Below are 144,179 nucleotides of genomic sequence, written 5' to 3' on the forward strand. Positions count from 1 at the left end.
CACAATGGAAGTGTGTGGCACATTTGCAGTTGATGGAGAACTGGTAGCATGTTGCCAAAGGCTGTACACTCGCCTTGGAGATCTCCAAAAGCAGCCTAGACACAGACCTGGGCACCCTGCTCTGGGTGTCCCTGCTGGAGCAGGGCTGGAGCAGAGTTTGTGCTAGCCTCAGCAATTCTGGGGTTCTGCAACTGGACAGCAGACCAGCTCTGCTCTTCTGGTTGTGGACATACGGACACACTTCCACCTTTCTGTCTGCTCCGTAGGAGAAGGCCAAGCCATCAGGCAGGCTGCTGGAGTGGAGCAGCCCCAGCAGCATCCCGGCAATGGGAACTGCCCCTTCAGGAGGATACCACATGGAGCTGATGGTGGGAAGAGAGGTATGATTTATTGCAACAAACATAAGATGGGTAGACAGAAATGACTGGCAAGACAGTGTTTCTGATTATAGCTTTGAATTTTGTATTTTTAGGGAAACGTATTAGACAACTTTTTCTTCTCTCGTCCCGCATAGCTTGTTTTACTCACAGGCAGATATGAGAAAGTGTTAATTGCTCATACTGGCAGATTTCCCCATTACCACAGGGGTGGAGGAAGGACTGCCTTCCCAGATATAGGCATCAGAAATAATTTCTAGTCTTCATTCACTCACCACCTAAACAAATGAGATAGAATTTGTCCTAGAAATAATGTATACTTCATGTAGGTGGTACCAAAGTCCTCCTTCTGCAGCTTGCCTTTATTTTTTTTAGGTAACCTTTAATTCTGCTTTTCATATTGCTTTTGCTATATTTATGCAAATATTCTAATTCTTCTTCTGGCTGCAGATCTACACTGCTTTTTGTAACATGTTTCCCTGCATTTATAAAAGTTTTCACTTCCATTTTCTACCCACATCGTGTGTACTTTCCAGCTAATAGGTCCAAAGGGAACATTTAGGATTTTACAAAAGAAAAAAAAGAAAAAAGAGAAAAAGAAGAGAAAGGCAAAGAAGAAAAAAAAAGGAAAAGAAGAAAAAGAAGGGCAGGGGGAGGGGAGGGAAAGGAGAAAAGGTGAAGAAAAAAAGTTCTCTGTGCAGACACTCAGTAGGATTTGCTTAACATAAGCAACTTCATTGGAAAAGAGAAAGCCTCACACTGAACTGTGTTGAGATGCCAAAGCACCGCACTACTTGGACTACTAAGTCTGTTAGTATCTTCAGGATCTCTTCTGTGTTTGCTATTCTGGGACAAGCTTCATGTGCTTTGAATCTTCCTGAGAAGAGTTAGGAATCAAACCATGACTCTCTCCTCATTGGTTTCACATGGAGAAAGAAGCACGATATCCATTTTTAATGAGGTTGTGGTTGTGCCACTTAATGTTGAAATTCACACAAACCTACCTACCTGGTGAGAACCTCCTGCAGTCAGGCCGATGGACATCCAGTTTGAGAATTTTGTACAGCCATAAAGCTGGGACAAATACAGTGCTTTGCTTTGCAGCAGCTGCAGTCTAAATGCCTACCACAGCTGTACAGGAATTTAACAGTTTCTCTGTGGAGTGCTTGCGCAGGGGACACCTTTCAGAGCACAGAAATTCTAGTCCTAGATTTCTACTGGTGATGGTTCTACTTGCTTCTGCCAGATATTACAAAAATAAAATCACAGAATTATAGACTGACTTGGCTTGGAAAATACTTTAAAACCCACCCATTTCCAACCCCTGCTGTGAGCAGGGCTGCCCCTCACCAGCTCAGGCTGCCCAGGGCCCCGTGCACCCCAGCCTTGAGCACCTCCAAGGATGGGGCATCCACAGCTCTCTGGGCAGCAGTGCCAGCACCACAGCACTGAGTAAAGAATTTCTTCCTAACATGTAACCTAAATTTCCCATTAGTTTAAAATCATTCCCCATTGTCCCCAAACAATCAGACTGTATAAAAAGTCAGTCTCCCTCAGTTGGTTTCGAATAAAATAAAAAGGTGAGTATCATGGGAGTCACACTGGGATTCCATTGCCACTGAAGGGAAAAGCTTCTTTTGAGTCCTCAGTTTTCAATGTATATCTAAATATGTTCTGGAATGCAAACAGAATAGCTACCCCTTATCGGTGCTGTTTTTTGATTTTACTCTCAAAATCTGATATAAGTAGGTTTAGGTGAAACTTCCTTCCACCCACAGCTGTCTCCTGAAGTTGCACCATATGACTGCATCATATGCTGTGGTGCAGGAATCTTCAAAGCTAAAACCCCTACTCTACAGCAGTAGATGAGCATAGGCAGAGGACTGCACTGCATCGGAAACAAAGAGATACTGCAAAACAGGCAACAAGAGAAGACATGCAAGATGCCACAGAACTGCTCAGATATATCTGTAATTCAGTGGTTTTGTTTTCCTCCTTTTAGACCTATACTCTGAAGGGCACAGAAGGAAACTTCACCTTCTGCATTCACATGAGTGTATTTCAGAACCACAAGTACTCTCTTGGTGGTGCTATCATTCACCTTAGACTGTGTTCCGAGGGATGAGAGAATGCTGAGTTTTGACCACACACATAAATTACTGAAGAATCTCATTCCAGAGCAAGTCATCAAGGTTTTTTTCTGAGACCAAACATTTTTCTTCACTTATCGGCTTGCTTTCCTATGATATGGGAGATAAAATAGTATGACACACATACACATATCTTCTGTTTGAAACGGTGACCTCATTCGCCACAGACAAGCATTTTCATCTCTTTGCAATCATCCAATTTATCATTCACTAGGTGGATAATGGAATTTGCTTTCATTTGTCACCCAGTACTATTTTCAGAGCTCAGCCACACACTAATGTCAATAATAAACATCTCAAATGCCATCATTTCTATGGTAGAAAGTAAAAAGGTAAAAAGCACTTCTCTAAGGACTATATATGCAGTCCATTATTTGACTTGATGGAAAAACAAGTCATTACACAAATGAATGTGATAATTATGTTTGAGAAACTGATGAGAAGAGCAACGTGAAGCATGCAGCCATTGGCTGAGTTTCAAACTTTATTATTTCTATTTAACAGATCCTTCCACCTCCGGCCAAGAAGCTGAGGGTTTTTTATATGTGCTCAGGTCTGACATGCTGGTGTGAACACAAGCTAATCTTTTAATGCTCATAATGGCAGAACAGAACACCATGAAAAACAGTAATGACAGATGTAACCTGGGATTTTTTAATCTTCATTTTATTGATTGTTTTGCAAATACATAGAAGGACTTTGATGTACAGCTTGCAGAGCTTACAGTAAAACATTTTACATCATTCATTTTTTGCTTTTTCAGGGATAAAGTCAATAAAAACAAAGTAAGTCTAACATGGGTAACAATAGAATCACCATCTTCTTCAGAACAAAAGCATCATCTGTCCTTGTCTCGAGAATGCTGTGAAGCACAGATAACCTTAGTGATGCCTCAATAAATGTTCTTGCATATCAGCTCTCTTACAGCCATGGAAGAGAAATGAGGATCTGCCATCTGTCTAATACGATCATCACAACTACTGCTCAAGAGTATAGCTATGAGCCATACTTGGGTCCACAGAGAATTAAATCACTTAAGAGTGTTTTAATTTCTAATCCTGCTTTACAGATCTCAGCTAAAAAAACTGGAGTCACAGCTTGTTGTAATTAGCTTGTGCAAATGCAAGCATTTTCACAATTCCAGTATTCCACGCAAAACAATGTCCTCGAGATAAAAAGTTCAAGTGTGACATGCAGATATGTGCACCACTGGTGTTTACTGAGAGTGCCTGTTCTCCTCGCTTCCCCAGCCTTCAGCACCGTATCGATCTTTGCTTTTTTGCATCACACCGATACAAATAAGAAACAGCAATCAAATATTCACCAAGTAAAAAAGCTGCTCATCGAGGGTGACCTCCAAGCTGAAAACATAACGTGTTTCACAGATCTTAGCTAATTATTCTTCCTGTTAGGGAGGAAGAAAAACATCCCCTTTTCCAGGAAACAAGAGCACAGATGACAATTCTCAAGGCAATATGTGGAGAACTGGAAAAGCTGAAATGCAGTTGTTGGCTCCTAATTCTTTGAGTCAGAAACCAACGTCCTGCAGTCCCAGACATTATCAATCATTAGTCTTTTTATAAGCCATATATTAAAGATAATAATGGCTTCTGTGCGTATGCCAGCAAAGCATAGTTCTATGGAAGAAGCAGCATAAACGTGATGCTGCTCTCAGACGTTTTTCCCATACACCATATATTCCAATAATTACATGCTGTAATTACCTAATCAGTTCTATGACTAGCATAACAGAGATAATTGCAACAGAACAACACTTATTTTCTGGATTTCTTTAGACTCCTCCCACTATGTAAATACATTTTTTCCGGGTAAACTACTATTAACTCCCCTCTCCTGTACACAGTTCATACATGCCCTTCAAAAACAGCATCCGTTCAGGGTGCTCCCCACAAAAGCTTTAAATGACAAGGAAAAAGAAATCTTCAGAGATCACATCCACCCAACTCTTTGGCCTGAAGGCAATGTTAGGCATCTTTTGCTGTGTAAAGCACCACAAGCGTCAGAACTGTCACTGACCTGTTTTTCTGGAGTGTGGCAGAGGTCTCTATGCTGCTCTATCTGAAACCAACACTGTTTCATAGAGCTGAAAATCACCCTTTGTTACACAGAGAACTTAATCTGCAAAACCTCTGTGAACAGAAATTCAGTCTGCATCTTAGATTGTTCCACAGAAGTAGAAATGGACAAACTTTAAGAAAATTACTAGACTGAGGGAATGACACAGAGAGTAAACAGAGAAAATACAAAAACTAAAGTTAGGTAAAAATGCATGCTAATCCTGGATTAAGGTATTCTGGAACACTTTGATCAATGCAGTCTCATGTCTTGCGTACAAATTAGCTATTAAAGAAATCAATTGTAAACTGTGGAACATATCTAGTCTATGTAAAAGACATTTCTTTTCATGGGCTCAGCATTATGGCCTTGCCTACACATTCAACCTATTCAATGGCCTACTACCCACTAGTACATGTTAGATCACATCATATAATTTAGTTATTATGGGATTATTTTTGTAATAGCATGAAGGTGGTAACAAAGGTATTTTGTTTATTCCTTTGTGTGAAGAACAAGAACATATTTTGGTATTAACAAGAGATTATCAAAGAAGTGCTTAGCATAAATACAACTAAACAAAAGTAATCTCTCAAATCAAAACAGTTTAACTGCTATAAAATCCATGTATGGTTCAAGTCTAATTTTTAACTATTCCATGGAAAAGTAGTATTTATCATTTTAGAATGGAGAAGTGCAGCACATTTTTCCAGTGCAAGGTTACTAGTACAGTCCAAAGGCTTGTACTAGAGCTAGATATTGCAGGAATTTCATATCTTGTTCCCTAAAAATTATTATATGCCTTCCACACATGCACTGAAAGCCTTGTCCACACAGTATTAAAATGTCCTTCTACGTCATGATCAGATGATATGAGGGCTGGAGTACCTCCCCTACAAGTACAGGATGAAAGAACTGGGGCTTTTCAGCCTGGAGAAGAGAAGGCTTCAGGGGGACCTTATAGCAGCCTTCCAGTACCTGAAGGGGGCCCTACAGGAAAGCTGGGAGGGACTTTTTAAAAGGGCATGTAGCAACAGGACAAGGGGAAATGGTTTTAAACAGGAAGACAGTAGATTTAGACATTATGAAGAAATTCTTTACCGTGAGGGTAGTGAGACACTGGAACAGGTTGCCCAGTGAGATTGTGAATGTTCCCTCCCTGGAAGCATTCAAGGCCAGGCTGGATGGGGCTTTGAGCAATTTGCTCTAGAGGGAGGTGTCCCTGCCTATAGCAGGGATTGGAATTAGATGATCTTAAAGGTCTCTTCCAATCCAAAACTTTCCACGATTCTATGATCATATCCCAACACTGCTTATTGCATGTATGAAAGGTATATTTCTTTGTGCATACTGTTTACATATTTTTAGTCACTTAATCTGTTCCTGTTTTGACATAAAACATACGTCAGGAATTATTTTCACTGAAGGGCTTTAAGTGTTCCTATTTAGGTGAATGACAGAAATCATCCTACCTGCAAATAACACTATTTTAGCAGGTGTATATTTCCAGTCGATTCATGCTCTGTATAAGGAAGATCCATTTTGCTAATAAGGGGTGAGGTCTAGTGCAGTCATAACTATGTTACTGATTTGCAGAAATGGTTGCCCATAATTAAGAACAGAGAAAATAAGATCTGAATCAAATAGCAGAACCTGACTTATATTTTGATTGTCTCATGGTATGCCTTCTAGTTATCATGAGTTTGGGTTCCAAACTCTGTAGCTGATTCTCTGATCAGCAAGTGGTGCAAAGTTATTGCTTTTGCTTTTAATCAACTGTATTCCCTTCTGAAGAAATCCCCTAGATGCCCACAACATTCTTGCCCCTGTATCTCTGTGTAACACTAGAAGAACAAACCTCACTCCAGAAACAGTCTTAATTTGCCTTTGAATGGAGGTTGGAAGAAGGATTCTAACTGCATCAAGAGTGGGTTCATATGGAATAGCTGTACAGCTAATCAATTGTCTGCAGGGGGACAGAGACATTTTCCTCCTGCAAACTATCCCCATTCTAGCTTGTACAGTTTAAACAGAAGGGTCAGAGTTGGACTCTGGGAGGTGTCTTAATGACAACAGACACAGTGGAAACAGCAGATACATTCAGGGCTAAGGACCCAAATGTTTCCATTGATACAAAAAGTTTTGTCAAAGACTTATTCAAAGGTTCAGGAAAAGAGAAGTCCACATTAATGATGTCTTTCTTTAGCTGCATATATTTGCTATACGCCACTCCACAAGAAAACCCACACCTTTAGAAGAGAAAGAACATAGTAAGTGCTGTAGTTACAGAATGACGGGGTGATCTGTAAGTTCAATGATATCAGCAAAAGCAGAGGCAATTTTAAAATTGCATGATCATTTTGTGAATCTCTGTAAAAAATGTACAATTGGGCAGTGAGACTACAAGGCATTTTTTTCTGACAATGTTCACTAACTTTTTAGTATAACATTATTTGAAATCTTGGGAATATACACACAATTCCATTAAAATTGGTAATGCTATGGAAGAAAAATTCCACTTAGGCTGATGATCACAGCCTGAGCTTAACTATCTGGAAACTACCTACAAAGCTCTTTAAAAAAAAAAAAAGAAAAGAAAGAAAGAAAGAAAGAAAAAGTTAAAACTGCAAAACAGTCATCGATTCCTCTTCACTGAGCTTCCATCTCGAAACAAACCTTCTGGCAAATCAAGCCCAGACTCTGCTGCAGGTTTAAATCTGCCTCATTGGTATCAGTTTTGGTGAAACCTAGCAAGAAGGAGAGAAAAAAAACAAACAGTTGGCATACAAATACAACAGTGCAACCCATCATTCACTTCCACCTCTAACTATATGCTACTGAAGAATAGAGACTTAAACCCATATACTTGAGGTACACTCTCACCACTAAACCTTCTGATGTATAAATATGGGACATTCATCATGCTAGTATCCAGCCTTTAAACTTTATTTTGAGTTGGCTTCCTGATTTAAGAATTCAAGTAAATTAAATCTGGACAGATGAACCTGTACTTGACTCTGCTAACTGTGTGGCCTTCTCGTAGGGCTTCCAAGAAGGTATAGCTCAAGTCAAGTGAAGCAGTTACTCAATTACACAATGTAGAAGATGGTGTATGAGCATATAAAAAAAATAGCTAATATATTGGCCCATAAGTGGTTATAGTCTGCGTACAATGCTTGCCATGAACAGCAATCAGACAGGTATCTTGAGAGGCACAATTGTTTCAACAATAATCTCCTAATCCACCTGCAATAAGGTACCAACACATTGAACAATGCAGGGGCAAATAGGTGATATCCAGTACATGACTGAATTATCACAGAAGTGTAAAGCACATCAAGGAATACTATAATAACAATTACACTTTTTTACTCAGTAGCCAAGTTCATTGTGGTTTTCATCCTGACACACCTAGAGAGAGGATGCTGTCTATCAATGATAGGTCTGCTCAGAAGGAGTTAAACAACTTGTGGAATGTGCATATTATTAGGCAATATATAATCAAATGTATATGTTTACTAATTTTAATTTTTTTGCTTTAAAGTTGCCTTCTTCCTTTCATTGGTTCAAAAAGTGGGAACTGAGAGAGTGATGCCCCTCCCACTGTAAGTGAAGATCAGGTTCATGACCACCTGAGGAACCTGAATGTACATAACTCTATGGGTCCTGATGAGATACACCTGAGGGTTCTGAGAGAATTGGCTGATGTGGTCACCAAGCCACTCTCAATGACAACTGAAAAGTCACAGTGGCAGGTGAAGTCCCTGGTGAGTGGGAAAAAGGCCACTCGATATGCATTTTTAAAAGAGTAGAAAGAATGACTCAGCACTACAGACCTTTCAGCCTCACCTCAGTGGATGGAGGATCATGGAGCAGATCCTCATGAAAGCTATGCTGAGGTACTTGAAAAAGAGGAAGGTGATACATGATAACCACCATGTCTTTGCCAAGGGCAGGTCCTGACTGATCAACCTTGCCACTTTCAATATGGGCATAACTGCATCAGTGGACAAGGGAAGAGCCACTGATGTTATATATCTGGACTTTAGTAAGGCCTCTGACACGGTCCCCATAAGATCCCTTCTCTCCAAATTGGAAAGATGTGGATTTGATGGGTGGACTGTATGACAGACGAGGAACTGGTTATGAGATCATACCCAGAGAGTGGTGCCTGATGTCTCAATATCCCGATGGAGATCCGTGACAAGGTGATGTCCGCCAGCAGTCACTACTGGCAACAGCACTCTTTAAGATCTTCATCAGTGACACTGACAGTGGGGTGAAGTGCATCCTCACCAAGCTTGCAGATGACACCATGCTTTACAGCAGGCACACCCAAGGGATGGGATGCCATACAAAGAGATCTAGATATGCTGAGCAGTGGGCCCAAGTGAACCTTGTGAAGTTCAACAAATCCAAATGCAGGATCTTGTGTCCAGTTCTGGGCTCCCCAGAACCCTTAAAAAAAAAACAACAGGGATTTCCTAGGAATCCAGTGGAGGGCCACAGGGATGATTAAGGGCCTAGAGCATCTCCTGCGTGAGAAAAGGCTGTGTAAGCTGGGTGTGTTCAGCCTGGTGAAGAGAAAACTCAGGGGGGATCTGCTGTCACCACTGCTTAAACATACTCCCACAACTTCACTGTGCTCACATCCACTGTTTGGTCTCCAAGAAACGTTCAGCAAGTATTGATGAATGTCACTGGGCGCCATTTTTCCAAGGGCAAGGTTTTGCACCAGGGTCATGGCAACCCCTGCTATCAGTACAAGCTGGGGGACACCAGGATGGAGCGCAGCCCTGCTGAAAGGACTTGGGAGTACTGGTAGATGGCAGGCTGGACATGAGCCAGCAATGTGCTCTCGCAGCCCAGAAAGCCAACCATATCCTGGGCTGCATCAAATGAGGTGTGGTCAGCAGGTCAAGGGAGGTGATTCTATCTCTCTACTCTGTGCTAGAGACTTCACCTGGGGTACTGCATCCTGATGTGGAGTCCTCAGCACAGGAGAGATATGAAGCTGTTGGAGTGCATCCATAAAAAAAAATAGGAAGGTCCAAGGAAAGTAACACCTTCAGTATGAGAACAGGCTGAAAGAGTTAGGGCTGTTCAGCCTGGAGAAGAGAAGGCTCCAGTGAGACCTGATAGCAGCCTTTCAGTACCTAAAGACAGATTCTTTCACAGGATCTGTGAGGACAAGGGGAAATGGTTTCAAACTGAAAGAGGGGAGATTTAGATTGGTTCCATGAAAAAGTCTTCTATAGAGAGGGTGGTGAGACACTGGAATAGGTTGCCCAGTAATGTAGTTGATGCCCTGTCCCTGGAGATATCCAAAGGCCAGATCTCCCTATTCATTGAAGGTGAGCTGGACTAGATGTCTTTTAAGGGTCCCTTCCAACTCAAACGATTCTATGATTGTACAATTCTATTGTTGTAATTCTATGCAGCTGCAAAATCAATTTGTTGTATTGTAAGGTCTCCTGCCAATGAAAAATAAATAAAACACGGCAAGCTTAAATAGGAAAGAGGATGGAGAAAGAAGGTGTAAATGGAAGCAATACAGAACAGACTTTGAGCTTCACTGTTTAACATGACTGCAGGTCTGCACTACTCCTTGAGGAAAACCTCTCCACAGACAATCAAAGCCTCATTAAATACATTCTGTTTCCAGCCTTATTTATATAGGTGCCCCAGGATGAGATCCAAATCAATTCATGTAATCTTACTGGTTCAGGATGACAGAGAATTCCACAGGTAGTGGGCTTCTAGTTGGTTAGTTTGTCCCACTGAAACGCAATATACTGTACTCCTGCCTCCTTATCCCGTATTTTTCACTTAATGGTACTGAACAATTCAACACTAAAGAACGATATATAGAGGCCTTTTCCAAGCATAGGAAGGCTGTATTTCCAGTGTGAATTCAATTTCTAAGTTATCCTTCCTCCAGCCACAAAATGTCATCACATAATTCTTATGAGAATAGTCATCAAGAAAAGCTTAGTTCATGAAGAATGTGTTTACAGTATCAAATGCTAATGAAATATTTTCAGTGGATGGAAACTGTTTATTGATTTTACAAAGTTCTCTGTGAACTAGGATAATAAACAGATGTAGCAGCTACAAGTGTAGAGGAGCTGGAAAAATTCCCTGAGTGCATAAACATTCCCAGACAGTTCCAGAAATATTTCAACATTTCCAACTCAAAGCAGGTACGTGCCTCACTTAATTTGGGCCTCACCTAAGAACAGTGACAGTGAGGAAAACATCACTGCTAGAGGATGAAGACAGCACCATTAAAACTTATATACTGCAATGGCAAAAGACAATTATTGGAGTAGGTTATTGCTTTTCTCCCGTCACAGAGTTGGTACCATCAAAACCTCTAGTGTTTTACATCTCAACGAGCATATTATATTAATAGTACTGTCTGCACATTTGATGCTAACAGCTGTCATTTTTGCGCACCACTATTCACCTCTGAAAATGTCTCATCCCCAGGAGAGTGAAGTGCCACAGTGTCTGCTGAACATAACAGAGGTAATGAGAGACCATGCACCACTGGGAACTGGATGCAAACAGACTTGTTTGCTTTAAATAAATCTGGTTAAATAAGCAAAAAAAAAAAAAAAAAAACAAACAAAAAAAACAACCCACAACCAACCAACCAACCAAAAAAAAACAAAAAATGGTAACATAAGAAAGAAATGGTTTGAGCTTGGAAAACAAGGAATAATCAAGTCTCAAATGCAGAAAGCCCTCTGAGTATGCTGCTTAAATCAGTATTCTTTTAAATCAGTATTCTGCTTTAAAGCAGAATCAGCCAATCCAGCAGCACCCCATGCTATCAGCACAGAATTTGATAAAGATTGAACGTGCTTAACAATGGCTATTTTAGAGCGCAGAGATGCGTGTTTATTACTTTCTTACAGTACATCCTAGGCAGCACACTCTTAGTATTATTTCACTTATAGGAATTACAGCTCACCTTGGATGTTTCAACATGCTTTGCTGATGTTGAATAAGCAGATGAATGGGCAGCAGTTTGCCTTTGTGGTCTGATTTGCCTCAGATTGGTAAGAGGAAGACTCTAGCTGAGGACTCATGGCCTCAGGTACTCCCAATACTTCCAACAACTCAAGCTCACTGACTTCCAGAATTCCAACACACAAACATGTCCATGGTTATTTCATTATGTTTCTGTAAACCAAGCAAGTCTTTCAAGGCCTGATTCTGAATGGTGCTGAGTCCTAATAACTTCCAGTGTTCTTACAAGGAGTAAAAAAGCAAGACATTACCCTTTAAGAACTTTCTGTAAAGCTGAGCATTCATTATTACAAAAAATAAAAATAAAAAAAAAATCTGCAAATTATGCTTTCTCAGTCTCTGCTCTTATGGTCTCACCAAAGGTATAAACAAGTACCAGCCAAATACATTTATCTGTTAAGGCAGTCTATTTCCTAGGGAGCAACAAATCTCATCTAAATATACAAGATAAGCCAATGTGTTGCCTTCATAGCACAGTAGAATTCAGGGTGAATTTTTTATTTTATAGCAGCCTACAATCAAGACTCTTGACTCTAAATCCTTTCTTTTTTTAAATGGAAACATACAGCAAAATGTGTCTCAAAAAGCCATAAGGACTACAAAGCTCTCTAAAAAGAAGTAGCTGCATAGGGAGATATAATAATATATGAAGGTATAGTCATCCCTTAGTCAATCCCATAGTTATACCTATGTAACGAACGTAGATAGATGCTTATTTTAGTTTAGATGACTCTGCATCCACTGAGAAAAGCTGTCAGGAAAGAGTCAGCTCCTTATTTTTTACCCATTAGTTCTGTTTCAAACTGGCAAAACATACGAAGCAAAAAATCTCTGCATTTACTGCAGTAATACAGTATCAGTGAAGTTTCTGTCCCCAGTATAAATGAGAACAAGATGTCTCATTCAGGGAACATAAATAATCACAAGCACAACTGTTGCTCTTGCAAGGGACCCTGAGGCAAAGTCCTGAAATGTGGAAAAAAGACTAAGGATACTATTTTCCGAACAACTGTCTACCACAGTGCTCAAACTGCTGTTTTCTCAACTTGAAAATTAAGCAAGCAATCTGCACCTGTTCACTGTATGAAAATCAAGTCCTCAGTCTAACATTATGCAATGGTGACCTAGTCTTGCCGCCGCCAATGCCAATACAACAGCAGTTTTGGTGAGGATTTCAATGACAGAAGGACAGGGCCACTGTGACCTGGAAACATCCTTTAGGAGGGAAAGGAAGAAAAAAAAGTGGGACAAAGGAAGAGCTAGTGTTCTTCCACGCCACTGCGTTAGTTGACAAATCATTCTGGTTCACTCTTTTTGTTTGCAGAGCTACAGAAATTTCAGGCATTTTTAAGGAACTATTACCCGGTAGGTAATGCTGACCCACGCACATATTCTGGCAGAGGTCAGCACAGAACATGCTTTGCAAGCATTTATGGAAGCTGCTTGCTTTCAGATAAACATAGAAAAGTGCACAAACCAAGGAGCATCTATATTTTTCATGCCCATAACTCTCCTTTAGTGCAGTTCATGATTTCATCATGACCAAGGCAGCTGCACAAAGCAGACTGCACTGGAGATTGTCTTCATGAAACAGAAAACGGGCAGCTGTGAAGTGACCCCTCTAGAGCCTGCTGAGACGCATTTCAGAACAAATACAGAACTACTCATCAAAGACAGACTGCTCATCAATTGCTAACTTCAGGCCATCCTTAAAATTCAAAATTTATACCATTTATTTGTAACATTTACAGGGAAGTGCTAATGGTACAGTGAGGTGGTGCTAATTCTTTCTTAATAGCCCTAATAGTCTTGCTGTATCATATCCACCATGCTACTGCAAAGCTTTTGTCTGCTAGCCCATCATTTTGAGCTATTCATTTCTTTCTCTGAATACTCTGGTTCCTTCTGCTTCAGTTGCCTCCAGGACAGGCTGGAAATTACTTCGGGTAATACCAACTCCCATATACACACATACATATATAGAGGGAGAGATCCTCTGAATCAAAAAGAAACCTACTCCTTCCAAAAAACAGGTTCAAGACATGTAAGAACTGGTATCTCCTTACAACAGTCATTCTCCACAGTTTCATTCTATGTATATGGTTACTAAACACAGCAGTCTTCAAATTCAACCTAAAGTTAATCCTCAAATTAAATACATCAGAATAACAACAAAAACAAAAAGTGGCCTATTACCACAGATCCAAAACAATAAAGTCATTTTTATGTTTTAGTTTTTGAGTACTAGCTGTTTAAGAATCTCAGCCAACAAAGAAAAAGAAGCTCTCAGATTACTGAAGTTTTGAAGAATTTATTTTTGTTTCCTCATCACAGGAAGAAGCTAAATAAATAACCTCTTTTGCATATAGAATTGCTAAGAATGGAGGCCGTTTCTACTGTAAAGTAAGAAATAATAAAGATTACCATAAAATGTTACATAAAAAATGAATAATGTAGTAAAGGATTTTGTAGCAATTTCCTGCAATCTACAGTTGTACATCACTCCTATTTATTAAGTCTTTTTTTTTCCAGATAAATGAATATTTTCTCAGAAATAAAGGCTCTTTATTTCAATTATTTAAAATACCACAAGAAAAACATATACTATCATATTTGGGTGTTAAAAATGCTCTGCTATTGAAACGAGGGAATGAATGAAATTCTACATGTTCCTTGCTCAGAACATTCTTCTTGCTGCTAAGAGCATGTTCAAAGCCTCAATAACCAACTCTTTCACACAATAACTGTTCTGCAATCTTATGATCACGTGCTCTAGGTCTGGAAAATCTGAAAAGGAGGAAGAGTGGTACTTTTCATTACCAAGTATCTCCCAATTACCTTCACAGGATACAGTGTACACTGTCAAATTCATAGTCCTCACAAAAAAAAAAAAAAAAAAAAAAAAAAAAGCTGGCCTCTCCCCCCGCTTTACAATACATAAGTAAAAGCTTTATTATATGAATGCATGAAGCCATGAAGAAACTACATTTGTTACTGGCCACACATATGGAATCAGTTATGTTCCAGTGTACTTTCCACTAATAAGTCAGTTTTGTGTTAACATTAAATGATATTTAAGAAAGAATGTAAAGGTAAAAAAATCAGTGGCTTTATGGATTAATGACAATGCAATGTAAAAGGAACAACTGTATTTGTTTGTAAAATGACTTACTGTGAAGTCACAGCCAGTGCTTTTCTTGATATCATCCACTGACAGTCCTTCCCAGATTTCCACAAGGGTGAGTCCCTTTTTCTTGTCCACATCAAACACAGCCTGTCAGGTTAAAATAGCACCAAATTAATTTTTATTTTTAAAAAAAATGAAGATCCAAGTAGTGATATTGTACAAATTAGTTTGCTGAAATGAATTTCTTCAGTAACAAATGATACTATTATCAACTGGTTTCACGTTTCAGACCGACTAGTAGAGATTTATTCATACCTGAAAGAATCTGAAGTGTAAGATGCGTTGATTTTGTGGGAAAAAATGGGCAACTGCTCTTCACTGCATGAAATAAGGACAGTGTCTCCTGCTCTGAAGTGGTGAGAATTGCAAGATGCAAGGGAAAGGGCTGAGACAGTCTTTGCTACAAGACAATGTCCACCAAGAGGTAATGAAAGAAAACAGGGAAAGCCATCCTCTTTCTCACTCTTTTGTTTTGCTTTTAGGACTATAGAGAGGTAAAGAGTGACTGATGAACTTATCAGATGATCAGCTTCTCCAACGGCTATTAAACATTACAAATTTTAGTATTTTTGAAGCCAGCTAAGAAAGAATAATTTTCTTTTTCTATTTTTAAAATAAAGCCTCAGGTGATGCAGCTGAAGGAGCATTTTCCTTGATGCCTTCCTAAGACAAGCTTTCCACTTTGAAGTCTCTCAAGCATATAAGAACATCTGTAGAACAACACACACTATAATGGTGCCAGGAGAATACACAGGTTGCAAGCTAGCTGCCACAAAAACAACCAAGTCTACATTCACTTTCCTAAAATAAAATTTTAAAAAGCCAGTAGCAAAAGCCCAGTGAAGATCGAACTTGGAAGGAAAGTGGAACCATTGTGTGGTGTTCCTCAGGGTCATTAGTAGGGGTCATTATTAGGAATGGAGTTATTTAATACCATTGACAGTGGAATGGACAGCGGGATTGAGTGCACCCTTAGCAAGTTTTCAGTTGACACCAAGGTAAGTAGTGCAGTTGACATGCTGCAGGAAAGGAATGCTGCACAGAGGAACTTGACAAGCATGCAGGTGGGCCCATATGAACCTAATAAGATTCAACAAGGTCTTGCACCTGGGTTGGGGCAAACTCAAACATGAATACTGGCAGGGTGATGAGTGGATAGACAGCTGCCCTACAGAGATGAGCTTCACGGCTTCTACTAGATGAAAAACAGCGTGAGCCTGAAGTACACACTCGCTGCCCAGAAAACCAGTTGTATCTTGGGTTTATCAAAAGAAGTGTGACCAGCAAGGCAAAGGAGATGATTGTGACCCTCTGCTCTGGCTTATGAGGCCCCACCCGCAGTACTGCATTTAGGTCTGGCACAAGAAAGACATGGGGTGATAGGAGCAAGTCCATTGGAGGTCCATGAGGATGGTCAGCAGGTGGGAGCACCAAACCTAAGAACATTATAGCAGTCTTCCATTACATAAAAGGGCTATCGGAGAGTGGAGTGATAGTACAAGGTTTAGTGTCATTAAACTAACAAAAAGGTAGATTTAGATTAGATATTATGACAAAATTCTCATGTTGGATGGGGCTTTCTGCAGCTTATTCCAATGGAAGGTATCCCTGTTCATGGCAAGAGGGTTAGAACCAGGTGGTCTTTAAGGTTCCCTTCTAATTCAAAGGATTTCATGACTTCCATGGGACTGAAATTGTACTTCTGAGTCTTAAAAAAGAAGCTGAATTTAAGAAAAATAGACAGTAGGAAGCTAGCATCGAAACAGTCTATAGTACAATCTAAATAGTGTTGTCCATTTGTGTCATCTTTTATTAAAACAGCGAGACCTGATGAGCGCTGAGTCTCAGAAATTTTCTACACATTTTTTATGTGTCAGTCCTTGTTCAATGCCAGTTCTACAGAAAAACATCCACATTTTCATTTCTTTTCCCTTTGTTTGTAGAGGAAAACTTTAAATGACAGTAGCAATATACCACTGAGAGAAAACAAACTCTGCATCAGCACTTTTGAAGCATTCTACTTAGTGTGACAGATGGCTCACAGAGGGACTACTCAAAGCCTTTAAAAATGTACACATTGATAATAAAAGGAGCATGATTACAGAGAAATCCTAAGTCACTTACACTGCTGAAAAGATCCACTAATGCACTTTGAACACTAGCAATATCACACGGACTTGCACTGGACAGTAAATTGCTTCACAAATGCAATCAAGTGAAAGCAAAAGATAGCAACAGGACAGGTTATGTGTCTCTCTAAATTTGTAATATACACCAAGAAAGACTCCAATTACCTGACTTGAACATATGAGGAAAATGTGCATTTCACGATTTGCATCTCATGAGTCAAATTTCCAGGTATTTTTTACTTTGGAAAAAATAATCAAACATGTTCTTTGCATATTTCTCATGAATAGCATCTCTGTTCTGATGATCACTGGGATAATCATCCAGCATGCATGATGTCAACAGTGAAAGATCTAAACGGAAAATATGAGCCAACACGTCTCTGGAGTCTTTGTCCTTCACAAGCAACAGATACTGAATATATTCTTTACTTTTACGACACTTTTTACTGCTTTCACTTAGTGTCACTGAGAGGAGAAAAGAATTATAAAGAATTCAAGAAAAGAACTTTACCTTCTCTGTAATGATGCGGTTTACACATTGCTTCCCAGTAAGTGGTAAGCTGCATTTTTCCAAGATTTTATGGACATTGCCCTGTGTTTAACAGTATACAAACAAATGTTAATTTTAAAAAACAGTGCAACTTTCTCTGAATTCAAGTATGTACATTAAAAAGGAAAATCACAGCTGCAAACATTCAGAGTTATTGAAACATTCACTGCACTCAGAACATTATCTGAATTCACTTTCATGGCAGATTACAATTCTGACAATTTGGGACAGTTCTAAATAAAGCCCCAGCTATAATGAGATGTCTAATAAGAGTCTCAGTGTACCACTGAGCGGGCTCCTGAGTTTAGAAGTTCAATAATTTCCTCTTCTACTGCAATGTGAGGATAAGACACACATGAGACCTTACTGATGACATATAAAGGTTAGAGAATGACACTGTGAACATAACATTACTCTGTCTCATTTATTATAAGCAGTATGTGGAGGATCAGCCATACACATAGGCATTTCAAATCCCTATGGCTCATGTGCATACTCACGCTTTGAAAATAGTAAAGCCAGTTTCTTTACCCACATTCCATTTCCTTTTCCTCTGTCACTCTAGAAAAGCACAAAAGCAGACTAGGAGATGAGTGAGATACGCTCATCTTCAAGTACTACAAGAGAAGCTACACTGCCTTTACTTTTGCCAGTACAAATCAGCCTACAAATACAGTACAAAGTAATGTATATAAAGAAATCAGGATTTGCTTTAAAATCTTCCCTTCCTAGGATATCAAATGGCACCTACTTTAGATACTGGATAAAATACTGCCTACTGAAAAGGCATAGCTTCTGACAGAAAGCTGGATCTATAAGGCTTAGGTGTTTAGGTCTGAGATCTTTTGTTTGTTTGTTTTTCCTCTATCAATTTCCAGTTATGCCTTTCAAAACTCTCACAATATTGCATGTCTCATTTAACTATATGAATGCAATATTTTTAAATATGCAATCGTCAATTTGCCTTAAGGCTTAGTATATTAATATATCTTAGTTTTATTCCTCAGTAAAAATGAAATGGACTTGCAGAGATGACAGCTTGAGTGGCTTCTGTGACCCTTAAAAGTGATAAATTCCAGCTTCTTAACATTTGAGATGAACATTATTGTAGCATGAAAAGTGGCTTTCAGAACTCATCCGTCAGAGCATTATCAGAATGGGAATCCAAGTGGAATTGCAAAAATTTTTACTATCTGAATTTATACAGTATTTGTTCAGATAAAGGAAGAAAAGTCTTTTGTGTAGATATCCACAACCTTAGGCTGTTTCATTCTGCTTTAAATATGTAGGTTGCTCGGAAAGTAATGTCTCCTATTTATTTCCATGGTAACTACAACAGATACAAAGAATAGCTACAAAACACACTTCATCATAGTCACCATCATTAGCTATGCATTTTCACTGGATGATGAACAAGAACCTGCATGCCACATTCTAAAAATCAGTATGGCCATACAGAACATGGCTTGTCTTTCACATCACTGCTGAAACATATCAGCCACTGCCTCACTGTGCTCACATCCACTGTTTGGTCTCCAGAAATATTCAGCAAATGTTGATGAATGTTGGTGGTGCCATTTTTTCTGCATGGAGGAATTCAGTGACACACCTTTGCTTCATACACACTTCCATGTCAGATGCCATTCTGTCAGACTGCCTCTCTGCTCCCATTTGTCACACAGCAACAAAATGGAATGGGATATTGGTGGGAAGGTTCGATCTTTACTGCCATCATCCAGCTCTGATGTTGTGTGCCAACATAATAAAATAGGAGGCATTAATTTTGGAGCAGTCCTCAAAAATTCTACTGCATTTTTAATAGACACTTTTGTGGACAAAAAGTGCCATAGTTTTGTACAACATATCAAAACAAAAACTAATCAGAATGATGGAAATTCAGTGCCCCATGTTTCAGTCATGACCAAAGCACATGCTTAAAAATAGTTTCCATTATATTGTTTTGGTTGTGTAGTCAAGTCATTATGCCATCTGAAAGTGACCAGCCTCACTTTATGCTATTTTGCAAAGTACATCGATAACAGCGTGGATGTAAGGACTTCTGTATCTTCTAGGCAGTATTTACCAGACTGGGCAAAGGTGCACAGTGACTGTTCAAAGATTAAATAACAGCACTATATTCTGGTCCTTGCAGTTAACCAAAAATCAATTTCACAAAAAATACAGGAAGAGCTATCATAGTGAATTAAACTGAATCCATCATCCAGGTGTCTTGCAGTGGCCTAAACATATGGAGGAAAAATTGAGCTACCCTTCATCAGGTATTCCCTCCTGGTTCATGACATGCTGTGATGGTTAGGCTTTCTAGGCTAGAGACTGCTTCTGGGCAATGCTATTTAATTGTCACTGACAAACTCATAAAACAGTTTAATCCCTTTCATATGGGCGTAATCCTTTGAGCTCCTATAACATTCTGCTAAAGATCCACAATTTCATTAGCTGACTGTGAAAAATACTTCTTGTTTCAAACCTGCTGGTTGCTAGTTTCTGTGGTTTCAGTTGGCTACCCCTTTTTTTTTTTTTTCAGTAAGGCAGTAACTAGCCATTCTGCATCTGTACCTTCATTATCCCTCATATTTCTACTCTGTCTCACTGATATTTCTTACTCTGAATTTTTCTACATAAGTCATTTAAGTCCTGTCATTTTCCTTCTGTATCTTTCAGCTTTCATGAAATGTAAGTATTAAGTTATCAAAAATTAAAATACTTGGGAGCAAAGGATGTTCATTATTATTTTTAATATATTGCATATCAGAATAAATTCTTTGGGTGGTTCCTTGAGTGTGAAGACAGATAATTTCACCCTCATAATTTAGTGTAAATTGTATTTTGTCTGCACTGGATTCAGCCTATTGCTAACTTTGAAAATTGCAACATGCATACTCAGGATTTACTCTGAGCAAATCTATTAAAATGTTTAACAAGCTGTCACTATTATATAAAAAACAAAAAAAAAAAATACAAAAAGAGAAAAAACAACACTTGAAAAGGATTAAAAGATCCGTTACAAGATGACAGCAACCAAACAAAACTAACTACTACAACTATTTATTGTTGCATATATCCTGTAGCTTTCCACTGTATTTCAGTCCATCAGACCTTGACTCACATTTATTTTACTGAAGGCTTTTGTGTCTAATGACAGATTTCTTATTATTTATTTGGAGAGTAAGATGATAACAATGTCCCTATTCTAAGAAGCCTGCAGATAAAACAGATTCCAACAGTACAGGCATACATTTCTTTTGCTCAGTAGCCCACCTGACTCTTGGAAAGAGGAAAGAGGGCTCCTCTAACCTTAGGTATGGTTAAAATTGCAATTTGTGCGAAAATCTTCATGCTAAAGAAAAAAAAAAAAAAAATCAGCTCTGTAAGAAGTCGTCACCCCAAATAGCATTATAGGTCGTATAATTGCAAGGGCATCACTCTTCCACATTTTCTCTAATCTAATACCTACTTAAAAAGAAACAAAGAAACAAACAAAAACCATCTAGAACATGTAACAGAAGCTTGGTTTTGCTTTTATTTTTCACATTCAACTTCTATACTTTACCTTCTTCACTTTTGGGCAAAGCAGCAGCAGCCCCAAAAGGGTGTAGTTGTGTAGTTAGGATGAAAGAGCCCTCCATTGTAAAATGAAAATAAATAAAAAAACCCACATACTTGGATTCACTTTGCAGTATATTCTTAGTAGAATAAGTAAGTTATGAAGCCTGTAAAGCCTGAAACAGGCTTTCCAGAAGTGCACACCAGGAACCTGATATATATAAGAATCCAAGTTATACAAATGCATGTCAAAAAAAAAAAAAAAAGCTATAAAAGCTATGCTTGGCCTACCTATCTGAAATACATGCATAAGTGAAGGGATACTCAGACACCAAGCTGTTGTGGGGCTGTGATAGGGTTGCAAGTCAGACAAATTTGCTTTGCATTTTTGATTATTTATTTACACATATGCATACAAGAACTACTAGGTCAGTCTCAGTTCTGTTACTTACAATGCACTACTAGAAATCACAGCTTCTATAAAAACCAAACCAAAAAACAACAAAATCTCAACCTGTTGAAAAATATAGAAATTGAAGATTCATTCCTTAAATCACATTTAAAAGAACTCTACAACTGTTAATATATTTATCTTTCATATTTACTGCCAGGCAAATTCCTTATGCTTACTCCAGTGTATACTGGCAGAGATATTAATCTTGAACATACAGAACTAATAACTTCTTGACTTGCATTGATTTACAGGAGGCTTTGGTGTCTACACCAACAAATTATGAATAACAGAATAACAGAAACAAAAAAAATGAAATAAAAAGTCATTTTTAAGCATTTGTTATAGTTCCTTGAGACTAAAGATGCTGTCCTTCAAACAGCTTTTCTCATAGCTAAGACTGTACAATTTTTTTTTAAGTTTCAAATGACAAGCTTTCTATGATCTTCTGTGGAACACTGCCTATACCTACAAACCTATCTCTACAACAAGCTCTCTAGCTTAACCTCTATCTGTAACAGTACAACAAGTAAGGCAGCCTGCATAGTATCATGCCAAAAAAATCTGTTTTATCAAGCTGTCAGTATCAATTTGACTGATAGCTTCAAATGTAAATATTTTCCCAACACAACAAATATTTAGCCACTGGGAACCTCATTTCTCAAATTATTCTGACGTGAAGAGTAGAATCTTCAGGGTCGCATCTACTGTAGCTCTGCCAATTGTAACTCTCATTAAGTTTGCACAAAGCAACGAAAAATATATGCAGCTTTTAAATATCAAATTAATATTTAATTTTTTCCACGGTAAACAATTAACTTACATGAGGCCAGGAAGTACAATTGTAACTAGTAAAAAATCTGTAAAATCCTCACAAAGTGGCAGAATTAATGTAAAAAGTTTGTTTTGTTTTTCTAGCACGAGTGAGTCACATAGAAGACACAGCCTTACCTTGGCTGAGTGCTCCATGGTGACAACCACTTTTGTCTGGGCACTAGATACCAGGTCCATGGCACCTCCCATTCCCTTCACCATTTTACCCTGAAATTGAAATTTTAATAGAAATGTAACATTTATACTAAAAAGGAGACCAAAAAAAAAAAAAAAAGCCCACAAAAAAAAAAACACAAAAGGACACAGCAAAAACAATACGTAGGTTGCAACGGCAGGACAAGATATTCAGCTTTCTTCTGTGCAGAAAACGCACATTATCTCACCACACTGTATTAAAAAGCTACTGTTTTTCTCATTCTGGGGTCTGCATGTGATGCAAACAGAAGAATAATAAGTGGAACAAGGGCTCACAGTCACCTGCAATGTCCCAGTGTAACTTATATCTGAGTAGTGCCAGTGACTTCATGGGAGCCCTGACACCCAGAAACAGTGAATCTTGTTATAGCAGGTCTATCACTTAAAATGAAGCATTCGTTCCAACAATTATAGAAATGTCATTATTGCCTCAAAAGGAAATCTTTGCATTTAAACGTAGCAACAAGGACATCTTAGCACTCTTTACCTTGAAGTTTAGAAGGACACTGCTTGTAACACTATATCATCACAAACCACTCCTTTTATTCCATTGCAGATGTATTTGGATGTCATTTCAGATCACAGACAAATAAATTAGTTTGGATCATTATTCACTCCTGTTAGTCCCTCAGACCAAGCAATGCATTTTGCCTCTGAGACTCATTCTTCTTTTAAGGAGTGTCAAAACTGCACCTGTTGTAACAGCAGCTGTATTATGGTGTACAGATATGTCTAATTCTGCTTTTTATCATGCTATGGCATTCAGTCCCTGCCTGCTTCCACCATCTTAAACTGAACACATATGATCTTGGAAGGTAAGCAGTTCAGGCTTGGCAAACTTCTGATGTGCAACACCCGTAAGCACAACATTCTGTTAGTATGAGGAGAGCAGTTAATTTTAGACAACAATGCCAGACATCCCAAGAAAACAGAATGCAATGACCTCACAACACTCCTGAGTTGCTTGAGAGAGGACCTGTATGACAGTGAAGGTTAGAAGAAGCACGAGGAAAGGAATTTTGGAGATCAAAATAAATTTTGGGACAAAATTTTTGTCCCAAATGCTTTGTATTTCCTCTGTTTTCACACTTCCTATCTTTCCTTAAAATAAATCGTGGACAGAAATATATATGAAATCTAAAAGTCTATGATTAAGCAATATGGAACTTCCTACTGTAAAGTTTTTCTTTTGTGCTTCCACTTATTAGGCATGTGGTTCAGTACCTTACTAGCTATGGCTACAGAGCATATGGAAGAGATTTGTCTCATTAAGTTGTCAAGACAGCAATTTTATGAAAGCCTCTTCATCAAACCAAAGGCAATATATATTAAAAAAATTGTTTTTCACAGTGAAGAATAAATCATGTCTTCCAGGATCTATAAACAACCCCTTCAAAATTTCATGTATCAGAGTAATATTAATCACATTAATTAACATTACTACTAACTACTCTTTTGCAAATACATAACAGCAATGAGAGGATTTCTCTGTACTTAACTTCCTGGCACTGCTCCTATCATTCTCCAACCTACTCTGAAATACAGAGCTCTCACAGAAACTGCAGTGACCTCTTGTCAGCCTGCCAAAGACTCACTGACAAGTAACTGAAGATGACACATTATCTCCCTAGTAACTCAAGAATATGTTTGCACTCAGGATTATGCTATCAGTACACCCTGGCAATGTCATTAGCTGGTTGTACCAGGCCTTTTAGTTCTAATACCTAAAGGGCTACAGCAGCTAGGAAACATCTGAAGAAATAAATGCAGGTGAAAGTACATTTTTTTCTCATCTGACATCTTCACATCTGAACACCATTTGGGTGGTCAAAATACAACATTAAAAAGTATGAGTAAGCCATTTTGTTTAATAGTGATTCCTAAACAGCAGCCTTTCTGTAGGTCTGATAGGAGTACCAATGACAACCTACAGCATTCAAACAAAAGTTTGTGAGTACTCTAAGGTATAAGTACCTTAGAGGATAAGATAGTCAAGACACAACATATTTTTAAGAGAATAAAGTTTTTCCCAAAATGATACAGCAAGTCATAAAGATTCTGTATAGCAAGATGGTTACTATGCATATGGAACTTTCAAACAGAGTAAAGAGAAGTGCCTGAGAGAAAAGAGGAAGCCTTCAAACACTGAGTCTTGAATCCATCCTCTTGTTCTGCATGCTTCCTACTTCTCCTGAAGGCCAGAACTTCTCCTCCATAGCTGATATTTATAGCTACTCTCAACATCATAGGATAAAATGCATCTCAACTGGTCTGGCAAAGTTAAAAGAACATAATCTTTGGAAACAAACAGCACATAAACTGAGCAGCAAAGCAGACACTAACAATGCATTCAAGAAACAGTGATATACACCGCAACAAAAGAGATAATCAGAATCACATGCAATTAACCAGCAGAAGTTTCATACATGACATTTTTTATACTACCATTGATCTTAGCATTATACAAATAAAGATGTCAATCAGAAGGTAACATCAAAAATATACTTATGCATAAATCCACTCTAAATGAATAGAAATGTAGACCACAATCCTTTGTCCATTGCTGATAGCTGTGTGCTCTGTTTAAAAGAAAAGTAAGCTTATAGTTGACTCCAAAATGAAAGCTACCTCTGCTATTTCACTTTCCATTTCTTCTGCAAAAAAGATTGCATGAAGACAATCAAGAAAACTGGATAAAGTTGAAGAATGTTGAAATGTTTTGAAATATACTTGGGTTGTCCTTTTTTCTCTTCTGATTTTTATGACTTTGTGTTGCACAATTACAGAATTAGTGTAATTTTATTATCAGCTATGACTGCTAGATTAGATTCTACTGAGTACAACTGAATAAACATTAGTAAGAAACACCAGGAAACTATTAAGAGTTTTGAATCAGCAGAGTGAGCAATGGAACACAAACATTCAACACTGACTGAATGCAACTGTTTGAGTCCAGCACTGTTATGCACATATACATAACATGCTGAAGTTCTTTGGTTGTTTTTTTTTTTTAAAGAATGTTTAAAATAATATCTTAGTTCCATGGCTTAGCCATGCAGAGAATTACCTGATTTTCAAGAATGCTGACCAGGTATTTCCTGTCATACACAATAGAAATTAAAATTAAAAATTCAGTAAAATCTTGGAGAAGATGGAATGCAAGTTCTCAAATGACCAATAATTCTTGGCAAAATTTATTAATACATTTTCATTAAAATGTAGTATGCACAAATAAGTGCACTAACTATGGCTTGGATTGAAAGGGACCTCAAGGATCACCAAGTTCCAATCCCTGTCAAAGGTAGGGCTGCCAACCACTAAGTGAAACACTAGACCAGACTGCCCAAGGCTTCATCGACTCTGGCCTAAAACACCTCCAGTACCTCACCACTCTCTCAGCAAAAATCTTATCTCTTCACATCTAATCTAAATAACCTCTTCTTTCATTTAAAACCATTCTCTCTCCCTATCACTATCTACCCATGTAAAAAGCTGATTTTCCTCATGTTTATCTACTCCCTTTAAATTCCGGAAGACTGCAACAAGATCGTCCCCCAGCCTTCTCTTTTCCAGGCTGAACAAGCCCAATTCCTTCAGCTCCAGCACTTGGATCACCTTCAAGGCCCCCTTCTGGACCCACATCAAAAGCTCCACATCTTTCATGTGTTGGGGGATCTAGACCTTGATGCAGTACTCTGGCTGGGGCCTCATGAGGTTAGAGTAGAGTGAGACAATTACATTCCTTATTCTGCTGGACAGCCCTCTTCTGATGCAGCCCAGAATACCATCGGTCTTCCAGGCTGCAAGCGCACACTGCTGGCTCATGTAAAGTTTTTCATCAACCAGATCCCCTAAGACCTTCTCAGCTGGCCTGCTCTCAAGGAGTTCTTTTCCTCCTTTGTATATATATACAGGATTATCTCAACCCAAGTGCAAACCCTTGCACTATGTTGAAGCTCATTAGATTCACAAGGGCTTACTTTCAAGTTTATCAAAGTCCTTCTGGATGGCACCCGTTCCTTCTGCTGTAGGAACCATACCTCTCAGCTTGGCGTCATCAGCAAATTTGCTGAGAGTACATTCTCTCAGCAACATTCAGAACATGTCACTGATAAAAATACTAAAGGGTGCCCGTCCCAAGATGGACTCCTGGGGGACACCACTCATTATTCGCCTATGTATTTATATTGTTACTTTCTATGAACAGAAAATGAAGACAGCACAATGTAAATGCAAAGAACATTAGTCAAATTTTATTTACTTCCTATAAAACTAACCTGAAGTACATGCTGGCAACAGTTTCAAATGACTGAGAGAAATTCTAATGAATGCACTGAGAAACCGTATCTCAAAAGCATCTCAAAACAGATTGTGACATGCTTCATTGACGTTGATGGACTTCATAATAATGAATATTATTATTTCAGTGTAATGTAGAAGTACTGCCTTCCATTTTCCTTTGTATAACATTCCCCAAACACACAGCACATTGCGCAATAACTGAATATTGGCTGCATACAGTGGTCACTATTGTTACCACTAACCCACAGATCAGGAGTCTTTTGGCATTTGCTAGTATTTTGGGGCCAAACAGAATTTCATCAGCTGCTCTCATTACACAGATGCCTAATGCATACCTGCCACTTTCCACAACAAAAATTTAAGAGAGAATATGAACAAAATACGAAAAGTGAGTTCCTACATTCCCTCCATTATGCAGACTGCCAAAGAAGAATGAATACAAATTGCATAGAAAAAGACTTCAAAAAGTTAGGAGAGCTACAGCCAACACAAAACTCTTCCTTTATCCTTTAAGGCTCCACAACTTTTCCAACAGTAGTAATTTCATGCTACAAGGGTTGCAGGGCTTCTAGGCAAAGGGCTTCCACCACTTTGCAGGGCTTCTACTACTGGGATAGGAACAGTTACTTGATATATTACTGCAATCTTTGATCCAAAACAACTGTCCCTGAAAAACTAACATCTAAAATGTTAGGAAATTGCTCTTCCAAAAGAGTGGTCAAGCGCAGGACCGGGCTGCCCAAGGAGGTGGCGGAGTCACCAAGCCTGGAGGTGTTCAAGGAACATTTAGACATTGTGTTGAGGGACCTAGTTTAGTGAAAACTATTGGTGATTGGTGGACGGTTGGACTAGATGATCTTGTAGGTTGATCTTTTCTTTTGGTGATTCTATGAAAACAAATTTCATATTAAAATAATATCCCACTGAAACTTAGATTACAGGTACCTAGGTAACTGCAAGTTTCATTCTTCCTCTTTGTTAAACTGCCGTCATATATGCTCTACTCACGTCATGTCATAAATAATCATTAAATGAAGTCATTATAAGGAGATGGAAATAGTCACAATTATTAAAAGTAATTAATCTGTATGCTTATATACAATTTATATAATTTGTAGCATTTATTCAGTTTAAAACAAAAAATTGAAAGAAACACTACTAGAAATATTTCTTACACCAACATTCTGTACAACTTGAAACAGAATGCTGACAGCTTGATGCACTCTGTGCAACAGTTACAAGACAGTGTGTCTGCATTAAAAAGGAAGATAAGGTTTGTTTAGCAATTCATCTACTTAGGCAAATAGGTAAGTCTTAAATTGGGCTTGTTTGAGAAGAACATGCAATACTTTCAGGTATTGAAGGATGCATGTCCTTTCTCCCAACATTAACAATAAGACATTTCAAGTCAGAAACATGCTTCTTGTGGAGCCTTCTGCTTTTAGGTTAGGTCCTACAAATAGTAATTTTAAAAAAATTCTCACTCCTGCAATCACAGACTCGGATAACTTCTGCCAGTTTATTTTCCTTTTCTTTACCAATGAAACTGCAGTTTCCCTTAAGCACAAAGTCAAAAACTTGCAAAATATGAACTTTGAGGTCCTGTAAAATAAATGCAAAAGGGCAACTAATAATGTATAAAACTACATTCTGACTGTCTGAGGTTATACTGACCTCTACAGATAGCAATTTAGAAGATTTATTACTAAATTTTAATTGCTTCCTCATCTTTTCAGACAGATAATCTTCTCCAATAAAGCTTAATATCTTTGCGAAATTTGTCTTCCCTTTTGACTTATTTCATTATCAACTCCTAAATCCTTTAAATTTGGCTACTGCAAGGCTGAGCATTAAAATTACGGCTGAGCATTAAAATTAAGGTTGCTGCTTCTAATTAAAAGATGATTTATTTTTTTTTTCCAAAAACAATCCATGTTTATGCAGCCAAACTCAGCCACCCTGTACAAATTGTATCACACTCTTGCTCAGCCCCTAACTGCATTATCTCAGTAATCAAAACAATAATACTATGGAAAGTTAGAATTAACTTTCTTAATCAACATTTGATTTGGTTTATACTGCTTGTAAGGAACAGAGATGCTAATAGTACCAGTCCCAACATCATCTCCAAAGCTGCCATTGCTAGCAGAATAATAAAATCACAGAATTGCAGGGGTTGGAAGAAAACTCTGGAGGTCATTGAATTCAACCTCCTACTAAAGCAGATTACCTACAGGATGTTGCATACGAAAGCATTCAGGCAGGTCTTAAATATCTCCAGAGAAGGAGAATCCACAACCTCCCCGGGCAGCCTGTTCCAGTGCTGCGTTACCCTCATGTAAAGAAGTTCCACACTCCAGTTTATGGCCAGTTCCCCCTGTCCCTCCCCAGAGACTACTGAAAAGAGGTTGGCCACATCCCTTTGACTCTCACGCTTAAGATATTTAAAAGATGACCTCCGAATCTTCTTTTCTCAAGACTGAACAGACCCAGGTCACTCAGCCTTTCCTCACAGAAGAGATGCTCCAGGCCCTTTATCATTTTTGTGTCCCTCCTCTGGACTCTTTCCAGGAGATCCCTGTCTTTTTTTGTACTGGGGAGCCCAGAACTGGACACAGTACTCCAGGTAAGGGCAGAGTAGGTGGGGAGGATCACCTCTCTTGACCTGCTGGCCACCCTCCTTTTAATGCATCCCTGGATGCCCCTGGCATTCTTGGACACCAGGGCACACTGCTGGCTCATGGCTAACTTGCTGTCCACAAGGACACCCAGGTCCTTCTCCACAGAGCTCCCCTCTAGCAGATCATGTCCTAACCTGCACTGATAACTGCAGTTATTCCTTCTCAGATGCAAGACTCCACACTTGCTTTTTTTTAAACCTCATCTGGTTTCTAGCTGCCCAGCTTTCCAGGTCTTGCAGCACAGCCTTCAGGTATGTCAGCTACTCCTCCCAGCTCTGTTTCATAGGCATACTTGCTGAGGATGGATGCTATCCCCTCATTAAGGTCACTGATGAAAATATTCAACAAGATTGCACCCAGCACCTACCCCTGTGGAACACCACTAGTCCCAGGTCTCCAACAAGACTCTGTGCTGCCAATCACAACCCTTTGAGCTCAGGCAGTCAGCCAGTTCTCAACCCACCTCACCATCCACTTATCTATCCCATGCCTTCTCAGCTTTGTTATCAGGATGTCATGGGAGACAGTATCAAAAACTTTTCAACTTGTTGGCCACATTTTTTATGCACCTCAAGACACCACTAGTCTTCCTGATCATACGGGCACACTGCTGGATCACAGCCAACATGTTGTCTACCAGGACACCAGGCCCTTCTCTGCAGAGCTCCTCTCCAGCAGGTCAGCCCCTAATCTGTACTGATTAGGGTTATTCCACCTTAGGTGTAGGACTCTGCAACTGCCCTTGCTAAACCTCAACAGGTTGCTCAATGCCCAAATCTCCAGCCTGTTCAGCCTTGTTGAATGGCAGCACAGCCTGCTGGTGTGTCATCGGCTCCTTCCAGTTTTGTATAATCAGCAAACTTGCTGAGGGTGCACTCTATCCCTTCACCCAGGTCAGTGGATGAGGATTGCACAGGAACTTTCTAGCTACAGGCTTCCAGCAGGACTCTGTGGCACTGATCACAACTCTCTGAGCTCTACCAGACGCCCAGTTCTCTCATCACTTTCACTCATCTATCTCACACTTCTAAGCTTACCTATGAGGATGTCACGGGAGGGGCATCAAAAACTTTGCTGAAGTCAAAATAGACAACATCCACCACTCTCTCTTTATCTACCCTTACCTACCACGACATCATAGAAGGCTACCAGATTGATCAAGCATGATTTTCTCTTCGTGAATCTATGCTGACTACTCCTGAAATGCCTGTTCAATCAGCCTGTTGATTTCAGCCTCATGGTTTGGAAAAAAGACAGCTTTCCTGGCAACACCAGATATATTCCATTCAGTGCTGTGGACTTGTAGTTGTTTACTTTATTTGACTAGTCGTCTTCTACAGTGAGTAACATCCTCACTTCCCTGAATTCTACCACTAGCCACAGAAACCATGCCAATGAAGTCTAAGGCAAAGATGTTGAATACTTCAGCCTTTTCTATGTCTTTCATTCTATGTTACCCGCTCATTATGACATGCTTCATAATAACACTCCTCCTTTTTATCTGTATTAAGTTTCCACCTCATGAAATGCGATGTCACAGAAATTATATTCATTTTACTCTTTTCATATTCATCGGTCTCCTTGCAGGGCTTCTCCACTATGAGCTCAATGGTTTTCTGCTGGTAAACTCTGTCAGCAGTATCACTAACTATATTATTAATGCTGTGAAATGGCATGGGGACATTCAGAAATGCATATTAATATTCATAATTAATAGCTAACAGAAATAAGAGTCTCTGGTGTCATAGTGGGACATTTCAGGAGTTCTAGTGGCCTATGCCTAGCCTCTAATACATGCTACAGTGGCTGCTGGAGCCACACACCTTCCTGACGGCTTTCCATAAAATCCTTCTATTAGTCCCATAATAATCCTTCTATTAGTGTCCCATAAAGTCTCAGGGAGAACTCCAAGACTTTTTAATCTTTAGTGAGACTAACTGTCACAGGAGCGAGGGCTGCTGCAAGTCCATACTGCTGCTCTGTAAGGATGCAGTAATTTCTGCTAGCAGAAATTTTTAACAGTAGTTTAAGAGAAACATACATGTCATGTATAGGTCTCTGTCCTTCACTTGTGAAGTGAAATACAGTTCCATTCAACAGCTTCCAGTAGTCATGGCTCCTATTTACTCCCACCAGTCTGCTGTACCCCACAGCCACATCCTCAGCATTCCTATCCATCTCTCTTGGCCTCCCCCTCCCAGCTGCACTCTGTTACCAGGAGCTCCTCATAAAATTTGCCACCTCCTTCTTTCCCTCCCCAGAAACCACCTGTCATTAGCTTGACAAGTTAAAGGGAGGAAGACAAGAATCCATAAGTTGTGTTTAATGCAATGAATGCCAATGTTGAGGGATTAACTTCAGCATACGCAAGCTAACAGCACAGTTTACTAAACATGTTTAAAATACTAAAATAGTCTTCTTTAGTCACATACATGAATGCTGGTAAAAAGGTGCACCTTAAAGGTAATAAAAAGAACAAATGAAAGTTACTCAAAGTTTGGGATTTGTTTGTTTTTTATACTTTCCAACTCTGACAGCATATATGTCATTCCCAAATGTGGGGGAAGCCTAACTGAACAGCATGAAGATACATAAGCAACAGAAGATATAGAAAATAATGCTCTCATCACTGATTCAAAACTAAAATCAGCATGGTCAAGAGAATATCAAGCATATAAGGAAGGAATATGCAAGTCTACAATCTTTTGAGAAAAACTGAAAGTACAATCTAAGATTAAAACGCTTAGAGAAACACGTCTGTAAAACAATCTCTTCTACTGCAAAATGTTGGCTTCATCTCTTTTGATAGCTCAGATCTTGAAAAATAAGTTCCAAAATGCTATCAGTGAAGAAATTTCAACATCACAACCAGAAAAAATACCTGTATATGACAAAGAAGCAAAAAGCACACAGAGTTACCGGAACAATTAACACTATTTAGTTGCAGAAAGCGTTGCATTTTACTACTACTACAACATGTGTTATTTGTAAGTGCTGTATCTCTGAACACTGTACATTTTGCTCAGTTTCAAAAGTTTAGGAAAAAAAACCTAAATTTAGCTTTTAGAAGTTCAGACTGTTCAACACTTCAGTTCAACACAGGTGTTAGTACAAAGCCAGAAATAAGACTGAAACAATTCTGATAGCTTCCATTTTTGACTTATCTTTAGCAACCGATGCTGATAGGAATCAAACAAGCTCTGCACACTAAGCTAAGTACAATAGTAAAATATTTGTGGGGGGAAAAAAAAAAAGCTTTATTTTGATAGGCCTTTCTGCCCTACGCAAAAAGTTAATGTTTAATTCAGTATTTAAGTAATATCAAAACCTATTTTGCTGTACTATAAATAGATGTAGATTATCACATTTACTAAAAGCAGGAGTGACTAATTTTGCAGAACGGAAAAAACAGCAAAAATTAGCATGAAAAAAAAACTGAACTACACATTGATTTGAGCTGCAAGTTTTTTTTCAACAAAAGAGTCCTACAAGTGCATTGAAACAGTGCAATCAGTAACAACCCAGAATACTCCTTACTACACAGTTTTGGAAGATGGCAGGAAAGGCCTAGCAATAATTAATGGAGGTGGACATAAAAATAAAAATAAAGACATAGCACAGTTGGGTCTTTTTTTTTTGAAAAACTAGGGCAAAAAAACGTAAAATGAAACCAATCAACAAAGCAAGTAATGAATTGCCCCTGTTCATGAGACTGCTTTTCAAGAACGAACACTAGTTAATAGCTTTTAGACTCAGCACAAATGCAACTGCATGAAATTTAATATCCTGTTGAATTTAGAAGCACTTTTTATTTGTCATCAAAACCTATACACTGATGAACCAGGAGGGCTTTTTTTAAACATTTCAACTTGTGAACTATCGTATCTACATTTTTCTACATTGGTTTAGGAATAGTATAGAGTGAGGATCTTTATTAGTTGTTCACTTGAATATTTTGAGCAATGCTTCAATCTAGAAAGAAAAAAAAAACCACAAAACAAGAAACAAACAAATAAAAAACCCCAACCAATCCTACTACTGAGAATTTAATCCTCTCACTTCCACTTTCTTATAAGCCTTTCAGAAACAACTTTTCCAATCAGAAGGCTTTACTAGATAAAGGAACATTTATGATAGCTTTTGCAGAGCCAAAGGTCTGGAAAAAAAGAAAATCTCAAGACTTAAGTATTATCTTCAATATAAAAGTATAGGGAGTTGTTAATATTGTGACTTACAGTTTGCAAAAGCATAAAGGGAATGTCAGACTGTGGCAAACCAACTAAACAAAAGAAAAAAATTACCTGACAATTTAATCAGATACATAGATAGATTAAAACCATACTGAACTCTGTTTGCAAGAATACTTCAAAATACCTTAGGGCAGGCTAGTAATGCTTGTTTTCCATGTAATTCTGATACAAGCAATATTCAAAATCACTGAAAATATCTAACTTGTAAATGATTTGAAAAATTACTGTCTAATTTTAAACCATAAAATGTGTCCAGTGAATGGCTTTAGGTCATCTACGTCTTTAATAACACTGAGTTTGGTTTATATTTTTAAACCTGCTTGAAACCTGCAGGACTATTCAGGTAAATAAAATAAAACAGTTATTTTCCCCTAGGTGTACTCAAAATACCAATCAACATTGGTATTTTGAGTGATCAGCACTGAGAAAAATAATGCGGGCAATGTTTTTTGTTTGCTCATTTGTTTTCCATTTGATGATGAGCTCAATAATATTTCACATCTTTTTTCAAAGACTTTGCTCCAGTTACAACTACACAAGAGCTGCTGCTCCCTAAAGATAAAGAATCAGTCCTCATCTCAAAAGCCTGACATGTGAATCCAAGATAAAGAAGAAAGGTTTACATAAATCATGTTTAGTTTTTTCAGAACACTTAACATAATAAGTGATTTCAGATGGCTGGATTCTGACACCTTGGTGCCAGCAGAGCCCAGGAAAACTGTTACACATTCTCTATGTTAACTTGATTAGCTTTTCAAGACCCCTTATGCTTTGAGTCCTTTATCTTTTTTTTCCCCTCATAATCAGCTACAAATATTATTCTAAATACAGTATACTCTCAATAATAAAAAGGCCAACTTACAGGAATCATCCAGTTGGCCAGGTCACCATACTTTGACACCTGCATAGCTCCAAGCATTGTCAAATCAACATGGCCTCTGACAAGAGAAACACAGTGTGTAATTAGCAGATTATGTTCAAGTAACAGCCCACAAACCTTTACGAGTTTTTAATCGCATTCTCATTACAACAATTTAAAAACTGCATACCACAGAGGTAACAACAATTTTGTCACTCACAGATTTTTCTCTTCCTCTAAATGCACTGCTGATGATCTTCCTGTCTGCCTACTGAGCCTCAAAAATGCTATTATTTTTGTCTGGGTTTGGTTAATTGCATGCATAGACAATCAGCTCTGAACTCATACTTTTAAGTGCACTCCTTTACATATTTACATACACCCATTATCTTTTCAGAGCCATTACGATTTAGTGTTTGTTTGCATCCAAACTCCTTCCCGAAAAACAAACAAAAAACAGGTGCAGATGGTGAATTTCCATTAGGGAGGTGGAATGAGGATCACAGTTCCAAGTTGAAGAAAGATAATACACTGCGTGCAAGTACAGATTAGATACTTGGAAATGACCAAAAAGTAATTGTTAAAACCTAGTTATAAATATGTTTATACATGGCCAGGTGGTGGGAGACACAAGCATCACTATGGTATCTGCTGGTTACAGTGTTTTTCAATTTCCAATTGCTAGACCTAATATTCTGTAAATCATCACTCATTAAGTCCATGATCATTTTGCAAGCTGTTAAACGTTAACCACATTTTGAAGAATTACTAATGACTTCAACCACTGAGTTTATTCTTCTTATGTCTTGTTACATACCCTCTTATCATCGCAAATGATTCATCACTAGAGAAATAAGAAGAACCAGGAAGAACAGTGACTGTCTCCTTTCCTGTAAAAGAAATAAGTTACTGTTTCTACATATTTTGTCTCTGGTAAAATAAACCAAAACTATTAATGAAGAAGAAAGGTTTTTTATGTATCTTTTTTTTTTTTTTAATTCTGTATTAATATGGACCCAATTACAATTATGAAATCACACATAAGCCAAATCAACCATAATGAACTAGGAAGCAGTTTGTGTCTTCCTCCTGTTTGACCACCAGCAGTACCAAGCAAGATAGCACTGAACCAAAGGTTAAAAAATCTCTATTGACTTCAGCTTTCTGCACTAAGGTAATTCTCTTCTGAAAGAGAGAAAGAACATCTTCAGAAGACGCAAGATTGCAAGGAAGAATAAGCAGATCAAATTCAACACAACCTACGGTAATAATGATTTAGAAAACAGAAGAATAAATGGCAGATCCTAATTTTGCTTTCTTAAAGAACAGACAATAATGCTCTTCTCTATGATGTAAAGTTCTTAGGTCAAGCAAGGAAGCTAGCATGGAAATGTTTTCCTTTGATTCTGTCCAGAACTCTCTTCTACTGCCAGCACTTTGAATCAGACTGAGAAATAAACCATGTATATAGAGTGCCTGTGGAAAGTCACAAGAAACACAGCTGTGGGTAGAATTATTACCAAGCATGAGAAAATTTAGAGAATAAAACAGACTTCAGCACAAGATGACACTGAGAAGATAAAGTAACAACAGCAGGAAACAGACATTAGACATCATTAAACATTTTCCAGAAAACAGGGAAAAAGAAGACAATAAGGAAACAAAGAGGCTGAGAAAAGTAAAAGAGAAAAAAAAAAAGGAAAATTAAAACTGACAACTAAGTTATCTGTTGTAATTTACAAAATTGACTTTATGTTTATTATACCACCAAGATTTTGTGAGGAAATTAAAGTTGATACACAAAATAGTATACAATTAAGGTCCTGCACTCAAATCACAGAGAATTCAGCAAGCAAAGAATTCACCCAGACCAGTTCTGAGAATGATTGAAATGTTCACCTATCAGGCTCCCAGTGAGTGGGAGCAATGATGAAGTCTGTAAGCTGTAACATGGAAAAAGAACCCCACAAGAAATAGGCAACCTACGGCAGTGCTGAGAAGAATAGGACACAGAGTGAGGGCCAAACAATAGTTTAACAAGAATGCCATATTAACAGTTCTTGAAAATGCTCTCATAAAGTCTGTACCTGTATGTAGAATTACTGTAAGGCAAATGCCTACCTTGAAATTACAGTGAACATAACCTATCTTGAATTGAGACATTCAAGAAATGGAACAAACAACAAAGTAGGTACTTCAGAAAAATGTACTTCTATTTGCAGATAAAAATTTGCAAGAGCCTAAACTTATTTTGAAAATGTGCACTTTGAGGGCTGATACTGTACCATTACAGGCTAGGCTATGAATGTGAACAGAAGTCCTATTCCTTTGCCATTTAGCTTCTATTTTTTTCAAATGCTTTTATAAACTTGGTTGAAAAGCATCGAGAGCAGTCTTAATCCAACAAAGTATCAGTGAGACTTGTCAGCTTCTGCATATTTCAGCAACGATATCACTAATATTTTGGTGAGCAGACTCATCTAATCTTGTGTTCTGTCTATTGCACCTTCATAGAAAGATGCTAAGGTGCTTAACATTGAATTACCAGTACTAGATTAATCTGACTTCCATGTTACATTCTACTATCTTACATTAGCTACAACATTTTCGCCTCAAAAATATTTATCAACCAAACAGTAAGTCAAGATCATCTTGACACCCACACAATAAGCCAGACCATCCTGACATCCATATAAAAACACAATATTTTTTTCAGTCTTTATCAAGTTCTTGGTTATGTTTTCCTTTGTCACTCTATTAGTATGTTCATTACAAATATATCAATACTAGAACTTATCATTAAGCTCTAATAAGAGTGCATATTGTTTTACCTTCTATGATAAATACTTTTTGCTTTTAACATTTTTTTCCTTCCAATGACACCTTCCTTTAAACTCTCAAACTCAGTTAAATCATTAACTCAGCTCCCATGTGTCTGATTTTTCCTTTATACAAAGTATCTCAATAGTTACCTACCTACTGTTGAAACACTGGACTCAATTCCTTAATTTCTAATTTCAGATCAGAAGAATGCCTTAGATAACTTCTTATTTAAAACATAATACTGAATGGTGAAATAACATAGCAGTATGATGACAGGATCAATTAGTTAAGCCAGGTAGCAAATGTTTCAAGTCAGTGGACAAGTTGCTGGACTGCACTATGATAGTAAATTAAAAGCTTGTTCGATGTCAATGATTTATCTCACTTGGCTATTAAAGAGTTTAATTGTACTAGCTAAAAGAGATAGAAAGGTACTTTCTACAAACATACACATATATACACAGGGGTGGGAGGGTAGAGAGTTATTAATGAAATAAGCCTAAGCTTGTCAGGCATAGGTTTATATTTTATACCATTAGCAATGACAAGAACTTAGAAAGTATCACATATAAGAATAGGTAAGGCCTTTCATAGAATCACCAAGGCTGGAAAAAACCTCCATGATCATTTACAACAACTGTCCACTTTCTAATACTTCCCCCACTAAACCGTGTACAACATCTGAACATTCCTTGAACACTTTCAGGGACAGTAACTCTACCACCTCCTGGGCAGCCTATTCCAGTGCCTGACAGCTCTTTTGGAGAAGCAGTATTTCCTAATATCCAACCTGAATCTCCCCCAATGCAGCTCAGGGCCATTCCCTCCAGTCCTACTGCTAGTTATATGGGATAAGAGGCTGATCTCCACCTCGCCACAACCTCCTTTCAGGTGGTTCTACAAAAGCAATAAAGTCTCCCCTCAGCTTCCTCTTCTTCAGACTAAACAACCCCAGCTCCCTCAGCTGCTCTTCGTAAGACTTATGTTCCAGGCTGCTCACCATCTTCATTCCAGGGCCTCAATGTATTTTCTGTAGTAAGGGGCCCAAATCTGAGTGCAGCACTTGAGGTGCAGCCTCACCAGCACTGAGTACAAAGGGACAGTCACCTCCCTCCTCCAGCTGCCAATGCTATTTTAATCAGGATGCCCCTGGGCTTCTTGGCCACCTAGGCACACTGCTGGCTCATATTTAGCTGAGTGCTGACTAATAACACCAGGACCATTTCTTCCACACAGACTTCCTTGGCTGCTTCTTCAGCTTATCACAGTGCAATATAGAGGTCCAATTTTACGTGGAAACAGAACGGATGCAAGCACAACTTTCCATTAAGAAAACAGAAATCAGACCACATTCCGATGCAATAAGCCACAGCAAGATTAATGGCTGCCTCTGTAATGCCCCAAAACAGCAGAAAGTAGAGAGAAATTCAGCCAGAGAAATGCAGGGGAGCCGTAGCAGGCGGTGTGGCAGGAAGGGAAAGTTCTTCCAGACAGAGCTGCTCCTTTGTGGACCTCCCCATCCCTGCTTTTACTATAGCACCTGGGACTGTGTCTTCTCCTCAGAATAGGGAAAGCAGCCATCCACCTCATCATATGACTAGCACCTGGCAAGCAGGCTACGGCTGCCTCTTGAAACACACAACTGGGTATCATCTACACAACTCACTAGGCAGGAGGAATCCAGGCTACTATGTGAAGAACCTTTACAAGCAAGTCCCACAGATAAATCATTGAGAACCGTTTTCTTGAAGACTTGACATGAAAAGTAGCAGGAAAAGAAAGATGTACATTCATGTAACAGCTCCAACAAGCAAGCCCACTTCTGGAAAGGAAAATTATAATCTTTATCACTTGGACAGGAAAAGAGCTCCCTTCAGTAGCTACTACAATGAACAAAAGCATAAGCTCTCTAGCTAGAATATGTAATCCCTCTATTGATCAAAGCCAATCTTCACTTAAAAGACTATAAGAAGTGAAATACATTAATATATACATAAATAAACGAGGAGCTTAAATACCGAATCAAAATAAAATTTTTATATCAACAAAGAAAAGTCACCTACAAAAAATTAAATTCATTTAGAAGATTTTACCTGCATTAATCAGATCTGGATCAACTTCACTTTCAAGTGGATAGGGACCCTGACAATAACACAGACATATTATTTAATAATTTATTTAAATTATGAATCACTTGATGTACAATTTCTTACTGCTTTATTACTTCTCACGCTTATTACTGAAAACAAATCAACACGAACTTGCATTCACATATTTTTTTTCTCTTCTGCACAACACAATTCTTGATACAAGACAAAATTTACATCAACTAATATATCAAGACTGATAGATATTGCCCAGAGGCTGCTAGAATTACTAAATAACCAGAGAGCGGAGGTACTTGTTTTTGCATTTTTTTCCTAACTAAAGTGTCATACATTTGTCAGGGGAAAAAAAAAAAAAGAAAAAAAAAAAAAGGTTTGCAAGTGTAATATAATAAAGCTTTACTATAGCAAAAACATTATTCAATTTAATTTTTTTCTCCAAAAATTATGCTTCATAAGGTATCCTAAAAGGCGTGGTCTTGTAAACCAAGCACAAGACTTGGTGTCCAGGTTCTGACTCCTTTCCATAAAACAATTATTTAGGAACATACTTTAAGTAGCACTATAATGCTGAAATGAGCATTTCCAAAAAGACTTTCTTGCACACACAAAATTTTATGATCATGCACTACTGCATAAGCTTGAATATGATTTCTACCATAATTATAATCAGCTTAGGGGCAACAGGGAGGAATAAAACCTAGCAGTACAATATGGTAAGCATATTGCTATTAAGTGACCACGATATATTCTTACCAAACCTAGGACTCCATTTTCACTCTGTAGGTGAACAGTTATGTCTGGACTGATGAAGTTACTGGCCAACAGAGGGATTCCAATACCCAGATTAGCTGAAGAAAATTGGTCAAGGCACAAATAGGAACACACAGTGCAAACAAATTTTAAAAGTTATCACTGTACTGTCATAAGAACTGTTGTCCACAAACACTCCCATTTTTAGCTGGATGTCTCACACTTGTGCTTGAATTACTTTCCTACTTGGACTGGCTAATTGCATTCTGTCAAATATTTATTCTGCTTAAAAAAAAAATCAAAACAGTTCAAGTAAGCTACATTTCTATTGCACTTCACTTTTTAAATAAATTCTTGTCAAACATTCAAGCACAAATAAACTCTATATATGACTGAACAGGAACTTCAGACATGCATCCCATCTGTTTCAATCAGGTGTTATTGAGAAGAGAGAGGCACTGTGAAAGATAAACAATGAGCGTGATAATTAATTTCCATTAAACATAAGTAGCTGCAGCTACCAGTCTAGCAAGACTCACTTTAACCTATAGTACATCTGGAGGATACCATACATGCCGTCCTCAAACTCTAAAGCAGCCCGTCTGATGATCCTCTCCCTCACATTGTCTCCTGCCTTTTGTTTGGCTTTTGAGTCTTCAGGCTTTCGGATTGATAAGCGCTGCAAAACAGGAGGCAATCATAATCAGAAATTAGCATCCAGATTCTTGCATCTCAAGATGCAGCATCCTGATTTGTGATTGGTGAGATACTTCATCTAAGAATAACATTATTTATCCATCTCTTAGAAAGAATGACCTTTTATTCTAGCAGTTCAATCTCACCTAAGCCAGTGGAATAATCAAGATTGTTCTATAGCTATCACTAAATTTGATTCGTTTACATTGTCAAGTCTGAGAGAGTATCTGATAGACATATAGACATAACTGGTTAAGAAGAAAAAGAGGGAAAGAAAGCAACAAGCATTAGTGCAAATACTAGCAAGTTTGAGTATCATTACTCCAGAGATATCCAAACAGATTTTTTAAATGTCAGCCTAAAATTCAAATACTGCTCTCTCCCTGTAATCATTCAATTCAGTGATGACATTCTAGACTTACATGTACGAGATGAACAAATGCCAGTTATACAAAAAAAAAAAGAGGAGCTAGGCAACTGCATTTTCACAATAAGTCTACATAAGCTCGCATAAATCTGTTTGGTATGTCTTCCAGAGACTTACTGGCCTTTAACTGATGCTCCCTAAATCACACACACATAAAAATACCACAGTATTCAAGAAGTTCGTAAGACCTTTTCTGTGAATTTTCTTTCACATAAATGGTTTTCTCCATGCATTTCTCCCAAGTGTATAATGCTGCTCTAAACAACGTCCTCTGTTGTACTCACTCATATTTTCTCTTTACATATCTCTAAGACATAAAAAAGAGATCTGGCAAAATTATCCTCTATTCCTTTTAAGGAACACAAAAGAAATTTTGCACTTTCTTTTTCCCCTATGTTAGAAGTCTGTCTCCTTTTCAGCAGTCAGGATCAGTCATTATCAGCTCTCCTACACTTCCTAATAACTTTCTTTTTATGTCTGACATATTTTTCCTAGAATTGCTTCACTTGTGCATTTTGGAAAAATTAAGAACAATCACAGAGGATTTCTGTGTAGCAAAGGATAGAAAGTATGACAAAAATATGACGAGAGGGACCATGTTTGAGTCCAATTAGGCATGAACTGCTATTTAAAGTCAGTATGAATTATGACAGACTAGGTTCTCTTCATTCCTTTTCTCTCCATTAACATTCATCCTAATCAATGCTTTCATATGGGCAGACATTTCCAACCCATGTAGGTTACTCCAAAAGTAATGCTTCCTATTTATTTCCTGGAAACTGTAACAACCACCAAGAGTTCAATAACACTACATGACAGAGCAAATTCTCAGCTACAAAACTGTTTTTCAACACAGTCACCACCGTAAGCTATGCATTTTCATCAGCCATTAACAAGAGCCTGCATACTGCACTCATACAAACTACGTTAGTGGAGGTGACCCCCACCTCACTGTGCCTACATCCACTGTTTGGTCTCCAGAAACATTCATCAAGCATTGATGAATGTCAATGGGTGACTTTTTATCTGCATCTGTGTCAGTGATACAGCTTTTCTTCATACACACTTTCATTTCAGGCACCATTCTGTCAGGCTGCCCCTCTGCTGCTGTCTGTCACACACAAACAAAATGGAAAGGGATACTGGCGGGAAGGTTCAGCCTCTACTGCCATACCTCCAACATCCATCTCCATGAGCAAATATAACAAAATCGGAGACAATGCTTTTGGAATAGCCTTCATTTATAAACTTCTATGATAGAAAAGTATGAATAAAAGCATTAACAAAATTAATCTCTGTTACAACTTTGTTGTATAGTTTACAGCAGCATTTTTCCTTCTCACTTTGTTTTTTTTTTAAGAATATAGGGGAGGGGGCAGGTGACTATTCACGTACCCGTACCCTTATCCAGGCTAGACAAAGAAAATCAAGCAGCTCATGTACTTTTTGTAACTGTATTCTTTATACAAAGAATCACCACTTTACCCACTGCCAAAGTCCAATAAAAACACAAGTTTATTAAACACAAAATGGATTTCTTCCATGAAAGTCAAAAGCTTTTAAACTAAGATATTTCAAAAGGAAGAAGCGGGGCATTCTAACAAAATATGTCCAAAGAAAAATTTTATAAAAGGCTTAATATCTGTTTCTAGTCAGATCCTCAATCATGCGCTTTTGCAGAATGAGCACTTACAATAACAGTTACAATAACAGATACAATAATAACAACATCCCTTCATACATTAACCTATATCATCTTACTTAGATCAAAGTAAGTCTTTGTAGGACTACTTAATATAAATTTAAGAATAAAATAATTTAAAAATAAAATAATTACATTCCCTTTGTTCAACTTTTTCTTTCTACCAAGGTGTTTCTTCTTTGTATTATGTGTCTCCTCCTCCACCAGCTCATATAACATTTTGAATAATTCCCACCTCAAGATTACGGACACATCAGAGAAATATGGAATTTTTAATTACAATTTAGGGCTTTGTCACAGCAACAAAATAAAAAAGAGGGACAAAGCTTGAGTGAGATAGAGCCATGGAAACAAAAAAAAAAAAAAACAGTACATGATGATTTCCTTAGCAGTTTTCAGTGTTTTAATATTATTACCTCAACTTTTATTAAGTATTGGCATATTTTATTCAGACCACAAATGTCACTGTGTAAAAGATTTCACATTTAATGAAAAGGAAAGAAAGGTTCCAGAATCTCCACAAATGTAATGTAATCCATTATAAGGCACAGAAGAGGCTGCAACTAGTTCTACCTGTCCATGTAAAAAAGCTTCCCAGTAGAAAAAAAAAGAAACATTAATGTTAAAGTCAGCTCTTAGTACAAGTATTTCCCTTGTGTCTACAGGAAGTGATCTGGGAGAAGAAAGAAGAAGGATTTTTCATCATCAGATTTTCAATGCAGTAAAGTGATTGAGGACCGCAGAAAGTTGTTCTAGCTCATTGAGGGATTGAATAAGAGAGTCTGAGGCATAAAACACAAAGTTCAGTTCTCAATACTCCACCAAGTCCTTAAGTAAATACCTAAAGCCCCAGTACTTAGCAAAACCTGGCAAGCTTTGATTGTTAACACTTAATGGCTAGAGTAAGAATCCTGTAAAAATCCTAAAATACAACTGACCCTGAAATGTGACCAATAAGATGGGCTACTTACTTCAATTCTCTTTTCAAACTTCTCTCCCTGTATCAGGCGATCAACATAGATTTTGGGAACATGAATATCTTCTGGCGCAAATGCTCCAATATCAACAATTTCTTCCACCTACAAAAGTAAAAAAGAAAACAAATATTTACAAACAATATAAAAAGAGTGAGTAGTTAATGAGTATTAGCAGTTAAGTGGACTCAACTACAGTGGACACTGAGGAAAACCAACGAACAGGACAAAACAGATGATAATCCCTTTAAAATAGGCTACTTCTCATGGTTATCTTTCCTCTTTTTTCATACAGAAAACAGCACATTACCTTAGAAGGATATTTTACATTTATACTGAAAGTATAAATTGATATTTTAACAGCTCAATTTGTACAATCACCATACAGAAATATACCAAGTAATATCCCAGTTGATTGCACTTACAGTTTACAACCAAAAAGGAAGAAATGATAAACTAGTAAAAGAAGTTGTAGTACAAAGCAGAAGTATGAATTTAAAGGTTACAAACTGAAAAGCTGCCTTAAAGTTTCTTTGCAAGACATTCAAAACAAAATTAAGACTTTTGAACTGTAGCAACTAGTTGCAAAGATCTAGAAGCTTCTACAGTTAGTGAAGCTAATTCAACTCAAATGGTACCTACACACAGTACATTTAAAATGTGACCTAACTGGAGCACCACTGACATTGCATTTTCCTTCTGACTCTGAATTCAGAATACTCTAGGTGGGGATTGTGATACGGCCTCATGCCTGCAGTAGGGTGCCTCAGTCTTACCTGGTGCTCAAAACCTCAAGAACAGAGAACACATCTCACCCTAACAGAATAAACCTCATAAAACTCACACTGCATCCAATCACAGAGAAAATGTATTATTACTATAACGCTAAAGTCATAGATTGAAGAATGTCTGAAACAATCTACTCATAAGGAAATTAAACAGCTTCCAAGCTGCTTCATCATCAGAAACTAATTAAACTTTCAGGAATCTCTGGAAGAAGTCTAAAAATCCCCAAACAAGACCCTGAGCATGACATATCAGTAGGGATACATGACTTGGCAGCCATCACCAATGAAGGAACATTAAAGAATTTAAAATTCGTTTTGACATCCAATTGTTACTGCACAATGTGATCAACATTAGAATCTATATAGTATTTCTGAAAGATAATTACCTCCCTACTGTGTTTTGTTCTATGATAATAAACAAAGAAATCCACCATAAAAGCAGCAGAGGGAGAAGAAAAAATTAAAAAAATAGAGTACAATAAAAAGAGTGCAGACAGCAAGCCAAAGGAGGTGATTCTTCCCCCGTACTCTGCCCTTTTGAGGCAAGATCTGAAGCACTCTGTCCAGTTCTCGTCTCCCCAGTTCAAAAAAGACAGAAAACTGCTGGATGTCATAAAGATGACAGGTGCCTGGAGCATCTCACTTCTGAGGAAAGCTGAGGGACCTGGATCTGTTCAGCCTGGAGAAGAGAAGACTTAGATGGGATCTCAGAAATATCTAGGAGACATCAATTGTAATTAAAATTAAGTATGTCAAAATGTTTACATAGAAATATAATGCAACTCTGAGAAGGGATTATAAGTTTGTGTGTAATGCCTGCAAGATCATTCTGTTCTCCAGGTGAAATAGATCAGGATGTCTATGTGAAAAAGTAAGAACTCTGAAAGGGAGAGCAGTGATTTTATTGTTCTAACTCTCTCTCCCAACTCTGCTCACATAAGAACTAGATGATCTAAATGAAACAATGAAGATTGCTGGCAGCCTACCTCTTTTAGTGTTGCCTACACTGCTACTGGAGATGAAGCTAGGCCTACAAAAGTGAAATGGAAAATCTGATGGCTGTGGGAACCAGCATCTTCACTTTCTAATAAGCACTACTGTGACTCAGTAAGTCACAGCAAGACAAAACCCAAATATCTTTCTAGATAAGAACGATAATCTAAAAATATATAGCTCTATAGCTGGTTGTATTCAGTTCTCTTTAATACTGCATATTCCCCTATAAGTCTTTTTTGTATCACATCTATAGTCCAATCCTCAGTCACTCACAGATACAAAGGAGAACATTTGTACTAATGATCAGAGGGTTGTGTGTGAATTTTTTTTAAATATTTTTATTATTATGTTTTACTCTCCGTTTTATTTATCCTCCTACTATTTCTCCCACATACTAAATTTACCTTACCTTTCTTTTGCCACATACAGACAAATTCCTGTACACATCTAAAATCATCATACAACATCTTACCAAAGAGATACAAAATGTAGCAAAACATTTAAAGATAACTAATCAAGGCAGATTACCTCCTGTACTTTTTTTAATTGTTAAAATATTTTGGTACTATTTTGACTGCCTTGATCCCTTGCTCACTTTCAATCTTAACCTCAAAGTGATAGAAGGTAGAAAGTTTGTACAGCTTTCTTGCATCAGCAAAATGAAAGAGTAACTTCAAGACCTCTTCTAGTAAGCTCTGATTCATGACTCAAACATTCTTTCATTGTTTCAAGAGCTTCACATTTTCAGTTTCCTTCCTGTGTATATGTCCTTGCAAATCTTGCCTGATTGTTGCCAGTGAAAGTCATTAAAGTCACATGGAAGTAGAATGAATAAATTCAAACATTTCTGAATAGTAGTTTATCTGCAAGTACAACATAAAAGTCGTTCTCTGCTATGATTCACAAGAGCGTTCTGTCACTCATTTTGGTATCAGCACTCATAGAATGAATGGTCACTTGTTTAAAAATATCACTTCCTTCTGTAATTTACATCCACTTTTCCCTTTTTAAAGTAATTTGGTTTACTTTTACTTAAGGAAATTCAGCTAGTACTCTGAAGTTTTAACTCAGAGTTTCTAAAGGCTTCTAGAGGAAGAATGGGAACCTTGAAGGTTATAAACTTCCAGTAATTAAGATAACGAACAGCATTCTTGATCAAACACTGGAAAAGTAGTTGTAATTATACAACTATTCATGTCAAAATGCTTGTACCTAGTAAGACTTTAGAGTACTCACTTTTTAACCAGTTTCTGCTGCCTAATTACATGCTTTATGATATGTGAAAAGTTTTCAGCTGTTTTAGTTTTAAATATGTTTTAATAAAACTGACCTATAGCCAGACAAGAATATATAATTCTTTATAACAGGGGGAAAAAAATATAGTCAAAAACAGAACAGGTGGAAAGAAGGAGAATGGCTGAGCATGAGGAGTGGGATGGAAAAATTAGCAAACGTATGCATTTCTAAATTGCTTATTTTTAAAGCAGCTTTATTAAATCCTTAAGAAATTATCTTCATTATCACAGTACTCATCAGTTCAAACTGAAATAATAAAAATACTCAGTAGAATGGAACTAGAATAAAATGTCAACAAACAATAAAAGAAATAAATTTACCCCCTTAGATGCCAGATAGAAGATTATTTTAATAATTCTTCAGTTTACTGCTGGAAGAGTCAATATGTCTCTGCAAAATTCATTCCAACATTTATAAAATCATTAGAAGTTAAAAAACAACAACAACAACAACAGCAGCAGCTAAGAGGAAAAGTCATGTCTGTCTGGTCTACTGAAGAAAAGTCTCAAAAAAGGTAGTCAGAAACTGTGATCAAACATTCCCCATGGCTAATGACAAACAAGAAAAAAAGTCTATCTTAATTATTTTAATTATTGGGACTGAACTTCCATAAAAAACTTTAGCACTGTAAAACAACGGAATATATTCTGAAAACTGCCAGAGGGATAGAGGAAAGAGCAAAGTAGGTTAATATTCACTCATTTCTGTCTAAATGCAGGGAGGTAGAAGAGATGTTCTGAATTCTGTTCTGTGCTTTCCTAGATCTAAGATCAGCCACACCACTAAATTTCAATTCCTGCCAAGCTTTCATTGTAATGAAACAGCCATCAGTCAATAAAAATTCCTGAGGCACACTTTCAAATACTGAAAAGCAAGCAAATGCTAAGCCATCCGATAAAAGCAGGTCTTAGAATGAATGAAGTTGCCAGACTTAGAGTAAACTTTTTAATAAGCATAGGGAGGAGGTGCAGGGGAACAGCAGAAATCTGAAGTTCAGTTCAGCTTCACACTGAGGCTAATGGGACTGATATGATTCACACTGAAAGACCTTTTAGTCCAGTACCCCTCTTTCTTGGTAAAGAACGAAAGCTTAAGGAACTACTTTTGGTTATTCTATCCTGGTTTCTTGTCAACATGCAGTTTAGGAATCTCTGTGGTCAAAGGCTTGGCATAGACCACCTTGCATCATAGCTTCCGATGAACTCTGAACTTGTCAAAGTTTCCTTGGCACCCAAAACATTTTGTACCACTACATTTCTTGTGCAAAAGTATTTTTCATCATGTCTTTTAATTTTCACTGGGTGCTTCCTTTTCTTGCAATACAGGAATAGCAGGTTCTTTGTCTATTCTGTATCAATGAAGAATCTATGTACCTTAATGCCTTTCTGCTTTCTAGTGGACTGTTACCGTCTCTGAACACTGCAGAGAAGAACAGTGAGACATGTTGCCAGTATTTCAGTTCTGATCATTACAAAGCAAAACTGACATGAACCTTGTAAGGATTGTCCCCTCATAGCTACATATTCTCATAATTTAGAATCCCCAGCTACATTATATTCCTTTCACCTTTCTTTTCAATAAGTCTTTAGAATCAATTCCATTTTTAGTTGCCTCTGTCTTACTAAGTCAGTTCTTTCACATTTCCTGCACCTGCTACCTCTGTTTCCTGAAATGTCCACTTCTCATTTCATGTGTTTAATGTTTTCCTCCATACTGCAGTTTGACAGCAAAGAAAACACGGGCTGCACTGTATACACTACCTGCTCTTGGTACTCACACATAGCAGTTTTGGGGTAGTAACTAAAAGAAAAATAGAAAGTATACTTCATTATCTATAAAATACATCTATCTGTAAAGCTATGTGCATGTATGCATGAATGAAATAATCTGAAGAAAATTAGCTGCCAATCTCTGAAGAAGCTCTACCACACAGTTATACTTTTCCAAACATTTAGATGTCAGTCAAATTTTAGCACAACCAATACACAATATTCTTAAGTTTAAAGATCATAAGCAAAATTAGTAAATACACCAATTTCTTGTAGGAAGACTTTTTTTTCTCTTATAAATGGAGAGTTTTATCCAGTAGGTACATTTGTGAAAGAGTAGCAATTTTCACAGTAAATGTCTGGCATTAGACCCACCAATAAACATGTACCATAAAAATGACCCTGTATGTATAAACTGAACCTCGTAGATTTTTCCTGAAGATGTTTGTGCAGTAGATAAAGAAAAAAAAAAAAAAAAGCACTGCCTGCCAACTTTTACTTATTGCTGATGTTACTCCATCAAACTGGAAAAGGCAACTTTGGAAAGTCATTTTTTAGATTGCATTATGCAGCTTTCAAATTACTAAAGTAATGGGAAATAAAGAACTTGTGAAAAAATATCACCATCAGTGAGATTCTTCATCTGTTAAGGGCTACCTAATGACCAAAGAATCTGCTTAATCTGTAATGGCTATGATTGCTGAATAACATTACTGATCATACTCCAAATCTTTCCATCCTGAACAGTACACTGTTAACAATATAAACTCTGAACAAATTATTCCTGTATTTCACTGCTTATTTTCAAAATACACTAGATCATCGAGTTGATTACAAGTTAAAAATAAGTAACTGACTTTCTTTTTTAATTAAAGTTGTTCATATATCACAGGGAAGAATTGAAACCCCAAAAATGTCAGCTTTAATCTCTACAAAAGATTGTATTTTCTTACTCATATCAAAGAAATGACAAATGAGACTGAAAGAGATCTCAAATCTCCTACACAACTGAAGAAATGTAACTTAAATGTCAGGAGATAAATTGAGCTTGACTATTAAAAATGAATTAAGAGTAATTAAAGTACAGAAGGAGGAAGTGAAAAATTTAAAACAAAAACAGAAGATTCATCTGCAGCATCTAAGAAGGAATTCTTTGTGTTTCACAGTTTATGCGAGTCCTCCTAAACCACTCCAAAGTCCAACGAAAACATCTTAAATAAGAATCAGAGTAGAGCATGCTAAGCTTGAGATATACAGGAAGGTAGGGTGAAATAATGCAGTAGTAGCTGTTTTCTAACAGATCGTGTTGGTGGCTCTCTCTGGCAAGAAAATAAACAAAAGCAAAAATAACAACTGCAATTTCAATGATGACAAAAAACACTTCATCTTGAAATGGCACTTTCCACACACATATTAGTTATTCTCCTTATTTCAGAAACTCCTTATAAACAGCTGTAATTTACAAGATTTCTCAAAATTCCAGTACATGCTACTATTTTCTTTTTCTCAAAGGTGGATCACAGAGATACATTTCATCTTCAAAATCACAGCAGCTATCCAAAAACAAACAAACAACCACCAAAACCCAAAATATTCAAGACCAACACAATTTTTCTGCAATGTTGAGGAGAAAGGAAATCAGTATTTTTCAAGGAAGAGGCAGGAAGAAAGCAAACAACTGGGTTCAGAGAATTTCCACAATTTCATGAGAAACCAGAGAAATTTGGACATCAAGATTTTAAGCAAAAACTTTTACAAAAAATAAAACTTCTCTTGCATTTAAACAATATCCTTCCTAAATGCTGCCCAGGAAGAAGATCACTAGACATGCATGGGAGTAAAGAATAATAATAACGAAGTGCTTCACAGAATCAAAAATATTATCTGAAGCTCAAACTGACATAAACATGTAAATTCAATATTTCATATTATAAGAATACATAAAGTAGTTTTGTTTCTTGTATCCAACAAGAAAATTATTTCATTCCTGCTAGCAACAGTGCAGAATTGTCTTTAGCACATCTGAGAATAAGTCATAGCAAGTACAACCTCTAATCTCCTGGTCATACTAAGTTTCTGTTCTCTCTTCATTTATTAATCACAGGGAATAATTACTGAAGCAGATCAAGGTAATACTGACTGGCTTTAGATTCCCAACTCTTACATAACTTGAACTATTTTTCACCTTGTTTTCAGTAACCTTCCCCTCTTCAGTGACCTCAAAATAAAAATACGTTAATTGCAGGTATCTTTCCTGTATCTATATCTGAAAATTTCAGCACTCCCAGAAACCTATGCATTCATTTAGCCATTTTTCTTGTGACTGAAAGTTCAGTCGTTGTTTTGAAGTGGGTGTTGGAGTGGCTAACTCCTCTGGTTCCCCCTTTCCCATAAACTTCTCAGTAAACGTCTAACTTGGACACAGTTGTTTAACATATTCAACCACAAACAGCACATTTCTATTTGTATGATGGCAGAATTCCCTTAAATCCAGTCCTTCTTTAGATCCCAGATTAGATATAATTTTGAATAAATTCAACACTTTACATCTACCATCATATATCTGTATAATACAAGGGAAAAACATATGTAAAAATTGCTTTTCTCAATACATGAATGCCAGGAGAAATTGAATGTCTGTGTACTCAGCTCAGGAAACCAAGAGGTGGTCAATTTCTGGTCCTTTTCTGGTGGCTGGTGGCATAGACACAAAGCACAAAACCTCTCCAAAATGCCTTACAAAATTTGACCAAGTATCACAGCATCAAGAATGTGCTGCTGTGCGAGCTAAGAAGCCTGCTTTTTACATGGCATTATCACAAGATGCTACAAAAGCTGTAAGACACCTCAGACACAAATACATAGAAAATAAGAACAAAAAACACACAAACAACAAAACATATCAAAGCAGTAGAGCAAATGAATGGAAAAGAAGGTGCATAAGAGCTTGTCTAATTCACTTAAAAGATACAAGGTGAACCATAAGATATCAGTATGCTTTCCATTAGCCTGGAATTCAAACAGGTAAAAAAAATTACAATTAAAAATGCAAGTTTCTAACTCAAAGGTCATGTAGGAAAAAATCAGTACTCAAAAATATTTCTACTGAGAAATTGTTTATTTAAAAAAAAATAATATATGTGTTAGTCAATTCATTTGCAGCTCTTGACCCTCAGTGTTTGAAAAAATCAGCTCCTCTAGTCTTAAATGTAGAACTCCACATTTGAAATTGCAATTTGGATCAAACATTCTTTCCAAAATCCATATGTATAATTAGGCCAGAAGGTAGTGCAGCACCAACTGCATGCTTACACAAAATACTGTCTACATATCTCTCCTGTTATGATCAGGAATATATCCCAGCTCTCCTCACTGCTTGTCAGTGCTTTATTCAATGAGAAGAAGAAATAAAAAAATACACCTCCAATTTATTCCAAAGATTTACCAAAAAAAAGTGAAATGTGCATATTTTTTCTATAATCTTAAAAAAAAAAGTTTAAACATGAAGTTATTAAAAAAAAAACAAAAACATTTAGCTATTGCTTTCTCTGGCTTAATCACAAGTGGTAAAAAAGTCAACACATAATTCAAAAGAATATCAGTGAAAAGAAAGTGCATTTCCACATACTGAAATTTATCAGTGCAAGTTCATTTGAAACAATTTAACATAACCTAGGAAAATATGGAAAATTAGTCTGCTTTCAAATGAGCACAATAGCATCAAGCCTGTTTGGGAGATGGAAATAAAAGGCTACTTTCTCTGCATCCATTGTGGGCCACCGTATTTTGCATCTTGCAAGAACAACATTAAATAGCTACATCTGAAAAGAAAAATCATCATTCCATGAAGTCAAAACAGTCTTGATATCTCAGTTCTTCACTCAGCTTTAAATCACAGAATCATAGACTGGTTTGGGCTAGAAGGGACCATCTCATTCCAACCCCCTGCTATAGCAGGGACTTCTCCCTCTAGATCAGGTTGCTCAAAGCCCCATCTTTGGCCTTGAATGCTTCCAAGGAGGGAGCATTCACAACCTCACTGGGCAATCTGTTCCACTGTTTCACAACCGTCACAGTAAAGAATTTCTTCCTAATATTTAGCCTAAATCTACCCTCTTCCAGTTAAAAGCCATTTCCCCTTGTCCTGTTGCTACACGTCCTTACAAAAAGTCCCTCTCCAGCTTTCCTGTAGGCCCCCTTCAAGTTCTAGAAAGCCATCATCACCTTTGCTGAGTAGTTTGGTTTTAAAGCACTTGCAGGGAAGAGTGCAGCAAGAAAATATTAAAATCTGTTCCACTGATTCAAATGATTGCTCCAAAATTCTCACTGCATTAATAGTTACTAGACTGCAGCTCTTTAAAACTCAGTATTTTGGCCACCTGATAAAATGCATGTTTCATGCCAGTAGGCATTACTCACACTGTGAACTACCTTTTTCTAATATTTTCAGTTTGAATGTCAACTTTTTCTCTTTTTTTTTTTTTTCCTAGGAATCTCTATTAGAAATGACAAAAAGTTATTAAAAGCACAATCAAAAAAATACAAGCTTTAAGATATAAGTAGAAACATACACGCAAATAAATTCCTTGAATCATGCCTAAAACTCTCACTGCAGCATTTTTTAGCAAAATAATCATGTGAAATGTGATTTCAAACAAAGACAGAAATTGTTCACTGATCAACACATTCTAAACATGACAGGACATAAGAATTAGCACAGATTCACTGTACATATTATTACAATGAGAAGTTCAATCTAAGGTGTATTTAAAACCTATTCATTTTCAAATCCTCATGACACAGAATGTGAGCACTGATAATGAAATGTATTTCAAATGTGTAATTGTAATGCACTGCACATTTGGTTTTCCACAAATTATTATGGAAAACAAGAAAAAGAAACCAACCTACAAAGCTACCTTTCTTACATGCTTCTGATTTTCAAGAGAATAAACTTCTAACTATGTGGGTTCAGATTTGGCACTTCATTGCTGGAATACTGAATGCTAAGTGGTTAAAATTCATAGCAGATTAGATTGTTACTGACTGCTACTCAGACAGTTTTACCTACCTTTATAACATTGTGCTGAAAGCTTTGCATTTGTTTTTCTTTATCTAGTTCTTTTTTTTTTTCCTTTTTAAATTGATACCTTCTTGAGTTAATATCATGATCTTACTTAGCAGTCAGCTTCAGAAAATCATTGCTGATGTGATGAATGTAATATTCAGTGAAAAACATCCTTTTATACTTGTCACTTATGTTAAGAACAAATGCAACATTCAAAAAGAATATGCTAAAGCAAGTCTGTAGTTGATCAGCAGATAATAACATTTGCCCAGAAGACAGTGCACTGATGAAACTGATAGAAAGCCTATGCCAGATCCTAAAGCTAAATTAAGGGTGGCTTTGTAGGTTGGTTTCTTTTTTCTTTTCCCACAATTGATAGATAACCAAATATGCTATGCACTACAATTACACATCTGAAGCACATCTTATCTTGTCCAGTTTACTTCAATGCTTCTCAAAACATCTCGAGATGATCTGCACAATAGCTGTAAAAATGTTTTGCTGTCTCATTCTCCTTTGCACAGGCTTGAAAAGTGAACCCACATGAACCTATTAAATGAGGTTTAATAGGGCGAAGTGCAGAATATTGCACCTAGGTCAGGGCAATCTCAACTGTACTTACAGACTGTGAGAAGAACTCACTGAGAGCAGCCCTGTGAGAAGGACTTTTGAGTTTTGGTAGATGAAAAACTGAATATGAGACAGCACTATGTGCTTGCAGCCCAGAAGGCCAGCAGTATCCTGGGCTGCACCAACAGATGGGTGGCAGCTGGGTGAGAAAGGGAATCGTCTCCCTCTGTTCTCTGCACTCATGAGGCCCATCTGAAGTGCCATGTGCAGACCTGGGGCCCCCAACCCAGGAATGATGCAGAGCCATTGGAGGGGGTCCAGAAGAGGGCCACAAGGATGCCCCACTCTTACAAAGACAGGCTGAGGGAGATGGGTTTGTCCAGTCTGGAGAAGAGAAGGCTCTGGGAAGACCTCGTTGTAGCCTTCCAGTATTTAAAGGAAGTTCTTAAGCAGGAGGGAATACAGTGATAGGGCAAGGGGGAAAGGTTTTAAACTAAAAGAGGGGAGATTTAGATTAGATGCTGGGGGAAATTTTTCACTGAGATGGTGAGTCACTGGCACAGGCTGCCTAAAGAGGTTGCCCCATTCTTGGAAGTATTCACAGCCAGGTTGGATGGAAGGGGCCCTGGGCAACTGAATCTAATGCCTAATGTAGTAGTTGGCAACCCTTCCCATGGCAGGGGTTGGAACGAGATGATCTTTGAAGTCCCTTCCAATCCTAGCTGTTCTATGATTCTATGATTAGTATATACACAGATAAAAGGAAGGAATCAAATACCATGAAGGGCAATAAAATCAACAAAAAAGCACTGAAGTCTGACAGTGGGCTTCCTTGTAACAAACTAAAATTACTCCAACAATGGTGTGCAAACATTCCCATGAGTTGCTTCTCCAAGACATAATCCCTGCAATTCAACTCCATCCCTACTCAGACTTGTTCTTTAACCTTCTGTACACAACAGCCAAAATGCATTTTAGTATTACTGAAAACTGAGGCAGAAAGAGCTTTAGACTGATCAGCTTTCTCTGTATGCTGTATTGTTACTTGTTACTTTCTTGATTGAACAGTTCAAATATCAGTCTCTCTGGTCAGCCCACTATGTATGTATTCCTAATGATTTCCTGTTACCTTCACATTTTCTTTAATTTGCACTGGGCTGAATTTTTTTGAGTTTGCTTCAATGAATACATGTTTTCTTGTTTGGTAACACTCTTTTTTTTCCCCTCATAACATTTTGCCTCAGATATCTGACCTTGTTCTCACTTCCTGTCATTTTTCTTTTCTGCATTTGAGATAGTGTCAATTGTGTTCAAAGTGAAAGAGATTACTTTTCCACCTTAAAATAGTACGTAAAGGCATTTCACGATAAATTGTCACTGTGTAAAAGCCTTGCAGAATTCCTCAGAACAAGGCTATGCAGAACAAGGAGAGTTTTGCTGATGTTAAAACATTTGGAGGAGCAGACAACAACAAAAGTTAATTTTTCAGTTTCCTCAATAAAATGCAATGCTGTTATTTAGTACAGACAACAGGATACAAATTGCTTATTTCAGCCTGCTTCTGTCCCTCAGTGCAGCACAGTCCATTGTACCTGAGATAATGACGCTCACTGACGTGGCATTGTTGTTACCAGGCAACCAGAGATAAAATACAGGGTTTAATGATTTTTATTTAATGTATTTTCATGAGAAAGTACATTCTCTTTTTTCCTCTTCTGATGTTATTTGAGGTGGAAACGCTGTTTACACAGGCAGATATATTTAACCATACTTTTGCAATTTGATAAAGAAAATAATTTGAACTGGATATTCGAACAGTGAATAAGTATGTCTAAATATACTGAATATTGCCACTCACAGACTCATCATGGCCATGGCTGAGATCTCAAACTGCTATGCCAGAGTTGAGCATTCAGGAGATCTCACAACAGGGAACAACAGCAGGGAACAGATGCAGCTTAAGAATGTGTGGAGCTGTTACAGATGTCTGTATACTTGTCCAGGACAGAGAGTAAAAACTTATGCCTAAAATCATCCCTCATCTCTCCAGCACTGTTGTTATGCCATAGAATCATAGAATGGCCTAGGCTGAAAAGTACCTCAATCATCATCAAGTTTCAACCCCCCTGCCATGGGCAGGGTTTCCAACCACTCACAAGAGCTGAGTAGAGGGGAACAATCACTCCCCTTTTCCTGCTGGCCACCCCTTTTTTAATGCAGCCCAGAAACACAGTTGGCCTTCCATGCTGCAAGCGCGCACTGCTGGCTCATGTCCAGCTTCTCATCCACCAGAAACCCCAAGTCCTTCTCCACAGGGCTGCTCTCAAGGAGATCTTTCTCCATTCTATATAAATACCTGGGATTGCCCTAGCCCAAGTGCAGCATCTTACACTTGGCTTTGCTGAAACTCATTAGATTCACATGGGCCCACTTCTCCAGCCTGTCCTCTGGAGACAGGCTTCCCTTCCCTACAGTGTATTGACTGCACTCCTCAGCTTGGTGTCATCTGCAAACTTGCTGAGGATGCACTTGATTCCATCATCTATGTAATTGATAAAGATGTTGAAGAGCCCTGGTCCCAAGATAGACCCTTGGGGGACACCGATTGTGAATGGCCTCCACCCAGACACAGAACCACTGATCACAACCCTTTGGCTACAACCAGCCAACTGATTCTTAATCCACTGAACAGTCAGATGTGGTGCTCAGGGACATGATTTAGCGAAGGGTTGTAAGTTTGGTTAGGTTGTGGCTGGACTCAATGATCATTAAGGCTTTTCCAACCTGAGCAATTCTGTGATTCTATGAAATAATACGAATCAGCCAATTCTGCTTGAACTCCTTTCTGAACCTTAATACTGGTCATTTTTAAAGTAGAAAATTCACCAGAGCTACTATAGTGGGATCTGTTACAGATGATTCCCCATGTTTCAGTAATCATCCTTGCTATCAGGCATTTTATCAGGTTCTACTTCCTCTTACCTCGAAAAACAAAAGAAATGCATGTAACAGTCCTAAATACTTAATTAAGTGAACAACTCTGCATTTCATTAGAAGTTTATGATCAATATATTTATGACTCTGGGAAGGCTACTGCATTTGGTTCAGAACTACTTCTGTCTGACAGTACTTCTGAGTACTGTTAGCAAAGTACTCAGCTACTTCTGAGTACTTGACTGGTCAGAACAAAGCTGAAGCTCAGATTTCTCAATCAGAAATTTGTTCAAGGCAAATTTTAAAATCCATAATCCTCATCTGTGAGCAACAGACGTTAACTGGTAACAGCAGAGCCTTACTTCTTCCTCCTCTTTCACTGCCCTCTCTAAACACAGGCAGCTTTGTTTAAGGCAAACAGTATTTTCAAGTAAGCAACAGCTACCAGTCTGTGAGCCACAAACATGTGGCTCCACTCTTATCCTCCACATCAGGAAGCGCTGCCAAGTTATCTTCCAAATTCTCACAAAAAATAATGTTTCCCATTCTTGAACAGAGTAAAATGCCATATTGATCTGAACTCAAGCATATTTAATACATTAAAGAAAAACACATTTTCTACTACTGTGCATGCATGTCAAAAGATCTCAGAGCTCAACAAGATATCTTACAACAGGTTAACCAATGCAACTGATTCCCCCTGCACTTTGAGACTGGATCTCCAGTACTTATATCCCCTTGGAATTACAGATCTTACTAAGCCTAGTGTCATTCCACTGAAACAGATCTGGGGAAAGACTGGTGGAATAATAAATCCTAAGACAGAAACAGCAGTACTGTAGAACACAAGATAATTCTAAAGCAAACTACATCTGTTAACAAGAAATACCTTTCATACTTAAAGAATTCATGCTGGAGATCATTAATTATACCTTTCTTAAAGTATGTCAGAAAATTATTAACGAGATGTAAGCAGCTAACTGTCTAGGCAACCCACATGAAATGATCAGCAAAGAGCCTGGGGTGCACAAGCAGGAATGCAGCAGAACTGGGCAGAAAAATAACTCTACCTTTGTAGCTGACAGTGCTATTATCAGTACTGAAGACACTTCTGTTGGTCACATTTGTGAAGCTTCAGAAAACAACAGAGAGAGAAGGATATAAAAGGGGTAGGTCTGAAAATATTTTACAGTTAGAATCATTAAGACCTCGATCTGTTTATCATATCAGCAGAACTGAGAAGTTATCCCATGGTAAGCAAATGCCAGCTTCAGAAAGGTTTTTAATCTAGCAGAAGAGAACAAAAGCACTGGATGGAATCTAATTACAGTAAAAAGACTAAAAAGACATTTATACCAGTGAGAGTGATTAACCACTGGAACAAACCCAAATAGAATTATAGGTTTTCCATCTTCTACTTTGTTCATATCACGGCAGGATACACTTTTTGATCAAAACTACCTTCCAAAATTCAAGTTATTCTGTTTCACTGTACTTAAGAGAACCGAACAGAGACATACTCATAGAATCATAGAATTGCTCATGTTGGAAAAGACCTTAAAGATCATCAAGTCCAAATGCAGACAAACCATACTACCTTACCTCTAGCAACACTCCACTAAATCATGTCCCAGAGCACCACATCCAAACGCTTTTTCAACACATTCAGGGATGGTGAATAGCCCAGTATCCATCCTTCCAATTTAACGCTTGACAAAGCTCTACTTCTGAGAAAGAGACTGCTTCCAAAAGACTGAATAAAACTGGAAGTACACAAACAAGCAGAGAAGGGAAACAAGCAACCCAGCAGAGTAGCTACCAGAATTAACAAATCGTGTTGTTGTATATTTACAGCATTCACTTTAAAGGGAAAACTTCAGCTCAAAACTAAAAACACAGAAGAATGTGCTTTTTATTTCTGCTACCTAGTTACCTGCCTCAGCTTGGTGCTTTGTGCTAGACAAGCAGATGTTGCCATCATGAGTCTGGTTGTACAAGAATAAAGCTCCAAGTTCAAACTCAGAAAGGGAACGTCAGATTGAGAAACTGCAGTCCTGCATATCCCACGCTATTACTGCATTACTCTGAAGATAGGTCTGACCTGTAGCTCACAGTGCCAGGGATGGCTTGAAATCTCCACTCCTGTCTGTTTACATTAAGTTAAATGGTCTCTGGATGGGAAAAAACAAACAAACAAACCAACCCACAAACAAACAAAAGAAAAAAAAAAAACAACAAAGCTGGGAACAGATACCAGAAATCCCTGCTGTAAAGGGAGCATCTGAATTACTACCCTACTGAATCTTTTTTTTTCCTATTTTTTTTCTCTGTGAGATTGAGAATTTCACCCTTCAGCCTCAAACAATGCAGCTAAGAAGCCCAATGAACTTTTATGCAGTCACCTCAGCTATCTTGAGATTAGCCCTAGACAGCTGCAGACTGATAACCCTCAGTACTTCAGATACCCCAGATGCAGAACTGAGACATCTCTATTCAACACCATGAATTTGAACTCCTAAATCCTGAACACAGCATTCTGAATTCCATTTCAGAAGAAAGATACTTAGAAGTCAGCTTGAGGCATTGTATTTAGCTAGCAATTTCTCTTAAATCTCTGCTAATGCTTCTTTGCCCATTAATTAGTTGTACAGAGCTGTACAGTAATATTAATTATCTTGCAAAACCATGTCAGTTATAGCAGTATATAGCTGCACCAAGATCAAAGATGGACAAACTTGAAGGCAGATCTTCCAAAGATTACATGGAACTATGCCAAGAAAAAATGTCACATAATTGTTGTTCCCTGTCAAAAAAATTCTACACTATTACATATGGATAGAAGAGTAGAGAGGGAGAATGAAATGGCACGCAGGTGGAAGACTTTGATCTACTTAGATTCTCTACGCACCAGACTTAAGTATGAAAAGTGAGCAGCTAGAATGAAGGGAAGAAGAAAGATGTTTCATTTCACTTTCAAAAGGAAAAATAATTTTAAGCCTTTCTAAAAAAACAACTGAAAATTCATGAAGCTTTTACAAGTCAGTAGAAGTCATTTAACAAATTCTATGGTATATTTTGCTATAGCACTATACCACATAAAGAAGTAACTCACTAAATGTGTTATCTGGGGATGTTTATGTACCAAATATCTTATTCCGGAGGTTTACAAAAACAAACAAACAAGAACATGAACTAAGAAGGGACTCTTCTAACTCAGAATTTACTGAAAGTGCATTAGAGGAGTTACTTTTCATTTTACTGTCAATCATATTTGGCTTTATTAAACGTATAAAAAATTTACCACGGAGTTATACCAGTGGTATGACCCAGGAGGTGGCTAAGTACCGCACATTTGTTTGCTTGCTCTTCTCCTTCCCAGTGGATGAGAAAAAGCTAACAAAGCAGTCTACCAATATTACTAAGTTCCAACAACTTTCATGTCACCTCCAATGTAGGGTGCTCCATATAGTTTTAGACAACAAGGATAAAAGACTGAAAGACTGGAAGAAAATTATAGGTAAGCTAGTCCAACTTCCTTCTCAAGGCATAACCAAATGCCTGCATTTACTTGATTGATATTGTTATCATTTCTTTTTAGAGACCTTGTCTATGATAAAGCCACAATATGCTCAATATATGTTGTTATGTGTTTATTATCAGGTATTAAATAAATAATCTTCATTATTTATTTCCTTGAGGCCTCTTTTGAATTCTCGCAAGCACAGGCTAAGTCTACTATTTGTCCTTTAATCCACATATTTTGTTTATTTAATAAATATAAAACTTTTCAAGGGCTCAGTACAGCAAACAAAGTCCAAGCCATAATTAGATGAAAAGTGATAAACTGATCACTAAAACTGAACACAAAGTCAGTAGGAGCTAGTCAAAGAAGACAGATTAGACTACAGTTCTGTATAAGAAATTCACCAATTAATTTAAAAAAAGAGAACTCTGTCCCCAGAATGGCATGCAAGCCAAAGGGATGTAGAGCTTACTGTGTTTCATCTCCTTACCTCCACCACAGTTGTCTTGGCAGCTTTGCACATTGGTTGATTGAAGTTTCTAGCAGTTTTCCTGAAATATAAATAAATAAATAAAAGTAAAATTATAATTTGTAAAACTTTAAAAGTAAAGACATTTCAGAACCAAGTTGATACAAGAATCTCTGTAATGTGAATATCACAAATATTACTGTTGAGTATCTAAAAGTCTAATAAAAAAAAGGAGCAAAAAATATGCCAAAATGTCTAAAATACATAAAAAATAAAATTACGTTTTTCTACATCAGAGAATATTTACAGCTCTTTTGACTTTTAATCAACACATTGTCCAATGGAAATTGGGAATGCTACTGATATCATTTATCAGATGCAAGAGCAGCAGCAAGCTGGGCTGTGTACAGTATCGTCGTATTACTTTTCTGCACAAAGAATAAAATTCATCTCCATGGGGAAGCAAGCACACCATCCCAAATCCTACATATGCCTTCATAATTTAGACTAAGCAGCTACATGGACTTAGACCAGCATTTTGCACAGTAGAAAACTTAATTAAATTCTCTTGATTGAAACAGCTGTTCCAGTTTTGGCACCCAATGCAAGACTCTGGCATTCATCCTAAGTATTTCCACTTAGGACTTCTATAACAAGGAAAAGAATCTCTAGGGAGTAAAAGCAAGACATGCTTTTACCATGCTGAGATATGCACCAACATCCTAGACAAAGGAATAAACAAGTGATCCATTTCAGCCCTTCTGTACTTTCCAGAAAGGAAATAAAATTGTGGGGCAAAACAATTTAAGAAAAAATTGTATGTATTTTGATGGGGTTCCAGTCTCTTTAAAGGTGGAATTCTGCTTTTGTTGGTTTTATTTTTCTTCAAAATGCATGAAAACAAGACACCAAATAATTCATTATCTCCTTTTTCTCCCCCTTTCCATAGGGACAGTTTTTTTCCAGACCATTCTTGTTTCCCAATACCTTTTCCTCATTTTTGCACCCCTTAATCTAATGACTATGCCTAGTAGTATATCCATGCTGAACTTTGAGATGCTGCTGCCACCTCGTGGCTTCAGGAGGGGTAGGGAACAAAAACGACCAAATCCCAACGTGCCATGCATTTTTACACTAATTCCTACTGCAGATACCCATAAAAAGGAAGATATGCCCCAAAACACATATCTTGAGAAATTCTCTTTTATTGGCAATACATATAATCTGTGAATTCTTTAACAAATGCTTCAGAAGGTACAGTCTGTGGCTGTCTTAAAACTAACAAATGTAGGAATACAAAAGTACGAAAGAAAAGATTTTGAGTTTATATCTTTTACTTAGTTCTCATACACAGCCTTAGCAGTAGTGATTATGGGAAATAAAACCTTCAACCAGGCAGAATAGAAAATAAAAAGGAAATAAAGTTTCAAAATTGAATTAAAATAGCAAGGGAATTTAGATGGGAGAAGGTAGACAAAAATAAAGAATTCAGTGTGTCATCCCAAGTGAATACTTTTCTGAGCAAAAGATGCTTTCAAGATTGTACTAGATAATCTGCCAGTAAAAGAAATTAACATAATATTATTGTTAAATAGAGGCAAAAAGTTACTAGAAGAAACATTTCAGCATGGAAATGAGAAGAGATAATGGGGTAGATTGGAACTTTGTTCAAAATGTTTATTTACGGCCACCAATTGTCTCAAGTAAGGCTGAGGGACCTGGGGTTGTTCAGGCTGGAGAAAAGAAGGCTCTGAAAAAACCTCCTGCAGCCTTGAATACTTAAGGAGCTCATAATAAGGAGGAAGATCGATATTTTACACAGTCTGAATGAGAGGAACTTGTTTTAGATTTAAGAAAATTGTTTCAGAAGCAGTTGTCTTCTATAAAAGAAAAGGTTTTACTCCTGAAGAGCTCTCTCCATCATATTTGAAAAGTCATGGCTGTGACTGGAAAAAGAGAAACGTCATTTCCATTTTTAAGGAGGGCAGAAAGGAAAATCTGGGAAACTACAGGCTGGCAACCCTCACATATGTACCCATGAAGATGATGGAACAGACCCTACTGGAAGACAAGTTAAGGCACATGTGAGAAAGAGGTTATCCGAGACAGCCTGTATAGCTTCACCAGGGGACAGATCATGCCTGACCAATCTGGTGGCCTTCTACAACAGAGTGACAGTATCAGCAGACAAAGGGTGGGCAACTGATGCCATCTACCTGGATTTGTGCAAGACCTTTGACATGGTCCCACATCACATCTCTATTTCTAAGCTGGATAGAGATGTATTTGAAAGCTGGACTATTAAGTGAATGAGGAATGTATAGTGCACAGAGTTGCAAGTGTAGAGTCTTGCACCTGGGGAGGACTAACTGCATGCACCAGTACAAGATGGGGGATGATCTACTGGAGAGGAAATCTGCAGAGAGGGACCTGGGTGGCCTGGGAGACAAACAGGTTCGCAATGAGCCAGCAGTGTGCCCTGATGGACAAGAAGGCCGGTGGTACCTAGGATGCATTAAAGAGAGGGCAGCCAGCAGGTCAAGGGAAGTGATCCTCCCCCTCTACTCTGCCCTGCTCAGGCCTCACCTGGAGTATTGTGTCCAGTTCTGGGCTCCCCAGTACAAAAAAAAAAGGCAGGGATCTCCTGAAAAGAGCCCAGCAGAGGGCCACATAGATGATAAAGGGCCTAGGGAAAGGCTGTAAGACCTGGGTCTGTTCAGCCTTGAGAAAAGAGTCATAGAATGGCCTGGGTTGAAAAGGACCACAGTGATCATCTAGTTTCAACCCCCCTGCTATGTGCCGGATCACCAACCACCAGACCAGGCTGTCCAGAGCCACATCCAGTCTGGCCTTGAATGCCTCCAGGGATGGGGAATTCAAAACCTCCTTGAGCAACCTGTTCCAGTGTGTCACCACCTCCTGTATAAGAAACTTCCTCCTAATATCTAACCTAAACCTCTCCTGTCTCAGTTTAAAACCATTCCCCTTGTCTTATCGCTATCAACCCATTTGAAGAGTCGTTCTCCCTCCTGTTTATAAGCTCCCTTCGAGTACTGGAAGGCCACAATGAGGTCTCCCTGGAGCCTTCTCTTCTCCAAGCTAAACAAGCCCAGTTCTCTCAAACTTTCTTCATAGGAGAGTTGCTCCAGCCCTCTGATCATCTTAGTGGTCCTCCTCTGGACGTGTTCCAAGACCTCCTCATCTTTCTTGTGCTTAGGGCCCCAGTCCTGGACGCAGTACTGCAGATGGGGCCTCACAAGAGCTGAATAGAGGGGGACAATCACCTCCCTCTCCCTGCTGCCCACTCCTCTGTTAATGCAGCCCAGAAACACAGTTAGCCTTCCGGGCTGCAAGCACACACTGCTGGCTCATGTCCAGCTTCTCATCCACCAGAACCCCCAAGTCCTTCTCCACAGGGCTGCTCTCAAGGAGATCTTTCTCCATTCTATATAAATACCTGGGATTGCCCTAGCCCAAGTGCAGCACTTTGCACTTGGCCTTCTCGAACCTCATTAGGTTCACATGGGCCCACTTCTCCAACCCGTCCTTTAGACAGGCTTCCCTTCCCTCCGGTGTCTTGACTACACAGCTGAGCTTGGTGTCATCTGCAAACTTGCTGAGGGTGCACTCGATGCCATCGTCTATGTCGATAAAGATGTTGAAGAGCCCTGGTCCTAAGACCGATCCCTTGTGACCAGCCGCTTGTGCCACTTGTGATCAGCCTCTATCCTGACACAGAACCATTGATCGCAACCCTCCAAAGAATACTGAGAGGGGATCTGATCAATGTCTATAAATACTGTGAGGTGTGGGAGGCAAAGGGACAAGGCCAGATTCTTTTCAGCAATGTGTGGTGATAGGACAAGGGGAAGTGGCCACAAACTGAAGCATAGGAAGTTCCACACAAGTGTGCATGAGAATTTCTTCACAGTGAGGGTGACAGAGCATTGGAACAGGCTGCCCAGGTGGGTTTTGGAGTCTCCTTGTCTGGAGACATTCAAGACCCACCTGCACACCTACTTGTGCAACCTGGTCTATGGTGGCTGCTTTGATATGGGGATGATCGAGTCCTGCTTTGGACTCAGTGATCTCTGGAGGTCCCTTAAAGCTCCTACAATTCTGTGATTCTGTGAATTGTTCAATCATCTATGCCCAGAGGGAGGCCAGTGATGAGTAGTGACTCCAGGAATGCATCTTGGAACCATTGCTCTTCAATACTGTAATCAATTACAGAGACAATAGGAACAAGTGCGCTCACAGCAAGTTTACTGATGACCTACTGATGACCACTAAGCTGAGTGGTGCAGCTGACACGACAGAAGGAAGTGATGCTACCTAGAGGGACCTAAACAATCTTGAAAGGTGGGCCCATATGACATAATGAGGCTCAACAAAGGCTAAGTGAAAGATACTGCACTTGGGTCATGGCAATCCCAGATATATACTACATACATGGGAGAAGAACTAGACAGCAACCCCGTAAAGAAGGAATAGGAGATTTTGGTGGACAAAAAAGGTGGTCATGACTAAGCAGTGTGCACACAGCATAAGAAAGATAGGGAGCTTTCGGAGAAGGTCCAGAGGAGGGCCAAAATGATGACCCACAGACCGGAGCACTTCTCCTGTGAGGAAAGAATGAGGGAGCTGGAGAGCTTGTTCAGCTTGGAGAGGAGAAGGTTAAAGGGAGACCTCATTGCAGCCTTCCAGTATATAAACAGGAGGGAAACTTTTTACATGCATAGAGAATTATAGGGCAAGGGGGAATTATTTGAAATTATAAGAGAGGAGATATATTAGATGTCAGGGTGAAATTTTTCACTGAGAGAGTGGTGAGGTGCTGGAAGAGGCTGCCCAGAGAGGCTGCGGAAGCCTCATCCTTGGAACTGTTCAAGGCTAGGCTGGATGGGACCCTGGGGAATCTGATCTAACGCTTGATCTAGCAGTCAGCAACCATGTCCAAAGCAGTGGGGCTGAACTACATAATCTTTGTGTTCCTTCCAAGCCAAGCCATTCTATGATTCTGTGTTAAGAGTTAGGTCAATTAAGCTCTCTTCATTTTCCAAGTATTTTAATATTATATTAACTATATAATGTATAGAAAAAATGCAATTATGTAAATACATGCGTATGTATATACTTGAATACATCTATAAAACAGTACTCTAACCCCTATCTTTTATACAGATTTTTTTTTCACTTACACCTTGTTGCTCTCAATATATATACAACAACTAACTGCATTATTCAGCACCTTCATGTAGTAAACTGCAACTAATTGCTGTAACACTTACCTAATCATCTGAGAGCCATAAAACAAATGAATAAAAACCAGGCATTAAACATATGCAAATCTCTCCTGCTACAGTTCAGGAAAAAACAGAGGACAAATGTAACAGCCCAAATAAATTATGTTATCTCTAGTGCAGTGTCTTTGCTCTTCACAAAAAAGATGTTTAAATTCATATGATGCCTCCTCCTGCACAACTGAGAACAAACAAACTTTAAATGCACTTCTCTGAGGACAGAATCTAGCATTCACAACACTTTCTGGTCAGAAAACTGACTCAACTTCCTTCTGTTCTGATATACATGATCCTACACCTCTCGTAGCACCCTTCAGCTGCACAATAAAAATGGCCCAAATTACTACAAAAAATGGAAAGAAGCAACATCTCTACCTTTCTCCGCAGTCAACATTATGAATATGGCATAGCAGACCAAAGTCATAACTATTAATGTTTTATTTAATAGCTGCATTTGACTTCTCAAACATCTTTAGAATAAGCATTTTTTTTAATAGCAGTACAATTTGACAGTAAAGAAAGATAACATGAATGAAATTGAAATCAGTAAGACTGATTTTGCCATCACACAGGAGACGAGGCTTCTTCTTGTCTTTCATTATCTAAATAATTAAAAAAAGGTTTTCCAAGTAGTAAGCAAGTCATACCTGAAAATGATGTTTCCTGCACGATCAGCCTTCCATGCCTTCACGAGAGCAAAATCTCCTGTAATGGACTTTTCCAGAATAAAGTGACGACCATCAAACTCTCGCACCTACAGAGAAAAAGTACAATATTGAGATGTAGGTTTCTTCAAACAGATCTCTCATGTAGTATTTATTTTGCAGGGATAATTTATAAACTATGTTATTTAGACTTTTTGCACTATATGCAATTCTACCTGAAAAAAGGTAGGTCAAGTGTATGCCACAGAAAAGCACAAAGAGGTTGTAAACCTCCGGTTCATCCTAGGGTGTCTGTTTAGCAAAATACCATAAGAATCATACACAGAACAGAACAAAATACATATCCCCATCGCTCCATCAGCTGGAATTAGACATGCTCTTTGCAGATAATTAAAAAACAAATTGCTAAAGCAGAAGTATTGAAAAGCTTTGTAATTACTGCCCATCAGCAGAAGCCCCAAATCTAAATAAAGAAAATCTGAGGCTGAGTACACAATCCAGATCATCTGACAGGCTGAATCTCATTTGGTTTTCACTATCTTTACATTCAATACTTGTAACAATAGTGTGCAGAAACAGAACATGTAACAGATGAACAGGTACTATGCTAGCAGCTTTGTAAAATGAAATGCATTTTTCAAGAATAAATACAAAACTTCTTTCCAAAGCAAAAATTCTCCTGATTGACTAGAGACAGAGAAACACAATTTCTCATAACAATTGGGGTTGGGAACCAAAACATGGCATGAATTACATTCCATGTAGAAAATTAAGTCTAAGAAAATAGTATTCTAGTAGACTTATCACTAGATTATTTTAAACATAATTACATTTTCTTCACAGTCACAAGTGAAGCTCATTACTAAACCACTTTAAAGAATCAGAATTGAATTCAAATTGGAATATTCAACGGGGTAAACTCATTTTTGCATCCATTAGTTTACTGATGTACAACAAGACTTTGCTAAACAATTAAAATAGGACATTGTCATACTTTCATGGAGGGAGTTCAATCTACCAAAGGCAAGTTAGATGAACTGTCTCTCCCCTCACAAGTTCTCTGTTAAGGAGCCTGAAATTACTGAGGATCCTCCAGCCACACTGTGGCTTCTTCAAGAACGTTGTTCTTCTTCATCTGGCTTTGAATGAGAGCTACCTAAATCTACTGGATTCACATCCAAGACTTCAGTTCCAAACAGCACAGATATATCCAGGAAAATCAATACCTAATCTCTTCATTAGGCATTTCCATTATTAGGTATAGCATTGGATCATAGCAGAAATGAAACAACAACAACAACAAAGAAAACAACAATTTACTGTCCTAGAAAAGATGGTGGTGAATATTTGGTGATTGCTGTCAAGTAGACAAGACACAAATCATACACAGAAACACTGAACAGCATTTATTCAAACAGTACAGAATGTTAGAGTACACACAGTACTGCTATAGCATAATTTAAAACTTATCAGAGGGGAGAAAATACAGTAAAAGCATATCAAAAGTTAGTTTTGTGGGCCTTTGGAGGTAGATTTGAGATTTATAAAATGCAATTTGCACTTTAAACTGATTCAATCAAGTCAAATAAGGGATGTTACTGGCTTTGCAAAAGACTGAGACGAGATATTTTTCACAAATATTAAAGGTTAAAAAAAATTCTTATCAAATTCATGATGTATTTCAACAAACAAGATTCTTCAAATAGTAAAATATCATAATGCCATAATAAGAAATCCAAGGAAAAACAACCATTGTAATGATTCGATAATGAAAATATCAGTGAAAAAAAAAAAAAAAAAAAAAATCAATGCCATCTAGAGGGACCTGGACAGGCTGGCTAAGTGGGCCCATGTGAACCTAATGAGGTTCGAGAAGACCAAGGTGCTGTACTTGGGCTAGGGCAATCCCAGGTATTTATATAGAAAGGAGAAAGATCTCCTTGAGAGCAGCCCTGTGGAGAAGGACTTGGGGGTTCTGGTGGATGAGAAGCTGGACATGAGCCAGCAGTGTGTGCTTGCAGCCCGGAAGGCTAACTGTGTTTCTGGGCTGCATTAACAGAGGAGTGGGCAGCAGGGAGAGGGAGGTGACTGTCCCCCTCTATTCAGCTCTTGTGAGGCCCCATCTGCAGTACTGCATCCAGGACTGGGGCCCTAAGCACAAGAAAGATGAGGAGGTCTTGGAACACATCCAGAGGAGGACCACTAAGATGATCAGAGGGCTGGAGCAACTCTCCTATGAAGAAAGTTTGAGAGAACTGGGCTTGTTTAGCTTGGAGAAGAGAAGGCTCCAGGGAGACCTCATTGTGGCCTTCCAGTACTCGAAGGGAGCTTATAAACAGGAGGGAGAACGACTCTTCAAATGGGTTGATAGCGATAAGACAAGGGGAATGGTTTTAAACTGAGACAGGGGAGGTTTTAGGTTAGAGGAGGAAGTTTTTTATACAGGAGGTGGTGACACACTGGAACAGGTTGCCCCAGGAGGTTGTGAATTCCCCATCCCTGGAGGCATTCAAGGCCAGGCTGGATGTGGCTCTGGACAGCCTGGTCTGGTGGTTGGTAACCCTGCACATAGCAGGGAGGTTTAAATGAGATGATCTTTGTGGTCCTTTTCGATCCAGGCCATTCTATAATTCTATGATAAAAACGAAAGTTACCTTTACTTGTGAGATGTTCTTGAGATGAGATTACACCTGTTGCAGCATAAATGAGAACTCAGAGCACTAACCTCATCCATTTCTTCAAATACAGTCATAGTACTTGAAACCTATTCCCTTCTTCAAAATTTCCACCTAATTTCAAGTTCATGTTTCTCTGTTGGAGATGAGAGATTTTTTTGTAATTTTAAACACTAACACTAAATAGCATTGCAACTTTTGTCAAATGTTTCCTACATGTGTCAACTGAGTTTTTTGTGGTTTAACAAGAAAATGCCCAGTCTCTTCTAACATGAAGGCTTTAGGTACAGCTGCAGGTATGGCCAGAGAATTGAGTAAAGTGAATCAAGAAAGTTTTTCACCTGAATCAGTTTCTTGTTGTTAAGTTACTCAAAGCTCCAAGAACTGTAATACACTGCAGGGACAGGAATGAGCAGAAGGAGGACAATTAACGTAACTAGTACCAAGCCACACCATTAATCCAACATAATAAAATTAAACTTGGCCAGAAAAAAACAGCCACTTATCTCGGAATTCTGTAAGAAATTCATTTTCAAAAGCAAACGTGCTAGGAACAAATTGACATCTTACCTCTCTTGGTTGGCTAGCAATAGCAATGGTGCCATCTGAATTGTATTTGATAGGTGCCCCCCCTTCCTGCACCAGTGTCCCATAACCTGTACTAGTGTAAAACGCTGGGATTCCTGCTCCTCCTGCTCTAATACGTTCAGCAAGTGTACCCTGTGAAAACAAAAACACATTGAAGAGCTAGTCATTTAGAAATAACAGATCGAATTCAGATGAATGATTTGATTGGATTACTTTTATATTATTTTATTTGTAACTTTGACTTTTGAACTAAGCAGACCATCGCATGAACTACCTCTTCCCACTTTAACTCTCCTTTGTGGAACTGGTACTGCATATTGCAATAAATGCTTCACTTCTGGCCATCAAATGTTTAAGACCACACTGTAACTCAACTTAATGTCAACTACCAGGATTATGCTGTGGTCTTTGCAACTCCTCTCCTTTAACTTATTTCCCAATCCATTACTCTTCTTTAGAAGAGTATAGAGCTCTTTTTCCTACATGGGTATCTATGGTAAGAATTTTTAATTTTTACCATCAGTTCAGTATGTTAACTTCTTCTTAAGATGTTGAATAATTAAACAAATTCCTTTTTTCAAGTTGAAAGAGCCACACTTAACAGACTGAAAAAGGAAGAGTGGTCTAGATACCCTCTGCAAAGAATGCCCAAAACTTGATAGAACTATTTTATTTGAATGTATTTGAATGCCCCATCTGTACTGTATTCTATGTTCATCCACTACATAGATATTAACAACTCAAATTGTTTGCTAATGTTCATTGCAGACTGAAGGTCAAAGTCGTATCTGCCTGCTTTTCACTGATATCCTTTCCCAAAAATTTTTCCTGGATTTGATGCAAGTAACGATCATCACAGTCAATTATCAAGCATGACTACCTCCAAAATATGGGTGATTACTGGAAGAAACACAGTGAATTCTCATAGGTTGCAAAGCGGTGGAAAAAAAAAAACAAAAAACAGTCATAAACCATACAATGATACTAAACTCTGAGTTTCAAGCAGCCCTGGCAATTCTAGATCTCACCGTGAGCTCTCCCTCACTGGAAAACAAGGACATAGTGCTCTCCAGTTTTGTCTAAAGTCATAAAAAAATCTGAACAGCATTTTCCAAAAGGCTATTTCATCTTAACAAAAACATATCAAATCCCCGCATCTCTTAATACATTACTGACATTCACTGTTCACCAGTGTGCACTTCAGACCCACAACTGTTATTCAGGATCTACTCAGCTTGTGAGTGCAGTCCACAAAGCAAATCACAATCCTAAGGAGCACAAAATCTTTTGGATGGAATTACCAAACACGAAGTAGGACGACGTAAAAGATGAATTCTGAAGTAACACAGTGGTGAAAAGTGTGACTTTTGAAAGATGAGAAGTACTTGCTTATTTCCATGCCAGCTGACAGAGTATAGAGATTTCCTGTCCATCTCTATGCTTCTTAGAGACAGACCAAAGAAATGTAGCCCAAGGGCTTCTTCATAAAACTTTACTACTGTTGCTTTTCCCAATGGTTTAAATGAATAGCTGTTTGAAGTTCAAAGGCTTTGCCTCACTAACATGCTGTAGAATTAGATCTAAACAGAATATGACTGATACTTAGAATTTTAGATTGTATTGTATTCTAGCTATGCAAGTACCTTGGCAGTGCTAAAATACTGAAAGCAAGCATGTTCAACCTGTGGCCTAAATGCAGCCCACCCCAGCTGGCACTGCAGCCCGGCCCCTGCTCTGTGCCATCATCTGCCCCCACCACTGTGAGTTGAGCACCCTCCCTGCGCCCTGGTGCAGCTCAGGCAGCACACACTACACACTGTGACACTACACCCAAACACATGTACCACTCTGCAACAGACAAACATCAGTGCATAGTGAGTGCTGCCTGAGCTGCACCAGGGTGCAGGAAGGGTGCTCAACTCACACCAAAGAGCTGTGTGTGTTTTGATTCATTGGCTGAACACAGTACTGTGAACAGCAGAAAATACATAGCCGTGCTTTCCGTTTTGATAAAGGAACTTGAAAACAGGTTTCAAGATTTTTTATTTGCAACTCCATTTTCAGTTGACATAGCCACATTACCTAAGAATTTTCAAATGGAATACACAGAGTTGCACAGCATGCAGGCTCTTGTTGACTGCTGCTGAAAATGCACAGCTAATGGTGGTGACTGTTGAAAAATAGTGTTTCGTAGCTGAGATTTTGCTCTATCAAATACTGTTATTAGGCTCTTTGTATTAGTTGTAGTTCCATGGAAACACAGGAGGCATTACTTTGGAGCAGCCCTTGTGTACATGGTGCAAAACAATTCCTGTTCACTCAATGTGGCCCAGGAAAGCTGAAAGCTTGGACATCCATGACTTAAAGCTATGGTGCTATAAATTGAAATTGTAAATATTGGATCATACCGAGATTTAACAGAGGATTTAACTAACAAGCACAAAAACTTAGTGTTCTGAACTTGAAGTCTGTTCTTTCAAATTCTACCCACTAGATGGCAGATACTGCTCACTTTCCCCAAAAGCGCACGAAGCTACCATCACTTGGTAAAACAGGGATTTTCTATCTTTATTGCCCCTGTATGGGCCACAGCAGACATATTTTGCCTGTTTATCTACCATCCAGAAGGAACTATGAAAAACAAACACTGTGCTAAAACATAGATAAGTATATATATTTACTTCAGATGAGTGTAAGGCATACCATGCCATAAATCACAAAAATTAACCAATCAGTTCTTAATCTCGCAGTTGCAGCCTATAACTTATGAACAGCAAATGCCATCTGTTTTTACATAGAAAACATTAAGACTGCACATTAATTTTAAAAAGCAGTTAAGGAACATTCTAATCGTATTTTCAATAAAAACATACCACCAGTCTAGACAGACTACTTACCTGAGGTGTAAGTTCAACTTCAAGCTCACCAGATAAATACTGGCGTTCAAATTCAGCATTCTCTCCAACATATGACGATACCATGCGTTTTATCTGCTTAGTCTGAAGCAGAAGACCAAGTCCAAAATTGTCAACGCTGTATAGAAAAACACAAGACAATACTGGGTGATTATAATAGTTCTGTTGTATATAAAGCATTTGATAAAGTTTAATGACTTAAACAGAAAGGGTAGAGCTATCTTCACGGATTTATGACATGAGGAATTGGACACACACACAAAACAATATACTGATACTCAGGAATTCATTTCTCAAACCTCATCTCTTCTCAGGAAGAAATTCCACATGTAACCGCTATAAACACCATCTTTACAACTGAGGACATGTTACACAAAAGCTCCTTTAAAAAGCCTTGCTACCTAATACAGAGTCACACAAGATACAAACTGGCTCTTAGTAAACAATACTGAATTTTTGTTTAGACTCTTCCTACATAAAATTACCAGTTAAAATGATTGTTTAGCAGCTCAAGAAGAAAGATACATTTATAGTGCTGGACTGTACCAAAAGCAAAAGAATATTTATATTGTAACAATAAATATTTCACTTTCTTATTAAGAAATCGCTTACTGTAGCAAGAGACATTAACAATGTAATCAAGAAAATTATAGAATTACATAACGGTTTGGGTTGGAAAGTACCTTAAAGCCCATTCAGTTTCCATCTCCTGCCATGGACATGGTTGTTATTCATCAAGTTGCAGAGGGCCCCAGCCAACCTGGTCTAACCTCCAGGGATATCAACTTTTGCACGGATAGAGAGCAATAGAGCAAGGGGGAATGGTTTGAAATTAAAAGAGGGGAGATTTATTATTACATGCCCAGGTGAAACTTTTCACAGAGAGTGGTGAGGTGCTAGAACAGACTGCCTGGAGAGGCTGTGGATGTTCCAGTCCTGGAAGGGTACAAGGCCAGGTTACATTGGGCCCTGGGCAACCTGATCTAGTGCCTGATTTAGTAGTTGGCAACCCTTTTGGCGACACTGGGGATGGAACTAGGTGATATTTGTGGTCTCCTTCAATACAAACCATTACATGATTTTATCACATATGGCTGTCTTTAACAATGCCAGTTTAATCTGAATGCCAAACATAACAAATCTCTTCTAGTTCCAATTCCTGTAGATGTTTCTAAATTCAAATCTTCTCAAGATAGACAGTCTTGAGCACTGTTAAAACTTTTGTCATTCTGTTGTGCACACAGATAGGACAAGAACATGAAGTTTTTGTGATAAAAGGAATCTGCAAAAAAAAGCTACTTTAATTTGATAAACCATTACGTTAAGATATAAAAGCAGAAATAAACAGAGACCATATTACAAGCATTTCTTTTGCATTTCTAATACAATTTGCAGGATATTGGCAGACTGGTACAAGCTCTTCTACTTTTCTGTTGGTCTCTAACAAATGAGTGGAGAACTCTGGTCCTCCACTCTCACTATAGAAGAGATGCCATAACCTAGAATCACCTCACAAAAGTAATGTGTATTTGCCATCAATTGTCTCAACCCAGTAAGACAATTATTCACAACTGGCTTCACATTTCAGAATAAGAAATAGTGAAAAATATTAAGAGTCCTAAAAGAAACCAAATTCAGTGTTTGCATTATAAACACTCTACAGAAAACACCTGTAATAAAAAATTTTATTAATTGCTTTAATAAAATATATCCCTTCTCAATATTAATTTTGTCCTCTTGGTATTCTTCGCCTACAAGACACTGTTCTACTATTCTAAATAGTCAGAAATGAATTCTTACCACTAGGGACACAGAAGAAAGTTATGCCTTAGACTTCTATTCTTCATGCACTAATCCAACTATTTTTAGGGATAACTCCTAACAATGGTGTTACATACTACAGCAATGGGGGGAAAAGAAAGAAGGAAAGAATAAGTACAAATGAGGTACGTAAAAGTAATATTAAAAACAACAACAATAACAACAACAACACAACCCTATATTCCCCATAAAAATAATTAAATAAATATCATCTTAAAAATCCAGTCATGATGCTGAGTAAGCCAGCTAGTATTTGTTTTGTACAATACATATGTGCAGATCAAAGGAAAGAACCTGCTAGGAAATACTCAAACCTCATTTAAAACACATTAATACTCCATCAATTTAGGAGTGATTTTAAAAATTTCAGCTGCAATCTCCTGGCATCCTTTCAAAAGGCCAAATTCAAAGTTACCATACACACCTTTTTTTCTAGAAAAGCCGTATTTAATTTCTATCCCAAAGTTCAATACTGATTGATTAACTTAGAAAACTGCAGTATCTCAGTTGTGGTACATAATAAATAGCATTTCACATTTCAGAAAGCTCCACAAACACAAATGGATCAACAAAGAGCATAAGCTTACTTCACACAGACTTTCAGCACCTCAGTACATGAGAAGCTTATTTCCTTAAGTTTAAGGAGAATCAGGTGACCAGGAGGATGCTTCTGAAGGTCATTAATCCAAAGTCACGAACGAGATCACACTGTCCCTCCTTTCCAGGATGCACCCAGCCCATCTCACACTCTGATAAAACAGCACAACACTCTTCCTGCCTGCCAGCATTGCACTACTGGTTACAGTTTTGCATGAGAAGAAAAAGGGGCTGAGCAGAGAGAGCAGTACCAGCACCAGCTATTCCTTTCCTATCACAATACCCCAAACTACTACAAAGAGTAAGATACAAAGTCAGGCTTCTCAACTGCATCAATAACAATGACTGTTTTAAGATTTGGCAACCTACTTCTGTGCACACTCAAGCAATTTGGAAACTACACGAGGAAGTAAAGCACCACTTTCTGGTATAATCTTCTAAATTTATTTTATGTATTCTAGATGTAAAAACATTCGAAAAGCTTTCTCCACTCCCCAACTCTGCCCTATAAAAGAAATCTAGCTCTGATGCAATACCACTGCTACTGTCCCACTGCCAAAGCCTTAAGAAATGTGTGTCGCTTAGAAACAACCTATATTTCTAAATCCCTTCAGGAAAATCTTCCAGCAACTTTGAAACTGAAAAAAAAAAAAAAAAAAAAAAAAAAAAAAAAAAAAAAAGAAAGCAAAGTAGAATGAGGAGTCTTGGGGGCAAAGAGAGGGAGAAAAATAAAAATAAAAATAAAAATAAGCACAACTATGTGAGTGTCACTCAAACCAAGAGAACTCCTAATAAAACCATCAAACTCTAACTTCTCTTTATTAAAAAATAATGAGCAAATACAACAGATCAGCTAATATTTGAGAGCAGTTGAATGGAGTTGTGTAAGTAGAGTACAGCACAGCAGAAGAAGTTAAATAACAGTCTGCAGACTTTTATGGTTGAGCAGTATTTTAAACTGTCCATAAACCATACACTCCTATGCACCTTCACAAAGTTTACACTGCACACAGAGCATATTCTGATTGCACATACCATGAGAAAGGGATGGCAACAGACAGTTGTAATTACTGAAGAAATTTCTGCCTCTTTTCACCTAGATTTATATTGTTTGCTTCCACAGTCGAAGCAGCAGTTACTGTAGCATATTATCTTTAGCAGGATTTTGCAAATCTTCATGCCAGATCCCATGGAGATACGCTTGATTCTCTCATCTGCTGCACGAAAGTACCCTCTCAATGAAAACTCTGCAGCTATAAAGATGTCTATAAGAAATTAAATAGAGTTGGATAAAAGTTCTCACACTCATCCAAAGCTGCTTCTCATTTCTTAAGTAAATCTTTTTTCTGTACATCAGAGGAGGTCCATTTTTTAAAAAATGAAATTGCATTGAGGATCAGCCACTAAGCACATAGGCCATGCAGCCTTATTTTCCAAATACAAAATTAATTCCATTACCAGGGGAATTTCATCTTCAAAGCAGCACTGCAAAACTCAATCGCTTTTACTTATATGTTTATTTTGTGTGGCAGTTTCTGAAAATAAGTATTACGATATCTACCTTTTCTAAAGACTAAATTTGCATTCAGGTGCCCATCTGAAATAACTCCTCAATTTTTCATTCACATTAGTTTTTCTTTCATTTCCCTCCAAAACTTCATTTTGAACATTTCATTCTTATTTATGTTTCCTGTATTTTTTTCTTCCTTTCTGAATATCTGAAGAAAATAACATTTCACACAACTGTCTGAAAGCTGCTGTTGTTTCTATTCTCCCCACACTTCGCCCTTTACCAGACATCTCTATCCTGGAATAAAATTTAAAACAACTACTGATTTAGAGAAGTTTCTTTCAACATAAGGTTGTTTTCCTTTTTTTTCTTCTTTTTCTTTTTTCTCAATAGTGATTGTTAGCTTTCCTTTTCCATATTGTGTTGCTTTCTTGATCTTTTTCTTTGGAGCATAAAAGTATCTTTGAACTTTACAGCTTTGCGCGAAAACGTTATAACTAAATGGCTCGCAGGTAATGTCCCTCCTATCAAATAAGAGAAAAATATCCTATACTGAGTAAGTGGAAAGAGTGCATCCTGTATACATGAATCTGAGTTCAGTCACTTAAAAAAATGAAACAAAGGTGAGCATAATAAAAAATGTGTTGCCCTGAAGAGGAAGGAAGTTGTCCAAGCTTTTATGAAGAAGGAAAGTGCATATCAGTGCTCTACAGAATGATTTATCCTCAAAACTGCCAAGATTTGTAGAAGATTCCTATTCTATATTAGGATAAAATCTGAATCTACAGAATACACAAAACAAAAACAGAATAAGAGATCTAAAATGGCACTCATCAAGAATGTAAGTAACCCAAGTTCATTTCTCTATTCTACCAACAGTGACCAGAAAATGGAATAGCAATCAAGTGCCTCTTGTTTACCAACACATTACTTTCTATTGTTTCATCCCTCCCAGATCATTGACATCTTCCTGTCAAAAACTACTGCCAGCTCTTTTAATTAAAAAATTAACCAAAGAAGACTCTCAGCTGGATATAGCCCACAGATTTCAAGCATACCTACAAGCAGACAAAACTACATGCCAGTGTTGCAGTCCAAGTAACTTTCAGGTATTTGGTAGTTCTCAGACCTTTATGACTTTGGACTCTCAAGCAAAATACATTATGCAGCATCACAGGGAAGATGATTATATCAAGTTTCCAAACTTCACACACCAAGAAGCCCCACACAGACTAATGAAGTAGAAATAGAAAACTGATGATGAAAAAAGTAAAACAAAACTGAGACTTGGGATATCAAACTACTCTGGCAAATGACCCATAATCCCTTTGAGTAAATAAAGGTAACTCTCCTCCCTGCATTTGTATATACGTCTATAAAGTGCAAGAAAAGTAGATGTCTACATATAAACGGCCAGTTTCCTTACTGGGAACATTTCAAAATACTAGTGAGAAGCATCAATTTTCCATGTCTCTCAAAAACAAGTCTTTCTATATACTTGCTGTCCAAGGATTCTCCAGGATCTGAGGTAGATATTTCTAGGAGATCACACCAAGGCTACAAGTCTCTGGTCACAAAAGGTTAACATATATATTTGGGTTTTGTTGTATCAAAAGACATTGGTCTAAAAGCTGATGTGTTGACATACCTGACTTTCCTCCTTCAACAGTCTGGGGATCAGAAGGATGAGAAGGCAATTACATCACCCCAGAGTCCATGGATCGAGAAAGAAAAGCACATATTAAGAATAGTTGGGCAAGGCCCAGCGCAGGCAAAAGCTAAGTTTTCCTGAAACTTGCTGGAAGAAGAGAAAGAGAGGAAGAGAGGAAGAGAGGAAGAGAGGAAGAGAGGAAGAGAGGAAGAGAGGAAGAGAGGAAGGAAGGAAGAGGGGAAGGAGGGAAGAGGGGAAGGAGGGAAGGAGGGAAGGAGGGAAGGAGGGAAGGAAGGGAAGGAAGGGAAGGAAGGGAAGGAAGGGAAGGAAGGGAAGGAAGGGAAGGAAGGGAAGGAAGGGAAGGAAGGGAAGGAAGGGAAGGAAGGGAAGGAAGGGAAGGAAGGGAAGGAAGGGAAGGAAGGGAAGGAAGGGAAGGAAGGGAAGGAAGGGAAGGAAGGGAAGGAAGGGAAGGAAGGGAAGGAAGGGAAGGAAGGGAAGGAAGGGAGGAAGAAAGAAAAAGGCAAATTTACGTTAATCTACTTCTAAAGAATGTTTTACATGAAACCACCAGTCAGTTGCTGGAGATACATGAACAGTTTCTCTCTAGGCATTTAGTAGGTCAGAGTGCTGCACAGCTACGCACGAAACTTGATAATGCACAGACCTGCTCCAATGCTAAGAAGCATCCTGGCAAGACGACAGGAGTGGGAGAGAAACACTTTCTTCCTTTTCTGTCCACTTAAAAGGGGCTTCACCTTGATTCTTTTACTTTGTAACTTCAGCTTTTCAGTTTTCAATAGAACCTGCTGGAAGTTGCATACCATTTTGTCTCAAGCTACGTTCACACTTCCAGAGCAAGTCCAGACAGACAACCCAGCTAAAAAGAGGTGGACCACTAACTACGTTTGACAGCTCTTTGAAACGCAGCCTTATTGATTCAGGCTCACAGGGCCACCCTAACATTGGCATAAAACTTGACCAATGTGAAAAAGTACATTACTGAAGAAATCAGACAGACATCTGATTCCCTCCCGCCCCACACACACACGCACAAAAAAAAAAATCATGTAATCATGCCATTATCAGAATGTGATCCTTTGCAGGATCTGTTTCTGCTTTTCTTTTCTATCTTGAACTCCCAAAAATTACATAGAGAATGAGGGGAAGATGAGCAATGAGAGTTAGCAATGAGAGGAAAACTATAATCAGCCTTTTCCCCAGGGTATTTATCACCTGTCCTAATGAAAAGCGGTTAACAAAGGCAGAAAAAGAGAGGCAGAAGCTCTGCCAGAGGGGGCAACTTAGCAGCAGGAAGAGAGAAGCACTGGAGCTTCTGTGTGTTGAGGCAGTACGAGGTAGAAAGAAAGCATGGTAGGAGATCACAGCCCCCAGAAACCCTGGCAAGTGACAAAAGAAACAATGATCTGAAAGACTTTCAGCTGGAACAACCCATCCTGAGGGGAGGAAGAAAAAGGAGTCTATGGCTAGTGGGAGGCTTAAAGGACTGCCTGCAAGTTGTCACCGTGACTGAGCATTAAATCCCCTCTGCTCCTTGTCCACAGTATTTGCACTGCACACTTCTCCCTCCACTACCAAAGCCTTCTTAGGGAAACTGTCTTCCCTATTCCAGTGACTTCAATAATAGTATTCTTCAACTGTCATCCTCCTCAAAAGCCCTCCCCCTACCCACAAAGGAAACCCAAACAAACAAACAAAAAAACAACAAAACAGCATATCAGTGATGTAAAAATGACAAGTGCAGACATTGATGCCAAGTCCATCAAGAAGTTGTGAAGACAGATAATTTCTGAGGAAGACATGTGCTGTATATTCTAAACTTAAATTAGCTGCAAGGTCTCCTCATCTTCTTGTGTTATGAAGTTAGATACTGCATCATAACAAAAATATATGTATATATGTACACATGTACACACACACACATACACACACACACACACACACACACACACACACACACACACATACTCAGTTCAGAACTTTTAAAAATTTATCTAATTTTTCCTTCACCATTAAGTTAAATAGAACAGACTTCATCTGTTGAATATTTGGATTTCACCACATATGCATCATACTTCAAAAGCCTCCTGCCTGAAACTTCAGTCAACTTTTGTCTTTCCTAAACACTCAGCTGACACAGTTTTTCAACTGTGGTGAGTCCTTTACCTATTTTTTCTTGTTTGTAATTAGAACGAACAAGTCGTCTACTGAACTGATTTCTCAATATTTCCATTGCAAAGTTTAGTACTTTAGGGCAGTCTGCCCTGCTAAAACCCTAAATAACTTCCAAACTAAAATTAGCAAGATGACCTGCTCAGATCTAGACAGATTTAAAGTTGATACCAGGTCAACAATCTAACAGCTGTAATAAAGCATCTGATTAGAATATTTATGAAGAATGTAAGTTTATGGAGGGAAGAAAGGGGGGAGGGAGGGAAGAAAATTGCCCCAGATACTCAATCTAACACTGGAAATGTTTTACAGAGCTTTCCCATTACTTTGACAACGTGTCATAAGCAGGGAGAGAGTCATTGGTTACCACACAGTTCACTTTTGAAAATATGTTTAATTTTGGATGTTTAAAGAATTTTTTTTAATGTACAGAAAGAAACGACACAAGTAGCATAAGATATTCTAAATATCATCTTGACTGTATCTCTGTGTACACACCAGCTTTTCTTCATGCTCTCCAATAGACTTTTTCAGTTATATTTTTAGCTCCAAAACAAGTTATCATCACTTTCATGCCTTGACACCCCACTGATATACTATGTGGAAACACATCTCAATGTTCTGTGAATTTGGAGCAAAACCTGTTCTGGACGGCTTTGTTTGTTTGTTGTTGGTATTTTTAATTTAAAAGGAAGGAACAGATGTACTGACTTATGGAACAAATTAGGACACGGGAATTACATACACAGAAACTGTTAGGAAGGCTGTGGCAAAGTTAGCAGATATTTTAGTTTTAACAGAAACATTCAATTCAGAGCAATTATTGTCAACTGAGATGAGTCTTAACATTCTGTGTTATTAGTCCTGTCTTAAATATAGAATAAAAAATTAAATATAGAAAAAAAAATTGCTAAGAACAGAAAAATACCATTCATGCTTTACAATGTGGGGTACCCAAGTGATGCAGTAAATTTATTATCTAAACTATGCATCAAAAAACTGACACTGAGTAGCTCCTTTTCTTGGGACTCCACAACTGTCCATTACCAAAATTGGGCCTTAGATTCAATGGATCTGTGTAACTTAGTGAACTTAGGCATAGGACTAAATGTTTAACACAAAGCTATTTTCTCCTTATTAAAGAATAACATTGTAATATAAAAAATAACTTTTACAAAAAGAGCACAAGACGAAAGGTTCAAAAAGGTTGGTAATGCCTTCTAAGCAAACAGCTTGTATTTGTGATAATCTGACAGCATACTGCCAATCTTTAAAATGATCACTCAGATGATTACATATTAAGATATACTAGCTGCAACTTCTCTACTTTTTACTGTAAGTAAAACCCTAATGTTCAAAAATAATGCATACGTAAGTCCCAAAACCAGACAAAATCCAAAGGGAAGTATGCAAGTCAGACCACACGTACAGCCAGTGCAAGTAATGGACTTCATTTTTTCATAGCACAAACTCAGTCTATTGAGATGAGACAGAGAGAATCAAAGTGTTGATATCAGAACTAGATTATACCAAGAAGTAGTTGACTGTTTTGTAAGTACAAGTAATTTAAAACAGTAATTTGAAACTAATTTCTTAAGCTGTCATTTAAAATATTTGGCTCTGTTGACTGTTACCAACAAGAATGTTTTTTTTTGTTGTTGTTGTGACACAGATCCTGAAAGACTGCACTATGGTAACCATGCAAAAACTGGTCTGAAACACTCAGGTCTACTGAAGTCAGTATGCAAGAGATGTTATGAATTCAGAAGGCAGACACGTGCAAGAAGGTATTATGTGTTAATCATGACTGTGCTGGGAATTTACTGAATCAAATTTTAAAACAAGGATGTACTGAGTGTAATTAATCAAATTTAAACAGCAACAAAGCAAAGACGAAATAAAATGGATTCTAGAAATTTACTGAGACAGAATCCTCTAAATTAAAGGACAAAGTCAAATATCATAAAGGAAAATTTAAAATATGAATAACAACGTTGAAGCAAGTTATAAGAAAGGTGTGAGGGTTTGTGTTATTAAAGCACACCTACCCACCGTAATATCTTTCACTATCTCTCCAATTCACAAGTTCCAGCTTCCCTTGCAGCAAGCTGTGTAAATAGCAGAGATACTGGATATTTGTACTGCTTCCCTTTCAAACACTTTGCCTTGTTTGGCTTGGCGAAAGAGTAACTATTCTTTCACTGGCTAGTGCAGAGTTTACACACTATGGCAGTGCACAGCAGCAGGCAGTATGTAAAGCAGTATCAACTTTCTAACTAAGGTGCACAAAAGTGCTTCATACATCACTATACATCTCATCCTTGGAAAGTCTTTCACAGGTCAAAAAAAAAAAAAAAAAAGGCTTTACCTGAATTTAGGAAGGTCTTGGAGACATCCTCTCCTCCCTATTTCACTTCAGTATCGCACAGTAATGTAAGATCTTGTGTACATACCACTCCCTTTTTAGCTGTTTCCATACACTGCCAAGTATTTCTAAACTTGGCTGAACCTTCCTCCTCCTCTCCACTGCAAGAGGATTCTAAGATGATTAAATGATATTATTCACTGTGATGGGGATTTCAATTTTATTAATGACAAATCTGTGATTTAATCTGGATTCCAAACCCTGACAATTTACAGCAGACTAAATTCCATATAATAGAAAGACAATAAATAAAAACAACAGGAGTTCTATTCAGTTAAATTTAAGTTAATTTCAAAATAAGTGATGTTGTTCAACACAAGATTAAAAACTAGACTTCATGAAAACTCCAAGCATTCTCAAGCAGTTTCACATCACCATATATGCTATCTCCTCCTAGTAAAGCCCAGCACTACTGCTGCTCCAGCAGTCCCTGAAGGTAACAGGCACTAGCATCTGTACAAAACAGAAGAAGGATGCAGGTGTAAAGCACTTTTTAAATCTGATGGTGTGGAGGCTTGCACTGGAGACAGACTTGACTGCCAACTATGCCTAAAAGGAGGCACAGACCATCACACTTTTCTCTAAGGAGCTGATCAGATTTCAGTGAATATTCATGGAAAACTAGTTTCAAGTGAAAAGAATTAAGCAATACTTTCACAGCAACAACCAAGCTTTTTGTAGTCAGATCTACAGCCACAGAGACACAAGATTTCTCAGGGAAACTCTTTCAAGCCAAATTAATTCCAGCCTACAAAATCACCAACTACATATATACTGAGAGAGAGAATACAACACAAAATGGCAGCTGCTCCGTTGTATCCTACATTGCTTCTCTTCACTTTTAAACCTCTGTCTGCCCCCTAAAAGCATTCACTCACTCATACAATTTACATATACGTATATCATTCTGAAATCAAAGTGTTAGCAAGAGTGACTGATCTCAACTATGTCACTAGTCTTTCCTCTCATAACACTAACAGAGATACAGAGATACAATCTTATTAATTTTGGAATATTATTTAAAGCAATCTTGACAATTCTGGAGTATTTGAGTTGGTACATCAAATCAAATTGCGTCAGTATGTCACCTTGAAGCTGCATTACGAAATGTCAGATGTTCAATAGAAGGTCACTTAGCTACAGTTTGACTCCTAGATAAAAGTACATGAGATTCTTATGCTTAGTTCTGTTAGGGTTCTCACTATTATTCTGTCCTGTTTGAATTCTTTGGCCGCCTTAGAAATAAACTACCTATTTTATTTTTATATTTATTCTTATAGAAAGATAGCTGTGGCTTTTTTCTTTTTATTATTATTTTAGACTTTGCTCCAATATATATGTATGTTGTTTCTATATGCATGAAAAACAGACATCTGAGGCTGAAGTTCGCTATGCATTAACCTGAATATTTTTTTTCATTGCTTCCTGTAATTTTTATTAGCACATAGACTAACTCAAGCCCCTCAGTCTCTTGGATGTTAAAAATGGGAGAGTTGGAAATTGTTAGTGTTATGAGAGGAAAGACTAGTGACATAGATGAGATCAGTCACTCTTGCTAACACTTTGATTTCAGAATGATATACGTATATGTAAATTGTATGAGTGAGTGAATGCTTTTAGGGGGCAGACAGAGGTTTAAAAGTGAAGAGAAGCAATGTAGGATACAACGGAGCAGCTGCCATTTTGTGTTGTATTCTCTCTCTCAGTATATATGTAGTTGGTGATTTTGTAGGCTGGAATTAATTTGGCTTGTATCTCTGTATCAGAGATTGTATCTCTGAGGAAAAATATTGCCTTTGATCAAGTACATTTTTTATGATGTGGAAACTTACAGAATAACATTTTACAACACTTTTCCCTATACTGCTACTACTAATTTCAATTTAGGTGTTGCTATTAACTTATTATCCAGGCAACAGTATCAATAACAGCTAACAGAAGTCAGAAATTGATCTTGCAAATTATTAAATGTTCACTTGGAAGGGTAGTACATAAGACCATAGCCAGATTTTTGGAGTTCCCTTTTTGTGATGGTTTACGTGAGAAAGGATAATGACTTTTAATGCAGCTTCTTTTGTTGTTTTTCATCATTAACTGCTGTAGCTGCATTTTTTGTAAGATATTCCAGTTTTAAGTCATGTTAACATCAGTCTGATTAAAACCAAAACCGACTGGGATACACTCCAACTTAATTCACTTCTTTATCAAGGCTGGTGGAACTGATGAAGCAGGGTTTGACATCTATTTTTATTTCACATAAAGAATCAAGTTCTGTATACCCTCTTTCTGCCTCACACACTCATACATCTTATTTAATGAAAGCACAGAAAAAAAAAAAAAAAAAAAAACAGTTCCCTCATCCTTTAAATTCCTCGTTATGATTTCATCTCAAATGCATCAATCAAAAGTAAAATGTAATAACACGGGAATTACCATTAACTGAAAATAGGCATCATTAAAAAAAAAAAAAACCACAATAATTGTTCCACACTGGTTTCCTTATTGTCAGCGCTGTGTAACTCTAGTGTATCTAGCAGTGAAAATGTTCATATTTCACAAGACAAGAGTTTAGAATGAGCACCCCAATAAAAACTATTGCTAAGAATGTGCAATGCTACTAGGAGACATCAGTCCACATTATTCAAATCTACAGCAAACCAAATGACATCAGAATTATTCTGTTGCTGTAGTTGACATTTAATCGGGTAAGTCACAGAACAAAATCTGGGGCTTCCTGCAGATGCTAGTGAACAACACAATGCAAGGAGACGAACACCAATCTTACTGAGCAGACCAATTTCAAGTATGTCACTATATTCTGTATGTCAGTATTTTTATTTAATTTCATTTCTGTAATAATGCACTCAGAAGTGGCTGTAGTTATTTTTCTATGTGACGTAGGGATTCACTGGCAATTTCACATGAATTTCTTCAAGGGCAAACATTTAAAATAATAAATAAATCCAAGATACTCCAAAGAGGCTCTCCATCATATATAGTCTCTACTGTTGTTACAAAGTTTTTTCTTTTCTTTTTAAAGTAGCATATCTACAATAAAATGTCAGAAAACACTAAGTGCAGTCAAAGAAAATTTCCTACCTTAAAGACATACAAACTACTGGTATTTTCAGTTAAAATCAACCAGTTAAATACACAGAAATATACATAATGCCTGTGTTCTACAACATTTACAATTCTTCCCTGACAAATCTGGATATACATAGAGAACTGTATTCTTGGCTCATTCCAAAAGTAACACTTCCAAAAACAGCTACATCCGTAAACATGAAAACGCTTACACTGAGAAGTAATACTTTTTCACACATATCAGCATTCTCACAGGAACAGAACATTCAGGCTGTACTTACTAAGCCACAGACACATGTATACCTACCCTGCATTGTTACTCACTGCTGTAATACCCTTTACTCCAGTCTTCAGTAAACCCCCAATGAGATTTTCAGGAATCCCACACAGTCCAAAACCTATGCAAAATGAAAGAAAATTGAAAACATAACAAGTGTTTGAAAAAACAGCTTAAACTGAAGTGAGAATGTGCACTGGTTTATTAAAGCTATTTTCTGAACAGAAAAAAAATCACATTAACTGATCAAAAAAAAAAAAGAAGTAACACTTCTGGAAAGAGTTGCAACCCAGTACTGAAATCTTCCAGTCAACTAGATGCTTCCAGTTTGGATGAAAGCAGTTTACCATGAGATGTCTGCTCATTTGCAATTGGCCTTTGAAGCAGAGCTTCAAGATTGTGGATCTCCTGATGCAGGTCTTAACTGCTCACTGTGCCCTTACACTCATTAGTCCTCCTCTTCCTGCCCAACTAACCTTCAATTCTTCACTGCACAGCACAATTTCAAACAGAAAGAGCAAAGATTTCTCCCATGCAGCATAACCTATAATTAGGTGATAAAAATCTGGGAACCTTAACTGTCTAAGTCCTGTAAATTGGAAGCAAGACAATCCAGATCTCCACCCAGGCTGAGGTACCTTATACCCCAGCTCATTATGCAAAAATCTCATACACCTAAAATGAAAGAAAATGGTACATTTGATATGTCTAAGTCCAAGGCCAGGCTCTGTTACTACGATTATTAGCATTTTGTTTGCAACTAGATCTCAGATCTTCATTTGTCCCTATAAACAGCAACAACAAAAAAAAACAACCCAAACCCCTCTTTCTATTTCTAATTCTGCATTATTACAATGATGTTTCCCGTGTTTTAAACATTACATTCATTACTCTTCTCCAGTACTAAAAATCAGTTGTATCAAGCTAAATAAAGGGATAGTCTTTGAGTAGCCTGAACAAGAAATTGTGAAAATTCAAAAGCTCAGAGAAACAGTGAAAAGAGGTACAGATAGAGAACACTACCATAAACATAGACTAATCAAAATTCACTTCTTCACTGTTTGAAATAATAATGTTAATCCAAAAGACTGAGTTTAGTTTCAGTGTTCAAACTGGCACAATTAAAGTCTAATGCTTTAACACCGTAGAAAAGCATTTAAGGTTTTTCTGAAGCTTTTCCCTCACCTAAGAAATGGGGAAATGCTTACTGATCAGGTCTGCCCCTTGATTAGCAGAGTTGAAAATTACTTATTTAAAGTAACCAAACAATTATACACATTATCAAATTAGTTAACATTAGAAGAACCAAAACAAATGTATCTCATCTATAGAATAAGAGTTTGTGCTCATAAAGAATTGAAGTATTTACCACCAACAAGTATAGTTGCCCCATTGGGTATATCTTTTACAGCTTCAACAGGATCAGTATAAAATTTGGTGTTGCGATGACAGCTGGTAGAAAAATAGCATCCAAAAGCCTGGAACAATAGTAAAAGAAGTGAATGAATAAAAAGCAATGTATGGTAGTTCCATAATTATGACCATGTCCCTGGCTAACTAAGTCTGCATCAAGTGGACAATATCCAAAGAGATTTAAAATTCTGGAGTTTCATCCACAACTGCTGAAAAAGTTCTACTTACTTTTTTTTTTTTTTTTTTTTTTTTTTTTTTTTTAAACATATTCACAAATTCAATTACAGAATCACATTTTTTGGGATTGAAAGGGACCTCAAGAGGTCATGAAGTCCAATCCCCGGCTAAACCAAGCTCCTTACAATAGGTTGCACAGGTAGGCATCCAAATGAGTCTTGAATATTTCCATAGAAGGAGACCCCACAACCTACCTGCCAACCTGCTCCAGTGCTCCGTTGCCCTTACCATAAAGAAATTCTTGAGCATGTTAGTATGGAACTTCCTGTGTACAAGTTTTAGGCCATTACTCCTTGTATCATGTTTATGCTCCTCAACACAAATTACAGCAATCAAGAGACTGCTCTCATTCATATATTATTACTTGTAGATTCAAAGGTACATTCTCACTGAGCATACGAGATGCACAAGTAGAGAGCCAACATCAATACAAACTCAGAACAGAGAGACCAAAGAACAACTACAGATCGGAACAGCACTGTAGTAACCAGATGTCCTTTCATGACATGAACCTTCCCCAGCCTCCTAATGCAGTCTCAAGTTGTCTTAGTGATAGAGAACCTAGAATCAGGGAGGCTGATACAAATACATGAAAAAGAGAGGGTAAATGTGAAATCTACACTTTGTGGCACAGCTGCGACACCAAAATCATCACAATTTCTCTAATGTATTCTTAGATTGCAGTGATCCTAAATCCCTTTTTTTTTTTTTTCTTTTTTTTTTTCTTTTATTATTTCCCACTATTATCATCATGGATAAATACTGGCCAGAGCCAGTGCTCCAGTAGCAATTGATTAAGTCACCACAATCTCAAAAAATTGAGGGTATTTGGAAGTTAGTTAGTATTGGTGTTTCCTCTCCTACTTTTACAGCGTAAGTGGGAAATCTTAGAGAAAGAAGAATGAGCAAGTAAATAACAAACAAGCTTATCTACACACAATTTAAAGAGAATGGCATAATTCTTCTCTACAGAGTTGTCTTAAGATTCATTTATAACCAGGGTTTGGCTCAGTTTCAAGATTATAGAAAGTGCTTCCCTCATAAAATTAAGGCTAGAAGGGTTTACACTGCATATTAAGAAAAGCTTTCTGAACGAATGCTTATTTCCTTCCCACTGGGACCATTAATAGTCACCCACTTTGATGAGCTCAGAAAAGTATTTCTAAGTGGGAATTGTTATACGTTCTCTGCTGTACCACAGCTATTTCTTTCAGAAATATTTTTTCAGAACTGCAGTCAGACTGCAAAGCACACACCTTCCGGCCCCATTTGGCAAGGGCATGATAAAAGGAGCAGAGCTAGCAGCACCAGGCATTTCAGTACAACCAGGCTGCAGGCAGGCACAGTATGGCAGCTGAACAAAGCAACTGGGCTGAAGGAAGGCTGGATACTGCTGCATAACCACACTCAACTCATATGGATAAGAATGTTCTTAAGCAACCACGTGGTAAATCTTCCTAGCTGCTCATAACAGCAGAGAACAAAGGAACAGCACATGTATCCAGCATGCTAGCAGGCTGTGTGTCTCCAATGAGAGTTCCCATACTACTACACTAAGTATGTTTTTCTCAGCCCCTTCCTCATTCTCTGTACCATTTGAAAGCAACAGTCTGTGACTGCACTGAGCTGGAGGAGGAAGCTGAAGCCTCTGGACAGGCTTGCAACTCTGGCAGCCAAGATGCGTAGGAGAGTTTTGGTTTAACTCAGCAGGCAGCTCACTATCCTTTGTAGTGAGATGGTGGAGGGAACTGGGGGAAACAAAGTAAAACCAGTGGGTTGAGACAAATGGTTTAATAGATCAGGAAGTAGAGGAAGGAGGAATAATAAAAAGGAAAACCTAAGGTGAGTGATGCACAACACAACTGTTCACCTGTTGATGACCAATGCTTAGCCAGTCTCTGACCATCAGAAGCTCCCAGGCAACCCCCCCAGCTCTATTGTTCAGCATAACACCACATACAGCAGGACATCACTTTGGCCAGTTTGGGTCAGCTGTCCCAGTTCTGTTCCCTCCCAGCCCCTGGCTGGCAAGGCAGCGCGATAAGCTGAAACATCCTTGGCTCTGCATAAGCACCACTCAACAAGTGCTAACACATAGGTTGAGAATACAGTTGATCACACCCCAAAGTCCAACACACAGCACCATGTCAGCCAGACACTATGGAAAACTCTACCCAAGCCAAAACTAGGATAACTGGGAATAGAGGAGTTGACCAGAACGGTCAACTGATGGGAAAGAAGCTTTGCAGAAAACACCAAGACAGGAAGAAAGAAAAAGGCAAAATTCACAGAAAAGCAGAAGTATAATTTAGCATAATAAAGACCAAAAAAGATCATTTGTTCGTAAAAACATGATGTGGAGCAATTATGAGCACTGGAAAGCAAACAAATTTGTTTTTTCAACTGATGCACTAAGAAAAGCCATGAGCACAGCCACCTGGGGAAAAAAATTAATTAGCTCTGGCCCCACACAGGCTGGAAAGCACCAGAGCGGCGAGGTCTGGCGCAGCCTTCTCCCCGGAAAGCGGGGCGAGCCGGCAGGCAGCGCAGGGCCGCGGTCCGACACCGCGCCTGGCAGCATAGCTCTGCACCTGCAGCGCGTGCGGAGCGCCGCCCGGGCAGGGAGCGCCGGGACGCAAAGCCTCGTCCTGCGGCCGAGCAGCAAGAGAACCGAACCCGCAGCCCGGCCCAACGTCACCGCCCCTCATCTCGCTACCAGTGCGGCTGCCCGCCCGGCTCCCTAGGGCCGGAAACGTCCTATTAATGGCAAATATATATATAATTAAAAACCAGTGAAAAGCATCGCTTCGCTGACGCGCACGGGCGAGGCCGCCCCTGGAGGCGCTGGGCGGCAGGGCGGTCCCCGGCCCCTCACCTCGCCGCGGGGATCCCGCCAAGGTCACGGCAGCCCCGCCGCGGGAACGAGCCCGCTTCGTCGCGCTTTACCTCAGCGCCCCGCGCCCGCGCGGCGGGAAGGAGGATGCGGCGGCCGAGAGGCGGCAGCAGGAATTTGTACGCCGCCATCTTCGCGCTGCGCGACTCCCGGAGAAGGAGCGGAGGGGCTGCGGGCAGAGGCGAGCAGGACGCGGTGGCAGTCCAACGGCGGGCGGAAGATCCAAGTACGCTGAGGACGGCGGCTCGGGGTCACGTGTGCCGAAGGAGGGTGAGGGGCTCGGCACCGACGCCCACTGACGTCGGCTGCGCCCGAGGCGGGGCTGGCGGAGGCGCGGCGGCGCAACGAGGGGCCGCGGCCTGAGGGAGCCGGCGCTGGGCGACCTGACGCGGCGAGCGATCCGATCCGCGCCCAGCCCCCGCTTGGGCGGCCCGGGCGGCCCCCAGAACCTGCGCGTCCCCCGGGGCTCGGCCCTCGGCGGCAGCGAGTCGGCCCTGCCCGGTATCCCCGACCCTGCGCCCCGCACGCTGAAGAACGAACATGGCCAGCAGTTCGGTTCTTAAAAATGCACCGACTGATGGCAAACGTGCATCGACCAACGTGGAGCGCTAATTAACGTTACAGATCATCACTGTGGTGATGTGTGTGTTCTCTGCTTCACTGGTGGTGCCCTACTGTGCAGCAAGACAACTTGCTCCAACAAACGTATCCTTGTAAAGTTTTCTTTCAGGATCTCACATGTGTGCTAAGTTTATTTGTAGATCCGTCTTTTCTTGCACATCCACAGAAGGAGATCTACCCGCCTAACATTCTGTCCTGTCAGCTGATCAATAATTGAAAGCACAAGCATAAAACTTAGAGATGTGGGCTTTCAATGGTTAAGTTCTAGATTCAGAGCCCTCAAGGTTAGCCAGTCCCAGGCAGCACATGGTCTCTCCCAGGCAGTTAGATGGTGTGTTTGGGTGGAAAATGTTACTGGAATAGATGTATACTTGTTTAAGCAGTCACATGATGTGAACGTTTTAGTGCCAGCACTCCTGTATCTGCTAAGAGGAAAATTCAAAGCATGCCTTCACCATTATTTACACCTTCTATAAATACTCCTAAGTGAACAGTTCATATCATAAGATGTCAAATGAAACAAAGATTCACAGGAAAATGCAAGAAGCAGTACAGATGCAGGAAAAGAGAAAACCCCCCAGAGCAGATATTACATTAAGTTACATTCCCTGCATTGCTGTTCTCATCATACAGCTAACCAGCCTTGCTGTACTCGGCTTTTGTCATATGAACACAATTATGGCAGGGTAATTTACAACAAAGAAGCCAAGCTTCTGAGAGTGCTTCTGGTCTCCCTCAGAAGTGTTTGTGCACATCCATCTCATTTGGTCAGTGCTGGTCCATCCTTGCAGCAACACCAATACAGCTACAGTTCAGCTAACACACAAACTTCACAGACAGCAGTGAAGTGTCCCTGTTTGCTCTATGTCAGTAATGTTGGCAAACAGGCCAACTGTTTTGTTTCATTTGTCTGTGCATAAGGAAAAATCAGAACTGAGATGAACAACTTCATTTCTACGCAAAGAACATTTGTAACATTTACTTATAGCTGACCTAGATAATAAGAAAATAATTACAAGATCATGTGCAATGCTATTCCAAAATTTTCAGCTTCTCTCATAGCATTTACAGGAGATATATTTACCTAGAGGAAGACAGAAAGGCTACCACTTGCATGAATGACTGAACACCTCAGTAAACTATGTGAACATAAATGTTCAACTTATTCACAAAGTTCAAGTGAAAGGACGTTACTACAAAGAAAAAAACATTCTTTACAAAAAAAAAAAGGGTATTTTCAGATTTAGTGAAAACTAACATTAAAAATCAGCAGGGAGTTGGCAAATGAAAGTTCATACATAACATAAATACCAAAGGCAAAATTCAACTGGAAAACAAAAAAGCCACATTCTAGTGATTTCAGAAATTAAAGCAAATGTCAGAATCACAGCATCAAGATTTCTGAAGAAAAATTTATTGATCTGATGAGGAGTCCTTCTGCCAACTGACTTTGGTAACAATTTCTCTTGAGGGATGAAAGCCTAGGATATAAACAGGAACATTAGTGTATGAAGGGATCCTGAAGCTGCATAATGAAAAAGAATCAACAACTGCTTGGCAAGAGCAGTTATTTATCCCTGAATAACTTCTAGAGCAGCCCATGGAAAGACAATAAGTATTTTTATTACAATGAGAAACTTAGTAGAACCTCACCTAAATGGGAAAAGAAAAAAAAAACAAAAAAAGAAAAAAAAAACCCAGATGATCTGTTGGCTTTGTTTGTTTCATACTACTCCATTTTCCATTGTAACACTCATACTTTAGGCAGGATGCCCTACTTTCTGATACAGAACGGTACAGTGTCTATGTCATACAATCACAGAACTGTAGGGGTTAGAAGGGACCTCTAGAGATCATCGAGACCAACCCCCCTGCCAAAGCAGGTTCCCTACACCAGGTCGCACAGGTAGGCGTCCAGGCGAGACTTGAATATCTCCAGAGAAGGAGACTCCACAACCCCCCTGGGCAGCCTGTTCCAGCGCTCCGTCACCCTCACCGTGAAGAAGTTCTTACGCACATTTGTGCAAAACTTCCTGTGCTGCAGCTTATGTCCGTTTCCCCTCGTCCTGTCTCCACGTACCACTGAAAAGAGACTGGCCTCACCACTATGGCCGCCACACCTCAGATTTTATAAACCTGGATCAGGTCCCCTCTCAGTCTTCTTTTCTCAAGGCTAAACAGACCCAGTATGCATCATGCATCATGTCATAGAATCACAGAATATCTCAAGTTGGAAGGGACTCACAAAGATCGAGTCCAACTCCCAACCACACAGGACCACCAAAAATCCAAACCGTATGACTAGGAGCATTATGCAAATGCTCCTTGAACTACAGCAGCTTGGGGCCATGACCACTGCCCTGGGGAGTCTGTTCCAGAAACACTGTGGTGAAGAATATTTTCTCAATCCCCGACCTGATCCTCCTCTGACACAGCTCCATGCTGTAATGTTGGGCAGTTCTTAAAAACAAAAACTTCAAACTTTCTGACTACTGTAGATGCTAGACTCCATTCAAAACCAGAGTATTTATAAAGTTATAATTATACAGTACTTAGATTAAGTAATTTTTATTTTAAAAAAAGATCACAAAAGTATTTTATTCAACATGATTCTTGGCACCTCTATTCATGTTATAATAACACATATTTAGTAACTGTTATCAATACTGTCTAGATTAGTTAAGTGTAATAATCTTCAGCTGTGACAGATAGCATACCTACTAGCTCTGGAAAAGAGATAAGTGATTTATCTTTCCTTTACTGGAGGAATGAGAAGGAAAAAAAAAAAAAAAAAGCCCATTCAGCAGATATTTGCAGACATTAGCTGTGGAGATGATGTATGTTAGTATATTGGAAGCTGGTTTAAATTCTAATTCAGTAATATTACTAATCTCTTACTCCTTCTTTTTGTCAGGATTTCTTTTGCAAGAATGAGGTTATTTTACAATCTACCATTGTTGAAGATTAAACATAAACATAACACAAGGGGCTGCAGAAACAAACTGGAAACAGGAATCCTGCGCATCTGTCACACTGCATGTCAGTTCATGTTGGTTAGCACTGCTGTAACAGGCTTTTCCAGATTCTGCAATGTAACATTACACGCGGTATGTTCAAACAAACCTCATCAGAACACACAACTTAGTTTAAAGCAGGCTCCAGGCAGCCTTTAAAAAAACTACTAGTGAAGAAATCTTGTTCCTTGTATTTGAAATGTAACTGACAGAAAGAAATACAAAACATTAACACGGTAACACAGAGCCACTTCTGCAGAAATTGTATGCAGTAAACAAATCATACGTCCCATAACTCACTGCAGCTAGTTCTGCACAATGAGACTATAGGACAGATATTGGAGCTGGAAACGAAGAAAAACATGAGCCTTGTCTACCAGTTTCAAGGAGGAAATGAGTTACAGGTGAAACTTGGACTTTGCCATCTATTTCATGGGTGTGGTGCTTAGTTCTTGGTGACAAGAGTCTGGCATGCAGATCCACACATGAAACACAAATCCATGTGATTATTTGATCATCTAGTCTGTAGGGAGCCAGTTTCCTGCATGCTCTAACAAATTTGGGTGCCAATCAATTCTTATCTGAATTGCTTTGCTCAGTTCAGCTGCTGGAGAAAAAACTGTCTTGAGTTCAGAACTTCCTTCTGCAGTGGGCCTGTCCACCAATACTGGGTCAGTATTCTGAACTGGAAGCAAGATCTGAACCCTACATGTATATTAGGAAAATGCAAGAGTCATTTTGTTTCACATTTCATTTCTCAGTATCAATCAAATGAACAGAAGAATTACTTATGCAGATAACTAAGCTTTCACATAAGATATAGGACAAAATCTGAATTTTTTATTAAGAAATATTCATTTATCCAATTTTTAGAAGGACTGGTTACTCTTAGAATTTGAAGATTTCTTTTAGCTCTCTTGATTTTGGTAAAATACAATATTTTTGATCTGGCTCTACAAATGCACACATAAAAGATGCTAGATGGCTGGTAAGCCTACATTGCAATTGAGTTCCCTGCATTAATGAACATACATCTATTTGTTGTGAAGCTCTTGGGCCTCTTATTCACAATTTCACCAGCTCCAAACAGCTCTTCAAAGATCCAGAATTATTATTATTATTATTATTTTTTCCCAGCAGCCAGTTTGAAAACATATTCTAACAGTTCACAGACTCTGTTTTGGGAGCTTTGTGCAGCTTTAGCAAATACAGTCATTTAAGATCATTGGTATACCATGAAACATGCCCAGTTAAGTCCCAGAGTAGATTGAGCACTGTAGAGATGCCTTACATCCCGCTGAACTCTCAGATAGGGCACACAGCTTGACATTTATATTCCTCCAGATATCATGGACATCCTCACTTAAAACTAGCAGGCCTTAATTAGGAACTACATCTGCAGCAAATTTAGTACAGAGGTATTTAAGTAACTATAGTAACCTCATGGACTGCATTTGGACTAATTACTAATGGCAAAAGTGTCTCAGATTCTCATATTCCCAAATTCCATAAACTAATTCTCTTGACTCTCAGCTATTATACTGCCACACAGATAAACACAAAATCCCCTTAGTAGAATTAATTTGCTTTGATCCAAGGAAATTAGCAACATAAAACTCTTTATAATGTAAAAAAAACCTTACTACAAATTAGATGAAAGTTCTCTATGGTAAGTTACACATTACAGTCTCAAGAACTTACTGTTTCAAACTGGGGAAAAATTGTCTAGATTGCCATGCAGCTTATGGTCACCCAGATCAGCTAGATGCTCGGTCAGCGTAAAAAGAAAAGGCAGTATTCAGTCAGATAAACAAGCCAACGTCATACACCAAACAATTTTGCAATTCTGAAATTAATGCAATTGAGTTGTGGGAATGTGCAGTTAAGGTCTTTTTCTAATCAAATGACTAAAAGTCAACTGTGAAATAATATACGAAATTACAAACACAGTAATCTGTAACATTTGGAGACTCAGGTGATGTTTACTATAAGCAAGTTCTCCCAGACTAACACACAGGAACCCATAAATTACATGTGCCAGGCAGAAGAGTGACAAAGCTGTTCACAGTACACAAAGTTCTTGACCATTAACCATAAAATAGAAAAATCCAGGTTTCTTTGCCTGTTGACAGAAAACTGTTTCACTGCATTATAGATTATTGTACACTTCACATTTGCTGTTTAAAAATCTACTTAAACTCTTCAGCAGCATCGCTATGTCAGGCTTTAATATACCCTATTTCCAGGAAGATGATTTTAGAAAAACCATAGAATCATAGAATCACGAGGTTGGAAACTACCTATAAGATCATGTAGTCCGACCATCTTCTCATTTCCACTGCTACCACAAGCACTAAACCATATCTCGCAGCTCCTCATCCAGACGCCTCTTGAACACTGCCAGGGACGGCGACTCCACCACCTCCTTGGGCAGCCATTGCAGTGCCTGACCACTCTCAGAGAAAAAGTTTTTCCTCATGTCTAACCTAAATCTCCTCTGGTACAATTTGTGACCATTTCCTTGGGTCCAGTTTGTAGCCTGGGAGAAGAGGCCAAACCCCTCCTTATCACAACTTCCCTTCAGGAAGTCACAGAATGCAATGAGGTCTTCTCTGAGCCTCCTCTTCTCCAGACTAAACAATCCCAGCTCCCTCAGCTGCCCCTCACAAGATTTCAGTTTCATTGCCCTTCTCTGGACACGTTCCAGGGCCTCAACATCTTTCTTGTAGAGAAGGGCCCAAAACTGAACACAGTACTTGAGGTGCGGCCTCACCAGTGCTGAGCCCAGAGGGATGACTACCTCCCTGCTCCTGCTGGCCACACTATTTCTAATATAGGCCAGGATGCCGTTGGCCCTGTTGGCTCATGTTCAGCCAAGCATCAACCAACACCTCCAGGTTCCTTTCCTCTTTATAGTCATAAAGCAGTTCCAACTTCAAAGTTCAGCATGCCACTTCCTAATAACCAATAATCACTGCTAAATCATATTTTCTGAACTTGCATAAATACCAGTCAGGTACCACGTTGTCCCACATACAGATGACCTTGTTAAAACAGTGAAGATGGGCTTTATTTCATCAAAACACTATCTGAAATATGAACATACTAGAAGCAAGTAAAACAGAAAACAGTCAAGCAAGGTTGGAGAAACAAAAACATAGCCACCTAGAGTTCACATGCATCTCCAGAATTATTATTTTGCATCTGTTGAACAATTTCACATTTGGCATTATAAATATCAAATATGCTGACTTAAATGTATTTTAGAATGAACACATAGCCTTATTAAGTTGAACAACTTAATTTAATGCTTCCTTAATAGATGACATGACATTGTGACACTGTGATGCTGAACTCAAGAGATCATTTTCACAGAACTTAATTCCACAAGGTGAAGGAAAGCTCTATTTTCTTAGCACAGTTCGGATTGAATTCCAGTTTTGCACCCTTCTGCAGTAATTCTAATGAGGAAGAGCATGTCTCTCTGTTATTCAGAGAGGCATCTGAAAAGTGATACCATGATACTGACCATCTTTCTTACAGATATTATTAGATACAGCAAAGTCATGAAGCTCACATACTATAAATACACATAATAGTTTCTGTGCATAATGCAAAATACTTTTGCTTATTTTAAAGTGTATAACTATTTTTTTCAAATACAGGGATGAAAGACATGCAAAGGACCACATATTCTATGCATACAGTGCACTTCCATAAAATCAATTTCTCTCAACAATTTATGTAAGCAAAATGTATACACCTTCAGCTAGCAGAGCTGGAATTCCGACATGTAAGCTAGACTGCAACAATACAATCTTTACCGAGGCAGCTTTGTCTATGTGAGCCAAAAAACAGATTGAGAAACTGACACATCCACTTGCCTCTTTACTCTCTAAACATTGTCAGATGGTGCAAAACAATCCAAGACTGAACTAAAGTAACGTATTTAGAGCAAACTTTTACTATTTAAACCCATATCAATTCTTAGAGATACAACTTACGAGAACATTGTCCTTCAGAAGGCAGATAAACTAGCCTAATAGCAGGTTCACACACAAATTCTGAACTCACACTAACAACAGTGAAATTGTATTTGCCTCTAATTTAGGTCATTACAGTTTTGCACATTTTAGAAGTGTGCAATCTTTTTAATTGAAATTAATTAATTAAGTAATTAAAGCCCAAAGGTGAGTCATTTCTCACTGATTTCCTCATGAAACTTAGCCATTCCTACCCAACACTTTACAAATATACACCGAACTTTAGTAATTCATCAGAAATCAAATACAGTTTAAGTCTAATAGAAGCTCATAGCCTATCCAGCCTTTACTAAATCAACTCATATTTTTCTCAGTTATTGTTATTATATTTAAATCAGAGACAGCTTACAAACTACCTTACAAGTATTACAAAAATCTGGCGTATTATTTGTAGTAAAACTGGGTGTTTATTTCAATGGATCTGAAATATATTGATTTTGGATAGGCACATGAATGCGTACTACTCATGGAAATCATAGTAATTTACTGTCACTCCTAGATACTTACAAGCTACTGCACTACAAACTTTCCGAGATACTACAGAACTCAAAGCATGCTGCTCTAAACTGAAATCAGTATATATGTTTTAATGTATTTGCTGTTCATTTCAAAGCCAAATTTTGACCATGGACTTTTAAACTGTTAGGAATTGCTGATAAAGGATAATGTTTAGTATATTTTGATGAAGAGTCAGTTTTTGACCAAAACAGACCATTCAGTGGCATCACTAGCTACTATTAAAATATACAATCAAAGTACACATATTTTCACCAAAAATCAATATGACTTCTTTATCACCCAGTCTGTCATAGCTCAAGAAAATTTGCACAGCCTGGAAAACTTCAAAGTTCTTGAGACTGCTTGTAATGATAAAAGTGTAAAATTCATTGCTGTGCAAATTATTTTACCTGGACACTTTTGTACTTTTAAATGAAAAGAAATATTTTCTTACTACATGGTTTTCCAGTCCCTCTTTTTAAAAATTAGTGAGGGTAATACTAAGTATACAGAGGAATCACATACTTATCTCTAATTTCTTTAGCTTTCAGAAATAAAAGAGGTCACCACTTCTAAAGCAACATAGATTACACACATTCAAGACAATAGTTTTTCTGATATATTCATAGATTTCAGGTATTCAAAGATCTCAGGCTAGCCCACTTTCCCGGTTATGTTTATCAGGATAGTTAACCAATATTACCAGAAAACAACAGGACAAAAATAATTCTTTACTGGTAATCAGTTACAACCAGTCTGTTTCTCTAACAGCATGCGCATTTACAAATTTCAGAAGGACTAAAGAGTATTAGTACTGGTTTGGAAGGAAAAAAAAAGCAGTAGAATTTGTAGCAGATAAATATGAGAAAAAATGCATGCCCAATGAAAACAGAGCCTACTGAATATTTTGGAACTACAAATTTCTGAGACAAAAATGATAGCTGTAATTATTACTTATGTATGTGGCATCAGCCACAACTGCTTACATACTGTGAAGCTTTTCCTGTTGTGCTTCCACCAGTGTAAGAACAGAGCCAGTTTTTAAATAGCCAGCATCTTATTAGTAACAGCATCTTCCAAATTAGGAAGCACTAGGAAGCAAATTATCACAAATACTACATAAATAAACCCATTTACTTGAAACTTCTTTTACCACACTATAACAATTCTCTAAAACAACTCTATAGAGAAAAGGCTTTTTGCTTCAATAAGATTTATGTTGGGAGCCACCTAGAAATAATATTTTTCTTGAATATAGAGAAAAAAAAATGAAAGGATGCAACTTACTTTGTGGAAAACTTGGAGAAACTAAATTTTACTATTTTCCAACCCTGAAAAGAAGGGGAAGAAGTAGAAAACCCCAAATCAAGACACTGTCTTCAAAGATTGCCAGTATTTGTCAGGGCTTTTATCTAAAGTTCTAGGCAAAACCAAAACATAAAGCAAATTGAGATAATTGTCTCTCAAATAATCAGACATCTATTCTTTTATCCGTCTTTTGAACAAAGTGCTCTGCAAGGTGCATGGGGAATACTAGCACCATAGCTCTATGAGCTTCAACACACAGCTTGGGGGTGTCCTGCCATAGGGAATAAAGTTTGGAGAAGGCATTTTTTCTTCTCTCAGTTTGTAGCAGTTTCTGTTTTGCCAGATTGCTATTTAACAGAAACACATCTTTTTCAGTCAAGCCACTGGTAAGAAAGGACAAAAACAGATTTCACAGCATATTTAAAGAAACGGTGGATAACAGTTTCTGGACAAAATCATATACCTTTAGTTTTGGAACAGATACTTGTAAAATAAGCTGCAGTGCCTGAGTACAGGCAGAGGAACAATACTACTTCCTTTGTCAATTAAGTCAACACACAGCCATTTGTTTGTTTGCTTCTCCAAAAGTGATATCTTGAAAGATTAGATGACATCTCCTTCCCTATTAAAGGCTCATTTGCCAACAAAGAAAGTCAATAAGAGAGCAACGTAAGTCATAGCTGGATGTTGAAATGAGAATTATAGCAGGACTAAGCAAGAAGTAATCTGAAGAACCTGAAGGTAACTTACCAACACAAAGCCATTTCTCAGTCCCAAAACTGACAGTGTGGAAACTACTGCATTTCATTTAAAGCATGAAGCCCTATCTCCTCTAATGCAGTTATTTACCTCAGTACTTTCAGTGTTAAGGCAGATGTTCTTTAGATGAAAATATGTATTTGGGTATGGACTGTGCAAGAGTAAATAACAGGATACAGAAAAACACTAAGACATTTCATCTCAATTTTTTTAATTTTTTTTTTCCTTTTGGTTTTACTTTTGCATTGTGTTTGATCTGTTTGACAGCACTTCAGTATGGCATATAACGCAGGCAACAGCAAAAGCATCCATGCCTGTACGCAAACAGCGGTGCTCTACCTGTTACAGACACGGCAGTGAAGTGCAGCCACGCTTTGGAGGTACAGCAGTGGGAGATAAGAACTATCGGCACGAGCGTCACGCAGCTTGGAAGGAGATTGCCAGGCAGAAAGGATGCGCCGCCTTAACGTACGTAACGGCGGGAAAGGGTGTAGCGCCACCCCGTGTCTCCGTCCCCCACAGCCCCCGAGAGAAGGCGCGGTCCGCCGGAGCTGCCGCGCGTGCGCACGGCGCTGCCGCTGCGCTTATGGCGGCGCTCTGTAGCTTTAGCGTCTCGCGGTGCCGAGCGCGGTGACGTGTACGGGCGGCGGGCGATGGCCGAGGCGGGGAGCGCGATGTCCGCGCTGGGGCAGCGGCTGGAGGCGCTGGGCCGGCGGCTGGCGGCGCCGAGGGGAGCGGGCGGCGATGGTGAGGGACGGCCGTAGGGAGTGGAGAGGGAGGCCATTTCCCTCGTCCCCGGGTACCGCCCGTCCTCCCGCCAATAAAGAGTCGGGGCCCGGGGTGAGACCGCGGATCCGCGGAACGTTGAGGCTGCTCTGTGGAGCGGGTGGTGAGGCTGAAGCCCGCCCCTGTGTGGCACCGCTGTGCCCGTGCGGTGTGCGGCGTTGCCCGCAAGGCCCTCCGGTCGTGGCTGCAGGGCAGGCAGCGCAGAGCTTGCGTGAGGGCTGCGCCGTTATTTGCCGCTGCGCGCATCACGAGGGCTGACCCTGCTAAGGGAGCACTGTGTTCTTCTTCAGGTGTCTTCTTAGCAAAGGGCTCTGCTGCTCTGGAGAAACTAAAGGACCTCTGTAAAGAAGGGAAAGAGAAAGCACAACATTCCACGATTCTACAGCTTTATACACAGGTAGTGCATACAAAGCACCTTAACTGCCCGCTTTTGGTGTGTGGGAGAACGGTAGGTTAGAGCAGGAACTGATCTGCATCACTGAGCATGGGTGGTAGCACAGAACACACATGAAATAGGGGTCTGCTTTTATTTGGGTTAGGAAATGAGTTGAGAGTTGACACTAAGTATTCTGTTACTGTAGGACATGAAGAGTTAGGTCAACTGTAAACAACCATACTTTCAACTTGTTACTTTGTAAAATTAAGAATTACTTTAAAATTGTAATCCTTTATAAACTGTAACAAGTGTGCACTTGTTACTGCACACCATCATCTGATTATTTTGCTGGTGGTATTTTCACATTGTCTATCTTCTTGCTTCCATAGGCTGTCTTAGACATTACCTATTTCGAGGAAAGCCAGCTTGTGGATGAAGATTTTGCAGGGGAATCTTCATTGCAAAAAGTTAAAGAACTTATCTGTATTCTTTCAGACCCAGAAGACTTAGTGAGGGAATGCAGCATAAATGAAGAAGTGAGTATTAACATTATTCATCCAGAGAATTAATTATTTATTACTTAAAAGTCAAAAATCTGATTTGCGGTAGTAGCACTTGTATTTTTTTTCCCCAATGATTTTAAATTTTGCCCAACACAAATACATTTTAGCTGTATTTAAATAATGATTCCTGAAAATAATTTTTCAAGTAACTTGTGTGCCCAGAATTTTCCTTACTAACATTTCCAGATTCCGGATGCTTTTGACAACATAAATGCAAAGTACTGGACATATGACTGAGCACTGTTGTTAAGCACAGCCTTTAAAGATGGAAGTTTAATATGTATGCATGCATGAGTGTGTATGTGATACCTCGGATGGCTTATTTTTTGGCTTACAGTTTGCTGGATTTTATTTCAGCCTGTCAACATCCTTAGTACAGATTTGGTAGAATGTCTTTACTGGAGAAAAGGAGCCCTACTTTATATGTATTGCCATACAGCAAAAGAAAGGAGCGAATGGATGAGAGGAAACATTGCTTTATTTAAAAAGGTAAAGGAGATTTCGTGAAGTGCTCTGAGGGTATGAGTGCATGTAAGTACAGTTGAAAGCATGATTTTTCTCTTTTAAAACTTGTCTTCCTTCCTCCCCCCCCACCCCCTTTTAAATAAGACTGGGGAAATTCGTACCTTCAAGTATTTTTGGCTATCATTAAATTAATGAGAATTTATCTAATTTTTTTCCTTTTCTTTTAAACTGTATTCAGTGTCTTAATGATGGAGTTCATTACCTGTTGAAGATGCTTAGCTTTAGATGCCCTCTTCATTTAGATGGAGATGTCTCGCTTCAAGATAAAGACACGGCTAGGCTACTCAGTGAAGGTAAAAAAAAAAAAAAAAAAAAAAAAAAAAAAAAAGTACAGCACGCACCAGTAACTGCTCCACTTTATGAAATCTTTATTATATTTTTTTTTTAATTTCATTTGCATTCAAAGACTGTCATTTTTTAGAACAAAAACGGCAAACAAACTTTAGGGAGGAATAATTGCATGCACCAATACAGGCTGGGGGATGAGCTGCTGGAGAGGAGCTCTGCAGAGAGGGACCTGGGCGTCCTGGTGGACGACAGGTTGGCCATGAGCCAGCAGTGTGCCCTCGTGGCCAAAAAGGCCAATGGCATTCTGGGGTGCATTAAGAAGAGCGTGTCCAGCAGGTCGAGGGAGGTGATCCTCCCCCTCTACTCTGCCCTGGTAAGGCCTCATCTGGAGTACTGTGTCCAGTTCTGGGCTCCCCAGTACAAAAAAGACAGGGATCTCTTGGAAAGAGTCCAGCGGAGGGCCGCAAAGATGGTGAAGGGCCTGGAGCATCTCCCCTATGAAGAAAGGCTGAGTGAACTGGGTCTGTTTAGCCTTGAGAAAAGACGACCGAGAGGGGACCTGATCCAGGTTTATAAATATCTGAGGTGTGGCGGCCATAGTGGTGAGGCCAGTCTCTTTTCAGTGGTACGTGGAGACAGGACGAGGGGAAACGGACATCAGCTGCAGCATAGGAAGTTTCGCACGAATGTGCGTAAGAACTTCTTCACGGTGAGGGTGACGGAGCGCTGGAACAGGCTGCCCAGGGAGGTTGTGGAGTCTCCTTCTCTGGAGATATTCAAGTCTCGCCTGGACGCCTACCTGTGCGACCTGGTGTAGGGAACCTGCTTTGGCAGGGGGGTTGGTCTCGATGATCTCTAGAGGTCCCTTCCAACCACTACAATTCTGTGATTCTGTGAAACAAAAAAAAAAAAACAAAACAAAACAGATATGAGAGAAGTAAGCAGTAATGCTGCTACTGCTTAAAATGTTCAAATGTTAATGCTCAAATAGCATCTTGTTGGACTTTTGGAAGGCACATAGGTACTCTAGTATGAATATACATCACTATACCAGCATTCAAAGAAATGCGGTACTTCTCTAGAATAAATAGGCAAACACAATTAGCAGAATATTTATATGCCCATCTTAAATATATAGATATTATGAAATGGCAAAGTGGGTGAAGTAATGAGCAAGACCTTAATCCACATTCTCTTCTGGGGAGCTTCAGTCATATAATTGTAGAAATGTGTGCTTTAGTCTATCTCTCAAATAGGCTTATGTTGCCTTTGTCAACATTGTTTACTGCGTTAACTAGGAAAAAAGTAACAAACTGTATATTTGTTCACAAGAGAAGAATAAAATACCTGATCTAAATTGTGTTTTGCAGGTATATTTAGTGACACCCACTTACTGGCCATGATGTACAGTGGAGAAATGTGCTACTGGGGACTGAAATACTGTAGAGAGGGAAAGCAGGAGAACCTCAGGATGATGGACTCGGTGTCCGGCAGTGAGCTGGGCTGCAGATCACAGGGTGCACTGGTGGATTTCCGAGAGCTGGGCAAAACCATGTTAACGAAGTACATTGCTGTGTGTGAGGGGCCTTTAAAAGACCAAGGATGGAACACAACAAGTGCAAACCAGATGCTATGTTACCTCAGGAAAACCCACAGCTAGATTTTTTGCTATTGCTCTCGGAAGCTGCTCACTGTGTGATGAGAACTTATAGGATGACTGTCTGCACTAGGCTGAGACCTGCTGTGCCTCGAGCCTGCCTGCTCGTACACAATGTATGCTCAGTTGCATTAAAGCATGAGTTCAAAGAACGCGCGGAACGGCGGTCCAAAGTGCTGTGCGGTAGTGCTTCTGGAACGCGTGGCCATTCAAGAGCTCCATCGAATCGCGGGTGACGTTCCACACGGGCGCTGCTGACGGCGCAAACTCCACGCTGGCCGCGGCGGCGTGTCCTCCTCCGTGCCCCGGGCGGGCCGGGCCGGGCCGGGCGCCGCCTTCGGCCGCGGAGCGGCTGGCAGCGGAGCGCGGCGGTATGGCGGCTGGCGGCGCGGCGGGGCGCGGCGGGCTGGAGGCGGCGGTGCGCGGCCGCCTGCGCGAGCTGCGGGAGCGCTGGGCGTGGGGCAGCCGGGAGCGGGGCGCGGCGGCCGCCGAGCTGGGCTCAGCAGTCGGCACCGAGGAAGCGGCGGAGGAAGTGAGCGCCCTGCAGGCGCTGCCGGTGAGCGAGACCCTCCTTCTTCTCCGGCACTGCGCGGGACCGCGTAAGGGCGCGGTATGCAGTGAATAACCCAAATTCCCCGCTGCAGCAAGGGAGGGACTCCGCGGTTCCTAGGCCTTCCGCATCGGGCAGCAGGGATAACGCACCGTGATGCGCGCCACCCGTATCCTACTCTCCCTCTGCGCCTCTCGGTTTGTCGGGCTCCCGGAGCGCTAACCCCCTGCTGTGATTGTTTGCAGATCGACGTGCAGCTGTACATCATGTCCTTCCTCTCGCCCCAAGACCTGTGCCGCTTGGGGTGCACGAGTTGTTACTGGAGGGTGGCTGTGCAGGACCCCCTGCTGTGGAGGAATTTTCTCCTGCGGGATCTCCCGATTTGGACATCTGTTGATTGGAAATCTCTCCCAGACGCAGAAATTTTTAATAAAGCCTTTTCACAAGTCAACGATGAAGCCCTATATGATTATATGGCAGCGTAAGTATTTCTCTGTTCTCTGATACAATTTACAAGCCCTGCACGGTAGCCCACAGACAGGTTTTATATTTACGATAGAAAGATTGTGTGGTACGATGATGCTGAATAAATGTTGATGGTTCTTAAACCCATTGCCTGTTTTGGAAATCTGATTTCCGGTTGTATGACAGTTTGGTCAGTTTGGAATTCAGCATGAATGTAAGATGCTTTGAGAAAGCAGAGCATTTTGTAAACTGTACCAACTATGCCACAGGAAAACAGGAGAAGCTGCAAATCCTGGTGATGTTGATGAAAATGTTAAGTACAATGAAAATTAATTTCTTGTTTTAATAAAAGTACTAAAAAGTATTTCAAATACAGCAAAATGAATGATTATTCCTTATCTCTGAATTAGAGAGAATGGATCTCTCTAAGCCAGAGATTGGACTATTCTGTGGATAATTGTTTGGAAGGTCACAGCCAGCATGTTGTGGTCATGACTATAAAGGCTGGTCACAAGTGCTGCCCCCCATGAGTCCGTTTTGGGACCAGTGCTGTTCAACATCTTTATCAGTGACACAGACAGTGGGACTGAGTGTACTCTCAGCAAGTTTGATGATGACACCAAGCTGAGCAGTGCAGTTGATACAGTCGAAAGGGAGGGATGCTATCCAAAGGGACCTGAACAAGCTTGAAAAGTGCGACCATGAGAACCTAATGAGGTTCAACGAGGTCAAGCGTGTAGTACTGCGTTTTGGTTAGGGCAGTCCCAGATATATGTCTCTCCACAAGCTGGAAATGGAACTCATTGAGAGCACTCTTGTGGACAAGGTCTTTGGGTTCTGGTGGATGGAAAGCTGAACACGAGGCAGCACTGTGCACTTGTGGCCCAGTAGGCCAACAGAATCCTGCGCTGCAACAGAAGAGGTGTGGTCAGAAGGAAGAGGGAGATGATTGTCCCCCTCTGTTCTCCCCTTGTAAGACCCCACTTGCATTACTGCACCCAGCAGAAGAAAGATGTGGAACTGTTGGGTGAGATCCACAGGAGAGCTGGGAAGATGACAGGAGAGCTGGAGCACCTCTCCTGTGAAAAAAGGCTGAGGGAGCTGGGCTTGTTCAGCCTGAAGAGGAGAAGGCTCTGGGGAGACCTTATTGTGGCAGTACTTGAAGAGAGCTTACAAGAGGGGAGGATTACACTAGAGGGTGGTGAGGCATGGGTTGAACAGAGAAGCTGCGGATGTCCCATCCCTGGAGGTGTTCAAGGCAGGATTAGGTGGGGCTCTGAGCAACTTGATCTAATGGATGATGATCCTTCCTATGGTGGCAGGGTTAGAACTGGTTGGTCCTTTAGGTCTCTTCTAATTCAAGCCATTCTAGATTCTTATGCTTTTTATATTTTATTTTCAAGACTTAGGAGGAAAAAAAAAAAAAAGTAAATATTGAGAGTGAATGGAATAACAAGTAGTACTGTTTTAGTTCTGTTGATTACTGGCTAGAAGATAAAGTCTGTGATTAGAAGTAGTGTAGTTTAAAATCACAGAAACCTCTATAGTGTGTTTGGATAACTGAACAAAAACTCCGTGACAGCTGATTATTCAGTTGTGGTTTTTTAAACTTCAGTGCCCTTCGTTACTTTGTAGTAAAAGTTTTTCATTTGTAGTTACATTTTCCCAAGATGATTTCATGAAACTCGGTTCATGAAGAAGTGCACTAAGACTCTACAGTCTTTTTGCCCTACATCCTCACTTTTCAGCTGGGAAAGAGGTATTCTGAATGTGAAGTAAAACATATTTCTGATTTCAAACATAGGATTTAAATATTCTTAGGTCTGACTACTTAAGAACATCATATATTTGAAACCATCTGTCTGGTTGCCATTGTGTCACAGAATGGGTTGGGTAAAGAACCTTTAAAACAATCTAGCTTCAACCTCCAACAGTGGGCAGTGTTGCCACCCACTAGATTAGGCTGCCCATGCAGACCCCCATGCAACCTCTTATCCTAACAGTGCAGTGTTGGAGTTTCTAATTTTACTTTTTTTTTAATAATAAGATTTATATTAAAGGTTTGAAAAGTCGGTGTTTGGAATTTGGATGAACTGATGCTTTTACCTTTTTTATGGTGATGTCTGAAATCATCAGTTTGGAACTTTCAGTAGTGCATTTTCACCCCTTGCTTGAGTTATAGCAGTAACAAAGCATGAGAAGCGTGGGACCTAAATAAATGTTTATTGGTTAATGCCACTTTTGTATTTTGTGTTTAATTTCTAGTTGCATCTATTTTAACACAGATATAAAAAAAGCTGTCCCCAGACCAGAAGAAGTTTGAAATCAAGCCGCCCTCGGTATGGTGCTGTCACTTCCTTTTTGCAATCACTGGTCACGCAGTCAGAACCTCGCTTTGCTATGTTTGGACCCGGTTTGGAAGAGCTGGATGACTCTTTAGTACGAAAGATGATGACATGCCCAGAAATCCTGCTAGTGGCTGGCTTACCTCAAAGACGAATTCATGGTAATGATAATGATGGTTATTGTTTGTATTAATTTTAATTTTATGAACAGATATAACAAAAAGCACTAGGGGAGAAATGGAAAAAGATTTTTTTAATGCTCTCCTTGAGAATGAAAAGCAAACTGGTAAAAAAAAAAAAAAAAAAAAAACCTCTCTGCATGTATTTATTCAAAAGGATAAATAGACATTGGAATAATGTTCTGTTGCTGCAGTGAATTTAATGATTTAATTTAAAAAAAAAAATCAAAGGTATCAAGATTTTGTTATTTTTTTATTTTGATCCTAAATTCCATGTCAGAATTGCTGTGGTAATAGAAATTTTCCTTTAGATCTTGTTTGCAGTTATGTGGTTAAAAAATTGCATTTGTGTTTTTTATGCGGGAATTCAAGACTGATTGTGTATCTGATTCAGTCATCCAGTGTCAAACAGAGTAAATTTCAGAGTTGTAGGACCATGAAAAGGAATTTTGTCAAAGTTTAAAAACTTTGTTTTTAACATCTGTAATTTCACTTACGTCCAGATCTCACAAAAACTTTATTTCCTTTATTTAAACACAGCATAGTTGGAATTATTATATTATCACTGTGAGAAGTGTGAAAATAGAACTTCCTAGTTATCTTTTTTCTCTCCTTTTCAATTCAATTTGTTGTAAATAGTCCAGAAACTTTTCTGTGCTAGTTTAGGGTGACAGACAAGTTTAACTCCTCTCTTAGCTTTCTAGGTTCTACACTAAATGTTAAATGTATGGAAATACCTTCTTGTTTTCTTCTAATGCTGCTTATTTTAGTTAAATTAACTGTCTGTGTGGCCAATTTAGAGCAGGTGTAAAATTTCATCAGGAAATAATGTATACACTACCCCTAGCAGCAGCATGTTTGTATGTATCCATTTTACTGCACCACTGGATTTTTCAACCTGGAACTTGATTGTATTAAATGACAAAGTGTTTGTAATTTTTTATGCTCTTTTTTTTTTCCTGTAGGAATTGGATCAGGAGTCAGTTTTCAGATGAATAATAATCAAAAATTCAACATTGTGACATTGTACTCAACCACCAGGTTAGACTATTTCTCCAGAAAAAAAGCACAATTTCTCAGTTATTTCATACTTCTCTTGTTTGTTTTGTTTTTTAATGTGACTCCTTATAAACTGAAACTTCAATACATATCTTCACTCCTTCTCTTCCCTTCTTCAACTGCTAAATTTTCATATGGAAGAAATAAACTTTATTTTCCTAATTTTATATATTTATCATGCATATTTGTTAGGCATAACAGGTCCTCCTGTCCCTCTTGATACCTTAAAAGACAATAAACATATACTAGTTTGTGTTTTCAGGTATATTTCCATATGTATCTCTCAAATTGCTTATCATCTATAAACAAACAGTAGAAAAAATGGGTAGGGAATGAAAATTTTTGGTGGCTTAGAATACTTTCCTTCCACTTTACTATGCTGCCTAGATTTTGTTTTTGCATTCTCTACTTAATTAATCTGACTATGAAATATTTTAATATCTTGCAGTGTGGAAAGAAAGAGAGCGAGAGAAGAGCAAGCTGCTGTTGTGAATAAGATGTTCTACCTAGAGAACAGCATTGTAGGAAATCAGCAAGCTGTGCAGTACAATGTAATAGCTGAAGTTAAAAAGGTGTGCGAAGTAGTTGATGGATTCATTTATGTTGCTAATGCAGAAGCTCATAAAAGTAAGGAATTTCTCTCCTTTTTTAATTCATATTTTGTGAATGGAATTTATGGATAGTTGGAATGTCGTAAAGATTTGTGAAAAGAATGAAATACATGAAAATCCGTGTTCGGACTGCTTCACTTCTTTAGTGCTGTTTCTTCAGGTCTTACCTATCCTAAATACTTTACATTATTTTCCTGTGAGGGGTTATGTCCCCTGGATTTGGTTATGATTAACACTGGTAAGGCTGCTATTTAGGCTAGATCTAGTAAATGATTTGAATTTACTAAATTTATATATATATATACACACATTATATATATACACACATACATATACATACACACATATAAACTAAAGAGAAAAAAAACCTTGGGGGTTAGGAAGGAAGAAAACCTGGAATTATAGTAGTGGTGGAACAGCCTGGAAACAGAGCCTGCAGAAAAACTGCAGTGTAAGATGCAATTAACCCAGATCAGGACAGTCATATATTAAGAAGAGTCCAAACAAGTATCATGTGTTTATGTACATCAGTTTTAAATAGATAAAAAGGGTTAATTCAGGAAATAAGAGGTATACTGAGGCTGCAGACTGTATAGTGTGTCAGTATTTCTCAGTTGCTTGTTGTAGTCTTGGACTCTGCGGAGTATCTGGAAAACACTGTGATATTAAGGACTTGATTAAGCTGTATGTGTAATTTATAGAGCTCTTTAAATAACAGTTAAGTATGATATAAAGACATGATCTAGCCTTGAGAGTAGCAGAACTAGATAATTTGTCTTTCTTCCAGTCCTGTTTCCTCAACTCTGAGACGTCATATATCTGAAAATTAATATATATTTGAAAATTATATTTTATATATATGGAAATTATATTTTACATACTTGAAAAAATATATAAATAAAATTAAAAACAATTGAAAATTAATATGTATGAATGTTCTCCTTGAGGTTTACGTGTATTTAATACTCATGTATTTATTAAAAATTGTTTCCTAGAGCATGATCGTGACGAGGAACTGGCTCATATTTTGGCTATGATTGATCCAGCCCTTGGGCCTCCTAACAGACCTCTGCTAGTTCTGTCTTGTGTCTCTCATTTTGGTGTGGAAAGGATTCCTTGTGTTTATATGGCACATCAGCTGCAACTAAATCTGCTACCTCGACCCTGGATGGTACTTGCTTTTAAATCTTTATCCTCTGTTTCTAGATGGCTTAAATGTAATGTAAGATTATTATAGTTCCTGAACTGTACCTATATAAGAAAGTGTACAGCTTTCAACAATAATATATTAGCACTCCATCTAAATGAAGAATTTAGTGTATCTGGTCCTGTAAGATAAACATTAGCCAAGCTGACCATAAAGATGGTTTGGCCAGGTGTCCACACAAGAAACTTCAGATGGACCCAAAAGGGAAAGAAGTGTGAAGTGCTAGTCTTGAAGGAATTAAGGAAGATTCAGTTAATTTAAATTTAAATTTCCTGAATCACAATCCAAAGCCTTAACTGTAAGGTGGATTTTTCTGACTTTTTTCATGAGACTCTTAATTATCACTTGTTTGGCATGATGTATTGAGAGAATGTAATAGTTTAGTCTAGTTTGGTCGGTCAGTTTAGTCTTTAGAAACCATCTAGTCCAACTGTCTTATCTCTTCAGGGCTAACCAAAAGTTAAAATATATTAGTGAGGGCATTATCCAAATGCCTCTTAAACACTGACAGGCACAGGGCATCGGGCACCCATCCCAGAGCCCTGTTCCAGTGCATCCTCATGGTGAATAAACATTTCCTAATGCCCAGTCAACCTCATCTGGCACAGATCTGTGCCCTTTCCAGCCTATCATCCCAGAAGCAGAGTCCAGCACTTCCCTCTCCACTTCCCCTCCTCTGAAGTTACAGACTACAATGAGGTCACCTCTTGGCCTCCTCTTCTCCAGTCTGGTCAACCCAGGTGTCTTCAGCAATTTCTCACAGGACATACCTTCCAGCCCTGTCATAATGAAGTACCTTAATATCCTTCCTTTATTGTGGATTTCAACTGCACACAATATTCAAGGTGAGGCCACACCAACACTGAAGCAGGAGAATCACTTCTGGCTGGCAATGCTGTTCAGTGTCCACAGCAGTGTGATTTGCCCATTTGGCTGTCTAGGCACTCTGCTGGCTCATGCCGATCTGCTGTCACCAGCACACCCAGATCCTTTCCTGCTGACCCGCTTTCCAGCCACTCCCATGTGTGCCTATGTCTGGCATTGCTCTCTCCCAAGAGCAGTTCCCTGCATTTCTTTTGTTGAACTTCACACTGTTGATTATTGTCTGGAGGTTCAAGGTATCTGTATCTCTTTCCAAGGCCTCCAGAGGGTCAAAGCACCTCCTGGTATTACAGCAAACTTACTGAGAATGCATTTCACTTTTGCATCTAAATCACTGATAAAAATGTTGAACAGAACTGGTCCTTCTGTTGAACCTTGAGTTCTTGACCAATCAATTTACTTTTTTTTTTTTTTTTTACCTGAAGTGCTAGACCCATTCTTTCATGCTTGCCAAGTGCAGTATTTATCATTATGGCTCAGTTACGTGTAACTTGTTTTTGATAATGTTGTGTAGCCAAAGAATCAGGAAAAGAAATCCCTATTTATTTCCTTTGCTTTCTTTAAGAAAAATCTTTAGAAGCTTTTTCTTTTCAGTGTAACATTTGTAATAGGCACTTTATAATACATTACAAAATCTGAAAAGAAATAATATGTCTCGAATTGTAAAGGTGTTGGCATTTTTTCAGCGGAATTTTTCAGTAGCTTCTCATCTCCAAAGTAAAAAAAATGTTCTCAAGTAGCAATTGAAGTAATTGAAATTAAATTCACCAGAATATCAAGAATGCAGGGCTTTTCTAATGAATCTCATAATTAATTCCGTAAATAACATTTTCATTTTGCACCTTGCTTTCAGGAAAATTGTTCTAAGGGGTCTGGAAGTGAGTGTAAAAATGTAAATTTGATAGATTTCTGACTAAAGATAAACATGGAGTGCAGCTAAAATATAATTACATTGCCTGTTAACTGTAATATGTAAGATTTTTAAAATATTATTATTTTTACAGGTGCAGGACACTGTAGCCGCAACTTTAAGTGGATTGCTAAGTGGAATTGAGTGGCTCTTGGAGGAAGCGGACTGTAAAAATGCACAATAGTTGAATTTATTTTGTTTTACTGTATAAAGATTTCTGTGTTTTAGAATTCACATGAAACGGGAATCTCATCTTGACTCAGAAATATCAAAAAGGAGGTTTAAAAGAAAATCTAGCATATATTTCAGTGCACATAAATAATTAACATTGTTAATTAGAAGGACAAGTAAGGTTTCTTGGGTTCCTGCAGCTGATGAAGAATTTACTTCATAAAGGTATCTGGGTGTTTTTTTTGTGTTTTTTATTTGTTTGTTTGCTTGCTTGCTTTGTGTTAGTTTCTTCTTTAAATCTGGGGCCTTCAGACTGCAATGTTTCCTAAGAATATCTGATAATCTAATCTTTTCTGTAAATATACCAAACACCAGGTTAATTTATCAGTGTAGTCACATTGCACACATCATACATTTAGTGATTTTATTTAGTTAATACAAATTCAGAGAGAGCTCAGCAGTGACAGTTGTCTGACCAAAGAAAATACACTACACTGTATATTGCTCTTGGCTCATCTTTTGTAGGTTAACAGATAAATAGTATATTTTTCAGAATAATATATTTCTCCCCTTTTTTTTTCCTTCCCCTGAAGCAACTCTGGGATAAGAAGTAGTGCTTGGGGGAGAATTACAAGAATTTGTGGAAACGGACAGGCAAAATCCCTTGTGTCAATCACGTGTTTCTTGTTTGTCATCTTATTTGCCAGTCCACCACAAAACACGTAAGCATCTTCAACTTTCTGCTGCAGATAGATTAGTTTAAACTGACATACATGTTGCCATGAATGAATATTAAATGGAATGATTAATCTTTCAGTGCTTAAGGACCTGTCAGTTACTCAAATAATTGCTGCCATTTGCAAATGTGAAATATCTGACTTGAAATTTTCAACACAGTTGCAAATATTTTTGTAAAAAGGGAAACAGCACTTCAGATCTGGAATGGTGTTTTTTTGTATTGTTGTCTTTTGAGATAGTTCTGCTCCTGGTCTTCCACCTTTTAAACAATTTTTAATTGTTGAATGAATGTTTAGAGACTTCCCTTAGCTTTTTTTTGCATATGAATGTATTTGTTCTGTTTTGTTTGTAGTTTATTTTCCTTACCTTTCTCCATAGAAATGCAGTCGTCTTGAAAAACTTTTTCTTAGTGCCTAGATAAATAAATGGCTACATGGTGCAAGTACAGCTATAACTACCTTTCTCTGGTATGTGTTTGTGCTAAACACAGCTATTTCAGGAACATTCCATTTAGGAATTCTCTTTCTCTCTCTCTCTCTCTTAATGAAGTAGTATAGAGATGGGAAGTGTTGTCTTATTTTTTCGCATACTTATCCTGTATTAACTCAGTTTTCTGGACTTTTTCCCTGACTTCGTATCAGGGCATGTTTGGAATGAAAATCTATGGGAAGCCATACTATGCTAATTCTGCAACTAACTCTGCTTTGATAGAGTATGTGTACTTTGTCCTCTGAAGTAGGATGCAAAACATGGATAACTGGAGAAAAATTTCCACACATTGGGTGCATGTGAACTTCCTGCTAGTCACAATAATTCTGTAGTGATCTGTCTACTTGAATGCAGCATCCTGATTCTGTGTTAGATACTACAAATATTTGTTTCTGTCTGATCTTCCTTCTACTTTCTAAAGAATAAATTATTTTTTTATAAATGGCATTTCTATTCTTCTTTCCTTTTATATTACGCTCCTCCCCATACCTGCACATGCACAAATGTTTACAGCCATGCTGCTGTAACAGGTAAGAAGCTGTCATTGTAAAGTTAACCATTAATGAAAACAATATTATTGAACAATATTATTTAATTAACAGGTACTTATTCATTATCGTTTTAAAAGGTCAAGATAATGTGAAAACAAAATTCTCCTTAACCTAAAGGACTTGGGTTAAATTAATTTAGAGTAACTTAATTAAGCGTTTTTAAAGGTGCTGCCTCAAAGATAGACAGTGGAAATTGGAAGTCTGTGGAGCTGCATCAGTGGAATTTCAGAGCTGGTGGGACAGCCTGTATGGCTGTAGTGGAACAGGACTGTACCCTGGGGTGCTGCAGGCCCAGCACTGCGACCATGCCAGGGAGGGCGGTGTCCTGCTCTGCTCTACACTGTGAGGCCTATCCTCCAGCAACGGGTGTGGGTTTGGGTCCCAAAGTACAGAAAGGACACAAAAATCTTAGTGTGTGTCCAAAGAAGGGCTACAAAGATGGGGGAGGGTCTGGGAGGCAAGGTGCATGTGGAGTGGCTGAGGGCCCTGTGTGTGCTGGGTCCAGAGCAGAGGAGCCAAGGGGAGGCCTGATGGCAGCTGCAGCTCCTCACAGGGAGCGGAGGGCAGCGCTGAGCTCTGCTCTGTGTGACAGCGGCAGGGCCCGAGGGAATGCATGGAGTTGTGCTAGGGGAGTGCTGGGGTTAGGGAAAGGCTCTGCACCACAGGGTGGTGGGCATGGAACAGCCTGCCTGGAGCAATGGGCATGGCCTTGAGCTGCTGCAGTTCATGGGGCATTTAGGTAACGCTCTCAGAAATAGGGTTTGAATTTTGAGTGGACATCTGTGGAGTCAGGAGTTGAACTTAGTGATCCTTGTGAGTCCCTTCCAACTCTATCATTCTATGATACAGCTGTGGAAAATGTGGATAAGAGTGTGCGCTTTGCATATGAACAGCTCAGATGCAGAGAGATAAAAACCATGGAATGAGTTAAGAAGCCACATGGCAAATGATTATTGCACAGAAGAGCTGTAGATTTTGTTTAGATCTAGTTTTTTAAGATTTCACACAGAACAATTACTATGTAAACTCTGGACTTTGGTGAGCTTAGAAGTGTAATAATGCACATAAGTTTCATAGAATCATATAACCACCAAGGTTGGAAAAGACCTCTGAGATCACCCAGTTCAACTATCCACCTACCATCAATATTTCCCACTACCTCATGTTCCTCAGTACAACATTTAAATGTTTCTTGAGCACCGCAAGGGCTGGTGATTCCACCATTTCCCTGGTCAGCCCATTCCAGTGTCCCTCAAAGAAGAATTTTTTCCTAACATCCAACCTGAATCTCATCCGGTACAACTTCAGGCCGTTCCCTCTAGTCCTATTGCTAGCATCTCGCTCAGATTATCAAAGCAAGAGGAGATTCTTTGATATTATGTATACCCAATCTGAGATTAAGCAACAACGGTTGAAACGTTGGTCCAACCAGTTTATTACACTGGTCACTGGTCACTAAGAGGAATTATAGGCGGTGTCTACTATGAATTAGGGTGATGGGGAAGGGAAATTGGGAGATAGGAAAGAGGAAAGAAGCAAGAATTACATAAAGCAGGGATAGTCACCACCAAGATCCAGCAGCTTTACATGCTGTTCTGATGGTCCAAGGCCGACACAGGAGCAGAAGTGCAGGGGAGAGCCAAACAGAGTGGCCGGCCTTAGGAAGGAAGCAGGTACAGACAGAACAGGAGAGTTGTCAGCAGGGAGGTGTCATGTTGTGAGGCATCTGATGTCAGACACAAAACCTCTTGGTTGTAGGTCCCTTTTCTATCTTCCTTCTTCTGCCAACATGGCATTCCTGCGCACTTTGGTAAGAGTTACACGCAGCACCTCTGAGATGACCATATCCCTCAAGATGAGCCCACACAAAAGACTGGTTTCCAGCCCGTAAGCTGCTACCTATCTCTCTCTCCTTGCCTCTGGCCTCCAAATCTTCAGAAAAAAGATTTCTCCAATTTTGACCAGAACTTTCCTGGACTTGTCCACTTGTGTTCCTCAGCAAGCTTTGAGACAAAGGTGCAAAAGGAGTAATCTCTCATAGCTAGATATATGGGAGAAGAGACTGCCTGCCACCTCAGCACAACCTCTCTTCAGGTTGTGAAGAGTGATAAGGTCACCTGTAAGCCTCCTCTTCTCCAGAATAAATAATTCCAGCTCCATCAGATGCCTTTCATAAGACTTATGCTCCAGACCCTTCATCAGCTATGTTGCCCTTCTCTGAACCCGTTCCAGGGCCTCCATGTCTTTCTTGTGGCGAGGGGCCCAAAACTGCACACAGAACCCGAGGTGCTACCTCACCAGAGCTCAGTACAGGGGGATGATCACTTCCCTACTCCTGCTGGCAACACAGTTTCTGATACAAGTCAGGATGCCATTGGCCTTCTTGGCCACCTGGGAATATTGCTGAGCGCTGACCAGCACCCCAGCTCCTTTTTCTCCACACAGCCATTCTGCCCCAAGCCTGCAGCGTTGCCTGGGGTTGTTGTGGCCAGAGCGCAGAACCCGGCACTCATTCTTGTTGAACTTGATCCCATTGGCCTCAGCCCAGCTATCCAGCCTGTCCAGATCTCTCTGTGGGCCCTTCCTACCCCAGGTAGATCGACGCTTCCTCCCATCTTGGTGTCATCTGCAAACTTACTGAGAGTGAATTCAATCCCCTCATCCAGGTCACCAATGAAGACGTTAAACAGGACAGGCCCCAGTTCTGACCCCTGGGGAGCACCACTTGTGACTGTTCACTGGCTGGATTTAACTCCATTCACCACCACTCTCTGGACCTGGTCACGCAGCCATTTCTTTACCCGGCGAAGAGTGCATCTGTCCAAGCCACAGGCTGCCAGCTTCTCCAGGAGAATACTATGGAAGACAGTGCCAAAGGCTGTGCTGAAGTTTAGGACTTAAATTTCAAAAGTAGTTACAATTTGAATACTGGCATGTCTCAAAAATATGTTTTATATTTATTTGTAATACATTATATATTATTTATAAATAATATTATGTTGTTTACGTTTTTATTGATGAATGACAGTGATGGATTTGTGAACCTTTTTTTCCCTAGAAATCTTGCTATCTTTTAGAAGGATTCTAACAATGTTAGAAGCTCATTTTCCTACTCACTGTTTGTTTAGAAAAAGTTCACAAAATAAAAACAAAAGTATAAAATGAAAACATAGCTATAATAGAGCTCAGTTCCTGCACATCTTCCACACCAAAAAATAAGTGGCTATGGGGATGCTAATTTTCCTAGTCTTTGAAACTTAGAGTAAGAAGAATGCCTGCTGCGCACTCCAAAGTAGCTGGTGAAGAAAGTTGGCACAGCCACAGGACAAAGGAGGTGGGACACCGAGGACGCTGTCAGTAAGCGGCTAGTGTCTGCGGCTCCTGCTGGAGTGGCCCTTTGCGGTCGCAGAGCGGGCAAGCGCGGACCCTTAAGCTCCCTGCAACCTCGTCGCATCCCTGTAGATGGCATTACTGATGTACAGCAGCTACTGGCGAGCTCCAGGCGCAACTGACAAAGCAGTTTCAAGTCACGGGTTTTGCTTTTCTCACACAGAAGCAGGCGGTTATAGAAAAGCATACGAGAAAAACAACTCCCAAAAAAATCACAAAAACAAAAACAAAAAACACCCAAAGTTTTCCAAAAGATTATAGAGAGAGCATATGATGTCACTCTTCTTTTTTTCGTCCATACTAATCATAAAATCACAGAATGGCTCGTGTTGGAAGGGACTTCAAGGACTACCCAACCGCAATCCCCTGCCATGGGCTGTGTTACCACCCATCAGTTCAGGTTGCACAGAGCCTCATCTAACTGGCCTTGAACGCTTCCGGGCAACCTGTGCCTGTGCCTCATCACCCTCTAAAGAATTTCCTCAAAACAAATAATTGAAACCTCCTCTCCTTCAGATTAAAACAACTCCTTCTTGTCCTATAACTGTCAAACAACTTGAAAAGTTTGTCTCTCTCTTGTTGTAAACTCCCTTTGAGTACTGAAATGCCACAATAAGGTCTCCCCAGAGCCTTCTGCTCTTCAGGCTGAACAAGCCCAGCTCCCTCAGCCTTTTTTCACAGGAGAGGTGCTCCAGCTCTCCTGTGGATCTGGTCCAACAGTTCCACATCTTTCTTCTGCTGGGGCCCCCAGGCCTGGGTGCAGTACTGCAAGTGGCGCCTCACAAGGGGAGAACAGATGGGAAAAATCATCTTCATCTCCCTGATGGCCACACCTCTTTTGGTGCAGCCCAGGTTCTGTTGGCCTACCAGTCTGCAAGTACACAGTGCCAGACCATGCTGAGCATTTTGGCCAACAGTATCCCCAAGTCCATCTACACAGGGCTGCTCTCTGTAGGTTCTTCTCCCAGTACACGTATCTGGGATTTTCCTGACCTAAGTGCAGCACCTTGCACTTGGCCTTGCTGAACCTCATTAGGTTCTCATGGTCCCATTTTTTAAGCTTGTCCAGATCCCTTTGGATCGCATACCTTCCTTCTGTTGTATCAACTGCACTGCTCAGCTTGGTGTATCAGCAAAATTGGTGAGGATACACTCAGTCCCACTATGTCACTGATAAATACGTTGAAGAGCACTGGTCCCCCTCACTAGCTGGTACTGGTACTCCTCACCAGCCCCCACCTGGACGTGGAGCAATGGGTACTGAAAATCTAGTGAATATTAATATCAATTTTTATGGAAGTGTTACCACTAAAAAGAGTATCTGGAGTCACTGTCAGCAGAATGTATGGAAATAATAGTTGGACTATTGCAAGATGGTTGAAAATTTAGTACGTGATTTAATTTTTGTTTTGTGACATTTTATTGTGAGTGGTTCTTGATAAGATAATCTCCTTATGTCAGAGGGTTTCCAACCTACTGGCTTGCCTGGCCTATACTGAATGAGGAGATATTGTCTTAGGCAACATATAAAATGTACAATATGGTTAGTGTATGTAAGCAAGAAAGCTTCTTTTATTTTTATTAAAACATAAAAAAGGAGAGAGAAACAACAACACAAAACTAGTGGGATATTTCACTTTGTTTTTGTGCAACAAATGCATCAGTCTGATTCAATGACAGTGGTTGCCATTCTTAGTGAGCTCTTGAAGTGTACATCAGGGATTTCTGATGATCTTTTCTTCTTTCTGTACTTCATCCTTGAAAATAGTTTTCACTGATCTACATACTGCCAAAAGTACTGCATCCAGGTCTGGGCCCTCCAAAACAGGCATGACATGGAGCTTTTGGAGAGGGTCCAGAGGAGGGCCATGAAGGTGATCCATGAGATGAGCATGTCTCCTACAAAGACAGGCTGAAGGAAAGGGCTCCATCAGCCTGCAAAAAAGATGACTCTGTAGAGATCTCATTGCAGCCTTCCAGTATTTAAATGGAGTTTATAAACATGAGGGAAATAAACTTTGGGTAGATGGGTACATGGGTAGATAGTGATCGGACTAGGGGGAATGATTTTAAACTAACACAAGGGAGATTTAGATTAGATGCCAGGGAGAATTTTTTTACTGACAGAGTGGTGAGGTCCTGGCACATTTCCCAAAGAAGCTGTGGATGCACCATCCCTAGATGTGTTAAAGGCCAGGTTGGATGGGGCCCTGAGAATTCTGATCTAGTACTTGATCTAGCAGCTGGTAACCCTGCCTGTGACCATGACGTCCTTTCAAACCTGAGCCATTCTATTATTCAATGGTTCTATGAAAAGTCATGACATAGATAAGGCATGATTGTGAAGTGAGGGATATTTTACTCTGGTAAGAGAGGTCTGATAAAAGTCTGGTAAAAAGACACGATTAGATTTTTCTTTGAGTTACATATCTGACTGCAAGTCAGTATATACCCTTTGAAATTTGGCGGTAATATATTTATGTTGATTGAAAATGGAGTTGCAAATATACAAAAAAATGGCGACGCTTTGAAATCTTGAAACCCATTTATAAATTCCCTTATCAAATTGGAAAGCAAGGCTGCACATTTTCTGCTATTCATGGGATTTTGTTTAGGCAATGTATCAAAATCCATAAACTTATTTGCCATAACTTGAGTTGGGACTACACAGCTTGCTTCCCATGTCCCAGTTTCAGCCTAGCCAGTGTTGATCACACACTGATGTGTGGTTATGGTGAGCAACGGATGTGCACCTGGGGCTGGACAAGGCCACTTGATGGGGCAGAGCCACCATCATGATGGTGCAGGCGGAGGGCACTTGCAGCACCAGCTGAGCTGGGTCTCCAGCCAATGGGCTGCTGGTTGAACACGCCTTTCTTATATAGAAGAGTAAAGAAATTATATTTTTTGGGCCAATTACAGAACGCGATGCTAGAGCCCAAGCTTGTGCTTCAGTCTCAAATGAGAACATTTTTACACCCAGGCTGCTTTCAGTTCCTTTGGGAGGATGAAATTACAAATGAGTACTATAAATTGTACAGCAGAGGTGCTCAATGAGTGAGGCAGAGCAAAGACCAAAACTTGGTGGCTCTGTATACAGGGATCTATTTAAGAACCGGTGGGACCAGGTTATCTCCCTCTCTAGGTCACTCCTCCACAGGCATTTTGTTCAATGTCTGCACTTCCCAGTGGAGGTAATATCTGGCCCAGAGTCAGGCAGAAAGTCCTGTTAGTGTGTGCTGTGCAGTTGCACACAGTTACCAGTCTTGGGCATTGCTGGCTGAGGTCCCTGGGTGTCCTCAGCTTTCATGCCAATGTTTTAACCCCTTTTGTATACTTTGTGGACTCTCACTTGTGTATAATCTCTGTGGTATTGCAGACTCCAAACTGAACACTGTGTTTCAGATTCAGACCCACAACTTCCCAAGTGAGTCAGTCCCCGACCTTCAATGTTCCCTTCCAGATGCAGTATTTTACGTTCATCTTTGCTCCACATCTGCAGGTACGTGAAGAACCTACTGACCTACTGCATGCACACTTGCAATAAATTCTGGTTGTCCTGGCACCAGGAGCCTAGTATCTCTGGATGTGTATGCTCTGCATATGACAGCACACAGAAACAGTTATCTGATGGGCAAGAAAAATCAAAGGCATTCAGCCTTCTCCTGAAGGCTGTAATCAATCAAGCCATCTGCTCTGCTGAAGAAGTTGAACTCTGTGAGTCTCAGAGCCTCAAAATAAATTCCTCCATTGTGTGGTAAACTGATCACTAGTGGGAAACACCAGTTGTGAGTAGTACACTGTCCCAGGAGTACATTTCTGCAAGCTCTAAAAAATCTTGTGAAATGAGGTTGACAACAATGCGTGTACATCGTCTAAATTCATTAAACCATTTAATAGAGATGGCAAGAAAACAAACTTTTCTATTTGGTCTCAGGAATGACAGTCAAGGAACTGAGTCAGGTTGAAGGGGATTAGGGCCTCTATTTCTCTGTCAATAGAGATTTGTTGATAAATAGATAATTTTTTTTTATTATTATTTTGTATTTTGAATCACAAAGGCAGTTCCCAATCTTGGTGTCAGGTGAGACATGTTCCACAAATGTGAACATATAAGAGCTACTTTCAAGAACAAAAACAATCTAATCGAAGAACAAAGGTAGCCAAAGTCCACCAAAATAGGTTTTCACTTACTAAGGTTAAGGTGAGGTTGGGATCATATAACTCACTGCTCTAAATGAAGGAATCATTAATTAGAGCTGCTAATTAATTATCACCAGGATTTCTAAATATAGGTTTTCATCATGCTCCTATTTTATCAGCATTTAACTTCCTATCTCAACAGTAGTTGAGAGTTTCCAAAGTTAATATCCAAACTCCTGAGTGGGGAAGAGCTGGAAAGATGCAATCCCAGAGAACATTTCAGAGCTTCTGTTTTACTTTAGCACAGTGAAATATAACAGCACCTAAATAATTTGTTTTATGCCATTTAATTCCTTTTATTCTATCTCTTCGGGGGAGTTTGCAGTCTTGGATGAAAAAGTGCTGAAGCCACTCTCAGCCCATAATCTGCTTTTATCTGGACGCTGACAAAATTATGTCTTGCTCCTTAATATCAATCTCACAGAGGTCACAGTGTTGTTCCCTCCAGGAAACTGCTTGATTGTTTGGAGAATAGTAAGAACTTCCTGTACGGACTATATTTATTTAAATGTCTAGGACATCAGAGTACATTTCTGACATAAATATAGTGGGGTCAGTGCTGTTACTCCTTTCATATGCTTAATATGCTTGAGAATCTGACTACAGACTTGGATTCTTCAAGAACCACAGAAATTACAAAGGTCATAAATGAAAATAGTACTCACATTCCTGAAATTCAGCGTGTGAGTTTTGACAAAAGAAGTGTCTTACTTTTCCTTTGGAAAAGATAAAGAATTTGTAAATGCAGATACAGTACTTCTTTAATTCTGCATATTGTGTTCAAATATTCTAATCAGATAGATTTTAAAACTCTCAGTTTATTTAGTTGTACGGGTTCTCTGGCTCATTCTATTGTCAGAACCCAAGGACTGCAATTTATCTAACACAGTGCTTCCTAATTCCCCTGTGAACAAGGCAAGATTCACCCTTTGCCTGCTTCGTGGTTGCTGCAGTGATTTTCCCTCCTTCAGCAGCATGCTGCAAGCCTGTGCTTTGTAGGTTACTGTCATAACTCAGTCTTGAGCACGGTGAAGAATGTCTCTTATCAAGGGTAGCAAAAAGAATTCATTTTCATAATTGAAATTTTCTGTCAGTAAGACAAACACCAATTGAGACCAGTTGGCAAAAGTCTACAGAAGTCAATACGGCCTATGTAGTTTGACTCAAGAGCCAAATGCTGTTTGACAGATATCAGATTGTTCTGATTCTATTGCATGTATTTCTATAGACATGCTAGAACTTCAGTATCAACTGGAGTCGAAGACAGACAAGTAGTTTGCAAGAACTGATAGTGCCAATGTGTTTTTCTCAATACCTTCAGGAGAAGCATCCAGTATACCTGGAATTATACCTGCCTCAAGAGTGGAAACACAGCCCTGTCATGGCTTGTCGGCACTGCACTGGAACAGGGGAAAGCTCCTGAACACTTGCATTTCATTGACAACATCACAGCATGAGAAAACACAGCAGAAGTTTTTGAGAAAGGGAAGAAAATAATTCAAGTCCACCTCAAAATTGGTTTCAGCATAAAGTGAAGTATGGTCACGGCATGTGCACAGCAGGTTCTTAAGAATAAAATAGTAAGATGGATGTTGCCAGATCCCCAAGGATATGATCAATAAAATAACTGCTATGTTTCTACCAACTAGCAAAAAAGGAAACACAAGCTTTCTTAGGTGTTGTGGGTTTCTGGAAAAGGCATATTTCAGATTACAGTCTGACTGTAAACCCTCTCTATCAAGTGACTCAGAAGAAGAACAATTGAAGCCCCTGAGCAATGACAAGACTTTGAGCAAATTAAACAGGATGTTCATGCAGTAGCCTTTATGAGAATCCAAACAGGACAAGATGTAAAAAAGTGCTCTGCACTGCAACTGGAAAGAATGGTTCCACCTGGAGCCTCTGGCAGAAAGCTCCAGGAGTGGCTTGAGGTCAACCTCAAAGGTTTGGGAGGCCTGCTACCCTCCAACTGAAAAAGAGATATTGTCAGTGTATGAAGGGATCTGAGTTACTTCGGAAGTACTAAGTCCTGGATAGGGAAAAGAAGCTGAAAAAACTGTTACCCAGAAAAGGTCATGCTTGTTTGCTAACTGAAGAACATCATTAGAAATGTTCTATCTGAATAGCCCCTTTACTAATGCCAAAATCCCTTTCCACTTTTCTACACTTCATGAGGAGAACATTTTCATATATTGCCCTTAAGAAGAGCACACGAGTCTCTAGGCCATGCCAAAATTTGCTGGCAAGCAGGAAATAATAAAAGCCGAAACTGAAATCGAAACTGTAAGTATGAGTTTGAGGCTGGGAGAAAAACAGGATAATCTAGGTGTGTATTTTTGGGGGTACTGCTCTTAGTCCCACTGAATTCTTAGAATTTAAAAGGTAAAGGGAGACATTTCAATGTCAGATATTCTAATGGATGTCTTAGCAGGCCTCTCTTTTATTATCAGCTTTCACAAAATGATCAGACTGACAGTACTTTATTTTCTGTTTGATCCATTTGTAAAAAGCCAAGTTATCAATTCTCATTTCTAGAAGAGTCTGTGAGTTATTTTTAACATGCTGCTTTCATATAAGCTACATATGAAAATATGCATCTTTTCTCTTGAATGCAAGAAAAATACTTGGTACTGTTAAAAATATCTGTAGAACTACTCTCAAAAGCTAATTGGTAAAAAAAGGTACAAATGCATTTTTTAAAGCAAGAACATGTGAACATGGTCTTTTGAATTATTTTTTCCATTTATTTTGCTGAATCCTGGAACCGACAGATTGTTTTTGATTGTGCTCATTTTCCCTGAAGATAACCAAATAGAAAAAGGATCTAGAAAATCCTGGAAAATGTGTGATAGATATGTGGTAGCAAACTCTCCACTGTCTGCAGACATTGTGAGGGAAAGAATATGTGTTTTCTATACTGAAAGGTGCACGGAAATATTGAGACAATCTGTAATATCAAACAGCATATTTCAAAGTGAGAGTCAAAAGCCAGAAATCTGAAAATTCAAAGCTTTATTTTTCTAACAGTATGATGCTCCAAAAAACTTGTCAGTATTCCTCTCTCTGTGACAATGAGGGAGAATATCACTGCTGCCTTACTAGTTCTCTGCTTCAGAAATGACAGTGGATGTTCTTGTCGCTGAGAAAATGGCAGAAAGTGCCTAACCACAAAGCTGTCTCCATACTGACACAGAGTCGTGTTGGGAAGGGAATACTAATGAGCCCATGCAGTGCAGTCTGGAGAAGGGAAGACTGTATTTCACAGGGTACTGCAAAAACCAGCAGAACTTGAGAGAAATCGTTAACAGTGTGATAATTGGTAATTCAGCATTGGTTCTGCACTGCTCATACTGATTATAGAGATTTCATTAACACAGAACTGAAAAAGAAACCTAAATGGTTTGAAATTGGTGTGCTTATTACTGAACATACAACAGCAAAGAGTGAAGCATTGTGGGACCAATATGCGCTTTTTAACTGAAGTACAGCTGCTCTCATATGGCTAGTGGCAGGATTTACCATAAAAAAAAAAATAGATTTAACTGCTCTATGAATATTTACTGCTTCATCTGGACTACTGGTGCCCTTATTCCATTACACCATGAGTATTATTAGACACTAGCATTAGTTTTGAGTAAAACTTACTACACAGTTCCAAACAAATAAAGAGATTTTTTTCCACTGGTTTTCCCCTTGCTCCCACACAGTCAGATGTGTCAGGTGGTGTGTTGCTTCCTATTTGCAACAGTGCTGTTTAGGGAACTGTGAAGGATACAAATAAATAGACAAAGACAAAAAAATAAAATAAGATTTTCTTTTTCTTTTTCCTCACAGCAGAGGAAGAACGGAAAGACTATCCTAGCTCTAGCACACTGGTTGGTTTGGCTGTTATCATTCTGTTATTTTGTTCCTGGCTCTTAGGTGTGGAGGTGCCATGCAGCACTGCTGATTGCAAGGAAGATGCATACAGCATGAGGCAAGCAGAATGGTGATAGAAGCTCTTATGATTCTATGTCTCAGGGTTTACTCTGAAATTTGTTAACTGAATGGTAAAACTCAGTATACCAAAAATTGTTACTGATCTCTTGTACGCTATTAGAAAGTTCTCTATATATTTCATACCTGATGTTTTGGTGGAAGTTTTTAGTCTTGGGGTGCATTAAATAGAGTGTGGTCAAGGTAAGTTCTCCTCCTCGAGGGAGGTGATTCTCCCACTCTACTCTGCTCTGGTGAGGCCACATGTGGAGTACTGTGTCCAGTTCTGGGGTCCCCAGTTCAAGAAAGGCAGGGAACTTTTAGAAGGACTTTTAGGGAACACTCAGTCCAGTGCAGGGCTACAGAGATGATGGGGACATGGAGAATCTCCCATATAAGGAAAGGCTGAGAGACCTGGGGCTTTTCAGTCTGGGAAAAAGAAGGCTGAGGGGGGATCTTATCAAAGCTTATAAATATCTAACACATGGGAGTCAAGAGGATGGTGCCAGGCTCTTTTCAGTGGTACCCAGCAACAGGAAAGGACCAATGGACACTAAGTAGAGCATAGTAAGTTCCACACAAACAAAAGAAATAACTTCTTTGCTTTGAGGGTGACAGAACATTGGAACAGGCTGCTCAGAGTGGTGGAGTCACCTTCCCTAGAAATATTCAAAACATGCCCAAACACATTCCTGTGCAATGTACTGTAGAGAACCTGCTTTAGCAGAGGGTTGAACTCAGTGATCTCCAGAGGTTCCTTTCAGTCCCTATGGTTTGGTCTGATTCTGTTTAAAATAAATCATATCTGCTCTAAGTTCAGCCTGCATGTTCATGGCGTGCCAATAAAGCACATTAAAAAGGAACACTGCAACAACTGGCTTTAATTTAGTACCAACATTGTAGACAGGCTACTTGACTGCATACAGTACCTTAAGGCAAATTGGACCAAACGAATCTGAACAGTATAAACTCAACAAATAATCATCTTTATTTCTGGAGATCTTCATTATTGGTAGAATAAGAAAGGAAGAGATTATTTGAAAAGTGTATTTAGCTTTTAGAAGGGTGAGGTCACAAATTTGCAGTGCCTTCTAGGTATATTTTCTAATTCATTTGAAAAATTAAATATTACCAGTAAAAAAATCTTCAGAAAATAAGACGGTTACTAGATATCTTTATTCAAGAACAGAAATCCATATAGTTAAATTCTGCTCTCAGAACTAATTTGTCTCTATTTTTTTTAAACGTTGCACAAAGACATGTTTCAGACTGTCAGGGGATAGAATGTGATTGCTGGGTTATGAGGGTATGACTCAAGAGGACAGTGTTGACCTAATAGTAAGATGGACTGAGGACTGCAAGACATGCTATATGATAAGAATTTATGAGTCTTGATTAGAGGGTTGAACCACACATAAGTTTTTTTAATGAGAACTTTGAGCTGTTCTCAGCTCAACCCAGGAATTCAGTCAGGCAGAGAAGGAGCTAGAATTCAGGTTTCTTTTCAATACTAGATAAACTTCTTGGCTTAAGTACTATAATGTTAAGTGCAGCTGTGTCACTGATGCATTTACCTCTTTCTCACCTACACTTCATTAGTTACTGCCCAAACATTTGAAACATTCTATTATGAAAATCTGAAATAAATTGTTTTGCCATCCTTGAAATTTCTCCTTCGTTTTCTGCTTTGGCAAATACTATTCACTGCCTGAGACTGACAAAGTGGTTGCCAAATAAATTATGTTTAAAAAATACTAAAAAAGAAAGCACAGTTTGTCTTACTGTACTTGTCCAGCAGCATGACATAGATTTCTCCAAACAAACTGTAATATTCACAGTGGGTCTACCAAAACAACAGAAAAATCTGCACTTGCATGAAATAAGGTATTTCCAGTATATCACCAGCATATGCAGTAATACACAGCAATTCTGAAAAGGCAGTGAAATAGTTTCCAACAGAAAAGGCTAAGAGGGACTGAAAGATAATGGAAAATACAAAAATTAAGTACTTGATGACTAAGAGGGCAGAGGCACTGCTATAATAAAATGGCACTTGCCACTTACTTCCTATGGAAGAAGGGATAGGCAGCTTGGTGAGAGAGTACAAGGTTATTAGGATGTGCAAGAAGAAAGTTAAAAAGGCAAAAGCCCAGTTTGAACTCGACTTGGCCATTGGAGTATAAAAGAACAAAAAAAATTGTAAAAGTGTAATAAAATTAAAAGGAGGATTAAAGAGATTTTCCATCCTTTATTAGACATGACCACTGAAGATAAGGAAAAGGCTGAGGATCTCAATGCCATCTTAACGTCTATCTCTTTTCAACTCTTTGAAAGGGTAGATAACAGCAGGACAAGGGGAAATTGTTTTAAGTTAAGGGAGGGAAGATTTAGGTTGGATGTCAGGAGGAAGATGAGAGTAGTGAGGTGCTGGAACAGGCTGCCCAGAGATGCTGTGGATACCCTGTCCGTAGAGGTGTTCAAGTTTGGATGGGGCCCTGGGCAGCCTGGTCTAGTATCAAATGTGGAGGTTGGTGGCCCTGCATATAGCAGGGGGGTTGGAGATTCATGATCCTTGAGGTCCCTTCCAACCCTGGCCATTCTGTGATTCTGTGATACAAGTCAGCCCAGTCATTCTCATGCCCCATGACTTGGGAGTCTTGGATAAGAAGCAGAATAAACCCCCCACAATTCAGGTGGAAACAGTTAGAGACGTAGTACTCCACATGGATTGTGACAAGTCCATAAGGCCAGATGGGATCCATCTGAGGGTGTTGATGGAGTTGACAGAGGTGACTGCTAAGCATTTTCTGCCATCTATCAGCATTCCTGATCAGCTGGAGAGGTCCCAAAGGACTAGAGGCTTGCCAAAATGACTCCCATCTGCAAGAATGGTCAAAAGGGAGATTCAGGGAACTACAAGCTTGTCAGCCTGACCTCAGTTCCAGATATCATCTTAAGGGATATAATACAGCATGTGTGGAACATACGAGAGATCACGTCTAGCCAGTATGGGTTCATGAAAAGCAGGTCCTGCTTGACTAACCTGATCCCACCTGAAGGATGATGGAAAAGCTGTTAACATATTCTATATTTTTCTTCAGCACAGCCTTTGGCACTGTCTCCAATAGTGTTCTCCTGGAGAAGCTGGCAGCCTGTGGCTTGGACAGATGCACTCTTCGCCGGGTACAGAAATGGCTGCGTGACCAGGTCCAGAGAGTGGTGGTGAATGGAGTTAAATCTGGGGCCTGTCCTGTTTAACGTCTTCATTGGTGACCTGGATGAGGGGATTGAATTCACTCTCAATAAGTTTGCAGATGACACCAAGATGGGAGGAAGCGTCGATCTACCTGGGGTAGGAAGGGCCCACAGAGAGATCTGGACAGGCTGGATAGCTGGGCTGAGGCCAATGGGATCAAGTTCAACAAAAATGAGTGCCGGGTCCTGCGCTCTGGCCACAACAACCCCAGGCAACGCTGCAGGCTTGGGGCAGAATGGCTGTGTGGAGAAAAAGGAGCTGGGGTGCTGGTCAGCGCTCAGCAATATTCCCAGGTGGCCAAGAAGGCCAATGGCATCCTGACTTGTATCAGAAACTGTGTTGCCAGCAGGAGCAGGGAAGTGATCATCCCCCTGTACTGAGCTCTGGTGAGGTAGCACTTCGGGTTCTGTGTGCAGTTTTGGGCCCCTCGCTGCAAGAAAGACATGGAGGCCCTGGAACGGGTTCAGAGAAGGGCAACATAGCTGATGAAGGGTCTGGAGCATAAGTCTTATGAAAGGCATCTGATGGAGCTGGAATTGTTTATTCTGGAGAAGAGGAGGCTTACAGGTGACCTTATCACTCTCTAAAAGTACCCGAAGAGAGGCTGTGCTGAGGTGGCAGGCAGTCTCTTCTCCCATGTAACTAGCAATAGATCTAGAGGGAATGGCCTGAAGTTGCTCCAGAGGAGATTCAAGTTGGATGCTAGGAAAAACTTCTTGTTTGAGAGAGTGGTCAGACACTGGAATGGGCTGTCCAGGGAGGTGTGGAGTCACCGCCCCTAGAGGTGTTCAAGAAACATTTAGATGTTGTACTGAGGGACATGGTTTAGTGGGAAATATTGGTGGTAGATAGATGGTTGGACTGGGTGATCTTAGAGATCTTTTCCAACTTTAATGATTCTGTAATTTTATATGGATACTCCTAACCTCAAGTTGTGGTCTGGAAGATGGGAATTCATGCTCAGGTCTGAGTGTTCAGCTGCTCTGGTTCATATTTTGGGACCCAGAATATGAGAGTGCTTGCAGAAAAAAAAAAATACTTAATTCAATATTTTTGTGGTTATGACACATCATGAAATGAGAAAGCATGCTGTTGATCCTCATCAGCCTACAAGTTCAGCCCATTCCTCCAGCTTTATAGCAACAAAATAGCCCGAGGTAGGACAACTTCCTGCAAAGCTAATCCATTGTAAAAGGAATGGAAGACTCATGGCACCAAAAATAGGGTAACAGAGAGAAAATCTGATTTTGCCACGTAGTGAGAATATTGAACTTCAAGAGTTCATTTATCCACATAGAATCACAGAAAGGCGCTGTCAGTTTCCTGTCTCATTTTAAGTGAACTCTTTCAAACGTTAGTATTTGAAGATGGCTTGATCTGATGGCATGAAAGGGATGTTGGTAAAGTATTTGAACAGCAGGAGAACTTTGAGAAAATGGTTTTTAGGGAACTTTGGCAATTATTTCATGCTTGAGAGTAATTAATCCACATCTCTTATGAAGTGACCACTAAACATGGTCTAAGATTTCTTTTAGCAGCATAGAAAGTCTGTAGATGAGCAATGAATTGAAACAACACTAAAAAGTTCAGTGGTCATTTTAAATATTTGGTTGCTACTTGGGGTATCTCATTGATCAGCTGGACACAGCATTTCAAGTATGAAACCAGCGGTATGTGACAATCCTCTGGGGTCAGTACTGGTACCGGCGGTGATAATTTTCTTTGGTGATGTGGACAATGTGATGGAGTGCCTTTTCAGCAAGTTTGCAGATGACACCAACTGGAGCAGTGCAGCTGATGGTCTGGAGGGAAGAGATGTCATGCAGAGAGAACTTGATAGAGTTGAGAGCTGTGCTGGTGCAAAACTCATCAAGTTCAACAAGGTTAAGTGCAAGGTCCTTCACCAGGGTCTGGGCATTTCCAAGTACAAATACAGGCTTGTCAATGAGTGGATAGAAAGTCATCTTGCGTCTTAGGGATGTGGATGATTTAGAAACTCAACATATGCTGCAAATGTATGCTTGTATGCAGCCCAGAAGCTCAATTGTATTCTGAACTGCATCAAAAGACGCATGACCAGCAGGGAGAGGAAGGTGACTGTCCATCAGCTCCACTCGCCTGAGTCCCCACATGCAGTACTGCTTCCAGGTCTGGGAACCCAACTCAAAGACACAAGTGAGTTCATAAAAGAGCACAGTGATGATCAGAGGTCTCCTATGAAGACAGGCTGAGAGATTTGAGCTTGTTCAGCCTGGCAAAGAGAAGGCTCCAGGGAGACCTTATAGCAGCTTACTAGTACCTAGAAGAGCCTACAGGAAAGATGGGCATAGATTCTTTATCAGAGAGTGCAGTGGTAGGACAGGGCTTGTGGCTTTAAAGTAAGAGGGCAGATTTAGATTAGAAATTTGGAAGAAATTCTTTGCTATGCAGATGGTGATAGGAACAGGTTGTGCAGAGAATCTGTGGATGAGCTTTCCCAGAGGCATTCAAGGCGAGGCTGGATGGGGCTTTAAGCAACTTGGTCAAGTGGGAGATGTTCCTGTGCATGGAATTAAATGGCCTTTAAGGTCCCTTCCAACCCAAACCGTTCTATGATTCTATGAAGTACAATATGAAGGACACTTCGGACTTCTTCCCTGTTGATAAAGTTGCTATCAACACATAATGAAACTTTCCTTAGCTGCAATGAAGATATGAACAGACACAATAAGAATTACATTACAAGTTTTCATATTATTCCAAAAGCTGAAGCCAGCTGATGTTCAAATTACTGAAAAACCGTCTTCGTCAGTTAGGGAGATTAGTTATATGTGAATAGTACATTATGAATCCAATTCTCTGCTGTCATCAACTTTTCTTTTCCCTTCACAGACACATCCTAAATTGCTTTTCTATCCAATTTTCTAACCACACTAATTAAACTCCAAAACCTTTTTTCATGTCCTCGCCTGTGTCACTACCTTAGCCAAAAAGTGAAATGCCGTACTATGAAGATGATGCAAGAGAAATCATTTCATTAACAAAGTACCTTAACCCCTCTTTTGTAATTCCTGGGAGGAGGAGTGGAGAAACTGAAGGTCCATGAGATGCAGCAGAAAGTAGAAGTTGGTGCCAGCCATGTGAAGGGACAGACACGTGTGAACAGCTTGAAGTAATTCCTTTAAACAATTTCAAAGGCAATAGCATTGTATTGAGATTGTCACTGCCTGAAATAAGAGATAAACAAAATCCCAAAGCAGTAATAACAACAACAACAACAAAAGGGCAGAGCCTGTACTGCCCTGCTTGCAAGAGCTAAAGCCCACAGCACTCTTTCCATGCTTTGCAGTTCTTATAGCTTAACTGGCAGAATGACTAGTAATTGTAGAATTGTTTGCATCAGAAGAGAACTTAAAGATCAGGTAGTTCCAATTTCTCTGTCATGGGCAGGGCTGCCACCCACTACATCAGGTTGCTGTAGGCTGTGTGATCCTCATTTGACTTGTATGTTAGGCTACAAAGTCTAAAGAGTTAGAAAGAGGTAAATACAGGGGGGAAATGGTAACAAATTCCTTTTTGCCTACTAATAGCTAAACATGCACAGGTATGTACTCTGAAGATTGATAGGACCTTTACAACCTTCACACCACAGATGCTGGACAATCCATCTGGAACTGTAGTGTTGTCACACTACAGAGTGTATGAGTTTATGCCTGTGTAATGTGATGGAAAGCACAACAAAGACAGCAAGTAAGGATTCACTCCAACGCAACAGCAGTGGACACAGAAATACAGGAGAGAAGCTCCTTATCTTCAAAAGACCTCAAGTATGTAAGAATCTCAAGAGAGAGACCCTTGCCTCCACCAACCTTTAAATGAGGTCTGACTTGAGGGGTTGCATGCAGCTGATCTTCCCTGGGTTGGCCCTGCCTTCCTACCAAGTACTCAATCACTGTTTCAAGCTGTGACTTAGCATTTCCACTACAGCCTGCTTACTACAGGCCCATTTTAATTGAGCCTAGACAGTGTTTACATGAGAGCACAGCTCTACAGTGCACTCCAGAGAGCCTGCAGTTCTACTGTTTACTTTGGGGAGCAATGAGCTGGCAATGGTGCTTCCCCACAGCCTCCTCACACTACAGACCTAATGCTGAGGAAAGGAGCCATGTGAGTGTAATGTGAGGCTCACTGCTGGTAGTATCAGTCTTCACAACAGTGAGGTTCTGGAGCTTCTCACTGCATGCATAACTTACGTTGGATGATAGAATTTGGAAGACAGCCCGTCAACTCAGGCTGGCTGTGTACTGGGCAGCATCAGCAAGACAGAACCTGCAAGGTGAGAGAAGTGGTCAGACCCTCCTGTGCTGCATTTGAAGTGCCCCATTTGGAGGACTATGTCCGGTTTCAGGACCCTGGGCCAGCCCAGAGATGAGGACAAACTGAAGAGAATATATCAAAGAGATGTTGAGTGGCTTAAAGGACAATGAGGGCCTACACTTATGAAGCCCTTATAATATAATGTAAAAAGCATGGGCCCTATTACCGGAGTCTGTTTAAAATGAACACATCATAGATATTTTACTAACTTAAAGCCATAATTTTGGTTGCAAGGCTGCTCTGTATCTCTGCATTTAGCTGTTACAAAGCAGGAGGAGAGGGTATATAAATTACTTTCACTGTTGTGAAACATGTCTTAGCAACCCCTCTAACCATTCCAATTTAATGTTTTCTTCTTTCTTCCTGCAGTGAGGTCTGTGTGGTAGGATATACATTCCCCATGCTAAGCCAAATACCACATCTCTTACCTTAAATCAATTATGAAGCTATACAGGACAGAAAAAAAGAGGATAACATAGTGCTTCAACTCTCCTTTTATGCTGGAGTACCTGTCAGACCACAGAGGTGTTGGAAAACTAGAGGGCTCCCATGAAGTGCAAATTTGCATCAGTGCAGGTGTCTGAGATTAGAAACAGAAAACAGCTGACAAGCAGAGTGGGAGCAGAGTAGCCAAAGGTATGCTGCTCTCTGACAAATGTATGTATTCTGGGCTGGGGGGAGACTTTTGTTATTTTCTGCAGAGTGGGTGAGTTATTGTATGGTGTATTAATAAACAAAATCTGTTGTTCTCTTGTTTCTTCTTATTATTTATTTTCAGTGTCACACTATCTCTGAAATATCCATTGGGGATCAAACATTGGATTAAGTCCCTTGTTATCTGAGCTAACGAAGATACCCTGAGGAAAGAAGTAATCTTAAAAATATATTAACATATATGGCTGGTTAGATTATTGCTGATGAACGAGGTCATAGGAAAGTGTTTCCTCAGGCAAACAGAGCTATAGTGTCTTAGGCTGCGATCCTCCATGTGCACTATTACCATAGCTGAAAAAAGTCAGTGGGAGAGTTTCTGTCATAGTAGCTGGGTATAGCATTTCATCTGGTGTTCATGTCACTACAGACTGAATTATTCCTCTACACAAAGCAATACATTTTTCATTTTCTGAAGTGAAACAGAAAGTAATATAAACCATTCATTTCAGTAAATTGTATGCCTATACTAGTATATTCTAAAGCATTTAGTGTTCTGTGTTTAACATTCCTTTTTGAACAAATTTGTAGATATGTCAGCATAACTGTTCATTATTTTTAACTACTTGGGTAACTGATTCTTTTCTTTGACTCCTAAAATTCAATATTAGCTTCTATTGGAGGAGAGAAAGAAAAAGCTTATGAAGCTATGAAGATATCAAAGTAATACACCTCAGTTTCAATGAACTAACAATATTTTATTATTATTAAAGGTCTTGTTATGTTTTCCGTGAGGTAATAAAGGTGCTGGTTTATTGTCTTTTTTTATTTTTCCTGTAATTGAAAGAATTTATTTCCTGTGGATGTATCTATGCATATTTATATTCTAGCTCCAGATGTATGTTGTCTGCATTATAATCCCACACATTTCAGCATCAAAATCTGGACATACCCACCCTACTCTTCACCTCTTATTATCACTTAGAGCACAAGCTGGCTAGTAGTTCTGGAAAATTTCAAGTTCACTTGATAACTTCATAGAAAATGGGCAATCTTTATGGAATAGCTTTTTCTAGCACATTTTACATTACAAATTACTGAAAAATACTGAGACAGTGTTGCATTGCACTGATATAGATAAATATCTTTAAAATATTTTTAGAACCTGTTAGGGATTGCTACGATTCGTCAGGTTTTCTGTGCTTATTATTTCACAGCTTTCAACCCCCTCTTATCCCCCCCCTCCCCTGCCTTTTTTAATAAAGAAGATTGGAGATACAGGAAGTAAATTCTGTCTTATGAAAGATAGGTTTGTCTTTCATAAACAGAGAAAGCTTCTGGTCGCAGATTAGCAAATCTAACTTCTAGACAAATGGAAACCTTACAAATGAAATGGTCTAAGTGTGCTTGCCAACCATTTAAATCCTTTGAATGTGTATGTGACTGTAGGCATTTTTGGGATGTATAAAGAGCTGGGACTAAAGAGCTAGTAATCATTATACTTAGCACACCTTCAGGAGATATCACTTCAAATTACAACTCAGGAAAAGAAAAACACTTTTATTGTTACTGAAGAAAGTATTTGAACATGCTAAAAAAAATTCAGTGGAATTCAGTGTAAAAGAGAAAGCACTACAAGATAATCTAATCCTTAGAAGCCATATGTAAAACAGACTGATTTTTTTGTCCTGATTATGTATTTACAGATTATAAGAATAAATTAATTGAAAACCTCTTGCAGTAAGATCTGGAGTTTAATTGCTGCTAACAAAGAGGGAAATTATAGTTTTATGTAACTATATAAAATAGTTATATAAAATGTATATAAAAATTTACTTTCAGTTTGTGTAGGAGGGAAGAATTTGCCTGTAATTCCTTTTAATAGGTGAAAGTCTGTAGAAATGAAAATAGCAGTAAAATTGGAAGCAATTATTTTAAGCAATTAAGTATTTGATTCAGCAACACATCTAATCCTTGATCTCAGGTTTAGGAATGGGCATATATCTAACCAACAAAGATTTCACTGCTTCACAATTTCAGAACCTGGTCTACATCCTTACCACTTTCAGATGCAATTTAAAAAAACCTGCAACTGATTTTGTACACAGGTGCATCTACAAATGATCACATTTAAGCCAGTACATTTAGTCTTGCCTTTGAAATCCTGCTCACAGTATACAACCTCTGTGGGATTTCCCATGCTGTATGTAATGCAACCCCTGATGAAAACCTAGGTCCTTTGAATTCTCTAATTTTGCCTAAATACTCTCAGTCAGATATTTAAATCTCTGTTAAATTTCCAGGGGGCCCTGGTGAACCATTATCTTTTCTCTGTATAATTTATTTGCTATGTTAATTGTTTTCCTAATGTTTGAATTTTTATCATTCTTATGAACTATGCTGATTACCACAAGAAGTCATTTAGATTGTGAGTACTGTATTGTCCAATATAATCTTGCTTAAAATAATTGAATATTTACTGAAGGAAAGATTTCCCTACTATAACTGTGACTAGAGGTGAATGTCAGGAGATATATCAGGTTCCACATTCCAGAATGAGAAGGAAATAGGTTATATTTCTTTCTCAACTTAATTGTTTTTCTAGTGTTTTGGATGGTGTTTTCTGCTGCTATTGGCAAAAATCAAATCAGATGTTTAGATCAGTTCCTGAGTGACAAGTTCAAAATGCAAAAATATCTTTCTTGCTTTAAGAAGATTGAAGGTGTATACAAATTCAGGGTGTACATGAGACATACCAGTTTGACTACATCAGTCCTTATGGTTAGATCAGTATCAGAAACAACTAATTTAGAGTCAGATTAGGAATTTCTCTATTGTCCCACGGTCAGAGCTTTAGCTGTAGTATAGATGCAGCCAGTTACCTAGACCTAGATTCATAGCCAGGGTGGTAAAAATAAATATACAGCTCTAAGGGAATTTTTTTTTTACGAAACAGTTGGAGCTGCAAATTCTTCACCTTCAAAAGGCTGACTTTATTACCAGTGAAAGAAGAGATTCTTGAAGTCAAGAAGGAACTTTGAAAACTCATGCTTTGAGTTGATGTCATTAAAGGAAAGGTTAATACTGTAACTATTGTAACTTTATCTCACCCTTTCCTCTTCTCTGTATGTCTGTCAGTTGGAGTCTGAAATTGCCATACTTTTCCTCTTAAAGGTGAAAGATTCTTTTGTTATTCTTTGAAATTAAACATTCCCAAACAATGCAGAAAATCCTTTAAGCATCCAGTTCAATCTTGTTTACAAGCACCTCTTTATTTTTACTGGCACTGTTTAGAGATGGATCAGAATGTAAGGTAATTCTCTAGGGGGAAGAAAAAAAAAGCAAGGAAGGAAGCTTTTACTGCACAGCATTTGCCTTTGAACTCTGCTTTTTTCAGTAAGTGTTGAAAAAGCATTTCTCTGTGGATCTGACAGCATGCCTCTTGTTCTTTTCTGATTCATTCTCAGTCTTTTCAGAACGCTTTGAAAAACAAAGTATAAACTGATGTAGGAGCCTGTACCACCCTGGATTGCAATTAGATGTGCGTAATGGAACAGAGAGCACCCTGCTGTCAAGTTAAAAGGATAGGTATTTATGTTTTGTTTTAAATCTTTGATTAATTCAAAGGATTCTGTTTGCAGATCAGATGCTCAGATTCAAGACATCACCTATTTTTCATTTCAATGGCTTTGGATTTCACTGTTTGTATGTTATGAATGCAAAAGCAATGGGGTTGCTTTTCAGTAACTGTTATGCTTTTCCTTTCTTGCTTAGTTCCATTTAAATGAGTGTGAATGGTTAATGTATTTGCAGTAACAGATTTCTTAATCTTACACTGAGGAACACTGAAGAGGCAGCAGAAATATCTTGTGGCTAAAATAGGAACTTCATTTAAAAAACAGCAGGTGCTTCTTTGTCTTGTAAATAATCACAGCAGAACTTTTCCAAACATTTCTTCATATTGATATTACTGTTCATCTTTTCAATGTCAGTGAAATGCTGACCTTACCTGTTTTAGAGATTTTGCCACTGTGTTTCACAGAGCAACAATTTTGTATGTTTCTTTCAGTTGAATCTCAGAGTCTCAGTTCTGACACAGACAATCTCAGACAGTAATATAAAGTCTAATGATTTGTGTTTCAGGACTGGGCATGGCTGTTTTCTTTGTTGTTTTTATTTATTTATTTTATTGCTAATTGATGCAGAAAGTCCACAACATTTTGTGATTGTAGGAAGTTGAATTTTCAGGAGAAAATTAAATGTTATGTTCTGCATAAAACAACTGTTTTTTTGCATGCTAATTCAACACAGGTCATCTTATTTTGGAAGACTACCTCTGTAAGTACAGTGAAAACTTTATCCACCACTGAAACAAACTGCAGTAGTATTTAGGTATGCCAATCTATTTTCATATATTAAGAATAATAATCACACAACAAGAATATGAACAAAAGTAAATCTGAAACAAGCAGAATACTCCTGAATATTTTCTCTGGATATTTGGGGCAAAGGCCTCAAAGGCTGTCAGAGATTCAGTTGAAGTAGATTTTATATCCTAAATAATAGCTTTCTTGAATGATGAAAATTGAAGTCCTAACTTCAATAATCTCCATTAAGAAGAAAAAACAAAAACTGCCATGTTGGTTCTCTGTATTTAGCTAATTTGTTAAATAATTGCACATAAAGAAAACCAAAACTATTAAAAACTGAGATGTTAAAAATAAGATCTTAATATTGAGCTTAGACAAGTCATTTTACCTTTATTAGGATTATATATATATATATATCACCTATTTGAGCTTTTTCGTCTTCAGAAGCTAGGGGCTATAACTTAGAGCTCAGTATTACTTTTTCCTCAGGATAATGGAAGACTTGAAAAATGTAATATTACAGCAATAAATACATAAAAATAAATACATAAAATTCCATTCTGTATTGCTAGCATATCTTCTGTAAGAGGAGTCTTTACAGAATCTGTCTCAAACTGAAGTTCTGGAGATCAGGCAATGAGCACAGGGACAAAATAAGCAGTAACTGGAAGCCCTCAAATAATTTCTTTCAGTTCTAAAAATCTAGGACTTAAAATGGCTGAATTGATAACAGTACTATGTGACTATGTGACAGTACTATGTCCTGAGACCCAGAGTTGCAATCTGAAGTCAAAGAGCCCAGGTATGACTAAGACAGTAACTCAGTGCTGCCACGATGTTTTTTGGGGGGAGAATAAATAACTGCATGTATTGTACCCTCGCTAAAATTTGTTGATCAGACATGTATTGCTTGAAGGAGAACAAAGAAAGCATATGTAAGATGTTAAAAATCTGGTGATCATGCCAACAGAATCAACTTTCATAATGAAATTAATTGGAGAAATAATGTACTGATTGACATTGTTACTTTTCTTTTGAATGCTGTGGCAATCCTGCATTGTCAGGAAGAACAAAATGTTCCTGAGATTGCTTGTTTGGCTTAAACTTACATTTAGCTCTGTGCAAGCAAGTATTTAATTTAACCAGAAAAATAGAGTATGTGAAGAGGTTTGTTTATTCACGGAAAAGAAATGATGCTGTTTCTGATGAGAAGAACCTGAATATTTAATCTGAAAATAGGGTACTCGAAAGTACTCTTTGCTGGTAAATGCCTAGAGAAATGTTCGCTTTTAGACAAATATGCTTTCTGCTGGTGCTGCTGAAGTCCTAGAACACTTCAATTCTGCTGAGCACAAGGCTTGAGGGAAGCACTTGAGGGATGCACTTGAGCACCTTCCTACCCCCAGCTCCAGGATCTGCGAGAGCCTCGGAGAATCCTCCAGGGATTCTCCAGGGAAAAATGCAGGATTCTCCAGAGGAAAGGAAAAGTGCAGTGTTCTGGGTATTCCAAATCCAAAATGCACTGAGATCAGACTCTGTGGGGCAGAGGGAATTGCTTGGAGAATGTGCTAACGTAGCCTGTAAGGACTGAGGCAATCTGATAGAAGTTTTTTGTATCTTAGGACAGGGATAGCTAGATGAGGAGCAGATGAGAGTGGCAACTCTTTACAGCTGGTGAGGTCTGGCTATTTTAACTAGAATTCTAAGCATGCTTTTGAAGAGTAACTTATGCCACTTTGTTTTCAGACACTATCAATATTTGCAGCCTTCTGGGCTGGTTTAGGGAAAGATTTGTTGCATGGGATATGTGCAGGTAATTTCCTCAAAATGTAATGTCTATAAAAGCACAAGTATTCCAAACTGAATTTCTGTTTCTTTACAGTTTTCCTGTAGCCATAGTCCCTGTTCTCAGATAATTGTCACAGATTGGTAGAAGTGAGACACACGGATCAAGAAGAAATCTGTTCATTGTAGGGATAAAAAGCTAAAGGCATTGGAATTGTAGTGGTCAGCTATAAGAGCTCACCATTATAGATGATTTCGACATCAAAGGTGAAGATGTGTCAGTCACATCTCTGGCAGCTGGTTACAAGTGCACTTACCTGTATCTATTGCATTGTCCATCTGAAAAAACTGTGTACTTAAGCAAACTAATAAGCAACTGTCTGCTTATTTGAATTGTTGCTGATCTGTTTTTAGTTACAAACTTTATCTTACCTCTAGGTGGCATACTAAAAAAAAGGGAACTTTTAAAAGTATCAGAATAGTAGGAAAGTTCTTCTAAGACTTGAAGCAATTTACAGAATATCTATTTCACCTTCACCTCTTTTCACTTTTCACCTCTAGCCTCTGCTCATCCCCGTAACTTGCTATTCTTCTGTTTATTTCTCACTGTATTAGCTCTTCAGCATTTTGTTGTCAGCAGGGTTTTGGAATCTTCTTGGGATACCTTGGATTGTCTCCATGGCTTTAACTTGTCAAATTAGATATGAAATATTTTTGTTTTGTTTCCTTTGGAAGAGAGCAAACATCTTGTCAGATACCTTAATTTTCATTAAAACAGATTAAAATTGTCTCTGGGGTACAGCACAAACCTCAGTGCATTACACAATATAACTTTCCTGTTCTCCATATTTAAACAAAGGACATTAGAAAATCAACTTCATTTGTTCTCCGGGAAATTTGACACTTGCTGTCCAGTAATGCTGATAAATGTAGTAAGGAATCAGTGAAAGATGCAGAATCTATTTTCTCACAAAAACATGCAATGGTTTAGGCTAGAAGGAATCTGTGGAGGCGATTTTAGCCATGTACATTCTAAACTATCCATGCAGAAGATGTTGCATCTTTCATAGTCATAAAACTATTGCAGAACAGAAGAGTTGGTCTTGACTTGCTTTGTCTGAATTTCTCTACTTTTCTGTGCCTCATGGTGGTGAGATGGGAGATAACATTGATTAGCATACATAGTATCTTACCTTTTTCCCTTTCATCTGAAAATACAATGAAAAAGACTGTCTTCAAATATTATTAACTGACCGCGATTGGCATTTGACTTCTGTAGGATATTTTTCTTGTTTTCTTCTGCAGAACTTTCAGTTCTTTTTCTCCCTTGCAGAAGGATATTCACTGAGGATTGATGAGGATATCAATAATGACTGCTACTTCTTTCCTTCACACCTTTATCATAAGTGACAGCTGAATGCCTCATTTTGTTTTCCAGCCTGACCAGGAACTGACTGACCTGTGTCAGTGTTACCCTTCTGGACGTAAGGGACTTGTCCCTTGTTTCTTTTGCTGCCAGGGTCAGGGCAATTCCAGACGTGACTATAGACTGGGAGAAGAACTTGTTGAGAGCAACTCTGTGGGGAAGGACTTGGGGGTTCTGCAAAAAAGCTGGACATGAGCTTGCAGTATGCTCTTGCAGTCTGGAAGGTCAGCATAAATGGAGGGTTGACCGGCAGGGAGATGGAGGTGATTGCCCCATCTGCTCTGCCCTTCTGATTTCATCCTCAGTAATGTGTCCAGGTCTGGGGCCCCCAGCATGAGGAATGAATGGAGTAGTCCCCAAGGAGAGTCACAAGGATGATCAGAGGGCTC

At 39.0% G+C, this 144,179-nt stretch overlaps 3 protein-coding genes across 6 annotated transcripts; 2 read left to right on the plus strand and 1 right to left on the minus strand.

Moving 5' to 3' along the window:
- Nucleotides 1-6,793: 6,793 nt before the first annotated feature.
- OXCT1 (3-oxoacid CoA-transferase 1) lies at nucleotides 6,794-92,211 on the minus strand. 3 transcript variants are annotated; one of them, XM_085212644.1, is made up of 17 exons: nucleotides 91,837-92,203; nucleotides 88,610-88,718; nucleotides 87,271-87,361; nucleotides 73,665-73,800; nucleotides 70,750-70,899; nucleotides 67,487-67,593; nucleotides 61,558-61,618; nucleotides 44,121-44,228; nucleotides 40,892-41,003; nucleotides 40,328-40,422; nucleotides 39,560-39,608; nucleotides 35,461-35,533; nucleotides 34,647-34,722; nucleotides 22,474-22,563; nucleotides 17,469-17,549; nucleotides 14,814-14,915; nucleotides 6,794-7,350 (listed from the first exon to the last, which is right to left on the minus strand). In XM_085212644.1, the coding sequence occupies exons 1-17, from the start codon at nucleotides 91,912-91,914 to the stop codon at nucleotides 7,315-7,317; spliced, it is 1,554 nt and encodes a 517-aa protein (XP_085068770.1). In that variant the 5' UTR covers nucleotides 91,915-92,203; the 3' UTR covers nucleotides 6,794-7,314. The 3 variants fall into 3 exon arrangements, with proteins under 3 accessions (XP_085068770.1, XP_085068771.1, XP_085068772.1); XM_085212645.1 differs by lacking the exon at nucleotides 6,794-7,350 and adding an exon at nucleotides 13,937-14,428 and having other exon boundaries at nucleotides 91,837-92,211; XM_085212646.1 differs by lacking the exons at nucleotides 6,794-7,350; nucleotides 14,814-14,915; nucleotides 17,469-17,549; nucleotides 22,474-22,563 and adding an exon at nucleotides 31,843-32,415 and having other exon boundaries at nucleotides 91,837-92,206.
- A 10,347-nt stretch (nucleotides 92,212-102,558) lies between these two features.
- Nucleotides 102,559-106,373, plus strand: RIMOC1 (RAB7A interacting MON1-CCZ1 complex subunit 1). The gene is made up of 6 exons (XM_085213511.1): nucleotides 102,559-102,773; nucleotides 103,103-103,209; nucleotides 103,578-103,724; nucleotides 104,109-104,240; nucleotides 104,455-104,569; nucleotides 105,935-106,373. The coding sequence occupies exons 1-6, from the start codon at nucleotides 102,680-102,682 to the stop codon at nucleotides 106,222-106,224; spliced, it is 885 nt and encodes a 294-aa protein (XP_085069637.1). The 5' UTR covers nucleotides 102,559-102,679; the 3' UTR covers nucleotides 106,225-106,373.
- A 148-nt stretch (nucleotides 106,374-106,521) lies between these two features.
- On the plus strand, nucleotides 106,522-116,274 carry FBXO4 (F-box protein 4). 2 transcript variants are annotated; one of them, XM_085213509.1, is made up of 7 exons: nucleotides 106,522-106,831; nucleotides 107,017-107,252; nucleotides 109,522-109,742; nucleotides 110,726-110,801; nucleotides 111,268-111,446; nucleotides 112,426-112,601; nucleotides 114,524-116,274. In XM_085213509.1, exons 1-7 carry the CDS (start codon nucleotides 106,595-106,597, stop codon nucleotides 114,611-114,613), a joined length of 1,215 nt encoding a protein of 404 aa, XP_085069635.1. In that variant the 5' UTR covers nucleotides 106,522-106,594; the 3' UTR covers nucleotides 114,614-116,274. The 2 variants fall into 2 exon arrangements, with proteins under 2 accessions (XP_085069635.1, XP_085069636.1); XM_085213510.1 differs by having other exon boundaries at nucleotides 106,522-106,777.
- The last annotated feature ends 27,905 nt before the right edge of the window (nucleotides 116,275-144,179 follow it).

Source organism: Meleagris gallopavo, chromosome Z (assembly GCF_905368555.1).
Source record: "Meleagris gallopavo chromosome Z, MGAL_WU_HG_1.1, whole genome shotgun sequence".
Classification (NCBI taxonomy): domain Eukaryota; kingdom Metazoa; phylum Chordata; class Aves; order Galliformes; family Phasianidae; genus Meleagris; species Meleagris gallopavo.

Excerpts from the sequence above, each read along its gene's own strand:
- FBXO4 (XM_085213509.1), top strand. The coding sequence starts at position 106,595 with ATGGCGGCTGGCGGCGCGGCGGGGCGCGGCGGGCTGGAGGCGGCGGTG. Across the intron at positions 107,253-109,521 it reads CTATATGATTATATGGCAGC|ATATAAAAAAAGCTGTCCCC; the intron begins GTAAGTATTTCT and ends ATTTTAACACAG. Across the intron at positions 111,447-112,425 it reads TAATGCAGAAGCTCATAAAA|AGCATGATCGTGACGAGGAA; the intron begins GTAAGGAATTTC and ends ATTGTTTCCTAG.
- RIMOC1 (XM_085213511.1), top strand. The coding sequence starts at position 102,680 with ATGGCCGAGGCGGGGAGCGCGATGTCCGCGCTGGGGCAGCGGCTGGAG. Across the intron at positions 102,774-103,102 it reads GAGGGGAGCGGGCGGCGATG|GTGTCTTCTTAGCAAAGGGC; the intron begins GTGAGGGACGGC and ends GTTCTTCTTCAG. Across the intron at positions 104,570-105,934 it reads GGCTAGGCTACTCAGTGAAG|GTATATTTAGTGACACCCAC; the intron begins GTAAAAAAAAAA and ends TGTGTTTTGCAG.
- OXCT1 (XM_085212644.1), bottom strand. The coding sequence starts at position 91,914 with ATGGCGGCGTACAAATTCCTGCTGCCGCCTCTCGGCCGCCGCATCCTC. Across the intron at positions 61,619-67,486 it reads GCAGGAAACATCATTTTCAG|GAAAACTGCTAGAAACTTCA; the intron begins GTATGACTTGCT and ends TTTATATTTCAG. Across the intron at positions 34,723-35,460 it reads TCATTTGCGATGATAAGAGG|AGGCCATGTTGATTTGACAA; the intron begins GTATGTAACAAG and ends TTCTCTTGTCAG.